Genomic DNA, 143,271 nt, shown 5'->3' with positions numbered 1-143,271 from the left:
CTCGCCCTAGAAGTCAGTATGGCGAGTCTAAGGAAAAATCACACGCCCTTGCTCAAACTTTCCTACTTCCAAGAGGCGATGGAGACTTACGAAAGAAAATCCCAGTGGTACATGACTCCACTCAGGACCCTCTTAGCTCATTGAGGAAGTAAACAAGTTGAAGGCCGAACGTCAGGCCGAGATACTTGACTGGAACCAACCCAAGCCTGGCCCTCTCACAAGGAGGATCATTGACACCCCCTTCAAGCGAAGACAAAACAAAAGCTTGGTTTACAACTCTATATTGGAAGGGATGACCCAATTGAACACCTTAACCTCTTTGAGTCCACTATGGCATATCGGATGCACACCGACGAAGATCGATGTCTTCTCTTCCCCTTCACCCTATATGGCGGAACTCTAAATTGGTATTGTCGTATTCCACCTGAAACAATAGACTCATTTGACGAACTGAGGAAACTGTTTGTCTCTCAACACATCTTCCAGACCGATCGCTTGCATTATGCAGATGACTTGAACACTATTCACCAGAAGCTGGACGAGTCACTACGAGAGTATGTCGGTCGTTTCAACCATAAGTATTCTCGCTGCGCTGAGGCAAATGACAAGATCGCCCTCAAGGCTTTCATGGCAGGCCTACGTGATTGTTTCTTTAAGTACATGATCAATGACAACACTCAGAAAGGGAAATGGTGAAGTTTTGTTACTTTGGAAACTTGGCTAATAGCAAGACACCTCATTCGTCAACTCCCTCGATCGGAGACTTGGGGGACTCCTACCATATGCTACTGCACCTTGATACTCAGAAGTCTCACGACCACTCAGTGACTTGGATTTTTTCAAGTCTCCAACCAAGAAGTTTTCCTCACTCGGGAAATTAAGGGAACACTACCTCAACCTACATGCTTCACTCACAAAGCTTCAACATACAAGCTTCAACAAAAGGAAAAATTCAAAGAACTTAGTGGAGAAGGCCTTGATGTATTTAACACAATACGTTGAAATGAAGTAAAACTTGTTTATTGATATCTCCGATAAGTTACAAATATGTACATATACATGAATCAAAATAAACAAATAAGATGGAGCCTTCACAAAGGTTGCTCAGGAGAAGTCTCAGCAGTCGGCAAAGCCCCAGAAAGAGGAGGCACCAGAGGGTGATTATTCGGAGCCTCAGTACTAGGCAGAACCCCAGAAGGAGGAGGCACCGAAGGTTGATCATTTGAAGCTTCATTACGCGGTACAGCCCCAGAAGACGAAGGCAATAAATGCCTTTGGAACAAACCCACAAACCTCTGATGATCAAGTAAAATCTAACCATCAGATTCCTGCAGCTGGTCGAGCTTCCTCTTCATGTTTGTAGCATAGTCATGTGCGAGCCTGTGCAAATGTTTATTCTTATGCTTGAGCCATCTGATATCCTGTTTGAGACTTATCACTTCAGCCGCCAATGATTCAACTTGGCGGGTTCGAGCAAATAGGCGTTAGGCCATATTACACACAAAACCTGCACACTGAAACCCAGAGAATCCTTAACAGCCAACTCATCAGACCGTTTGGAAAGTAGTTTGTTATCTTTGGAAGTGAGAAGGTTCCTGGCCACCACCGCAGCGGTCATATCATTCTTCATCACAGAGTCACCAACGGTAAGAGGACCAGTAGGGGATAAGAAGGATGAGCGCCATATATTGTCATGAGAAGGCATGGCTGCCTCTTCACCAAAGTTCAAGTCAAAACGACGATCGGATGGGCCAGACATTCTCATAAATTATGAAGGAGAAATGAGGTGAATAAATCTCTGAAGTACAAAAATAAAGGAAAAATTCCTGCAAGCAATAACTCTTTGAATGTACTTCTTGCACACAATTGGTGCCCTTATAAAAGAAAGGGCAACATGGCTGTTGGTTTAAAAATTGAAGAGGCACCACTCTCCGAATTTCGAGAAACTGATTTTCCTGAGTAAAATATGTCGACAATCTCCACACGCAACATCAGCTCCTCGGGTACCACAGATAACTTTGCCAAAAATCTCTGACAAAGTTTAGATGCATAATTTTTAAAGGTCTAGCTACCCTACTATTACCCACAAGGGTAAAAGAACAGCACCACTGCTTGATAACTGGAAAGTCCCTATGTGTGTTAACCTCTGTGCTCCGTGGCAAGGCAAACTAGCAAAAATGCCTAACCTTTACTCACATTCAAGAAAACACTCCCAACAAGATTGCTTGCTAAAAAATCGAAAAGGCACAGCTCTTCGAATCTTGAGAGCCAGACTCCCAACAGGATTACTTGCTCAAAAATCGAAGAGGCATCGCCTTCCGAATCTCGAGAGCCAGACTCCCAACAGGATTACTTGCTCAAAAATCGAAGAGGCACATTTCTCCGAATTTCAAGAGCTAGACTCCCAACAGGATTGCTTGCTTAAAAATCGAAGAGTCACCGCTCTCCGAATCTTAAGAGCCAGACTCCCAACAAGATTGCTTTCTCAAAAATCGAAGAGGCACCGTTCTCCGAATCTCGAGAGCCAGATCCCCGACAGGATTACTTGTTTGAAAACTAAAGAGGCACCGCTCTCCGAACTTCGAGAGCTAGATTTCATTGGATAAAGCTTGTCTGCAATCTTCACACGTAACATCAGCTTTCCAGATACCACAGACCACTTTTTCAAAGTACTCTGACAAAGTTAAAACACGTAAATCTTGCAGCTCCCACTACATTGCTATGACCGATAAGGGTAAAGGAACAGCGTTACCACTCGCTGTTGGGACAATTTCTATATATGTCGACATTCATTCTCCACAGCCAGGCAGACTTGCAAGTAAAAAAAAATGCTCAACTTTTCTTCACATCCGAGAGGGCACTCTCAGCAGTCTCTCGAAATACTCAGCTTCTTTTCCCCCCGATAATACCTTTACAAACAAGTCACACCAGAGCAAGAGTATCCCATATCAAGTTTTTTCCCTATCTTTTCCTTTGGCCTTATTCTTACCTGCAAGACAATGAGAAAGATAGTAATCAGTCAGCACTTGGAATCAAGTTTCTAGTCAGGAACTGACTGCCTGGAACCTCTTGCCTGATTACTTACTTGACATTTCTCTCGAGTACTCATCTTCAACATTCTAGAGAGGATACCATATCTGCCTGAGGAATAGATAGGGCAAGTGAGAAGGATACAAGGAATCATGTGGAGACAATCATAACAGAACACGTGCCGATACATCCACTACTTTGTCAACAGCAAAAGTATACCATATCATCAGGGTCGAACGTACTCTAGATTTAATGGACTTGTTTTGACCCTCAAATTCTTGAGTCGGCTTTATACTCTGGAGGAAACAAGGGAACCATCCAGCACAGTTCAAGAATAAGCATGTGGAAAGTTACTTCTTCAAAAGCAAAAGTATCTCATATCATATCTTCTCCATTTGCTTTTCCTTATCCTTGTTGTTGTTTACGACACAAGGAAAAGGAGAACAATCAACTGGAAGTCGAAGTTGAACTTCCGATCCAAGTTGCTTGCTTGGAAGTCTGATTACTTACCTTGTCTGTTACCTCATTCGGCAAATCTCCTAACTCGGCGACTTGGGGGACTCCTACTATAAGGGTTGTATCGCACTTGACCAAGCCCGAAACTACAAGTCAGCTTCAAGTGAAATTGATATATTACCTTGTGCATCTTCATCGGTTAAAGATACCACCCCTGGATAGAGGAAAAGTACTTCCAGAGAAGATGTCACATCTACATGTGAGACAGATAAGGCAAGTGAAAATGATACCACACTTTGGTACTTAGAAGTTTCGTGATTACTCAATGGCTTGGATCTTGCAAGTCCCCAACCGAGAAATTTCTTTTATTCGGGAACTTAGGGGAGCACTGTTTGTACCATACTTGACCAATCCTGAAACTACTGAGTACCGATCAACGTTATACCGTCAAGGACCCAAAAAAGTTTCCCTCCAACCAAGAGGCCAATCACAGCGCGACACATGTCGACATCAGAAGCCAATCATAACGCAACACGTGTCAACATCAGAAGTCAATCACAACACGACACGTGTCAATGTCAGAATGAAACTAGAAACTCTCTTCTATAAATAGAGATCATTCTCTCACAATATTTTCTAATGTCATTTATACTAAATCATTCACTAGTACTCACTAAAGGAGAGCTTGAACCTATGTACTTGTGTAAACCATTCACAATTAATGAGAACTCCTTTACTTCGTGGACGTAGCCAATCTGGGTGAACCATGTACATCTTATGTTTGCTTCCATGTCCCTATCCATTTACATACTTATTCACACTAGTGACCGGAGTAATCTAGCGAAGGTCACAAACTTACCACTTTCTGTTGTACCAAAGTCCTCACTGATTTTGTGCATCAACATAATTCTTAAATTAGACTTCTCAAAAGTCTTTTGGATTCCAAACATAAAATAAAAAAAGAAGAAAAGAAGTGAAAGTGTGCAAACAACACGTGATGGAGAGCAAACAAAGTTGGGATACCAAGGCATGTGATTCCCTAGAAGAAGAGGCAAAATATTATTAGAAAATGGTGAAAGGATGGCAAATCCTGTGATCATGCATCACCATGAGGAAAGCCACTCACGTGGCATTGGAAGTTTGAAATTGAAAAGTCCAAATAAAAAAGGGCCTTGTTCTCTCTCTTTGATTCAAAGCCTTTCTTTATCCTCTTTGCTTCTGTTGAGCACCGAAAGCACCACATGCAGAGCAAGTGGACAACAAGTGGATGTAAACAAAAAAAAAACATCCAAATGCCTACTGCCTCGGTAGTTCATGTGACTTAAATATCAATTATGACTATGATTAAGTTATTAATTTTAGTCATCATTATGTTTGATTCATAAGTCAAGCTTGTGGAGTTTCAAATACACCTAAGGTTGCAGCAAGGGAGGAAAATATGAGCTTTTCTAAAATATAGATTACACCTATTGTGGGATTTGGAGTCCCACTTTATGTCTTCAAGCCTGAGTTATTTAAGGAAAAGACAAATAAAAGTCCTATTTCACAAAGCCTATTAGGCGATTACCGAATGTCAATATATGGGTTTTAAATAAATCCAATTGGCTTCTCATTTTGCCAAGTTTAAACACAAGTCTACAAATCCAAATAAAAGATTTTACGAACTACGTTGGTTTGATTATGTTAAGGATACGTAGGCAGTATGATATCAATTTTAGACGCAACCATGAAATCAAGACGAATCCTTGATTTATATAAACTAAATTCACTTCTGCTACTTTGACCAAGTAATTACAAATTCTACGATGAGTAAAAGAGAAGTCTGGAAGCACAGTTCCTAGATTTCTAATTAATGTATGATGCTCATGCAACGAAGCCGAAGAAAAGTCTCAAATGGCATGAAGCCATGTCAAAAAACAAATGGCACAAAGCCGCTTCAAATGGCATAAAGCCGGTTCAAATTACAAATGGCACGAAGCCACATCAAATTTCAAATGGCATGAAGCCACATCAAATCCAAAAGACACGAAGCAGTATAAAATGCTCCAACAGGTTAAAGTCTTCACCCGCACGAGCTAAAACTACACAAGACATCAAATGCTCCAACGACTTAAAGTCCCCGCCTGCACAAGGCATCAAATCCACGAAGCAGTATCAAATGCTCCAACGGCTTAAAGTCTTCACCTGAAGATATAATATGTTGGCATTATCTTGTAATATTCTTGATTGGATATGATTGTGATTTCTTACTTGATGGAGTTTATCTTCAATTATGAAAGCATAAAGATAAGATTTAGTAATTAATCTTATTTTTAATACATTTGACTTTTCTCATTGCCATGAACAAAACAGCTTGATGAGGTTGTGGTCTCCTGCTCAGACATTTAAAGATGTTGAACTGCGCATGGATTAAACGTGAGCCTCGCCAATTTAATAAAGGCATTCTCATCTTTCACTAGTAAAAATTCACATGTCAGCTCCATAATTTTTCAAATTGTTTTTTTATGCACAAAATAAAGTATCATAAGTCTTATAATATTAGACACCCGAAAAAACACTCATTACAGTTGGCAAATTATTTTGTTTTAGGATAATCTTGTGTTCCCAAAACTTACTTGTTCTCTCACCTATGATTAATTAAAAAAAAAAAAAAAAGCAAGACAATATTGTCGCCCTCCCAGCTCCACACCGTTTACAAGGCATGTATATCATGAGTTCAGATGCCGGTACGGTTTTGTGGGAGAGTGCGGTGCCAATCAGATGTGGGATTAAGAGGGATAGCAACCGCCTGATGAAAATTCAATGCGAAAATAATTATATTGTTTTTTCATAAACGAGTACAAAGCTACGCACAATTAGTATCAACAGTGATTGGCTAATTTCGATACTGATTTATTTTAGAATTATTTCTGCCCAATTTCACGAGAAATTTTTCAGTGTGCTTAGAACACGGATATATACCCCATATGTTATTATACAAGTAGATGGATACTTGAAAAAAAATTAAAAAAATATTTCCTCTACTTGTATAATGACATATGGCATACAGTCCTGTGTTCCACACATATTAAGGGGGTGTATTCAATTGGAATTTTGAGGGATTTTAATTCTTTTAATGAATCCAGGGGTATTCAATCTGGATTTTAAGTGATTTCTTGAAATTCAATGTGTATTCAATCATGATTTTAATATAGTTTATTACAATCGTTAGAAATCCGGGTGTATTCAATTAGAATTTTAAATAAGTTTATAACATTTCAGGTGTATTCAATTAGAATTTAAATTTAAAGAATTTGGAAAAGTTGAGGAATTATAGGGAATTGGAGAGATTTTGTAGTGTATTTTAAGCATCCACAAATTTCACATCTTCCCATAAGATTGCGAGAGAATTGAATTAAAATTTTACATAGAATCTCTACAAATCAGTTAAACTCCATAAAAATCCATAAATTTATAAATCCATTAAAATCTCTTAAATTACCAATTGAAAGCACCCTAAGTCAGAAACAGAAAAATGAAATCTTGTCCCTCAAGAAAGATTATTTGCGTGACACTAATCCCTAAAAACAAGGAACCCTAACGGCTAGGAAGTTCCAACCACTTTAACACTTCCGACTGCCACTTTTCAATCCCACAATCGTCTTTTTTTCTGCTCATATTTGTTTTTCTGTCTTCCTCCCATTGCCGCCACCTTCAACCTCTCCAGCCGCCATTCAATAACAAACTCGCGAACCCTTTCCGCGGTTTTGAAATCTGGACACGTCTTTCTGTGTTCAAAGAATCAATGGTACCTTAAACTCCCATTTTTCTCTATTCTGTGTTCAAAGAATCAATGGTACCTTAAACTCCCATTTTCTCTATATTTTAATCTTCCAAGTTCTCTGAGTTTTGACTTTTTCTTCTCGTTTCTATTTTAAGCTCGTATTAATTTTACTTTAATGTGTCTATCTTACACCTTAAACTTGTGTTATTAGAATCTGAGATTGTTTTATAATTCTGGGTTCTGAAATGTTTCACCTTCTGATTAGTTTGTGCATAATTTAACAGTTCACAACCAATGAAAATGTAATCTTTTTTGCTTTTCTGGTTTTTTATGTTTTGGGTTTTTTAGTGGAGGACACGTCCTTGGAGAAATGAGATTTGAGTGCTTATTAAACGGATTGACCTTGTTACTGCTTCTAATTTGATGTTACGAACCAACATTTTATTGGGTCCCAACTTGTTCAATTTGATACCTAGTAGTCATAAAGCAAAAATATTTAGTCCCCTTTCGACCTTAGCTATAACTGGATGTCATTGTGTCCGTATCCCAAATTCATCAGGCGCTGTTACTTGGGATAGTTGAAATATATGACAATGTTAGATCGGGCTGAGATTTTGTGATGATTTATCTTACAAAGACGACAAAAGCAGATTGCATTCTATATATGAACTGAAATTCACAAAGTTTGAAGAGAAATCATAGATTATTTGTCAAAATAACTATTGGGTTTGCTGGATTTAAATCGGTTTGAAGGACATTCTGTGATTTGTCTTTTTATTTTTTATTTTTTTTTAGAAACATTCTGTGATTTCTTTGGCACTGAAATTTACTTTATGATTAATTTAGTTGGCAGACCCTTGCATTTGCTTTTTGTTGGTGTCGTGTGGTGTCACTGATAAAGTTGAGCAATTTTTTTTTCTTTTTCCGTGGTTAAACATAATTCCGCAGTGTAACAGTACTCTTTTGTTGATGAAAAACTAAGTCTAATTGCGTTATTGTATCTTCTTACTTGATGACAAGTAGAAAAATAAAGCGTACATTCTCCCGTTAGATGAATCAGTGACACCATTCATAATTCTATAATCTTAATACGTAGCATAATAAATATTATATGAATGGATTTATTTAGAGCTATAGGTTGTATTATTGTTGAATTTTGTGGAAATCTTGACGATTCGGTTTTGTCTCTTTCTTTTTCCTCGTGTAATGGCTGCTAGAGCTTATGTATGAAGTTCTGTCATTATACTTCATATGTATTTTTTTTTTTTTTTGCTTTTTAAGATCTTGACTTATTCTTATTAAAGCTGAAAGAGTTGTCGCCGTTTGTTTGTATGCAAGTCTTTTGATTATTTTGACACACGGAGTGGTTAGGGCTCCTTCCAAAGTACAAACTATAGCATTTCAACGCTTGTAGCACAGTAATTGCATTATTTTATTTTCTCTACTGCATTTGTTCCTCTCATTTTTAGCTCTCTGAATAATCAACATTCGGATTTTATTGTAATTATTTGTGAAGTCACTTCAAGAGAAATCAAGCGCTGTGGTTATAGAGGAAGGGTATCGTGGGACTAATGACACTGAACCCAGACGAAGCGTATCCAATGATCGAACAAGCAATGCCACTTCTTCATTAAGGAGGCGGTTTTTAAGTTTATCACATGTTCAGCCTTCTCAAATAGATGAAGACAATGAAAGTGAATTTGTGTCGGAGGCAGGAGATATTGGCGATCGGGCTCTTCACAGCAACAGGCACAGTGAGAGTGGTAGCATCTGCCTGTTTCCTTCTGAGGATGTTCAACTGCAAACCTATGGATTATGGGGTCGTGACCCTGTTACATCCAAAGCAATTTCCCCTGTCACTCCCTTGCCAGAGGAAATCATATCTCCTCTTTCCACTGGTGTGATCATATCCGAGGACAAAAAGCCAGTGAGCTTTCGGTTGATACAATTCATATTGTATATTATCTTTGTTAGAGATTCTTGAACATGGACAGGAGATTTGGTTTTCTTTTTCATTGATCATAACATGTTAAGAGTTTTTTCTTTTCTTTTTGTCGAATCATGCTAGTAACTTAATTATTTTGTTTTCATATGCAGGAAAATACAACAAGGTTGCCAAAATTATTGGAATATGGTTCATGCATGACTCATTTAGCAGTTTTTGGCATTCTTGGGGTAATTAACATGGTTAACTCTGTTTCTTACTAAATACCGATGTACATTTTTTTTTTAGTCCCAATATGTGTTGGGTTTATAGCTGTTGTTGCATTCGTTTGGCAAATTGTATTGCGAATTTTTTCTTGCTTTTTTTTTTTGTGTGGAAAATCTGTGTAATTGGTATGCTGACAAATTGTATCCGGTCTATTGTACTCTAAAATTACATAAGTTTTTGTTCACGAAAATGTTTGATCATGCACTGGCATGTTCATATTTCTGTTTGTCTTGAAAAAAATTAAATGTCACTGTAATACATCTTCTTAGATCTTTCTTCAAATCTGGAAACCTAGATGTTATATAGATTATTTAATATGCTACAGTATCCAGGTCTTAACGAGATATCTTCTGCAAAAATTGTTTGGCCCTGGAGTTGTTGGTGTAACAAGCGACAAAACCATTCTCTACCTTGATCTTCCTTCTAATATGGTCTCTCTCTCTCTCTCTCTCTCTCTCTCTCATGCACACGAACACACATGCACAAATGTATTATGCCCTTTATTCGGTAGTGTTGTGTTAATAAACATGTTTTCTGTAAAGCTGTTACTTAAGAGTATTAGGAGGGACTTGTGATGCACACAGTACGATGATCACCGAAGTATTATCAAGTTTCTTAACACCTTTCTTTCCATTCTTTTTTCCCATCATCTTTTAATTTTTTTATGTCATAGTTCTCAATGGTTGTGATGCCGAAAATGCTGGATGATGTTCCAACTCAAATTTTTCTTTCTAATGCATTTTTGTAGGTTGGCTCTTTATTGATGGGATGGTTTGGTGTTGTTTTCAAAGTAGATTTATCCTATGTGTCAGATTATTTGGTCATCGGATTAACAACTGGTTACTTGGGAAGCCTTACAACTTTCAGTGGTTGGAACCAGAAAATGCTTGAACTCAGCGTTGAAAGACATTGGGTTTTTGCTCTGCTTGGCTTTTTGATAGGTAAGATGTCATGTTCTAAAGAATTGATGCAGTAGACATGTAGTTCACTTTGGCATGCAGTAGACATGTAGTTCGCTTTGATAGGTAAGATGTCATGTTCTATTCGAAACTTATCCATGGGTAAATCACAAACCCAATGTACCTCAAATCGCTGGACTAATATGAGGTTCTCTTTTATGCGACGGATGTCGGGTTTGTATCTTGCGGCCTACTCCATCATTTTTGGGGTAGAGACAGCAAAGGGTTTTAGGCAAATTCTTGAGAGGAACTCAGTCTGTGGTATTACCAGCTCCAGAAGGAGGTGGAGGGTTGACAGTTTCAAGCGTCACTTGGTAGCTTTAGCAGTGTTGTTGCTGATGCTAAGTTCTTTGAGGAGTATAAGTGGAATACTGTTGCGAGAGGAATTTAACAGTAGCAGCAGTGAGGCGCAACTATGGTTGGGTTGCATAGTTGGACCTTTTGGTGTGTGGATCCGGTGGTTATTAGCCCGGCTTAATGGACGTGGATTAGGAAAGACGGGTTTGTTGAAATGGGTTCCATTTGGTACTTTAATTGCCAATGTTTCTGCAGCTTGTGTAGTGGCAGCCCTGTCTACTGTGAAGAAAGCAGTGCTCTTATGATATGATCTCTGTCCACATTCCATGACTTCATCCTCTCCATGACTTTATCCTCACCATTACCTTTCGTGTGTTATTGTCTCGTGTCCGGCAAGCTTGCAGTTCACATATATTTGTCATATTATAACTGCTAAATTTGTTATTTTGGGTTTTTTTTGTTCTCGTCGAGGTTTTAAAAGCTTCTTGGGGAATTCTTGAACTGTACTATTTTCTATTGCAATGTTTTTCCAACTGCTTTACCTTTGTCATACATTGTCTTGATCCATGCCCACTGTTTTTTCCTTTTTAATAGAAAATTTGACGTGCAGCACAATTTGTTTGTGCATGTGAATACTACGACTTGCGACATTGTTGCAACAGGCATACAATTTGGATTTCTGGGTTGCCTGAGTACTGTTTCTGCCTTCATTGCTGAGTTCAATGCGATGAGAGAAAGCAAATACCCTTGGAGAGCATACGCATATGCCATGGCTACGATATGCACCTCGTTTGGTTTGGGAATCCTGATATATTGTGTACCTGTTTGGACAAGGGCATACAAGTAGTAGCATGCTCATACCATTGTTTTGATGTTTATTCTGTGGTTATGCCTCGGGGATCATGTTCGCTGAGGATGAAGAAGAAGCCATGATTGCCAAGGTTTTGAAAGAGTCTTCTACTTTCACCAAGCAGAAGTGTTCCAGCAATAATAGGGTTTGCTCAAAATCAAACATGTATTTTGTAAAAGCAAGGTCTGCCTATGTATAGTGAAAAGACTCCCACTAATCCGGCCTTTAACTGATTAGTGGGGATTTGCCAAATCATAGGATAACATTAGATTCCTAATTGATATTGATATCTTGTCTAACCAAATAAGGCCTCTTGATTAGTTGCACAAAATAAGGACTCCAAATCTTAATTTAAACAAGATTCCATAATTTCCTCAACACCAACTAACTTGTTAACCAAGTTAATTGATTAACAAGAAATAAATAAATCATATTTATTGACACTCACATGCTTACATGGCATCCTTTTTTATACTTAACTCTAGCCAATGAAATTCATTATACCAATCGGAATTAAAGAGATGAGGAACTCTAGAAAAAGAAAAGAAAAAAAAAGGTCTTTGTGGAAAGGCTTTAGTATAGGCCGACAATACTCTTTTTGTAGATAAGCTCTTCGGACTTGATCTCGAATATTAGCCGGATTGTCCATAGTAGTATTAGCACATTGTTTCCTATAATATCGTAACATAACTGTATAATTTGAAGTCTATACCAATTTTGTTACGGATTACTCAAATTTGATAAAGTCATACAAACCAATCACAACACAAAACTTAACTCATTCAATAGTCCAAATAAAATCTTTCATCACTTTATCAACACAAACACTAAAACACACATATCAATCCATCTAAATAAAAACCATACGTTATGATTCACATCAATCATCAAATCTAATTATTCACAAAGAAACATTTTTCTAACCAATTCATTAAAAAAAATTAGAAATTAATTTGAATAAGTTATGAAGAACTTACTTTAGAATTTGAAGGATGAAATTTAGGTGGTCATCAAAATGATTGTCGGAGTGGAGTAGTAGGAGTTTGGCTATTAGGGATTGAGCTTGGTAGAATTGGGATTTGACAATTTGAACTGGAATTGGGTTTCTTAATTCTTGAGGTTTGATGCAGATCTGTTTTTTTTCTTTTTGTTATAAGCCAATGCTGGTATGGTTCTTTGGTAAAAGATGCCTTATATATATATATTTTTAATTTTTTCTATAAAGTAACCTTGCCCAAAACAATGTTGTTATGGCCAAGTATACTAAAAAAATAATAAGAGTGGAAAGTTGCGGCAAACAACATAGGTGCTACGCACATAACATCCATGTGCATTGTTGGCAAATCCAAGCCTGCCCTGCTGCCCAACGACCCAAGCTTCTATTTGAGGCATTTTATCAAGCAATTGGAAGGCAATGGAAGATCAACTCTAACCTTTAAAGCGACCTCACCCAAGTCATTCATGGAGATTCACCTTTTTGCCCTTGAATGGGTCCGCCCATATTTAGATTGACTTAAATCGAAAATAATATAGTCAGTTGATATCTAATCTATCCAAAACCGAACTTATTCCTTAAGTGAAAGTATGTGCAAAAGAAATACTTATTCTCTATCTCGCTCTCAAACTCTAGAAGAAACCCTAAACTTTACCATCTCTCTAGCCGCAAGCCTCTAGCTTCTGCTTAGGGCTGGTGGCAGGCACCTTTTCAACCTTTCTTATCCTCTTCCTCATTCCTGTTTCTCTCATCCTCTTACTTCCCTACACCTGCGATGGCCCTAATTCCCATCAGGGAACAGTAGAGAACCCACTTTCCACGAGTGTTGTGGATGGAGCTCTGTCTTTAGTCGTTTTGTCCTTTAGTGCAACTGCGATGGCCCTGATTTCCATCATGGAATGGTGAAGCAACCCACCATCTACGGTTGGTGCGAATGGAGATTTGTCTATGGGTTTTTTCCCCATATTTCAAGTATCATAACTGTGATTTGGGGCTTTACACTCAAACTCTTCTAAAACTTCGAATCAACCATCCAACCCCTCACACTCATCCACTCCAGATTATGTTATACTTAATGAAAGTATAAATAAACTCTTAAGTGTTAGTGAATCTATCGTTTTGATGGGATACGTATTCTACGAAACTAATTTCAATAATCTAACTGTCAAACTTGTTTGTATATGCATCGAGATCGCATACGCTAAAAATTGCAAAAAAAAAAAAAACAAATATTTAGAGATCAAGTAACAAAATAAAACTTTTTGACGGTTATCAATGAAAAATCACGATTTAACGGTTATTTTAACTCCGATTTTGATGATTTTTTACAGCTACACTCCTTGACCCTATATGAATACAATGAATGAACTCGATCTTCAATTTAAAATATTTGTACTAGTGGATACCACAAAATCTTATGTTATACTTAATGAAAGTGTGAATAAACTCTTAAGTGCTAGTGAATCTCTTGTTTTGATGAGATACGCATTCTACGAAACTAGTTTCAACAATCCAAACCGTCAAACATGTTTGTATATACTTCGAGATTGCATACGCCAAAAATAGCAAAAAACAAACATTTAGAGATCAAGTAACGAGACAACTTTTCGACTGTTATCAACAAAAAATCATGATTTAACGGTTATTTTAACTGCGATTTTGATGATTTTTTACAGTTACACTCTTTGACTCTATATGAATACAATGAATGAATTCGATCTTCAATTTAAAATATTTACACTAGTGGATACCACAAAATCTTATGTTATACTTAATGAAAGTATAAATAAACTCTAAGTGCTGGTGAATCTATCGTTACGATGGGATACGCATTCTACGAAACTAATTTCAACGATCCAAATGTCAAACTTGTTTGTATATACTTCGAGATCGCATACGTCAAAAATCGCAAAAAAACAAACATTTAGATATCAAGTAACGGGACAAAACTTTTCGACGGTTATCAACAAAAAATCATGATTTAACGGTTATTTTAACTGTGATTTTGATGATTTTTTACAGCTACACTCCTTGACCCTATATGAATACAATGAATGAATTCGATCTTCAATTTAAAATAATTACATTAGTGGATACCACAAAATCTTATGTCATGATGATCAATAAAAATTGAGGATTTTGTAAAAGGAATAACACGCAAGCTTTGAGTTCCATTGGCAAGGTTTAAACTTTTGAGAAAAGCTTCACAACCTTGAAAACAAAAACTCTTTCATTTTGCATATCCTTGCACATTTAATATTTTGTAATAGACTAGTAGTGTATGAATGTTTGTTTATTAGGCTCTTATTTTCGAGTGCAAATGTAGTACTTAAACTACAAATGTGTTTTAATGTTTTGAAGTAATATTTATGTGGCAATGTGTGGTATATGCAAATTTAAGGAATTTTTTTTTCTTAACGGGTCATAAAGTGACTCGACCTGTTAAGGACCCGTTAAGATAACGGGTGTGACACAACACAACCCGTTAAGATAACAGGTGTTACACGAACACGACAGACACGACCCGTTTGCTAGGCCTTGATACTAGGGTTTAATTGTAGTATGTGGGTCTATTGATAAATTTGATTTTTATTATTAATTTCATTTTGTACTTAATAGTAATTATGCAATAGGATAAAATGGATAATTAACATTTAAAATTTAAGTTGGATATAAAAAGATGTGGGTTTAAATAAAAATTCCCAAATTAAAACTCATTTATCTCCCGCCAAGCAAACGAACCAGAAAAAAAATGAGAGAGAACCAAACACCGCTCAAGGACCAATCCCGACCTGCAAAGCTCGTGACTCCCGTTCCCAAGAAGAAGGTACGATTTCGAAACCTTCCTCATCTGAACGTTCGATTTCGATCGACATTTCTCATCCTCCGAGCTCTCTGGCAGATTCCGAAGAAGAGCTTGAACACCGTCTTTTCCGCAGTTTCCGAAGACGAACCGGTGGAGAATTTCAAGCTTTCAGTCGATTACACTCCTGTTTCTGCGAATTCCAATGTTTCAGTGGATTTCACTCCTAGTTCTGTGATTTCTGATGTGGATTTCACCGAGGTCAGTTTCATTTTCAATCCGATTGTTTGAAATTTCGCGCTGTATATTTCAAATCCGACTTTCGTTTGGATTTATCGGTTTTATTTCTCTTGATTGCTTATGATTTTTAGCTCAGATCGACTGGATTTGAATCGATCTTAATGTGACTGTTTGGTTACTGAGACAATGTTGGAATGAAATGATATATCTAAAATTGCTGTTTGGTTTGAAATCGACTTTGTGACTGTGATTGTGACGATTTCAATTGTGTATTTTATCGTTTAGAGTCTGATGCTGATGCCGGATCCACCTTTTTCGGCTTCATCAGAGACATTGTTTCAGTCTGATCTCTCACTGTCTCCGGAGGCTAGTGTTAATAAGGATGGACCGGGCAATGTCTCTCTGAGTACTGGTAAATCGTGCGAATTTGATGGATCGAACTTTGGTTCTGTGGAGGCTGACATTGTAGCGAGATTTCTCAGGCAAGCACGGACTCAGGTCTTGAATTCTGAGCTGGATACTAAATCTAAGAAGATTCTGGATGCACTGGTTGAGATTGTCATAGAGGAGCTCCACACTTCGCCTGCAGAGAGGGACCGGGTTGCTGAACTTCTGTCGGCAAAAGCTTACATAACGATGGCGTGTTTCCTGTTCTGGATCATTGCATTGGCGGTATGGGTGTTCAGCTCTGGAGGCCGAAGCACTTTCCATGGACCTCTGCCTACTTGATCAACTTGAGCAGTAAGACCTTTGTCTTGTTCTTGGTATTATGCTCATGGTTGTGGAATTGCACAGTTCACAATGGATGGTTTTATCAATTATCTGAAAGATTGGTTTTGTGTACATATCTATGCTCGTGGTGTTTGCTTGTGACTAGTGAGAATTTGATTGAAACTGGCTTTAGTATGTGGATTATTTTTGTGTACACAATTATGCTCATGGCTTTAGTATGGATAGTTATTCACTCCAATCCGATCCTAGTCACCAAACGAGCCCCAAATGTAACTTCAATCAAATCTTTGTAATTTTGTGTTATGTGACTTTCACTTTCAGCATGCCAAACTCCATTAGTTTGTAACTTTGTCAATAGAGATCTTCTAGTAATTGGATTGGACCCTTTCTACTCATTTTACAAGGGCATTTTTGAGCCTCTCTGTTGTGCAATTCTTGTTTCTTTCTTTTGGCACACAGGAACAGGTAAAATGCCCACATTTTAATTTTGTGTACTGGGTTGGGCCCAGATTTTGGCCCATGGTCCACATTTGTGCAATTGTCAATGCATTGGAGAGGACAGTGATGCCCTAATACAAGTTCATTTAGGTTGATGCTTACATTGCATGGAAATAAAACTCCTGTTATGAGCATCTGATTTTCCTTGTCTGGAAAATCATTCTGAAAACTAGTTTCGACACCGTGCTTCTGACGTCACATGTCCCTTATTGATTTAAATATGTGAGTTTGATCAAGGATTTTAGTCAAATAGTTCTTTCTGTCATCTAGAAGCAGTTATGTGTGCCCCAAAGATGAAATTCCACTATACTAAACATTTGAATCATCTCAGAAGATTATTGGTAATGCGAAAACCGGTTGCTTGAGCCTCCCGGTTTATCCACCAACTAGTTTGCTTAATTAATAATTTGTCATTCTGTTAGTACTGGGGTTTCATGATGCTCTTCAATTTGTCTGTTTAAATAGGCTGTTTATCCTTTTGTTTGCTTGCTCTCTACCTGTATCGACATATTTGGAAAAAAAGAGAGGTGGAGGATGTGTTGTTTGCTGATTTACTGTACCTGAATCTTAGCAAAACATTAAATACTGAAATTAGTCACACAAGAAAAAGATATATCCACTTGCTGAATTTGGAGTAGAACACATTCTTGAATGGTTTAACGATCATTGACCAACCCGTCTGGGTCGGTGATGACATGAGCAATGCAATCACACCATCTTAGAAAATCTGTTAAACTAATCAAACTATGATAGTAAGTTGAATTTCAATTGGAATACAGGGAAGAAAAATCAGTCAAACCTTAGGGGTCAAAGATTGTTCTAATTTACAGCACTAAACTATCTTAGGGAATAGATTAATGGAGGGGAGGTGAATGTTTAGACGACAGCTATAAGTTGGTTTTTTCAAAAGCATATCTTCCTTCAAGTTATTAATAATTTTCCTTTTAGGCCTAAGTGCTTTTATTTTATGGGATAAGGACACTGGAGAACAGGTGGAGGACGGGATAAGCGTCTACTGTGAGATCAACTTGCTGGAGCGAACCAATCAAATCGCGCCGACGAGTAGTCTGGACCAAAAGGTGAATGTCTTGTTTTTAATCTTGAAAATAATTTTTAGATTAATGATACAGTGAAAGAAGAAGAGAGCTAGCTGTACTTAAAAGCAAAGATTCTGGTTGGGTATAATACACAAAGGGAGAAGAGTTTGCTGTTGTTTAAACTTTAAAGTAGTGATTGGCATGATAAGAGGGAAAAACACTAAGAGCCACGGATGAAGATTCTGTGTTGCAATCATTGGTTTGGTCATGTTCTTCAATCTTCCCCTAAACAAATTTATCAAAACGCCAAAAACCTAGTTTAATCACATAGTAGGGCATATCTAGGTGCCCAATTAACATGCCACGAGTTTGCTTTTGTTTATTAGAATTCTATTACATCCATACTTATAGGAGAATAACTTACATCTATCAGATTTCTACCTCCGTCTCTCTGCATCTCACGTCATCTGATCAGTCACATTATGAGATATGTAGAGATAAGAGGCAAAAAATCCTTTAACAGACACCCGTACTTCTCTCTCTGCATCTTACACCACCACATGATAAGCCACATCTTGAAAGATATAAAAGGATGGGATACAAGACCTATTGGAGGTAAGTTTTTGCCCACTAGGTTCATGTCGTATTTGCTATAGAGATTAGAGATGTAAAAAAGAAGAAGATATTTATAGGGCTAGTTCGGTAGGGGATACCGAACCAAAAATGGCATACCAAATCTCGAACCAAATATTTTTAGTATTTCAAGATTTCCCGAAACTAAACCTGCATCAAAATCCAAATCATCTAGATTGAAATTGAAATCATTTGAACCTACATTAAAACCCCCAATTGAAATCAAAGAGAGTGACAATGAATTGGTGGTCGAGAGAGAGAGAAAGAGACAAAGTGAATAGATGGTTAGATGGACTTGCATCCTCCTCCTGACCTAAGCCCCCAATTCGAAACCCTAACCTTAATTCAAAACTTCACGCACACAGAGAATGGAGAGAATTAGTGGTGGGGGATGAAGTCGTGAGGTGTAGTGGTGGTCGAAGTGGAGAGAGTTCGTCGGAGTCAGATTGTGAGAGGGTAGGTGGCTGCTGAGCTTTGAATTCGAGAAGGAGAGACATATAGACAAAGAGAGTTTGAGACTGAGTGAACTTAAGGCTTGAAGGTTTGAGTCATTCAAACGAAGCCAAACTCATGGTGAAAATTGACGATGCTATCACCAGAGCCGCTGCCATTCCTGCAATGTGTTTTTCAGTGAAGGATGAGAAGTAGAGAGAGAGAGAGAGAGAGAAAGAGAGAGAGAGAGAGAGAGATCAGGGAGGTTAGTCGAGAGGGAGAGGTGAGTCACTTGTGTGATGTTACTGGATTCGAAGACGGCAAATAAGGAGGCGGAGAGAGATCGAGAGAAATCAGTGAGGATGAGAGAGTAGGGTGAGGTGAGGTGAGGTCGAGAGAGAGTGATTGAGTGAGGGTTTTATTTGGATTCAACGGTTGAGATTAAATCTCAACCAAATCCAACGGCTGTTACAATTCCAAATATATATTTAAAATCAAATAATATATATTTTTTATTTCGGTTCGGTTCCGGATTACTGAATGAATGAAAATGTGAGACCGTTTCCTGTACCAAAATTTCGGGATCAGTTCGGGATTTTTTTGGTTCAGTTTCAAGATTTTTTCAGTTCGGTTTGGAATTTTCAATATTTTTTTTCCATCCCTAGATATTTATGATCATACTTCACAACACACCACACCACCACAACCATCGGTCAGGATTCATTTCCAGAACCATTGATTTGAACCCATATTCACCATCACCTCCCAACCTTCATCTTTAATTTCTTAGGTTTTTCTGGTGCTTTTATTGTCCCCTCCTACTTTATTGTGCCTCAATTGTTTGATTGTGTCTGTCACAGGGGAGGCAATCCCTCTGGTGCATCATAATACCGCCTTGTGGTGGGTTTTTTAATCCTTCAAAAACACATTTTTAAGTTTCCTAGTACAATGCTCCTCAAAAGTGTTGGGATAAAACACATGCTAACCATGATTTTTGGTGAGAATTAGGATTAGGTTCATGATTAGCAGAACTTTAAGACATAAACTAAGCCCAAAATCATAAGTGATGCGCGCATCCAGACTTTCTTTTATCCCGTTGTCAGGTTGTCAACACTATTTCTCGTTTTAAAAAAAAATAATTAATTTTGGTTTATGTTATGATTTTGGACCAAATAATTGTTGTTAGATTTGGTATCGGAATATGTCTCCTGTGGTGTTCCTCCGAGTTGTGCCCGATGAAATGAACCTTGGATGGGATAATTTTGGATATTTTATTATTTTTATTTTTGTTATTATTGTTAATTTTTAATTTAGTTTAGGATTTAATAAGATTAGAGCTTAGAGAACATAGCTTATATATAAACAAATGATACCAATAGATAGTAACTATAACATTACTCTTATACAATTAAGACAAGATAGCATATGACTACTAGTGTCCTTCATAAAATAGGATTGTCTAGTTGTGTTTTGGTGCTTGTGTTCTGTCATTTATGAAATTTGCTATAGATGTGTTGAAAATTACCTCGAGTTACGATAAGTGCAAAAAAGTAAAATAGTTAAGTAAAGACTGAAAGTTTAGAGTAAACCCTTGTTCATTTAGCTATATTATTATTACCCTTATGCGAGGATTGTATTAGTATATAAGCCATAGATTAAACTAAACTAGTCCCTAGAGTTCTGGTTAAATTTCACATTACCAACGCCAAATGTTTTGCGTTTTGTTTTGTGATTCATCAAGTTCATCAACAAATAATTCAAAATCAATGATGAGATTTTGAGAGTGGTTTTGATTGAGATTTTGAGAGAATTGACCGTAAAAGGTAAAGTGAAACATTAACATCGATGACAGAACAAAGGGAGCTATTGTAATTATGAGTGAGCAATGTGTAATTTGACCATACTTTTTAGGAGCACACAATAGTTAACCTATAGGTTATGGAAGCCAAACCAAAAACAAAAGAGAGGGTTTTTCTTGTATTATAAGAAAATAAGGTGATTAGCGTGACCCCCTTTGATAATTAGGTCGCAAATTGCGATTATAGTATGAGAAATATCTTGTTTTAAAAGAGATAAAAACATTAATAAAAGAGAAGAAGGCCCGTTGGGAGGGGAAATGTGGAGGTGGAGCATAACCGTCCACACCTCAGAGGAGGAAAACTCCAAAAACCCCAACAAAAACAAAAACAAAAACAAAAGGCCTGGGAGGGATAGCAAAAGTGCCAGAGAAACCAACCAACCCACATTGCACATGCATTTCTCCTTTTTTTTATTTTTATCATTTCTTTTCTGGATCACAACCGTTCAACCCCTCCTCCCCCCAATAATCCAATGCACGGAATGAGAACAAAATATTTTATGTGGGGGCCCCCCGATCTGGTCAATTAGTGGAAGCCAACACCACCACCATCCATCCAATAAAATTGTTACAGTTAATTGGCCCCCCAATCCAAACCCCTTAATCTTAATCTTCATTTTTTAATCCTTAATCTATCTTTTCATGATGTATTAGTTAATGTTTGTTGGGTTAAGCTTCCACTTGAATCAAATTATGTTATTTGGTGGCTTTCCTTTTCATTGGCAGGTGTTGCTTCTCAGTAAAATTTTCCTCAACTAAACTTTGCTTTTTTCCTCTTAATTCTTTTTCTTTCTTTTTTTTTTCGTTACTACTTGACATTTTGACTTTTTAGTCAAAATTGTCTATAAAATTAACATAATTTTTTCACTTTGGTCTCTGAGATTGTCTATCGTCAATCATTATAATCTTTTCGTGAAAAATCTCATTAAATTGAGGGTATTTTGTCATATCAACTCATCCACTTGAACTAGTGGCTTCTTCAATATAAATCGCATAACATAATTTAATGGAGATTTTTCACAACATGATTAAAATGATTGACGCCAGTGGACAATCTCATGAGCCAATTCTATAATTTTAAATCTCAAAGATCAAAGTGAGGAGTTATACCAATCTCAGAAACTATTTTGGCTAAAAAGGCTCTTAGTTTTTCTTACATTTAAACGTTCATTAGGAAGATAAATAATTTAAGTTAACGTATATAGTTGTATGATTTTTATCGTTTTAGTTTAGATATGTTAAATTCAGGTAAAAGGTTTTATCGCAAAAAGGACAATGGCAAAACCTTGTTTGTCAAAGGGAGGTCATTTTGGTATGTCATGCAACTTTCAGTACATTATTTGGCAATGTATATAGCCTAGTAGGTTTAAGGGAACAAGATTGGACCTAAGCAAAGAAGGGGCAAAGGTTGATAACAATGCATAACTTATCAAATTTGTTGGTTTATGATAAACATACAGTATTCAACTTAAAACTGTGTTAATAGAAAGAAAAATAGTAGAGTTTTCGAGTACTTTTGTTTTCAGCCCACATCGTCATGTGAATTGAAACTAAACACGTGGTTTAATCAAATCCAGTCACATAAAACACATGTTGCCAAATTGAGTTAAAGATGCCTATTGTTTTATGTATAAGAGAATTTCCGTGTGCTTGACTACAAAATTAGAGAATAAAGATTAAAAAAGTATTCGGTTCATCTTTCCAAATTATAAAACAGCACACAATTCCATTCCACCCCTGGTAGGATGGTACTAAGGTAACACAGTTAGTAAAACTTCTTTCATAAGAATACTTTAGTAATGTTTAGACTTTATATTATGCAAGAAAATGAATTTTGAAAGGAAGAGTCATGAGAACATTTTATTATATTTCGCAAGTGATGAATTGTTTTGATGAATATCTTCTTTCTTTAATTCACTGTGTCGGAATCTTAAATCGTCATTCCTCCTCCTTAACGGTAAATTAAAATAGTAAGATCGGTGGTAATTAAAATCTTATAAACGACAATTTCCCAACAATAAATAGTGAGTGGGTTTGAAGGAAATGACGGATGCTGTCTTTCGATTCCTTTATAAGCCTCTTCCCACCGTTCCTCCTCTTCTTAATAGTCCTCCCTCCCTCCCTCCCTCCCTCCCTCCCTCTCTACTCTCTCCATCCCTCCCACTCTCCACCTCAAACAACCTCCGTTCCGTTCTCCTCTCTCTCGCTCTCTCTCTCTCTCTCTCTCTCTCTCTAAACACTCCAATCCCACTTCTCCGTTAGATTAACAGAAAACCAAATCCCCCTCCAAGAACATTCCAATTCCAATTCCAATTCCCATTCCTCCGTTAGATTCCGAATCCCCGTCCCCAATTAAAGAGAGAATCAAACCCCATGGCATCGACTCTGATTTCGAATCCCATAGCCACCTCCGATCGAGCTCGGGATTCTTCTAGAAGGAAAAAGAAGAAGAAAATCCAGCCCAAGCAGGACCACCTCCACCACCAAGAACCCGCCCACAGCCACGCCAAGTGGAAGTCCGAGGCCCAGCAGCACCTCTACTCCTCCAAGCTCCTCCACGCCCTCACCCAAGTCTCCATTAACTCGGCACCCGACTCCTCCACCGCCGCCGCCAACTCCTCCGCTTCCTCTTCCACCCCACGATGCGGCCGAGCCGTTCGCGAGGCCGCCGACAGAGTTCTCGCCGTCGCAGCTAAGGGTAAGACCCGCTGGAGCCGCGCCATTCTCACCAGCCGCCTTAAAATCAAGTTCCGTCAGCATAAACGGCAGAGATCCGCCGCGGCGTCGGGGAGCGGGTCGACCCGGCCCAAGAAACCCAAGTTCAGTGTCCACCGGCTGAAAGGGAAGGGCTTGCCGGCCGTGCAGAAGAAAGTACGGGTTCTGGGGCGGTTGGTTCCCGGTTGCCGGAAACAGCCGTTGCCGGTGATTCTAGATGAAGCGACTGATTACATCGCGGCTCTGGAGATGCAGGTCCGAGCCATGAGCCGGCTCACTCAGCTGCTCTCCGGTTCAACTTCCGGCTCCACTTGATTGGACGGCTTTGGCAAGTTGCCATTTGTCCGAATATCGATCAATCCTCTTTTTTTATTAATTTTTTTCTCTCTTTTTTCCATTTTTCCTTTTTCGCTCTCTGTGCAAGTAATTGTCATTTATCCTGTTAAATACGTTATGTCCTGCTCTTTTCTCTTTTTCTTTTTCCAGTAATTCTATTTCCATCCCAACACCACTAGTGGAAAAAAAAAACTGCAGAAATAACCGAATTACGCAAGTCCTCTATCACAGTAGTGCAGAAGAATGTTGCTCTTGCTTTACGACGGAAGTTGACAAAAAAAATATCCCAATTATTATTATTATTATTATTATGTATTTCTTTTTTAGGGTTTATCCTACTCCCCATTTTCATTCTTTTAGATTTAGGTACCATTCTGTGAAAAGAATAATCTTATTGTTACAAGTTGAACAAAACAACTTTCGCCCTAATCCAGAAGAACTAGAAATTAGAGCAACTTGAAGATATGGGGATGACTAATTTTCTCTTGATTTAGTGGCATTTATAAGAATTTGAGAATTCAATTGGCAATTCGTAGAGACTCAATATTTCTTTTAAGCAATCTTAGTAAATATTATTTAGACGCACAAAAACACGTACTATGAATTTTATATACAATGATAATGTCCACTAATATTATAAAGTATGTGAGCTCAAGTTCATGTTCTCTCACACGTATTACCAACATGTGGGCGGCTCTTATTCGGTGACATGTGTGCATGTGATATGGCTGTGTTTGTCACATTTATTACTTACTTTGATATCACGTTATAATATAATTATCTATTCGTTATCAATTGGTTTTAAGCTGAAATCTACAATAATATTTGGGGTTGGTTTGGACACGATTGACCACTTGCAAGTTTGGGGACAACACACGTTGTAAGCACCTATAATGACAAGACCTTTTTGAATGTCGTGGGGAATAGGAGAGGGGCACTTTAAACATGTTAGGAAATGTACAAGGGAATGAATATAGTCTGGGATTTGGGTCATACATTATATCTCACTGACCTAAATGCTTACTACTGTACTAGGACTGTAGTAAAAAGAGTGGGGGTAGAAGCAAAGCAACCTGCCGAAAGTGCCAATATAATTGAAGAACTGAGGAAGGAGGCACAACTTTTTATTGTGTTTCGGAATATCGGATTTTCTGTTTTCCTTTTTCTTTTAATTTAATTAAGACTTAACTATTTAAAAAATTGAAGTATCTGATACTCCGGAGCATCGTAAAATGGCTGAGAAAGCGGAGGTGATGGGTTGAATGACAATGTATATGCATGTGGGTTTGTCGTCGTCCCCACGGGACAAGAGCACACTAGTCCCCATTTTGGGCGATCGGTGGTTCTGTCTGTGCCCCCTTGTGTGGTCACCTGCCCTGCTTCACTGGGGAAACATTTTTTCGTTAACACAGTTGGGGACAAAACTCCCATTCATCACTCCCAATCCCCCGCCACGTGTCCCTGTTCTCACTCCACACAGAGAGAGAGAGAGAGAGAGAGAGAGAGAGAGAGAGAGAGGAAGGGTTCTTCAACACACACGGGTGTTTGGGTATCATCGCTATCAGTGGGATTGGATTAGGGGTTTTGATGATTGGATTGGACTAGGGGTTTTGATGATTGGATGGGATCGGATCGGATCGGTTGGGGCAGGAGTGTAATAATATAATTTAAAAGGGACCACATGCATCACAACAATTGCTTATAGGTAATGTTATTCACACATGTTTTTTTATTTTTCACACAATTTTTTTAATTTTCGATCATCATATGAATTGAAGAAAATTAATAAAATTATGTGAAAGACAAAAAACGAATGCATGCATGAATAGCACTACTCTTGCAGGCTCAGGGGTTTGAAAATGAAAATGAAGAGTGTGAGGGGGGAGAGAGGGAGAGAGAGAGAGAGAGAGGAGCAGAGCAGAGGAGAGGAAAGAGCGCACATGGTGGCATTGATTCAATTGGCATACAAACACCAGACTACACATGCAACCCATGTGCATTATTTAATCCACTTAGTCCTTTCTCATATATATATATATATATATCAGTTTTACTCTGGTAGCAACGATATATCGTCAATTATATCAATTGTGCGTGAATTGAATAGTTGTGACGTTAGATTATCAATAATATCAACAATATATCTAATCATATCAATTTTAGTAACTGTCTTTATTGATGAGTTGAAAATTTCAATTTTAAGGACAATTGACATGTTATGGTTTTTGAACGTTGATAATACATCGATAATCTCATTTGTCGAAGCAAACCTAACATTGACATCTTTCGAAGGTGATTAATATCAACTCTGAATAGTTGTAAGGTTAAAGTATCAATAATACCAATTGCATAGTCATCTATCAAAAAGTGCATTTAAGCACATACGTATCCTTGTTTACTCAAAAGTTTTGCACCACAAATGTTTCGAGAAGTAATCTTATGTAAAGGACGTACAATAGCTAGTCTACTATTTCTTCAGTACCTAGGCACCGAGTGTCGTTGCACACTTAGATGTTGAATTTGATCTAACAACTTAAAATCGGTGGGAGATTGTACTATAAATGAGATACCTACAAGCACACAAATCGTTGGATTTTGATCTAATAACTTAAACCCAATTACTCTCCATTTAATACATTCTACAAGTGGTATGATTTCATATTGATGATGAACCTTAAAATTATCATGGTGTTTAATGAGAGCTGAGGAAGCATTTGTAAACAGTCCGACATTCAACAGCAAATTGCCCTTGTTGTTAAGTTTAAAGGTTTTCCCACCAAATGCACCAATCTGCTCATGCATTTGACAACATTTGGTTTCAGATGATTATCAACAACACAATGTTTTGTTTTCCTTGTCACGTTATATGGAGAAGATTGTCATTGTGATCATAGTGTTACTAATTCTTAAATTATAATATGAGTGGATGAGAATATGTGTTTTAAAGTATATAATTAATACATAAATTATGTGTTATAATATTGTGGGTTTGACATCACGTGACATATATTAATGTAATTTTGGGGTTACATTCACAATTGTAGATATATCGGATATGATTGATGAAAACGCCCAGTGCATAAAAATTACAAGATACACATCTAATTTTACAACCGGAGTAAGAGGCTTGTTACTCAACTAGTTAAGAACATTTACTCGTAAACTCGAGATCATGCGCTAGATTTATATATTGTTTATATCCAACAAAGAAACAATTGAGAAAAAAATCCTCAACTTTGATTCTGATTCAATCATCTTTATATCTCCCCGAATACAAGACAAAAGAGCAGTTTGCAGATGGCGTACTAGCTAGCATGCATGCATATTATGAGTCCGACCCACTCAAAGATAATGACACGATTTAAATTAATATCCATACATGTTTACTTTGCCCAAACTCCATGAAATCTAATCATAAATCTATTGGGGGATGCCGCGGCTCCACAAAAGCATCATTTCATTAGTCGCAAGCATGTGACTCTCATAGCATTTACATCAATAGCACTGCCCAAGCATGCATGTTTGCTTTACATATATGTGTGTGTGTGTGTTGATTTTTACCATGAAATAGTGAATTTAATGAGTCTGCTTTAGAACAGTAAAGTCGATTGCTTCTGAAAGATATAACAAATGAGTTGCAGTACTGTATTGCATGCACTTGATTAATTTGTTTAATGTATATTCAGAGTTGGATAGATATGAAGTTCTTGGGCCAGTTAGCGTGGTAAACTAAGTTTGGTAGATAAATTTTTGTTCCAGCTATAAGTTATAGGAACAAATAACATTGTTTATATCTTCCACTAATTTTACTTAATTAATTAATTTCTTTTTTTTTTGTTACATTTTTATAGGAACAAATAAATCATGAAGACGAAACCCATTTGTTACATTTTCATACTATAAAGCATCACTAACCTTGAATTAACAAATATGCAACCCTAAATAAGTTCTAATGTGAAAATTGCATCTAATTCTCAACTCAGTGAAGCAACAGAAAAGAGGAAGGGGTGTTAGGTTGGTACTGTGGCAAAGATTATAAGAAGATATATATATATATATATATATATATATATAGTGGTACACATGAGGAAAATCATTAGTCGCATGTGACCTGTCAAGGCATAGACCAACAACATAGATCGGTATTACATTGCATCACCTTTTAATTTCTTCGACCATGTAAGCAACCAACCAACCACTCTCTCTCTCTCTCTCTCTCTCTCTCTCTCTCTCTCTCTCTCTCTCTCTCTCTCTCTCTCCATCTGACCCTTTTTGTGTAAATTAATATATATCTACTTTTTTCACTTGCGCCATGTGAGTAGAAAGGCCAGGAAAAAGAAAAGGACATGCATTTGAAAATCGTAAACTCCAGACTATTAAAAGTTGTTTAGACCACATGGAGGGGTCGCGGGTTTGTCTATTAAACTCCAAGAACAAATAAAGTAAAAGAGAAAAAGAAAAGGTCGTGGAGAAGATGGCAATTCCATATGATCAGCACTCACCACTATCTGTCCACAGAGAGAGAGAGAGAGAGAGAGAGAGAGAGAGAGAGAGAGAGAGAGAGAGAGAGAGAGAGTTGATTCATATGATAATCCCAACTGGGGTTATAGTGAAACAAATCAGGTTCGTCGTCTTGCATGGCGACAACTTCTCCTACCAGTGTCCATTGAGGTGAGGGCAACAATAGGGTTTTGAAGGTAGGAAACACGGTGGCCGCAGGGCCAACCATCTTATAAATAAATTTAGAGTTAAGAGTTTGTTGGATAACTATTTCGTTTTGGATAATGTTAGGGAGACTAAATTTATAGACTAAATTTTATAAACTAAATGACATATAAGTTGATGAGTGAATTATTACTTCAACGTTGATAAACGTGCTCATTTTCTATTGATGACACATTATTTAATTTGCAAATTTAGTTTACAAATTTAACCTTCCTAACATTACTTAAACTTTAAACTAAATTTTGTAAATCAAATAATGTGGTTGTTGATTATTGGATTATTATTTAATTATTGATTAACGTGCTTATTTATTATTAGTGACATATATCATTTGGTTTCCAAATTTAGTTTAAAATTTTGATCTCTGAAGCAACATCCTTTTGTTTTTAATTTTTACTTTTTATTATTGAGATATTATAAAAACAAACATATGCGGGAAATGAAAAATAAAGAAGAGTGGCAGGAACGTAGCTAATTAAACAAAAAAAGAATAATGAATGGAAACAAAAGTTTGAAAGTAAAATTAATTAAACTTAGTACTGTTTTTTGTTTTCATCTTGTACATTTCCTTACTTCTACCTCATTCTAATACAAATTTATAATCAAATAGTTATCAATCGGCTCCTAAAGTTTAAATATGTTGATCCCTTATATTGTAACGAGTGAAAAATGAAAACACAGAACATTGTTTAAGTTCATACAATTATTTCTTGGGATGTGATATCCACACACCCCTTTTTACTTTTCCCACATCTTTTTAGTTTTAGACCGTCGGATCGGATGAATTAAAGAAGATCAACGGACATAAATTAATAAGGGTGTGTGAGAAGTAAAAAGGGGTATGTGGATAACACACCCTTATTTATTCTAATATACGGTATGATTCTGCTACAATTTGAGTCACTTTTTTTATAGGTCTTTGAAAAGGGAAGGCCCTATATATGGTGACATGCACCAGGAATTGTGGAGTTGCTTTGCTTAGGTATTCAATCTAGGGTTATTTGGACCGCCAATTGATACCGGAATTATGAAAGGAACAAAACAAGAGAAGAATGTTCATATTATTCAACCGCATAGGGGCAGATGATTAATTAGCAAAAATATCCTAAATAGTAACTTCAATTATTGTATATGGGTTATAGAGGGCAATTTCATAGCATGTAGATCAGGGTTGGCCACATTAATAATACCGATCATAAAAATAAGCTCAAGTTGAGGAGAAAGATTTAAACAACACATGTACATTATCATTGTGGTGTCTTGTGTTGATAATATAAATATATATTTTATTTAACTTAACTTCATAATATTGACACAAAACGTCACGTTACGGGATTCCCGTATCATAGAAGTTGCTTCCCATGGTGAGAAGCTGGTTAATACTCTTCTTTTCGCTGATGTAGGGTTATATTTAGGTGACCCTTTATATTGTCATGTAGAGTTAGTAATTAATTAGATTAGACAAGTCTTTTGCTTTAGTGGGTGACAAGTTTTTTCACAAGCTTTCAAAGTTTTATCCATTCCGCTCAATCATGCAATGTACTGTAAACTGAAAACTGATCATGCGTGGCTTATGATTTGATCGATATTGAACGTGAAGAGGCCGGTTTGGCTTAACCTCTCAAAAGCTCATAATAATCACTGTACTGTTAAATTTCCGAGATTAGCAAACTAATGTGTGGTTTTAGACTTTGATTACTTTATGAATTATCACGGTATAGTTAATTAACTAATCTAAAAGAAAAATAGCCAACATGGTAAATGTCATTTGCTTTCGTAAATGGGGTGCATGCATCATGCATGCACGGATCTGCCAAATTGTTTTTTTACCTTCGGAGATGGATCGGGGACCAAGCTAGGCATGCACTAGCAGGCCAGTTCCGAGATTTTGATGGCTCTAGGCGAGCCATTGTTAGCCTTTCAATTCATAGATATTTCAATGCATAATGATCATATAATTTGTCTTTTTTATAATTAATTCTTAAGTATATTATCATGTCATCACAAGTGTGCGATACAGTGATTTAGGCACCTTGTCATAAAGATGAGGGGGCTCAGGAAACGATGGCAAATTTTTAAGAACTCTCATTTTATTAAATTATTCTTCAGTTGAAAAATATTTGGGCTGGAAATTTTGAGTTTAATTCATTCCTGCATATTGTAATCAAGTTCGCACGGTAATTAGTTGGAGAATCTGAATTCCACGGGGGTTGAGTCTCTGATTGTTTAGTTTACAAATATGTAGTGTTCTTCACACTCATTTTTATCGCTCACACATCCTTATTAATTTTGTCCATTATTCTTTTTCAATTTATTCGATCTTACGGTTATAAAGTAAGAGGGGTGTATAAAAAGTAAAAAGTTTTAACGAAACACTCATGGTACTGTTCACTTTTAACGAAAAATCATATTTTTACATTTTCTTGATACTATTCACTATATTTTTATTTGTCATTTTTCATTAAAATTAAAGTTTTTTTTTTGAAATTTTTGTTAATTTTTGTTTAGAAATATGAGTTTGTGTGGATTTGATGATTTTGATTCCAATAAAATATGGCTCCAACAATTATTAAACTCACACTATTCAAAAACACGTTTTTTAAGAATCATACGCAAGATAACCTAATTTCTACATTTATAAATTAAACTCATATAAACCGTTGTAAAAGGCGTTAATGAGGAGATAATTTAACCATCTCAACTCTCCAAAGGCTATATAAATCATTAGTATCTTTTTTTCTTTCTTCAGTTTCAGTTTTGTTTTGATGCTTCGATGACGCATAAACCAAGCCTATACACATTACATGCAACCACGCAGCCAACAAATGAAGATTCTACTGCGCAAAAATCATATGGTGCTCTAGAGTATACATTGAGCGTAGCAAAAAATTTTAACGGTTAAAATTTCAAATACTCCGAAGCATCATGAAAAATCCCTGTAATGCGTTGTGATTATCCAAGTGCCCTAGCCGCCGTTGACCAATACATATTATTGTTACGCAGTCTTCGTGCTGAGCCAAGTTTGAATAATATTTACTTGAAAGCTTTGTGAAAATTAGAAAGTAACAGCATTGTGGACATTGACAAGAGAGGAGGAGGACGACTTCCTAAATTTGAGGATCATGCATACATATGAATCCAATACTAGTGTCGCATTCTTGTTATCCCAAATTCATTCATATCGCATATGCATTGAATTTGATAAAAGATGGGAATGAATAATCTATCTTGTCTTAGATGCTTGGCAAAGCGTCAAGTATTAAGCCTATGGAGCTCATTCATTTGACCTTCACTTTCGTTCACTTGGAACCCTTCAAGTAGATTTTTTCACGTTGAAGTTTTTGTCACATTTGGCGAAATCAAACTCTTAACTTATCGACAAAAAAGGAAAAGTATAGTTGGGGTGGCTTGGATTGTATCCCATATGCAAGTTTTTTAAGGGAAAAAAATTTACATTTGCTCGATCTAGCATAAGTTATCCCACCATGCACTGACCTCTATCAAAGTTAGTCAGTCATCGACCGAGTATGTGTAAAGAAAAGAAAAGAAAAAACTTATTTTACATACTTGGCATTAGACCTGTAAATGGGTCGGATTTATTGGGTTTGGGTCGGGTCGAATCCGACCCGTTAAGTTAACGGGTCATCCGAACCCGACCCGTTTCACCTATTAACACCCCTTAACAATTATTATTATTTTTATTTTTTGTATAAAGTTTATTTTTTGTCATTAAGATTTTACTAAAATTACTAAAATATGCTCAACTAACGGGTGCTAACAGGTGTTAACGGGTCCTAACGGGTTGACCCAAAGTGACCCGTTATTTAACGGGTTGTTAACGGGTTCACCCGTTAATGACCCGACTCGTTAAGCATCCACCCAAATACAAATATTAACGGGTTGGATCGGGTCGGATTAACGGGTTGGGTCCAAAATGCCAGGCCTACTTGGCATGATGAAACCCTCGCAAAAATTTCTTTGTTCAGCCTTTGCCTATTATAATCCTAACTTTGTTCTCTCTCATAAATTGGGCTATGCATTTTAGTCATAGACTTGAGATTGGGGGAAGCCGAAAGTTCACCGCAAAAAGAAGTTTCGAAATTAGTTGAAATGAAAAATCCTAGTTGTTGAAATTATCACAATCAAACGTTGACAATAGTATCGATCAAATATTGATAACATATCAACAAAATCTCGAAAAATAATAATTCCAACCATTAAAATTTGTATTTTCATCGTTCAGCCAATTTTCCAATGAAGTTTGAAAGTGGAATATCTTTTGGGTGCTACACATGCAATAAGTGAGATGATTGGATGGAGTCCAATTGCCAATACTTATTGGACCCTAATAACGGGCTTGAGAAACATGAATTATGGACTTTTTGTTTACTACCATCGGCCCACACTGGACTCAAAGGTTGCAGGTTGCAGTCCAATAACACTTACCCTAAACTAAAGTGACGTCGTTTTAGTGTCCCTCCTGCATCTCTGCACTTGTTCTCAGCTCAGTCGAACTGCCGGAGCATCCACAAACAACTACAAGTCGTTTCTCTGTCTGTGAAATTGCGATCAGTCTGTGAGAGAGAGAGAGAGAGAGAGAGAGAGTGAGAGAGGCAATGGCTATGGCATCGTCATCATCGTCGTCGGCGGCGGTGACGGAGCGGAGAGGAATACCAGGAGCTCAGTTCGTAGAGGACGTGCAGACCTATCTCACTCAGTTAGGCCTTGATGTTAACTCTGCCCTTGCCTTTCTCCAAGAAAGGTATTGCCCATTTCGATTTATACCTTTTTCTATTAACCCTTTAAAATAATTTTGATTCTGTGATCTGATTTTTTATTCGTATGTTTTTAATTTGGATTGAAATATATGAAAAGAACGAATATTTCAGTAAAAAAAAAAAAAAGTTCCTTTTTTGCTTCAAGGAATAAAAACTGTTGGATGCTTGTTAATGTTTGTTTTTTCCCTGTTTGTGATTGGTGTCTGCAGACTTCAGCAATACAAATTGGTTGAAATGAAGCTTCAAGCTCAGCAGAGAGATCTTCAGGTTTGGTCAGCAAATCCCTTTTCTTTAGATCATAGCATTGTTTTATTCAATAAGTTAGAGTGGCTTGAGTGTTCATTGGAAAAGTACCCAACTACAAGTGATTATTAGGAAGTGTTTCAGCAGACTCAGCACCGTTGTATCTGACATAGTTTTTAGCCCATTTATAGTTTTCCGACGGTACTCATGAAATTGAACTTGGCATAGTAACATGTTGGAGTTTGCCTTTCGCCTAAGCTGTAGCTACAGGGTCCGAGTTTATGCGTAAAAATATAACCAAGTTTTCACAGTTAATTTGACTCCATTTTGATCACCCTCTTTAAGGATAAATTCTTGGTATGAGACAAAATGATTTTATTGGTTCTATCATATTATTTTACGTATACATGTTATGGAATTGTTTCACTCATGATGGTACCCGTAACTTAAGCATCTGACTAATTAGATTGACTCAACTATGTGCATATCAACTTTTGGTCTCCAACCTTTGGTTGCCTATGTATTGATATTGGATTGTGATTTTTTCTCATTTTGATTAACAGGCAAAGATTCCTGATATTGAGAAGTGCTTAGATGTTGTTGCTACTTTGCAAGCTAAGAAGGGTACTGGTGAGGTTTGTTTTTTTAGCACCCTTTTGCAGTAACAAATGTAATAGCATAAACTATCTCTATTTCAATGACATGTTTAACAGCATGATTTTCCCCCAATAACGTTCCCATTTATCTGTGAAGCATGTATCCTCAAACACATTTAGTTTCACTTGATTTATGACTTGAAGTTTCCTCTTATACCTGAGCATAGTTATGGCAAAAATTAAAGGGTTCCTTACAAATATTGCCCCTCAAAAAATCCTTGCATCCCACTGTTATAGCACCCGAACTGGTGTTGCACGATACTGAGAGTTTGTTTTCCCTATAATTTGATTCTTTAAGTGTTTCTTACTTAACATTATCAGTTGCCGTGGAGACTGGACTAATTAAGTTAAAATTAAGTACTGCTTATTTTCTTCTCCATTTCCGCTTTTCTTTCATTTCTTTCTTTCTTAGTGAGGGATCTCTCCTACCATATCTGTTTCATGACTTGTGTCCTTAAATCATTTTGTCTTCCTTACTGAGAAATATTTTCTGTTCCTTATTTCCTCCAAATAGGTGCTCTTGTGTAATTAACTTATGCCTATGCTATGTATGAGAGACATAGATAGGTTCTTATATATTTTGAGATCGGACTTGTGTTGCTTATACTTAAAGTGCTTTAGAGATATGTGTGTGTCTGTGTGTGCTTCAGATGGTGGTTGTGTGGGTGGATTGTGGAAGAGGAATGCTGTTTCTATACTTTTTGTAACCTGTAGTTAAAACTCAGATATCAGTATGGTAGATCCTGTGAGTCTTACTGAAATCCAAGATATTTAGCTCTAAAATTACAGAATGCCTTTGCAGTTTGCACTCTCCCTTGCAGTTGGGAATATAGTCATTCTAACAATTATTGTCCGAATAGTTGAAGCTGTAGTCATGGGTCATTAAACATGAAATGTGGGTATCTTGTCAGTTCACATGTTGATTATGTCAATTGATCACAAATGTAGAGTGCACTTCTTTTCCTGAAATATAAAGAATTTCAGCTTTAAATTAATATTTTGAGGTTTCTTTCCTCCGTTAGGGTGTTAGTTCAATCTAAGTGTTCTTAATTAGGTCCTTTTTCCTTGGGTCGACACAGGAACTTATTACAGATTTTGAGGTATCCGAAGGGATATATTCACAAGCTAGCATTGACGATACCGATTCAGTCTGTTTATGGCTGGGTGCGAACGTCATGTTGGAGTATTCTTGTGAAGAGGTATGCCACTTCTTATATTAGCTGTTTAATACTTTTGAGTTTAGGATGCGAGCATCAGTTCTTCTGTAATACTTTGATGCAGGCTACAGCTCTTCTACGAAAGAACTTAGACAATGCTAGAGCCAGTTTAGAAGTTCTTCTTGCTGATCTACAATTCTTGAGAGATCAAGTGACAATAACCCAGGTACTAAATTTGAAAGAATCAGTTTTTGGATTTATGCTTTCACGTCTTTTAGTTATTGGCATTAAAGTGTGTGAAATTTGCTAAAGTCTAAGGTCTATAATTGCACTAGAGGCTGAAGAAAGAAATTAATTCTGAAATTGTAATGCTTATATGCGTCTGTTTAGTAACCAACATATATTTCTTATTGCTGGTAATCGTGATGCTTTGACTACTATCAATCAGGTAACAATTGCTCGGGTGTACAACTGGGATGTTCATCAGCGCAGGATTCGACAATCTTCCCCCAAGGATTCATGAATTGAATTTTAACCACCACCAATTGGGAGTATGCTTCAATTCTAAACTCTAGTGACCGAATTGACCACCATCTATATATTTGCAAGAACTGTACTCTTTCTTCGTAGTCATGCTTCAAGTTCCGTATTTTGCTTCGTTAGAGAACATTTGTTTGTGGCAGAAGATGTTATATTATTAGGACCAGTTTTGGTACATCGATGGAATATTTATGCTTGTTCTGTAACGTGTGAAATCACTACAACTCTCGATTGATAGGGCATGCTTTGTTGTTAAATAGATATTCAGTTGTGTTTCAACCCGCGTCTCATTTTCTTGTTTGTTAACCAGTAGTTTAAGATGACTTCCAGCCAGTTATGGTCGTTCTATACAAGCGATACTGGGGAAAGGTCGAGACCTAACTCAAGACCCCGGTGCATAAGGTGAATACTCTTAACTAACTGATATTAATCCATGATTTAAATTTAAAACATTAGGATGGAAAATTATGTTATGGACCCACGGAAACTCCAATGTGAAAGAAGTTGGTCGGCAAACCCAAGCAGAAATTGAGGTGGTGTAACGCTGGTCTGTAGTGATGTCAGTGCACATCTTATCCTTCCTCAAAAGGATCGTAGATCTGGAAAAAGGGATTTTCTCCGGATCTTTTCTACCAAATCTATCTTATCAATCAGTTTGAATCTTTGAAATTTGATCTAACGATTAAAAATAGGAGGCTTCTTTTAAAGTTATAATAACTTTAGTTGTTTGATCAAATTTCAAAAGTTCGAATTGATTGATAGGATGAATTTGGTGGAAGGGATCTGAAGAGTGTCATTTTCCGTAGATCTGGACGGTTTCTGATATAATATTTGCAGTCCTACACTTTTAGTCATAAATGACATGATGTTTAACGCCTTAATGTGTGAAGAAGTCAACTCATACAATGATTACTTTTTGAAGAAAACCCTAGTTGCCTTTGAAAGAAGGAAAATTATGTTTCTGTTTGTATATTTTTAGGAAAAAGTTTTCCTCTCATGCAATTCATCAGTTTAACTATCGAATTAATACCCTTCTGTTCTTGATTAAGTTCAAACAAGTTGGTGTGATCGCACTTGATGATCTTCCGCCGAATTATTGTTGCTAGCTTGACACAGTCAAAGTTGGAATGATGAAAGAGTCATGTTAATATCAGTCGTAGTGCTATCTCTGATTTATGTGAGACTCACATTAATCAATAATAGACATGTTGCGTCAGGCTTCCATGCGCGATTGCCGCTAGTATCTTTCACAATGCATATTTGCTAGTGATTTGTGTGAAACTCATGTTAACTAATGGTAAAAATTTCACCGCACTTATCATGGCGACTGATACTAGCATCTTTCATGTGAAGTAGGGAGGAAGAAATCACCGCTGTTCTTGTTGACCTTCGTAAAGAATACAAAATAAGCATGTCATTGAGCATCTAATGTGAAAGCATTAGCAATTCTTCATTTTTACTTTTTTAGGTAAATCAAGCCACTTCTTAAGTTAATGTTTTATACATGAGAAGGTTTGAGATAGGATTTTTCTTGTAAGGTTTGTGTTTTGTACTTTTGCGTAACGAGTTAGCTAATAAACTCATACAAGTTCATTCATTGCCTATCTCGTCATTTCTGTTCCTTTGCATATTGTAGTTCTCCACCATTTCGAGTCTTTGTGATAGAGGATTAGAATTTGAAAAGCCAAACTATTTCAGACACGTGTGTTTTGCAATGCTTTTAAAATGAATAAAAGCGTTCAGATAACAAAACTTTATTTATAAAAATATTTGCCGGAATCAACTAAATTAACTCTCAATCGTAAAACATCTTCTATTACATAACAAAAAGAGTTTAGGAAGCACTTTCCAATATTTTTCTACAAGCATTAGGGTTTTTCATAAATTTTTGTTGCGTTTCTTATTAAAAAAAAAAAGCACATATGAGCTGAAGTACTTCTTACAAAAACAATTATAAACGAGTATGTGGAAAATTTTTAAATTACTTAGCACGACTGAGGTTGTTTGTAGCCGTGATCAGCCAACAAGAAAATTTTATTACTACAATAAAAATTAAGAAAAATGCAAGGGAGGCCATGTTTTAAGATCATATTTTGTAAACCACATGATATGACAGTTGATGATTGAATTTTTTTATATTAATGGTTAAAAGAAAGAATCCAACTATCAACTGCTACATCATGTGACCTACAAAATATGATTTAAGTAGATGATCAATTTAGCACTGCCAAATAAATGCCCCATAAATAAATTAGAAATAAACTTTTGGTGGTCCTGTGGATTAGTTTAGTTTAGGTTTGGGATAACAAAACCAAGAACACCTACACAAAATCCAGCGGACCACAGAGTTTAGTTCCCGTGAACCACCACCACCACATAATTTATAACTCAAATTAAACAACATTCATGTGTATATTTAGTCCAAGTCAAGATTCCACGTCCATAAAATTAAGAACTTAAGTTTTATTTTACTTTCTTTTTTAGGGTGCCAAATTCAGCATGACGAGAACCAAGTTGGAGTTCTGGTTTTTGGAGCTAGGTCTATTTTCACGCTTAGTTGACCTTGCAAAGAAGGGACCCAAGTAATAAATTGATCGTTGCCGTTTGATCTGAATAATCCAACAACCAACAACAAAACAAATCTCACGTTCTTCTTCTAACATTCTCATCCATCCATCCTTTTGCTTAATTTTATATATACATATATATATATATATGTATATGTATATGTTTGTATATCTATAACTGAAATTGTTATTAACATTCCAAAAATTTCATTCTACACTCCTCACAAATATATTTTTCTTTCTAATTATAGAAAATTTAGAATGTAAAATGAAAATTTTAAAGTGCTAATAATAATTCTTTTTATAAAAAATATAGGGGTGTGATATCCACACACCCCTTTTTACTTCTCACACTCTTCTAATTTTTAGCCATCGGATCGGATGAAATGAAGAAGATTAATAGACATAAATTAATAAGAGGTGTGCGAGAAATAAAAATGGGTGTGTGGATAACACATCCCAAAATATATAATAAGACACACCCCAAAATATATAATAAGATGTACAGTCCATTCCGTTGGACTAAATTACAAGCTGAGCTTTAATTAGTTTTGACTCCGTCAAAATCCGCGTTGTGGCAGGGCTGAAATGTTTCGTTCTCCTGCTTTTGCAGGAAAACAGGTTGCAAGTTAATGGACTGTTCTTGTGAGACTTTCGTTTTCTATAAAAATGACTTGGACTTTAATATCAATCCTTGTTTCATTTATTCTTATAAATAATCAGAAATTTTGAAATCACATTAGAATATATAAGGTCAACTCTACATTAATATTGTGAAATAAAAGTTATGGTTAAGTTTGAATAATTACTTAAGTTTTAGGGGTAATTCTAAATTAGTCATTAATTTTTGGCTAAAAAAACATTAGTCATTAATTTTTTTAAACATTTCAAATAACTACCTAATATTTTAAAAAATGTACACACGTTAGGTTTACTAGTGTTAAGTGATGATGTGTTTTAACTCTCCAGTCATCTATACAGCTTTGAATCTCCAAATCGACACATTTTAGCTAAGCAAACTTACGGTTTAACTTGGCTAAAAGGATCGATTTTGGAGGAGTAGAGCTCCAAAGACAGAGATGAGTGAAAACTAACTTAAGTATTTGTTCACCTCATCATTTAATGCTTCACTTAATGTTGGTAAAGTAACAATTTAACGCCAGTGACCTAATAAATATTAAAATTTTAAAACGTTAGGTAATTAATTAAAATGTTTTAAAAGATTGAGACTAATTTGAAATCATCCCAAAAGATTGAGTAATTATCCGTCCCTACCATGTAAGTTGATAGATATCTAACCAACGATACCAAAAAAAAGAAAGCTAAAATGTATATAACAAATGATACCAACAAAACAAGCACCTCAAGTTTCACCCGAAAAAAAAAATTCAAGGCCTCACATAGATAAAAATCTTATCAAGTAAATGATGGAAATATATTCATGGCGAAGCCGATCAAAGAACAACTTGACATAATAAAAATAATAAAATTCAAGATTTTGCAGATTGGACCATAATATACGAAGAGAATGATGTCACTAATAAAATATATTGCTGTACTTTTAAATTCTACTGTTTACTAGGTCAAAATGCATTTTCAAGTTTTAGGCGTATTTTTGGAACTTTGATATTATACTAAATTTCTTTCAATTAGGATTCTGACCGAGTCTGGAGTTGAGGTAGGTATAAAAACATATATTATCATCTTGTTATCTGCATATTATTCGTACAACATTAAGTTTTGAGGTTTTCATATTCGTACAACAACTGAATTCCAGACATTCGTTCTTTTAAAATCATGGTTAGATTCTTCTATTGATTGTCAGGTTGCGTCACAAAACTTGGATAAACTTAGAGATCCAAGTTATCATAAACAGAAGGAAATTACATAACACAACTGGGCAGTTTATTTGTAGCAATTGTCCAGAAAGACGAATATATCTTTCATACCCTAGGTAGTTTTTTGTATCAAGTTTTTTTATGGCCAATAACCTTCGACTAATTTCCAGTAGCTTTTATTTTATTCTTGGTTATTAGTTTACGATTTGAAAATTTGGAACAGGTGTAAATTAAATTACAACAAGGTCGAAGAAGAGCGGGAAGGCAAATCTTTGATAACATTTTGGTGGTTCATGAACTATTACATTCGATGAGACAATAATGATGAAGGAACTAATTTTATGGCACTTAAATTGGATATGGCTAAAGCATATGATAGAGTTGAATGGTCGTTTCTGAATGCGATGTTACATAAGTTGGGTTTTGATAATGTCTTTTGTCAATGGGTGATGGAGTGTGTGCAAACAGTGTCGTATAGTGTGGTAATTAACGGTGAGGCCACGGGCTATATTACTCCGAGTAGAGGTCTTCGACAAGGAGACCCATTGTCTCCGTTCTTATTCCTTATTTGTGCCGAGGGTTTCTTATCACTAATTCACAATGAGGAAAGGGTTGATCGTATAATAGGAATCACAGTGAACCCTTTTGCCAAACCCATCTCACATGTCTGTTTTGCGGATGACTTAGTCCTCTTTTGCCGGGCTACTGAGACTGAGGCTCAGAATGTCAAGGGGTTGTTGCATCAATATGCCGAAGGATTGGGCCAGTTCGTTAATATGGAGAAAAGCTCGGTGCATTTTAGTGCGAGATGCTCTCAGACTATGAAAGACTGATTATCGCAGGAGTTAGGAATTAGACACCAGGAAGGCTTTGAAAAATATTTGCACATACAAGCGGATTTTGGCGCATCGGAAAAGAAAATGTTCGAAGATGTACGAAATAGATTGGATGAGAGGATTAATGGGTGGGCGGAGCAGTTTTTGTCTGTTGCTGGGAAGGAGATATTAATTAACAGTGTAGCATCTGCGTTGCCTAATTATACAATGTTGTGCTTCTAACTCCCAATACAATTAGCGAAGGAAATTGAGCAGGTTATTGCTCGGTTTTTGTGGTGTGATCAGAAGACTAATAAGGGAGTACATTGGGTGGCTTGGAGGAAGGTTGCAAAGAAAAAATCAGCAGGAAGGCTTAGGTTTAAGGAAATCATTGCATTTAATTTAGCCATGCTTGCTAAAGTGGGGTGGCAGATGATTGCAATCCGGAGTCAATGTTGGCTAAAGTGCTCCAGGCTAAATACTATCCTTCATCATCATTTCTTGATACTCCGGTGGGTCGTGGAACATCGTGGGGATGGAAAGGAATATTGCAGGGAAGGAAAGTGTTGAAGGCGGGTATTCGATGGAGGGTGGGAGATGGTAAAAATGTTCGTATTTTATCAAATCCATGGTTGCCTATACCAAGAACATCCAAACCTTTGTGGAGACACCTTGACATGCCTAGTAGGGTGTCTAACATTGTAACCCCTGATGCGAAATGGGATAAGGCGACAATAGAAAGGTGTTTTTGTCCAGAGGAAGTTGGTATTATACTAAGCATGCAGCTTAGCCAACATGGTTGTCCTGATTGCCTTATTTGGAATTATACTCGTAATGGGATGTATTCGGTTAAATCCGGGTATCTAGTTGCTCAAGAGATGAATAGGAATTGAGAGTTGGGGCGGAAAGATGTTAGGCAATCAAGTATGGAAGACACCAAGGACTCGACTTGGTGGGCATTATGGCGTTTGGGGGTTCCTCCCAAGCTTTGCCACTTTATTTGGAGGGGTTGTAAAAACATCTTGGCAGCACGTTCAATTTACGAAGATGGGGTATTCAATTAGAAACGAGTTGTCCATTATGTGATGAAAATGAGGAAACACAGGTACACTTATTTTTCCGTTGCCCGTTTGCACGAGTAGTTTGGTTTGGTTCCCCACTTCAATTAGATATAGTTAGGGTGGAGGGTGGAGATTGTTTGGAGTGCTGGAAGTGGCTTTGTAAAAAATATGGTGAGGCGAAGGGAACATAACAACTCATGCGGTGGGTGATATGTGGACTATGGCGGATTTGGAAGTGCTGAAATAGTGCAATGTTCGAGAAGATGTTAACCACACCGAGCGGAGCGCTGGAGCTTCCAAGCCAGCAGGTGTGGGAGATTGCTAACAGTGGAAGGTAGATTGTGTAGCTGCACGGTGATAGTCAACACCTTGAGGATGAGGTTAAGGTTCGATGGGTGAAACCACATTTTCGTACTATCAAGGTGAATTATGATGAGGCATGGTGTAAGCAAACGAGTGTGGGGGGCTGTGGGTGGGTTGCCAAGGACTTTGCCGGAATCTTTCAAGCGGGTAGTGGTATGGGAGGTATAATTTACGGATCCAATTTGATGGCGAAAGTGGAAGCAATGAGAATGGCATTGATGGCTTGTGTGGAGTTGCACTACTACAATATTAGCTTTAGGTGTCGAACGATCCTAGCGGTTAATAAGTCATTCTGACGGATAAAAGATATCCGACACATAATTTATTTACTGTCGGATTAAAGTTACTTTCTGTTGGATATATCCGACATAAATTCCTGGCGGATTTTTCCTGACGGATTTAACCGCCATAAAATTATTATAACGCTCAGTATTTTTTAATTCTTTTTTTTTTAATATTTTTAACATATTCAGGCGGTTTCTAAGTTAAAGGTGGCGGTTATAACCGACAGAAATTGACTATTTTATTATTTTAAAATGTTACATTGATTAAAAATAAATAAATAAACAAATGGTTTAAATTTTTTTTTTCACTCACGGTCCCGTTACCTAATCTTTGAATGTTTTTTTTTTTTTTTTTGCAATTTTTTACACATGCTATCTCAGAGTATATACAAACATATTTGACGGTTGGATCGTTGAAACTAGTTTCGTATAATCCATATCCTATCAAATTGATAGATTTAACAAACACTTAAGAGTTAATGTTATACTTCCATTAAGTATAAAAATTATCCACTAGTGTAATTATTTTAAATCGAAGATCGAATTCGTTCAATGCATTCTTATAGGGTCGAGGAGTGTAGCTGTAAAAAATCATCAAAATAGGAGCTAAAATAACCGTTCAATTGTGATTTTCTGTTTATAACCATCGAAAAGTTTTGTTTCATTACCTAATATCTGAATGTTTGTTTTTTACGACTTTTTACGTATACAATCTCGGAGTGTGTAAAAATAAGTTTGACGGTTGGATCATTGAAAAAAGTTTCATAGAATGCATATTGCATCAAAACTGTAGATTAAACAAACACTTGAGTTAATATTATACTTCAATTAAGTATAAAATAAGATTTTGTGGTATCCACTAGTGTAAATATTTTAAATTGAAGATCAAATTTAATAATTACATTCTTATAGGGTTGAGGAGTGTAGCTGTAAAAAATCATCAAAATCGGAGCTAAAATAACCATTAAATTATGATTTTTCTGTTATAACCGTCGAAAACTTTTGTTCTGTTACCTAATCTCTGAATGCTTGTTTTTTACGATTTTTTACGTAAGCAATCTCGGAGTGTGTACAAATAAGTTTGACGGTTGGATAATTGAAAAAAGTTTCGTAGAATGCATATTGCGTCAAAACGGTAGATTAAACAAATACTTGGAGTTAATATTATACTTCTATTAAGTATAAAATAAGATTTTGTGGTATCCACTAGTGTAAATATTATAAATTAAAGATCGAATTTATTCATTACATTCTTATAGGGTCGAGGAGTGTAGCTGTAAAAAATCATCAAAATCGGAGCTAAAATAACCGTTAAAATTTTTTGTTCCGTTACGTAATGTCTGAATGTTTGTTTTTTACAATTTTTTACGTATGCAATCTCAGAGTGTGTACAAATAAGTTTGATGGTTGGATCGTTGAAAAAAGTTTCGTAGAATGCATGTTGCGTCAAAATGGTAGATTAAACAAACACTTGAGTTAATATTATCCTTCAATTAAGTATAAAATAAGATTTTGTGGTATCCACTAGTGTAAATATTTTAAATTAAAGATCGAATTTATTCATTACATTCTTATAGGGTCAAGGAGTGTAGCTGTAAAAAATCATCAAAATCGGAGTTCAAATAACCGTTAAATTGTGATTTTTCGTTTATAACCATCGAAATTTTTTGTTCCGTTACATAATCTATGAATGTTTTTTTTTTACGATTTTTTACGTATGCGATCTTGTATTATCTACAAACAGGTTTAACGGTTGGATCGTTAAAAAACGCTTTGTAGAATGCGTATCGCATCAAAACTGTAGATTAAACAAACACTTAGAGTTAATGTTATACTTCCATTAAGTATAAAATAAGATTTTGTTATAACCACTTGTGTAAATATTTTAAATTGAATATCAAATTTATTCATTACATTCTTATAGGGTCGATGAGTGTAACTGTAAAAGATCATTAAAATCGAAGCTAAAATAACCGTTAAATTGTGAATTTTCGTTTATAACTGTTGAAAACTTTTGTTCTTTACGATTTTTACTTTTTACGTAATCTCTGAATGTTTGTTTTTTACGATTTTTTACGTATGCGATCTTGTAGTATTTACAAACGATTTTTTACGTATGTATATCTCCGTTAAATTTGCCAAAATTTTGAAGTGGGAAAAGTAATTTGTGCTAAATTTTTATTTATGTTTTTCAAGTATTGATTAAACAATATTTAGTTTGTGTGATGACATTTTTATTCTCTTTTTGTTTCTTTATCACATATTTTACATGGATTACTATCTATTAAACCAAAAGTGTAAAAATTATCTATTAAACCAAAAATTATTTATTTAATTTTTAAAAACATATTATATTTAAATACATATTATTTATTTATTTCTCAAACCAAACAATTATTATTTTAATTTTTAAAATCGTAACAAAATTTTGGGGGGAATTTAAAATTTTGGGGGAAAATTTAAAATTTTCAGAGGGAATTTTGGGGGGATTTTTGCCGCCATTGGTTTTTTGTCGGTTATAACTGACAAAAATGAAAATTTTTCTATCGGATTTTATTTTAAAAAATATTACTGTCGGTTTTAACCGATAGTAATAAAAAAATTTCCAAAATAAATCCCCTCTCTTTCCTTGCGCCGGTGCTTCTCCCTTCCGCCTTTTCTCCTCTCATCATTTCCTTCTCCTTCTCTTCTCTTCTCTCCTCATTTCCTTGCGCCATTACTGAATCCCTCTATGCATGTCTTCCAGGTTATCCAAAACGAAACTCTCCTCTCTCTCTCTCTCTCTCCTCCCATCTGAAAAACGCTCTCGCTTCCTTTCTCTCTCCGTCTCTGTAATCGCGCCATCCTGCGGGCAGAGGGCCTCCGAATCAGATCGCGACCTCTAGATTTTCCATTTCCCAGGCAAGCATATATATATATATGTACATATTTCTGCCATATTTTTCATTTTGATAGTTTTAATTGGAAATTCAGTTCGGCGAATTTTGTTTGAGGTGTGCATACGTTTTTAATTTTGCGGCAATTTTGATAATTTTATTAATTTATTGAACGTGTTCGTGTATTTCGAATTGATTTGTGTGATTTTTTTTTTGAAGCTTTGGCACTCCATTTTTAGCCAAAACCTAGTTCTTATCCTCTCTCACTCTCTCAGTTCGCTGGAAAGTTTACTAGTACGAAGTTACGAAAGGAGTTTCAAAGGCTTTGCAGCAAAACTCACTGACAAGGAAAGGGAAAAACTTGCTGGTGAGCACTCTGATATAATTTATTATGTCACTACAAAGGAGTAAAATGGTGTGTCTGCGTATACTAAGATTATATGGGAGTGAAATGCATATTTTGCAGCAAGCTCATCGGAGCTCGATATTACATATCTGAATCTGCAAGGGATGACATCGGTCATGGAAATCAGACAGCCTCTATCGCAGCAGGAAACACTGTTAAGGACTTGAGCTTTTATGGACTAGCACAGAAAACACATGCAGAATCAAGCTAGATATGGAAAATGCAGAAAGTGATTTATATTTTTTTTATTATTAATATATTTTCTGTCGGTTTTAGACGACAATAATGTTTTTATTTATTCTTAATAATAAATTTTCTGTCGGTTTTATCCGACATAAATACTCTTATTTATTTATTATAAATATATATCCTGTCGGTTATATCCGACACAATTTCTGTCGGTTTTAGAGTATTTTCTGTCGGAAAATTCAATTCCTGACGCTGGCAATTCTGTTGCTTATTATATCCGCCACTGCATCCATTTTCTGTCGGATTTTGCTTAAAATCCGACAGTAAGATATGTTTTTTGTCGGGTTTTGGACCGCCAGTTATGGAGAATTTTGTAGTAGTGTTGGGATTCGATTTGGTTTAGTTAGAGACAGACTCGAAGGTTTTGGTGGAAATGCTTAATGGGGTTTTGGCCCCAGAGGCAACTCTGGAGGGTATCCTATGAGATATGAACTATCTTCGACAACAATTGAGTTCAGTAGAGTTTCTGTTTACTCCTCGTGCCTGTAATGGGGCTGTGTATCAAGTGGCTTCCTACGCGTGTGGGGGATTATCATATGTGGGTTCATTTTGAACCAGAGTAACTGCTTAACACTCTAATGTCTTATGTAAACATCTCAGTTCATGTTTAATAATTCTTGATTTTCGACCAAAAAAAAAAAACTCGTAAGTGCTGAACATCACAGATATTTGAGGGCTTCGAACAAAAATATTCTCCATTTTTATAGAGCCGTGCACGCAAACACAGGTGGATTTGTTCTTATTGCCTAGTAGTTCAAGTCCCTTTGTCGTTTTGTTCTATAAACGCGTTTTAGCATCGTTGCAATTAGAATACTTAATTATATTCATTTTATTTTTTAAATGAAATAAAATTGTTGACTTTGACCTCCCATGTGCGGCCGAGATCTTAAAATACAGAGATCAAAATACGAGTCCAAAAAAATGTTATAAAAATATGGTGTCTCAAAGTGGGTGATTTAAAGAATTGCAAAGAGGGATTAGAGAAACTTTAAGCTGCCGCAATCATCGTTGGGTGTTCACTCACATCGAACTTCTAGAAGTGAACGGCTTGGAATTGTCTCCACACACAACATATATATAAAGAAAAATTAATGAAAATGGATTGAAATGTTTTAGTTTTAATAAAAAACTATGTTATAAGTTTTGTTTAATGATTAGTACAAGATCCATATTAAAGTAGTCCAACTAAAAATGGTCTAACTACAATAAATTATGATTTGTCGATTTTACCCCTATTTTTTTTAGGTTGAGTTCTAGATTTTCGTCGTTAATGGAGTTCATCATTATTTTGCAGACCTTCTTTTTCTTTGAAACAAAAATATAGATTCTCATGCTATTTAATTTATATTTTGTATGATTTCGTTGAAACATGATCGTCGTTATTATTCCTAAAGTATTTGAGGTACTGTTTTTCAATTTTTTTTCGTTGGTGGAGTTCATCGTTTGTTTCTCCAGAAAATATATTTGAGATCTGCATGTTATTCAATAATAACGACGGGTCACTGTTTTTGGATTTGAAGTAACATTGTTTTTGGAATCTAAGTCACTGTTTCTGGAATCTAAGTTACTGTTTTTTGAATCTAAGTCACTGTTTCTGGAATCTAAGTCACTGTTTCTGGATTCAAATGAAATAGACACACTGTTTCTTAAATGTAAGCTAGAAAAGAAATCGTGAAATTCATTATATTTGGATTCAAAGCAAAATAAGCATCATGTTTCTTAAATATAATCAAATGATGCATGAAAGAAAAGAAACAATCAAAGGTTAAAACATAGACTTTTTGGAATCTAAGTCACTATTTCTGGATTTTGGTTCTTTTCTTTCCAGATACAATGTTTGTTTGTGCATAGAAAAAACAAACATTGTATCTGATTTTTTTTTCTAGAAACAGTGTTATGTTTTAGGTTCTCCAAAAACAGTTTTATGTTTTGGTTCCTTTTTTTTTTCCTATTTACAAACGTCTGACATGTACGTACATATCACATCCCTGCCCAGGCCCCCATCACATCCCGGGCTCGACTTCTCCTAACACAATATTGTCCGCTTTGGGCCCCGACCACCCCATCACGGTTTTGTTTCTGGGAACTCATACGAGAACTTCCCAATAGGTCACCCATCATGGGATTGCTCTCGCGCGAACTCACTTAACTTTGGAGTTCCGATAGAACCCGAAGCCAGTGAGCTCCCAAAAGGCCTCGTGCTAGGTAGAGATAGGAATATACATATAAGGCTTACATGATCCACTCCCCTAGGCAATGTGGGATGTTATAATCCACCCCCCTTAAGGGCCCGACGTCCTCGTCGGCACACTTCTAACCAGAGATTGGCTTTGATACCAAATTGTCACATCCCAGCCCAGGCCCCCACCACATCCCTGGCTCGACTCCACCGTAGCACGATATTGTCTGCTTTAGGCCCCGACCACGCCCTCACGGTTTTGTTTCTGGGAACTCACACGAGAACTTCCCAGTGGGTCAACCATCATGGGATTGCTCTTGCGCGAACTCGTTTAACTTCGGAGTTTCGATGGAACCCGAAGCTAGTGAGCTCCCAATAGGCCTCGTGCTAGGTAAAGATTGGAATATATACATAAGGCTTACAAGATCCACTCCCCTGAGCGATGTGGGATGTTACATACATCACCGGGACCGTATGTCCTTATTGGATTTGATTGGAATAAAATACTAACACTATAAATTGTTTGTGGTGTAGATAAGAGGATGAGGATGAGGACAATGACGAGGAAGAGGAGGATAAGGGCACGAAAAAGGTAGATACTAGTTTTGGATGGTTTTTTATTAAACTTTGAGCTCTTTTGGTTAAATAACATTTTAGGATGGTTTTTGGTTAAATATTCGTTGTCCCAAACCCTTTTCATTAAAGCTCCTTATAAATAATATATATATATCTATGATAGCAGTTAAGATTACGTATTTAGAGCTGTCAATTTTTTATTGTTATTCTAAATTGATTTTAATGTTTTTAAACATTTCAAACATTTACAATAAGAGTTTGACTTTTATTGTTTATCTTTTTCTAGAATTTTTATCGTGCTTAAAAACATATCGACTTTGAGCCATTTATCCTTGCAATTTGATAGAGGTTTAAACTGTTTATGATTATGTTGATAATTTATTTCTTAATTCGATATGTAATGTGTGAAGACTTTTCCATTTGGTATACAACTAAAAGAATAATATTTATTTTGTACAATTGTTAGACGAGATTTCAAGTTAGAATTTAGCTTAATAATAACAGAAAAAGGAGGGTTTTCTATTACCATCGATGATTAATTAGTTCTATACATGGATGCATGGCTTGTAAAAATGACACGTATGTCTTTTAGTATGATCTTTGCATCTTAATTTCCGAAGGGCTTTAACTTTTGACATTTCATGATCACCATTAATTGGTCCCAGAAACTGGAGAGGACTTATTTGTGGATGTCTAGATCAGCAAAATTTATTATATTGTTGGTCAAGGGTCATTAGGTCGACCATCAAGACCTTTAGACAACGGTCTTATTCTGGTATTGGAGGGGTTGGAGGGACAGAGACTTCTAACTTCTAACTTCTAAGAAGATATGTTGACCTAGTGAAAGGATAAGTTCAGGGGCTTACAACTATAAATTTAATATGGACTATGAATCTCTCCCCCTCCTCTTTTCATCCCCTTCCATTGCCTCATCTCATATTCTCTATTTTATCTTTATCTTTCTATAAAAAAAATTAATTTAAGATGTTGATGTGGCTTAACCGTGACTATTTAAATAGGAGGGGAAGGAAGGGAAGGAAAAAAAAGAGAGGAGAAAATCATACTCCATTTAATATTCATACCATTTGAATCAATATATAACGGATTAGAATTCGGGGACACACGTTTTTGACATACTTTTTGTGAGCCCCACTCTGTAATGTATTTCAACAATCACTCAAATCCGAAATCAATGACTGTTGAAAAATTTAGTGTTTCTTCGTAAAACCGTATTCTTCTATTTTCTTCACTCTAAATGAATGTCTTAATGATTTTGTTTAATTTTTTACATGAATAATATATTAATGATATACTAAAATATATACAGTTTAGATCCTTCAAATACATTATGAAGTGGGTCTTACAAAATTAATATCAAAATATGTGTCAAAATCGTATATCTCTGGATCCTAAACTAATATATAATATGTTAATTAATAAAGGAAAATCTTTCAGGATCCTGCTTATGCTTAACTAAGCAATTTATATAATGAAGGAAGAATAAATGGTAGTTCCATATATGCTTTTTAAAAAAAAAAAAAACTTGGTTACTCATTAGTGAGTACTTACTTTTTAATTTTTGTCCAATGATATTTTAACACATGTTATTTCTTTTAAAGATAATGGACATGTTATTGATTTTTCTTGGACTTTAAAAATAAGGAACTCATACATTTTTTTTTTCATTATGCTAAACCAGAAAGTGGGTACTAGACTACTCACCCGTTAGTACCTAAATATTATCCTCTAAAAACAATTGCTTTTCTGTATAACTTAAGCTCCAAATTCAATTTGCACCATATATTAGTGGATGATGTCAACATTAATGTAGAAAACGAATCCTAGAATGCGACATCTAAACCAAACAAATTTGATTTGGGCTATGCTTAATTAAATGATCAGCATTAGTCATATTTAAACTTCTTATCACCACAATGATTTTACTTTGATATAATTTTATTCTGTCAAAAATGGGAACCAATGGGCATTCAGAAAATTGTAAATTAATTTCATAGACATCGACCGAGTAAAACTCATTTAGTAAGCCGATTCCAAACATTTGGTTTTGAAGTATGCTCTTTGACTATTTAACAGAAAAATCTAAAGGCAATAGAACTATCGACCGTATGCACCACAAGGTCCACAACCATTCAATATTTCCAAAATATAAATATAAATATATAAACTGCAGGTTGACCATATGCATGTCAATAATTCAGTCCCATCTATCTGCATACTTAAAATTCTATGAAAAAAAACAAGTGAAGCCGTATAAACCTTACGAAAGTTCACACCTTAAATACTGAAACACATACATAAGATATGAAGTATAATAAAGTGGTCAGTGACAAGATATATGTTGGCAGGTTTGATAGAACTCAAATGTGGCAGTTGGAAGTTAGGGTTTGATCGGTCATTGCTGCCAATCATAAAGCAAGTCCGCAATAAGACAGCGGTCACTAATGATTCTTCTGCATTTATAAACAATAATGCGGAGAGAAAGATAATCTTAGCCCTTTTTGTTTAATAGAGAATGCACTACAAAGGTGGTCTGAATCGTTCTTAGTGATCAAAAGGCCAACCGCATGCAATATCTGATGCCTTTTAGTTCAAGATAATAAAAGAATTAGCTGAAAGAAAAAAAATTAGGGTTTATTAATTTATTGAAGTTGCATACATTCAAGGCACAATTAATGAATTATATACCTGTGTACTAATTAATTTATATACGTGAACAGGGAATAATATTGTTCCTGGTATATATTCAAGTTTGGAATTTATAATTTTTTTGTTGGAGGAATTTAGAATTGGAAACTTGAGGAAAAATACCTACAAGAAATTTCGGCTGCCACATAATCTAAAATTATAATTTTCCTCCAAGACTGTTCTTTGTATCAAATCCTATAGTGCAAAAGCTCTAGGTAGTAATGAACAGTAAACATGCAATTGTATGAACAAAATTGATGCCGCATAAACTTTTGGAGGTTTGTCTCTCCTTCTCATATAGGATGTGGGACAACTTTCAATCACACAAACAATTATTACGAATACTAGTAGAAGACGCAAGAGTTATATTCATTAGTTTGGAAAATTTTCTTTCTCTATAAAATGAATTGTATGGACCATTTTGTTTGATCGAATGCGAAATAATTTTATGTACACTATTATCATTATGCAGACGCCCTTATTTATTTTTGTTCCTTACCAAACTTATTGTTGATTTATTCAACTCAAATGCAAAAATAAGCAGCAATGTGCACACAAAGAGATGAGTATGCATACATTACTTTCCAAAATGACATTACTAGACATGTTTAATTAATCATGTTGGATAACTTGACACAATCACTATGCTTTAACTTACTAACTTCGGGTGTATATGATTGAAAGAGCTTTTAATGAAAGTGTTATTATAACCAACTTTAGTAAAAATATAAGTGAATCCTGAAGAAAAAAACACTTCAAGTGCTTCTTACAAGAAGCACATAACTAATATTTTTTTTCAAATGAACTTCAAGAGATTTTGAAACCTAAAAACTCTTTCACCAAAAGCTTTTTAATCATTTTAAAAAAAATTTCAAATGAGTCATTCGTATTAGTTTTGAGAATTATATAAAATGTAGCTATATTTCCCTTAACCTCTTTCATTTTCCCAATAACTTGCTCATTGACTTTTGGCTTAAAAAGAAACCAAAAGAATGCAATGCAACATAGATGTAATGGCATGAAATATGGTTATCATAGAAGCCTTGTAAGTTCAAGGAAAACATAACAAGCCACCCCAAATCCCACTTGTAAAAGGGCTCGAAACAAAAGCTGTTTTCTGTGCATTAAACAAGAACAAATAAAAAGGAGAAGATAAAACAACGCTGTTTGGTGTCGTTGAGCAAACAAATATTCAAAGATTTGACTATTGACCTATTGCGTTTTGAGTTTTTCAGATCCCCACTGCATGTGACTCGGGAACCCTTTAGTCAAATTTAAATTATGGGTCACCTTCGATGTGTCCTAGGGGAGTCTATGAACATCTATCAGATAATCAGTGAGTCACCACGCCCCCAATGCATGTCGTGCTTTACACGATCTCCAAATAGTAGGGTTTCTGGTATTTGGTGCTGTTGAGATGCATGTGAAAGGAATATATGTGAAACCCTAGATACTGTTTAGGAATTCAATTTACCCTTTGTTTTTCGATCTCTCACGTTCTCCCAAGATTACCTATTAAGCAAAACAGAGTCAACTAGGTCTCAAATATAACAATGTTGTATTTTATTTTTCAAAGTGTTGTGATGTGATTTTAAAAATACATACACTAACAGAAGAATCTTACTTCAATGGATATTGTATATCCTTATGTGTTTGTCTGGCTCATCACACGACTAATCACTTATTAAAAAATGAATACAAATTGATATACATCTCGTTGTAGATAAGTTGTTCCCGCTACTAGTTCCTCACTCCTTAGACAGCCACCCATTCTATTAATACAGAGTAACTAAAATGTTAGCTAAAGAAAACTCTAATCTGAGTGTAATTAGTTACGAACACACCCAAAAAGTAAACAAAGAACGCCCACATATTACGCAAGTTTTATGATATGCATATACGTCAAATCTCGTGGAATATTGCAAATTTGGAAAACTTTTTCAGTAAATTAGGTGTTATATAATGAGGGAAAATATCTTAGCTACCTATGAAGTGATGTCATGCATGACGACCCTCACAATCAATTACAACTGTAATTAATCAATCAAAAAAGGTTTGTTTTGTTTCCAAAAAAAACAAAAAAAAAAACAAAAAAAAAGTTTGATTTTGGAGTGTCTTTGTACATGTCAAGCAATTTTGCTTGGTTAGGTATGTTTTAATTTGTAACACTTCTGTTAAAAGCATATTCAACTGACATAGCCTAGCTAAAAAATAATAATTAGACATGACATCCATATACTCTTGTTCTTTTTTTTCAAATCACACAATATATAAAATAAATAAAAAGAGTTAGTCTACGATACTTCTAATAAAAAAGTTATTGGTATTTTTTTAGTTTGAACGATGATTTTGTAATATGTTCATAGATAACACTTTACAGTGATAGTGTACCAATGTAAACTAATTAGAATCAATCACAGAATACAAACACCAGAGAAAAGATGATCAGGGAAAGAGAGACAGAGAGAGTTCTTGAGATTACATAGAGATAAGCTAACAACTATATACATGTCTAAAATTTAACAGCTATAACAGCTTCCAAGATAAGCTAACTTTGTAACTGCCTATGTAATCTATTGACAAGTATCAAGCTTATAGCCATTGATCATATACTCCTAACATCCCCCCTCAAGCTCAGGAGCTAAAAACTGAAGCCTGAGATTGAAGCAATGCTTCTGGAACAATGGTGCAGATAGTCCTTGGTCAAAATATCAACAAATTGTTCATTGGAATTTACACACTGAACTTGCAGAAGTTTCTTGGCCATCCTTTCCCTTACAAAGTTGAGGTTCCACCGTAAAACTAATTGGCAATATGGGGAATCGTCCATCTTCTTATAAGTCATTGCAAGGTTTCTTCTGGTGACAATGTGAGACTCTTTTACCTTCACATTCTCACACGCCCCCTCACACGTGGCGAATTGTCAAGCAAAACACATGGACAACATGAATTGGGTGACATGGAGGAGCACATATGGTTGCTAGGCTTCACAAGTGGACCAACCTGGCCCTGATACCATGTAAACCAACCAAAATCAATCACAAATTATAGAAACCAGAGAGAAAGATGATCAGAGAAAAAGATAGAGAGAGAGTTCTTGAGATTTCTTAGAAGAAGAAAGGAAATGTATTTCATTCACATTAACCGTAATACTTCTTACAAGCTTAACATATATACATGTCTAAACTTTAACAACTATAACAGCTTTCCAAGATGAGTTAACTTTGTAACTGCCTATGTAATCTACTAACTAGTGTCAAGCTTACAACCGTGGATCCTATACTCCTAATAAATAGAATGTTCACAATGTAAATACCAATCTTCTTACAATATTAAGTGTCGTTGAATGACATGGTAAACTATAAATGTTTTATCATTATGTAACCTTAATTAGACTGTAACCTTTGCGATTGTAGCGTAACACTACATTCGTTGTAATCCAGATGTTGATGTTATCATCATATTAACTTGAATGTATTGAGTCCAAAAGTAAATAATGATGATTGGTAATTTTATAACGTCCACTAAACAAAGGAACCGATGCCCTTTTAATTTTTTTTGGAACTTTAACGAAAAGCTCCCAGTACTGTTCACTTTAACGAAAAATCACATTTTTACACTAAAAAGTCAATCCTAGTACTATTCACTTTACTCTTTATTTTGTCCTTAATGTTAAAACTCAAAGTTTTCAAACCCTTTTCATTAGTTTTTTTTTTTCTTCTATAAATGACCCAATGAAAAATGTTTTTTTTTTTTGTTGTTGTTTTGTACACTTCTAAACACATCCTAAGTCAAGTTAGCAATCTAAGATATGTGCTTCTAGGAGGCTTAACACAATATGTCACTGTCATATGGACATGAGAATAAACATTAGTTAATTACATAATAATAAATCAATAAGGAATCATTTGCTAACTATTTCGTTTTCAGTTTTTTAGTTTTTGGTTTTCTATTTCACCTTTTTGAAAATTGAAAACTGAAATTTTTTTGGGTAACTACTTTCTGTTTTCAAAAAAAAAACAAAAAAAAAAAAACATGGAAACCAAGATATGAAAATTCGAGACCAAATTTGGAAAACTCAAGAAAAAGTCAACAAAGTTCAACGGTTTTCAATTAGTTTGTAGGAAGGATGATGCATCATTAATTATCAATGACATTTGAGATAGATCTGTTTCTTCCAAGTAATGCTATTCATATCATGTTTTTGTACCATATTTTAATATCACCTTAGGTGGCATTTGATGTGGACAACCACATCATTTGAATTAATCAAATTTTTAAATTTAGTTCATTATTTAACAATCTAATAATTAAGAAAAACTAGTTAATTAAATAATGATTGTGGTATACGAGGAGTCTTTCTCATTCATTTCCTTGGGGTTTGCAAATTTTTCAAATGATGTGGCTGTATACATCAAATGTCACCTAAGGTAATATATAAATGTGGTATAAAAACATGGTACGAATAACATTACACATTTCTTCTATAACGTAGCTGAACCATAAAGTAAACCACAATAGTCATTGGTGACACACCCCGTCCCGAAGGAGGGCATGCTGGCCGTCACGTGAGAGTGACGTGACCATTTGCACAGTACGGAAGCTTTAAGATACAATTTATAAGTTGATACACCCGAAGGTGAGTCCTAATTTTGTCCAATCTGTCAGAACACCGTCGAATTCCTCGTAGTCACCACACCTTTGTGATTCCTGAACCTGGAGGGGCGCAAAACCAAAATTGAGTGGGTCAGTAAAACAATTCTTTTCCAAATCCAAACATTTCTCAAAACGTTGTAACCCCTCTCCGTAAAACCTGTATACTTTCCCAGAAATGTAAAATATAAATATACATATATATTCTCAAACTTCATTTTTACTATCTCAACATTTTTCTTTATCAATCATGCCATGCCACATCATCTCAACATTTCTCATATTAATTATGCCATGCCACATCATCTCAACAGTAATAAGGTATGAATGCATCAACATAATCATATCAGGTGCAAGAAAGTAATCAACCGTAGGCCCTCTAATAGCCCTGTACGGTTGAACCTAGAGCTCAAAATCTATCATTATCACTCTACCGGAGTCACCTCTGTGACCCGTCCGGCCTTCTGCACGCAAGTTACGCTCTAGTGCTTCTCATAAATCATCTGTGCACATAATCTAAGGTCACCCACCAGTCGGAATCTCACTAACACTCTCGCGACTGGTCTGTCGTACCCACTCCGCGTGGACTGTACGACTAGCATCTACTTGGATCCAAGGCGAGCGTGCGATGCGGTGAATACCATAAGCACTAAATCATGGTGCAGGATTTGAGCTCAATATATATCATCATCATCATAACAGTAATTAAATACTCATCTGTGCGTCCACCGCACCATTTCATACATATGCATCATAAATCAATTCTTACCTGTGCGTCCACCGCACCAATTCATACATATGCATCATAAATCAATTCTTACATGTGCGTCCACCGCACCAATTCATACATATGCATCATAAATCAATTCTTACATGTGCGTCCACCGCACCAATTCATACATATGCATCATATATTAATTCATGCATGGCATTTCAACTCACATTTCTATATACTTTTCATATCAATTCTATGCATGGTATTTCACTTCCCGTTTTTCCACATAACTCATATGCATTTCATTTTAAACATATTTTCATTTCAATTCAATTTCTGGGAAACGTCAAGTATATATATATACGGAAAACAAAACTGCCCACTCACCTGGAGTTCGTCCAACAACTCCCTAGCACCACACATCAAGGCGTCATGACGATCGCCGCCTAGAATAGTAATCAAATCCAGGCTCAGAATTCATATCGATAGAATACATAACTTATATAAAATATGTCACTACGTTGATCGATCCGAAAGATCTGCCACTCAGATTTTAAATCCATAACTTCCAGAGGTCCACATTATACCTCTAGGACAACATCCTAAAATTTCATTACCATCCAACGGTCGGATCTCCGTCAATTTCCAAAACTAAGTGACGGTTAACATTTTATTTTATGAACTTACAACTCCAATTCCGGAAGATCCGTAACTCGGATTCCCAATCCGTAAGTTCCAATAATCCTCAAACATTACGTATTGCAACGTATTAAAGTTTGGTAACGATCCAACGGTCGGATCATCAATTCACATTTTCACCTAATGCGAAAACTATAAAACGTTATTCGAACACCTAACCAACAATCCTTAATAACTTTCTCATACGGTGCTCAATTTGGGTATATGAATATACCACAGTGATCTACTCGACGTCACGGACGTCGACATATTTTTAAAATAATTTTTTACTGTAGCACGCGCCCCCACGCGCCAAGGAAGGCACGGGTCCACGCGCGCCCACGCGCACCTTCTTCCTCGCGGGTTCGCCGAACTGGTTTTTCCGGTGGCCGGAAAACTGGGGAATTTTCAAATGCTTCGTTCTCCTTCATTTCTCAACCATTTTCTTCGTATAATATATCAATTTAAAGCCCTCAACATGTAGAATCACAATATACTACTTTTAAGCTTCAAAAACAACTAAATCTCACCGGAAAAATCCAAGCAAAACCGGCCAAACTTAACCCTCGTGATCCCGACGTCCAAATCCTTCCAACGAAGCACTCCGAGCTTCCTTGGGACCTCACTAAGCTCACTATGAGCTTGGATTGTCCTGAAAATCAACCAATTCAAAGCTCATGAACAGTACACATTCACGGCAACTTTAGAAACTAGGGTTTTCGAAGTGAAACTTACCTTAAACTGGTACCTACGTGATCGTGGAGTCCTCAGGAGTGCAATGGTGGTTTTAAATCCGGCGTTGGTAATAGTTTTAGGTGGTTTTGATGGTTGCCCGTGTGTTCGAGAGGGTGAGAGAGAGAGAGTGAGGTCTGAGGAAGAGAAAGAGAGTATGAAGGACAGTATACGGGAAATGGGGAGGGAAATAAGGAATGGGGATCCCACGTGGTCCTTTTCCAATCCCCAACTCTAAACCACAAAATTTTAACCTAAAAATCTAAGTTCCATCCTTATTAAATTCCATTTTATTTTCAAAACTTAGGAACCTAGATAATTATCAACTTTAGCTTCACATACTTAGTATTTCTTAAGGGCAATTTCGTCCATTCACAGCCACGAATGTAATATTTTGGAACGGGCTGTGACAATCTTCCCTCCTTATAGAATTTCGTCCCCGAAATTCCAGCAACCAACTAAATCAACCATACTCCAACAATAGCTTCGGGTAAATCTCTCTCATCCGATTCTCTTTCTCCCACATAATTTTCTACTGAATGATTTCCTTCACAAAGCTTTTACCACTTACTCTGTCTTAATTCTCAGGACTTTTTTTTTTTTTTTTCCAATCCAAAGTCGTCCTTGGTTCCTTATCAAGTCGAATCCAATTTAATTCTCAATAGTTGCACTAGAATCTCATGTGACGACTCTGCCACCTAGCGACAACGCATCGAACACAAAATACATTAAGTACCGTTGCCCTGTCTGGGAAAAAGTTATTACTCAGCACTGGAGTAATTGTACTAACTTGGTACATTGACCAACTATCACTTCAAATTCGATCATAACCATCTTGTGTACAAGGAAGCTTGTACACATAATCCAAAGTAATATCTTTCCATTTCCACTGCGAAACAGAAAATAATTATCTCAATCCAAAGGTTTATCTCTTTCTGCCTCAATCTGCTGACCAAATAAAACTGTCGAATGGTATGATAAATCTTATTACTTTTGGAATATTGCAGAAGTTGAACAGTGAACTTCGTCCAATATTTGCTTGCTTCAAATCCTCAGCATTAGGCACATACTTTTTGTTTTCTTGTATCCACATACCATTTGATTCACGAATCATATATTCATTCTTTTTCCCTTCTTTCTCTGCCTTGGTTAATTCTTAAATTTCTTCGTCAAGCATTTGAGTCTCGAGTACGACCTTACCAAAAATGCCTAACTTGAAAATTAGCAAGTAGAGCTTCTTCTCGATCTCCAATTCTCAACTTTACTTCAGTTGATTTCCAATCCCCAAGAAGATAATCTTGGCAAGCGTACCAAGCATTAATTCTTACTGGAGTCTTCTCATCAAGTGCTTCAGCTACAACAATTCACGATCACCCTGATCGTACAATCATAATCACTAAGTAATTCAATCCACCTTTGTTGCCTCATATCAAAATCCTTCCGAGTAAACAAATATTGGAGACTCTTTTGATTTGTAAAATCTTGCATTCTTATCAACATATAATGTCTCCATAACTTCACAGCAAGAATGGTAATCATGACTTCCAAGTCACCCGTAGGGTAATTCATCTCATGAGATTCCATTTGTCGTGAAACGTATGCAATCACCCTAACATTTACATCAACATGCATCCAATACCATTCAAGAAACATTACTAAAAATTTATGATTACCACTATCTTCTAGGATTACTAAAATACGTGTATGAGTGAGGAAATACTTTAGTTGTTAAATCCCTTACTCACAATTTCCTTCCCACTCATACATAACCTCTTTTCTCATCAGTCTCGTTAATGACAAAGCAATGACTAAAAATTCTTTCACAACCATCCAAAATAGCCTGGTAAGCTAAGAAATTCCAAATCTCAATTACGACTCGTGGTTGTTCCAAATTCTCAATTTCTGCTATCTTTTAAGGATTCACTTGAATACCTTAAGAATATATAACAATTCTCAGAATGCCACTTGATTCATTTAACTTTAGCCTTTGCTAAACTTAGCATACAACCAACGTTCTCTCAAGGCATTATTGGAATACTTCATCCATCAACTCATAAAACAGCATGAGTATCCATATAGCATCACCAAACTTCATAAAGACTATAACAAGTCCAGAAAACCATCTTATGATCAACGTCACTTAAAATATTCAATTGGTAGTAACCAGATCTCAATTCAATCTTTGAATCTTCGCAATTTACTTCTGAGCTGGTTAAATAAACATCAGTACATCACCATGGATAACGGTTCTCAATCGTTACCCGACTCCATTGTCTATAATCAATGAACAGTCTCAAGATCCATTTTCTTCCTCACCAACAAACTGGGGCTCCTCAAAAGTGTTGTACTAGGTTGAATAAAACTTTTATCAACCAATTCTCTCAACTGAATTCCCAATTCCCTTAACTCATCATGAACCAATCTTTAACATAAATTTATACCTGGCAACAAATCAATAATGAACCTCATATCTCTGCCTGAAGACAATCCAGGTATACTTTCAGAGAAGACATCAAGAAAAGTCTAACCCTTTCGACATTATTCACACTACTCCAAACAACATCATTTAGCACCACATGAGCTAAGTATTTTTGACAGCCTTTCAAAACAATCTCTTTGCTTTCACAGCATAAATAATGGCTGAACTCACTTCACTTTGCATACTTACAAAAGTAATCTCTGGTCATCCAGATCGATGGAAAGTGACTGGTTTCCCGTAACAATCCATTTAGTCACAATTATAACCAACCACTCTAATGGAAATAATTTAACCGACACAATACATACTTTATTAATACTGAACATTCTAAATAAGTACAACATTAACATAAAATAACCTACCGGTTTGCTTGCTTAACGAATCCACGAATGAGTTATTAATATTACGGTCTGCAGCCCGCAATACTGATAAATCATCGTTGTCTCGATAAGTAGGCAACCACTCACAAAGATATAACATTACTATTTTGTCACTCAATGCAAAATACATACACTCGTCTCAACTACATTTATTTACCACTCTCTAGGTAATATCATTCATAATAAGAAATATATCAGCCGAAGTCAACTAGAATGACCAATACGGTTGATTCAACTCTTATCTCAATAATACGTCGGCCGGATCCACTCCGCGTGGTCGGTACGGCCGAGCCTATAACTCACTAATTTCTCATGTGTCAATCGAATCCACTTCTCATGGTCTGTACAGCTGAACATATAACTCATCAAATCTCTCTGTACTCACGGTCAATCCGACCAAACTACTAAGTCCATAACTCTGCTGAATCGACACTATGATATCATGGAAAATTATTGAGTACAACTGATTCTAGGGACGATTCACAATTCTGTGTCCCCTCTGTTCACATAAACACATTCATTAATTTCACATTTCCCAAAGTGTTAATTTTGTACCTGCTGCACAAAGTACATTTCCTTTACTCGAGACACCTTGTCTCAAATATCTGGGATTACCAGTATATCCATCACTTTTACTCTGACCAGCGACATTAAAACCTCAGCTGGAAGAATTAACTCTAGCTTCACTTCTTTCGAAGCTCTGAATCTTTCTATATCCTTGATATGACGAATCATTAACTTTATTGTCTTCTTTTAATTCCCATTCTTTTCTTATTCTTCTTTATTCTCGTTGCTCATGTTCTCAGAGTCCTCAAGGCTCAACAACATCTAGCATACTCCTGATAAGAACTACAATGGATAGTGGTCACCCAAAATACCACTTCCCTTTTTGCCACCCAGCTTAAAACAACATAACACCTCCACCAATAACAACCATATCTGGATGGAACGAGGCAAGTCTGAAAACTTTCTATAATATCCCTCGATCATCACCTTCCTTGTCTCATATTTGTAAACTCTTGTTTACTACCATAGATAAATGCCGGAGGGATAAACTTTTCCTTAAAAAATTTTAAATCGGCTGATTCCTCTGGTGACAACAATTAACATTCCTGTTTCCACCAGGATACAATTTCATACCCAAAACCAGGTAGTCGTCTCGACCCACCTGTCAGAAGGAAATTTCCTTTGACTTGCATAACCTGAAACATCTTTTCCAAATGGTTAAACCGTTACTTCGCTCCCTCAGGTTCATCATTTCATAAGGTGATTCAAATTCAACTCATAACCCGTCTTAAAATGTCCATTTTGATAATTTTCCGAATCACCATAATAATAGTTTCCCCCAACCCGCTAAATCGGGGAGACTAAGTTCCTCTAACTACGTGGTTTGCTACGAGGCGGTGTAGTTCTGACAGAATTCACTAGAACTTCTCAAAATGTCCAAGATTGCAACCATGCTCTGATACCAACTGACACACCCCGTCCCGAAGGAGGGCATGCTGGCCGTCACGTGAGAGTGACGTGACCATTTGCACAGTACGGAAGCTTTAAGATACAATTTATAAGTTGATACACCCGAAGGTGAGTCCTAATTTTGTCCAATCTGTCAGAACACCGTCGAATTCCTCGTAGTCACCACACCTTTGTGATTCCTGAACCTGGAGGGGCGCAAAACCAAAATTGAGTGGGTCAGTAAAACAATTCTTTTCCAAATCCAAACATTTCTCAAAACGTTGTAACCCCTCTCCGTAAAACCTGTATACTTTCCCAGAAATGTAAAATATAAATATACATATATATTCTCAAACTTCATTTTTACTATCTCAACATTTTTCTTTATCAATCATGCCATGCCACATCATCTCAACATTTCTCATATTAATTATGCCATGCCACATCATCTCAACAGTAATAAGGTATGAATGCATCAACATAATCATATCAGGTGCAAGAAAGTAATCAACCGTAGGCCCTCTAATAGCCCTGTACGGTTGAACCTAGAGCTCAAAATCTATCATTATCACTCTACCGGAGTCACCTCTGTGACCCGTCCGGCCTTCTGCACGCAAGTTACGCTCTAGTGCTTCTCATAAATCATCTGTGCACATAATCTAAGGTCACCCACCAGTCGGAATCTCACTAACACTCTCGCGACTGGTCTGTCGTACCCACTCCGCGTGGACTGTACGACTAGCATCTACTTGGATCCAAGGCGAGCGTGCGATGCGGTGAATACCATAAGCACTAAATCATGGTGCAGGATTTGAGCTCAATATATATCATCATCATCATAACAGTAATTAAATACTCATCTGTGCGTCCACCGCACCATTTCATACATATGCATCATAAATCAATTCTTACCTGTGCGTCCACCGCACCAATTCATACATATGCATCATAAATCAATTCTTACATGTGCGTCCACCGCACCAATTCATACATATGCATCATAAATCAATTCTTACATGTGCGTCCACCGCACCAATTCATACATATGCATCATATATTAATTCATGCATGGCATTTCAACTCACATTTCTATATACTTTTCATATCAATTCTATGCATGGTATTTCACTTCCCGTTTTTCCACATAACTCATATGCATTTCATTTTAAACATATTTTCATTTCAATTCAATTTCTGGGAAACGTCAAGTATATATATATACGGAAAACAAAACTGCCCACTCACCTGGAGTTCGTCCAACAACTCCCTAGCACCACACATCAAGGCGTCATGACGATCGCCGCCTAGAATAGTAATCAAATCCAGGCTCAGAATTCATATCGATAGAATACATAACTTATATAAAATATGTCACTACGTTGATCGATCCGAAAGATCTGCCACTCAGATTTTAAATCCATAACTTCCAGAGGTCCACATTATACCTCTAGGACAACATCCTAAAATTTCATTACCATCCAACGGTCGGATCTCCGTCAATTTCCAAAACTAAGTGACGGTTAACATTTTATTTTATGAACTTACAACTCCAATTCCGGAAGATCCGTAACTCGGATTCCCAATCCGTAAGTTCCAATAATCCTCAAACATTACGTATTGCAACGTATTAAAGTTTGGTAACGATCCAACGGTCGGATCATCAATTCACATTTTCACCTAATGCGAAAACTATAAAACGTTATTCGAACACCTAACCAACAATCCTTAATAACTTTCTCATACGGTGCTCAATTTGGGTATATGAATATACCACAGTGATCTACTCGACGTCACGGACGTCGACATATTTTTAAAATAATTTTTTACTGTAGCACGCGCCCCCACGCGCCAAGGAAGGCACGGGTCCACGCGCGCCCACGCGCACCTTCTTCCTCGCGGGTTCGCCGAACTGGTTTTTCCGGTGGCCGGAAAACTGGGGAATTTTCAAATGCTTCGTTCTCCTTCATTTCTCAACCATTTTCTTCGTATAATATATCAATTTAAAGCCCTCAACATGTAGAATCACAATATACTACTTTTAAGCTTCAAAAACAACTAAATCTCACCGGAAAAATCCAAGCAAAACCGGCCAAACTTAACCCTCGTGATCCCGACGTCCAAATCCTTCCAACGAAGCACTCCGAGCTTCCTTGGGACCTCACTAAGCTCACTATGAGCTTGGATTGTCCTGAAAATCAACCAATTCAAAGCTCATGAACAGTACACATTCACGGCAACTTTAGAAACTAGGGTTTTCGAAGTGAAACTTACCTTAAACTGGTACCTACGTGATCGTGGAGTCCTCAGGAGTGCAATGGTGGTTTTAAATCCGGCGTTGGTAATAGTTTTAGGTGGTTTTGATGGTTGCCCGTGTGTTCGAGAGGGTGAGAGAGAGAGAGTGAGGTCTGAGGAAGAGAAAGAGAGTATGAAGGACAGTATACGGGAAATGGGGAGGGAAATAAGGAATGGGGATCCCACGTGGTCCTTTTCCAATCCCCAACTCTAAACCACAAAATTTTAACCTAAAAATCTAAGTTCCATCCTTATTAAATTCCATTTTATTTTCAAAACTTAGGAACCTAGATAATTATCAACTTTAGCTTCACATACTTAGTATTTCTTAAGGGCAATTTCGTCCATTCACAGCCACGAATGTAATATTTTGGAACGGGCTGTGACAATTGGTGTATTCCTGTAAAATTCAAATACGGAATAGAAATTTCCCAAAAGACAGTATTGGTTTGGTACTGAGGTGCTTTTATAAAAAGTGGGTATAAAAAAAAAAAAGCTAAGCTCAAAAAGGTGTTTGGTAAACACTTAAAAACAGCTTATTTTCACAATTTTGGATAAAAAAAAGTTGAAAACGTGAAGTAACAAAAATAAGCTTATTCCCACAGCACAAGAAAAGCAGTTTTTTTTTTTTTTTTTGCAAAGCATAGTAATATCAAACCAGCCTGAAGAACAACAAGAAAATATGAAAAATATAATTAAATATTAAAAACTTGATCATGGAAAGAAAGAAAATAGGATAAAGAAAAGAAATGAAGAGAAATAAACAAAAGAAAGAACAAAGGCTCCAGACACTGGAGTGCGTGTAATGGAAGCAATCGTAGAATATATACTACTCAAACCGCGTAAAGTGCATGTGATTTGAAACTTGGAAGCCTGATTAGATAAGAGAAATGCTAAGGAGAGTCTCCTTAGCATGCCAATATTATGGATTTTCTGTTAGTTCTTGTTTTTTGACACAATTTTCATGCTAATATTATAAAATATTGTACAAAAAACATGAGATTTCAGATAATTCGTAAATAATTTTACTTTGAGAGAGTCTCTTTAGAATTTCTCCATCAAATAAAGGTGAGCCTTTCGATTTGATCTCTAAGCATCCCTCTACGTAGTCTATGCTCCACAACTTTTTATATAACATTATTAAGTACGAATACATGATTTATTTATTTATTTTTTTTTTTTGCAAGGGTGTCGTATGAATTATTATATTAGGGGCCTATGTATGTCGTGGCAATAAATTAGTATAATTACAGTAAATAATTTCTGTCAAAATTCTAAGAGAAATAATAAAGAGACTCTTACAAACATGGAACTTACTACCACCTCATACTTTTAACACAATATTTTATAATATTAGCACAAAATTAATGTTAAACTATAAGTTGGCAGAGAATCTCATTTTGAGAAGGCCCTTAACATTTCTCAACTTCCAAAAACAGTCCAGTAGTCTGTTACTAATTAATGTCAAGAACTACTTGTGACGTCCAATAAGCGTGAGTTTATTAAGTAACATGCTTCAACAACTTAATGGAATAAAAATTAGGGAATTTTAACGAAAAGCTCCCTGTAATGTTCACTTTAACAAAAAAACCACATTTTTGCTTTAAAAAATCAATCTTTGTACTATTCACTTACAACACATTTTTGTCATTTTCGTTAAAACTCAAAATTTTCAATCATTTTTCATTAGTTTTCCTTAAAAATTAACTATCCTTTTCATTGAGTTACGACACTTTTTGACGCTCCAGCTATTTCATTACACGACGATATATATATGTCCAAATGATATACTTATCTTGATGAAAAGATTTTAGTGACTGAAACAAAATAATAGAAAAGATTTTCTCCTTCAAATAAAATAAAAAATGGTTCCAAAACAATCATGAACTTTGCCTTTTAATAAACAAGACAACAAATGGATTCATACAAAAGAGTTATCGGTTTTCATATTATCATAATTGTCATATAAACTGAATAACTTGACGTTTACCTTGCTGTTGAAAGTTTGTTTAAATTTGAAAAGTTTCCAAGCCGCTTATCAGATATTAACGGGTGATAAATACATAATCTCTTAAGAGAAAAGTAATTTCCAAGGATAGAGAAAAACAAAGAAAAAAATATCTCCCCTTGTCTTGTAATCGGCGGCAATCTTTATTTAACTTTTTGCACTCTCTCTCTTGTCATTTTATCCTTTCTTCTAATCATCTTGATCCTCCGGTCATGTCGCTTTTTCTCCGACGAGAAGAGTTTTTGTACTTATCGTCGCTCTCTTCCTCTATCGATAAGAGCTTTTGTGTAAGTCATACTCGGAGCTTTAAGGGGCGATTGTTGTTCATAGTTGAGGTGTTGGATTAAGTCTTTCCAGTGGTTTGCGTGCATGAAAAATGACTATGAGGATTTGTTTGAGATGACTCATTGCAATGCTTCTTGGTCGACAATTGTAATACCATCAGAGGATGGTGCGGTATTTCTTTGTGGTTCCTTTTCGCTAATGTTAGCTCTCAAATTTGGGAGGTTAACAAAGACCACTACGATCGGCCCTTGGCAGGCTAAGGGTTAAAACAATAAGAACTGTGACAACAAGGATTAAGTAGTTCACTCCTAAAAAATGTGTTACATGCATTGAGGTGCTCGTATATATTGAATAAAGGTTACAAGAAGCGCTCGGTATAGTCTAAAAAAAATCCTTTTCTTTTCTCTCCTGTGTCCAACCCATTACAAGAGGTACTTATCCCTCTTATATTGGCCATCAATGAGCCAAAAGTCTTTGGGCTCAAAACTCCACCGCTCTCGCATTTAATGAACCAAGTACGTAAACATGACTTACTAGCTACTCCTTTATCCTTTAGTTGACACATGGTAGTGAAATGACCTTTGTTCAAGTCTAAATGCATGTTTTCCTAGGTCAAAGCGTACCAAGAGCCTTGCTCAAGTTTGAGGAAACTAAAAGACATAAAAATTGATGATTTGTTTATTATTTAAACGTTGATAAATGTGTTAATGTATATTGTGGCACATTATTTAGTTTACAAATTTAGTCTTCCTAATATTACCTATGAAATAATATTAATTATATGAGATTGAAATGTTTTAAAAATATTATATGAGGTTACAATGGACTACAATTTGAGGAAATAAAATATAATTTATCCTTCATTTTTTATTGTTTTAGAATTTGGCGTTTGAAAGTTAAAAGGCAAAGCCACGAAACAAACTTGAAGAATGGTTTCGAGATAGCTGCACATGCATGCAGAGAAGTGAAACCTTTATGGTAGCCCACGTGTACCTGCAAAAGTTAAAGCCAAGCCCCCATCCACGATTTTTTTTGGACAAGGATTGTCTGCCGTCTTATATTTCTTTCCATTTCATGCTCTTCTGTTTTGTGTGGTCACGATTAAGTTATATCAATATTTTATATTTTTTTATAAAGATAATAAAATAAAAATGAATAGTAATATAAAACCGGAGGACATGAAAAATAGAAGAGCAGACAATACTTATTCTTTTTTATCTATTGTGCCCAGATTATATTTTAAGTTATTAATCTTTTAATACAAATATTTACTCATTATATAGTGAGACGGAGTAAATTCCTACTGACTCAAACGGTTCCGCACCAGTCAAAATCACGGCTAGAAACGACTATGAGCCCTCCTCCGCTCCGGAAGGGGCCCACGCAGCACCCGTTAATCGGCCACCGTTCCGTCGACATTCCCCGTCCGCTGGAACCCCACGGACCCGTGTCGGTTTGGGTGAGAAACGTCTCCGAGCCAAGCTGTTATCCAAAATCCCTGCCCAAGTCCTTTCACACTTTCAAAAAATAAGAAAACTTTTTTTTTTCTTCTTTTATATTTTGGTTTTATAAAATAAAGCAAATGAAAACATCACTCACTTTCTCTCTATCTTCCTTTGTACATTTCTCTCTCTCTCTCTCTCTCTCTCTCTCCTTTCTCTCTTTATATCTCAATATCTGAGAGACTTGGAGAACAACTTCAAATGGGGAATATGTGCTTCTGATTTCAAAAACAATCCATGGATGGTAGAGAAGAAGAGCTAAAGACCACCGATCGTAGCAACGGTATGGAATATTCGACAGTTTTCTCCGACGAGATTCCGACCAACTTTCCTTCTTTTTCCGGCATGTTCGACATGCCATCTTCGTGCGAAGATCAAAAGGTTTCTAAGGGAGGGTTCATGGACTTGCTCGGAATCCCAGACTACGCTCCTTCTCTATTCGATTTCACTCAAACCACGTCGTCGCTCATGATGATGCCACCACACCACCATCAACAACAATCACTCCCACCTACTTCTACAGTAGTAGCGCTGCCGGAGAGAGTGAGTGCTACTACTACTAATACAACCTCGGAGATTTTGAATAGTAGTACGGCGCCTACAACGCCGAACTCGTCTTCGATCTCTTCGTCGTCAAATGAAGCTGCGGCGAATAATAATGAGGGACAAATTACAAAACTGCAGGAAGAGGAAGCCGATGAGCAAGATCCGGAGAAAACCCAGAAACAGTAACACCTACTTGTTAATTATTCATTTGATTTTTTCTAAGGTTTATGTGTATGTTTTGTCCTGTCTAATATAGTGCAGACAGCTACCATATAGCTAGTATAGTTTCTGGTTTTTTTTTTTAACGTTCTTTTTATAATCAACTTTTTTGTGTGATATTGATTTTTCTTTGTTGATGGGTCACTGAAAGTTGTTGTTTCCTTTTCTGATTTTTGTGATTGATGATGGAAAAACAGATTGAAACCGAAAAAGAAGAACCAAAAAAGGCAGAGGGAGCCGAGATTTGCGTTCATGACAAAGAGTGAGGTGGATAACCTAGATGATGGCTACCGATGGCGAAAATACGGCCAAAAAGCTGTTAAAAATAGCCCTTATCCCAGGTATATATTATTTTCTCAAAACCCTCAACTCAAATATCTCGAATAACACAGACCTGAACTTAGTCAAGTTGACTAAAAACTTTGCTCTCTCAGCGCCCAAGATTGAAGTTTTGATTAAATTAGAGTAGATTACCGGTTGTTTAAAACAAAAATCTCTCCAAATCGCTTACCTTCGTTCTCATCCCCCTATTTCAATCATTCATTCAATTTGTTAACAAAAAATAAATAAATAAATTCATTCATTGGTTCAGTGTATTGATTTTTCACGCTCAATTCTTATGGGGCACGTAATGATTAATAATGTTAATTAATTTTGTAATGTTTGTTATGTGTACGCAGGAGCTATTATCGTTGCACCACTGCGGGCTGTGGTGTGAAGAAGAGGGTGGAGAGGTTGTCCGACGACCCCTCCACTGTGGTCACCACATACGAAGGCCAACACAAGCATCCAAGTCCCATTACGCAGCGTGGCACAATGGGAATTGCACGGCTGCCGGATCAGTCTACTGGGTTTATATCTGCTGCGGCTTCATCAAATCCCTTTGCTGTTCAGCAGTTTTTACCTCATCACCATCACTATCAACAACAACAACAGCAGCCGCAGCAGCAATATGGTTATATGTATCAATCCTCCCCTTCTTTGAATATCAGCTCATCCCCTTACGGCGGTGGTTCTGATGGTGGTCCTTTTAATATCTCCTCATTTTCTACTGGTTTACTTCAAGAGAGAGATATTTTGGAAGGACCCGCGTTTTCTTCTTCGGCTTCCAATTTTCTTAAAGACCATGGACTTCTTCAGGATATCGTACCGCAGATTTGAAAGGATCATATAATATTAATTGTCGTTTTATGTGTTAATTGCTGTCATGGTAAGTAATTCGATCTCTAACTGAATAGCTAGCTAGTGTACCATTCAGGTTCTCATTCGTACGGACTTTGAGCTTTTAATGGCGTTCTTTGTACCTAGATATATCGGCGTGGAGATATTACTTAAATTATTATATGCTTTTGTACATCATTTTTCTTTATATATGTTCATCTGTCTTCTTCTTCTTCCTAATCTTCGTTTTCTTTCGTGTTTAATTTGGTTGGACCCTCGCATTCATATAATGAAGGGGACGGGGGTTGAATTTATCACAATTATAAATAGGTTTAGGGTTTTCATATTTATCAGCAAAGTGATCAGGTTTGGAAATGTTTACCTTGTTTTTCCATGTCTACTACCACTAGGACTTTATGGGGAAAAGGTGGAATCTAGAATGAACATGGGAACTTGATCCTATACTTTTCGGTCAGTAATGGTATGAAACCCTAAAAGGTATAAGATGGTTTTGAAAAAGTCTACATAGCCAAATTAATGCAATACCTTAGGGCATGCATAGATAGATATATCATATATGAGAATTGATTTTTAGACACACACATTCTTTTTTTTTTTTACACCCTCGATTATTTTTATCCATGATTTCTCTTTGATTTATTCATTTAATAACAAAAAAATAAACAAATATGTGTAGGGGGAGAAAAAAAGAGTGTGACAATCAGTGCTATAACTTTTTTATTTAATGACATTCTCTTCCTCTTTGATTAAAAGAAGTGAGGTTTGTCTGTCATTTAAGAATGGAGTGAGCTTCTTGGCAAGGAATAGGATTGGGTCTTTTATTTGAGAGGATGGTGTAAGATTTTGGGGTGCAATGTGGGTTGCTTTTAGGATTGTTGAAGATAATATGGGGTTTCTTACCCATTGGAGTTCATGAAGTCCTCCATATCGTGCTGTCTTTGCTAGCTAGGGGATGGTATTAAATTCTTGTGCTACTTAAAGCTATACAGCACTTGAAGCCACATAATCTATGTGTAAGTTATATGTACAAGAGATAAGCATTAGATGCGAGCTTTCAGAATTGCGCCATGCATGCATGTGTAGCTACCCTTATCCCAATGATTCCTTGGATATATTTTTCTGACCATAAGTGCTGTTATACGGGTTTAATTTTAACATTTGTGCAATACATTTAATCATACTTAACTAACAACAATCAGTCCGGTGATGATGTTCACCACTAATTTAGGGCAGTGAGCAAAATTGCATTAGTAATACTGTTTTCTTATTAGTACTACAAATTAAAAACCAATACAAGTGATCTTGTATAAAAGTATATAAACATGCAGCGCTTTAACTGGTGGGGAAAGCAAAATATGCCTTTGCACTACGGTGTGGGCTCGATTTCTACCGATTCTCCTTCATTCTAACAACTTACAATTTAATCCATTAATGCTATTGTTTATCAAAAAAATAAAAAACAAACATGTACATATAATAAGTAAACAAATGTAGGATTAAGCGTATCTTTTAAACTTGATATTTTCTTAGTAGAATTAATGCTTTAGACAAACTGGAGAACCGCACGTTTGTAGCAGGATGTTGAAAATTCGTAAAGATCTTACAGGTCATCTTGTACAAAATGTCTAGCTCGTGCTTTTCTCAGAGTCCATACCAAAGGGATCTAATAACTGGCAAAAGTTTGGCAAATTCACTATATAGAGCTTTTCTACCATTTCAAGTTTCGAGTTTTGGTTTCTTCAAACAATGCATTTTGCAATAGATTTGTCTGCACGCATTTGCACATTCAGGGATTTCAGGAGTCCAAAAGTACTATCAAATCTAATATTAATAGAACTAAACGAGCAACTGTACATATTGTGTTTGCCATCGCGACAAGTTGCCAAAATGCAACTTCAAACCGTTGAGCACATAAACTAAATATTCAGAAAAGTTTAAACATTGGCTCCACATGCAGCAGTGCAATAAGTTGAATGCTACCCCGATAATCAGATGCCTAGGAACTCCAAAAGTGTGTCTCTATATAATCAGAAAAAAAAAGGTGTAATAATATTTGGATATTCTTTGTGTAATTCAAACAGCAGGGGAATATGCTTCAAAAATATGAACAGTTCGATTCCCATTAATTCACTGCTGCATGCCGACCTCGATCGAATTTGAGCTAATTGTGATTTGTGAGTGCGTCTTCAAGGTCTGTCTGGCTGTACAAAATCATGTAAAAAGATATCCAATATCATATCATATTCCCTCCGTGCATGACATTCTTTTAATTTCGTGAGATTTAGAAATTAGAGAAAAGGGAACAAAATGCTTTTTAAGTAACCAATTAGTCAAAAGTAGATACATATATATTTGTGCTTGAGAAGCAAATGAATCCAAATTTGGTTGGATTCCAAAAACTAAAGCTAAAATTAACCCATACAAAGCATGCAGATGCAGAAACTAAATGTACAGCCCAAACCCACTAGACCTCGGCTTGATATTATGCGTCTAACAAACATTTAAGTCATGTACTTTTGAGGGGGAAAAATCTGTGCAGAATATCCATTTGTTACCCAAATAAATACATACATACATACATTCAAACATACGTACGTACGTATGTACATACATACATATATGGCCTTGTGGGATAAAGTAACGTTTGAGCAAATTGTATGCTTTCCTTTAAAAAAAAAAGAGAATGACTTATATGTAACGTGTTCACAGTCACGTGCCATCCTCTGTCCAATAATACATTTCCGTGAGCAAATTTTTATCCAGATGACAATGTACTATTGAATCGGAACACCACGTGATGATAAATTCGTTTTATGTAAGTTATTCCCTTAATAAAGGGGTAAGGAAAATAAAACTTTGACATCTCTCTTCAAACGTTTAGAATACTGATCATTATACCAATACCTAATTAATTAATATGTGATGTGCAATTTGATGGCCTACGTGCCACTTTGCCATCAACATTTACTTGCTCAAAATTTATCACTGAGGTAGCTATATGAAGCAAAGTTACCTTGCATGTACTGAGTTGACAAGGTAAATTCAGTTTGTCCCACTTGCCTTGTCACTTATATTGGAGGAATTCGAATCCTTAACTCATTTCCCACCATCATTAACCACCTTGGATAATCTCAATTTTCTTCAGCCCCCTTTGCCAGCATCCCTCGGGCATACAATATCAAACCCCTTAGAACCTGGCATCACAGAAATATAAACACTATGGATCATTTTAATCATTGAGTGTAAGCGCACAGTCACTTTCTTTGCTCATAGGATATTATTCTAAACCGGCCTTTTAAGGCCCTTAGGGTAAGAAATTGCATGAACTTTTTTTTTTTTTTTTTGAGAACTAGGAAAACACATTCTAGGGCTAAGAAGCCGAACAGGAGCAAGAAAGCCTACACAGAGGCAAACACCACGAAAACTAAACCAAAGCAAAGCAGTGAGCGGGGATACAAGCCACATACACTTGAACTAAGTTAAAGTGTCACCCCAAACCCACCACACCAAGTTAATGAGGACAAGGAAGACCATCATTACATAAAACATGCACTAACGAAGATGGGGGTCTGTCAACCCACACAAAATCACACATCTCCATAAAACCAGCAGACGCAAGGACACCGCTGCCATATTGGCTGATCTTGGCACCCAAGACCAGCGACAATTCTAGAAAGCCTCACCTAACCTTTGAGCCCTAGCCAAAATGGGGAAAGCCTCCCAACTGCCATTTTCAAGAGAACCATTTAAACAAGAAATCGCCTGAAGAGAATTAGATTCAATGATAATAGAGCTGAAACCCAACTTGGCACCCAACTCACAACCTCTAAGAATCGCAATAGACTCAGCCACTAAAAAAGAAGGAGCCCAAAGAGAAAACCTTACCGCAACCGTAAAACTCCCTCATGCATTCCTTGCACGAACTTATTCAAACCCTATCCAATTGGACTGCATGATTTCATTCTTCTAGTTAATGATGTACCTTCAATCGGATTAGAGTGATCTACACTTAATTACCAAATTAATTAGTTAATTTGAAAACCAAAACATGGTATTTCCATTATCCCAAATATTGATATACACGTACATATGCGCTCATCAAACAATGACCTCTTTTAAAAGCTTAATTGACTATTCTCTTAACTACCCTCTGAACATGCTTGACTGTTCATATGTAAGGAATATTCTCTTTAGGTATGAGTCATAGTCTGACACATAAACATTAGGACATTGTTTTGATCAAAGAAAAAAAAAACATTAGGACATTGTTGGGCACCATCTTAAGAATGAGTCATTATTCATTCTTGCAAATCACAGTTTGACGCATATATATAAATAACTCATCAAAATACACATGTCAATTTGCGATTGAAATGCACGTAGGAATGCCTATTTCTAATGGAATAAGCCAAGTATCATCCTAAAAACTAACCCGTATATTTAAAATCACAAAAGAAAAGATTATGCACATATCAAACCAATGAGGAACAGATCTGTTTGTACCATACTTGACCAATCCCGAAACTACTGAGCATCGGTCAATGTTATACCGTCAAGGACCCAGAAGAGTTTCCTTCCAACCACACATGTCGACATCAGAAGCCAATCATAGTGCGACATGTGTCAACATCAGAAGCCAATCACAACACGACACGTGTCAATGTCAGAATGAAACTAGAAACTCTCTTCTATAAATAGAGATCATTCTCTCACAATATTTTCGAAGGTCATTTGTACTAAATCATTCACTTATACTCACTAAAGGAGAGCTTGAACCTATGTACTTGTGTAAACCCTTTACAATTAATGAGAATTCCTCTACTCCGTGGACGTAGCCAATCTAGGTGAACCACGTACATCTTATGTTTGCTTCCCTGTCTCTATCCATTTACATACTTATCCATACTAGTGATCGGAGCAATCTAGCGAAGGTCACAAACTTAACATTTTCTGTTGTACCAAAGTCCCCACTGATTTTGTGCATCAACATTTGGCGCCATATGTGGGAACGACACTTATTCCCACTCTCTTCAGCTTTGCCAAGCTGTTTTCCACCATTCGTACACGCTCTTTTGACCATGCATCCCTCTCCAACATGGAGAGCGAAAGAAGCCACAGTACACAGAATGACACCCCTATTGCACCTAGTGCGAAGCAACGAAAGAATGAAGGAAAGAGGGTTGCTCTTCAAGCTAAAGTCGATGAGCTAGAAGCTCAGAACAACAAGATAGCAATGAAGAATGAGCTTCTCCAAGAGCAGTATGAGAAGCTCTTTGAGACGCTCTACGAAACTAGGCATACTCAAACACGCGAGCTCGTTGCCCCTGTGGACATCAACCATCATCTGGTGCCCCTCAACACGGAGGGTCACCTCCCTTCGACATGGGTATCCCTAATGAGGAACGGGCTAATCATCAAAACATTGATCAATATGAGACTTCTCTCAACCCAGATGTTTCGACCTGAAGTAGAAGAAGTGGAGGAAAACACCTCATTGCAGAAGGGTTGGAAGGATCGAAAGCCGTTTATCGTGACTGCTGAGACTTCCTAAAGCAACGTCGAGAGAATCCTCTCCACATATGCTCGAAGATCAATGACCCAAGGGTTTCTGAAAGATTCGGTTCCCTACCACGACCCAGGTCAGCTGCCAATCTAGGGAAGGAACGACAAGTCCCAGAGGAACATGAAGGTACGGGGGACTCTGAGGTATTCCGACATACTCGCTCTAGAAGTCAGTACAGCGAGTCTAAGAAAAACCACACGCCCTTGCTCAAACTTTCCTACTTCCAAGAGGCGATAGAGACTTAAGAAAGAAAATTCCAGTGGTACATGACTCTACTCAGGACCCCCTTGTCCTATAGCTCATTGAGGAAGTAAACAAGTTGAAAGCCGAACGTCAAGCTGAGATACCTGACTGGAACCAACCCAGGTCTGGCCCTCTCACAAGAAGGATCCTCGACACCCCCTTCAAGCGAAGACAAAACAAAAGCTTAGTTTACAACTCTATACTGGAAGAGATGACCCAATTGAACACCTTAACCTCTTTGAGTCCACCATGGCATATCAGATGCATACCGACGACGAGCGATGTCTTCTCTTCCTTCCACCCTCTCTAGCGGAGCTCTAAACTGATGACTTGTACACTATTCGCCAGAAGCCAGACGAGTCACTACGAGAGTATTCCGGTCGCTTCAGCCATAAGTATTCTCGCTGCGCTGAGGCAGATGACAAGAGCGCCCTCAAGGCCTTCACAGCAGGCCTACATGATTATTTCTTCAAGTACATGATCAATGCCAACACTTGAAAGACTTACTTTGAGGTGATGGCACATGCTTACAACCACGTCTCCGTCGAAGCAAGGACATACCAAGGGAACCCCCATATCGTTAACCCCTATCAACAAATGGGAAGTGGAAGTCAAGTTCTACTAAGTGAGGAGATATTGGCCATTCAGACACCAATTGCATCATCTCCTGCCTCATTTAGCTACTCGCTAAGTCACCAAACGTATCTATCTCTTGGTAAGAGGAATGATTTTTACTTTCAGCAAGCCCATTACAACAAAAGGGATAAAAGTTCGTATCAAGACAACCAGGGGTGAACGTACCGTCGACTATTATGACTATGGGGCCAAGCCTTACTCTTTCAAAGTGGATGACTAGGTACTAAAGGAAATGCTATTATAATAAGGCATACACATTACAAATGTTTTGACTCTCAACTGCTTGAGATCTTTTGTCACATAAGCCATTTGGCAAATATTTAAAGAAGAGGGAATTCAGACAACTTCTTTTGAGTCTTTTGCGTTCCTAGCACTGGAACACTTGGTCTACGCTGACCTACCCTTATACTCCAACTCAGAGCTTCAACATGCGTACTTTGACACAAAGTGTGTGATACTAAGTGTTACAACCAACATGGTTCACATATCAAAAGCATGGATCCCTTCCTACATAGCAAAACATTCATAAGCATCACTCATATCAATCAACATAAACATTATACATTCCAACACATTCATACATAAACATCATACATTCTAACACATCCATACATAAGCCAACTGTGCTTTGAAAGGGTTCAACATACTTTGTGTTATTCGACACTTGCTACAATGTGCCTAGACACCTTGCTTTTATTCTCACCAACCAGGTGACGAAATGTGAAGAAGGAACTCATCTTCATGCCACCAACCAGGTGATGAAATGTACAACCCGTACTCTCATTCATGCCACCAACCAGGTGATGAAATGTACAACCCGTACTCTAATATCATTTGGCAACATGCCACTCATGCCACCAACCAGGTGAAGAAGGAACTCATCTTCATGCCACCAACCAGGTGATGAAATGTACAACCCGTACTCTCCTTCATGCCACCAACCAGGTGATGAAATGTACAACCCGTACTCTAATATCATTTGGTAACTTGCCACTCATGCCACCAACCAGGTGAAGAAGGAACTCATCTTCATGCCACCAACCATGTGATGAAATGTACAACCCGTACTCTCTTTCATGCCACCAACCAGGTGATGAAATGTATAACCAGTACTCTAATATCATTTGGCAACTTGCCACCAACCAGGTGAAGAAGGAACTCATCTTCATGCCACCAACCAGGTGATGAAATGTACAACCCGTACTCTCCTTCATGCCACCAACTAGGTGATGAAATGTACAACCCATACTCTAATATCATTTGGCAACTCGTTATTCATGCCACCAACCAGGTGAAGAAGGAACTCATCCTCGTGCCACCAACCAAGTGATGAAAGGTGATGAAGGAACTCACATTCGTACCACCAACCAAGTGATGAAAGCAACTCACCATTCATTCCACCTACCAAAAGACGAGTGGTACAACTTGTACATGTGAACTCCTAGCATTCACAGATAATAAAAAACCCTCAAGATTGACAACTCAACTAGGGGAGCACTTATGCCCAACAAGAGTTATAGTCACCAACAAAGTCTTATTGCAAGCCAACAACAACTTCAATGCATGGCGTACGAAGATCAAGCTATTCAGCCCTCTTGCATCTGCTTCAGACATTTCCCCTCTGTAACAATGCAAACACTACAACTCGTATCAAGACAGTGTGAAGCAAAACCAATTTATGGTGCCAACAAGAGCTTCATCAAAGGAGTTTAACCACAATTCTCAAAAGCTTCACACACTCTTGATCAAGACAGTGTGTAGCAAAACCAATTTATGGTGCCAACAAGAGCTTTATCAATGGAGGGCAACCACAATTCTCAAAAGCTTCACACACTCTTGATCAAGACAGTGTGAAGCAAAACCAATTTATGGTGCCAACAAGAGCTTCATCAAAAGAGTTCAACCACAATTCTCAAAAGCTTCACACACTCTTGATCAAGACAGTGTGAAGCAAAACCAATTTATGGTGCCAACAAAAGCTTCATAAATAGAAGGCAACTACAATTCTCAAACCTTCGAAGCAAATTCAAGACTGTTCGAAGCAAATTCAATTTATATGGTTCATCCAAACCTTCGACTACTATAAGGTGTGGCTTGCATCACAATCTCTTGCTCAACAGTGTGGAAGCAAAATTTGTATATGTTGTCTCTCCCACATTTTCAAATTTCTAGTTTCCCAAAAAAAAAAGGGAAATTCAACAAAGCTTCATCAATGGAGGACAACTACAAATTCTCAAAAGCTTCACACTATCTTGATCAAGATAGTGTGAAGCAAAATCAATTCATGGTACCCAACAAAAGTTTCAACTCCAAAGCTTCACCTACAAAAGCTTCACCCATAAAAGCTTCAATACAAAAGCTTCACCCACAAAAATTTCACCTACAAAAGCTTGACCCACAAAATCTTGACCTACAAAAGCTTCACCCACAAAAGCTTGACCTACAAAAGCTTCACCCACAAAAGCTTTACCCACAAAAGCTTCACCCACAAAAGCTTCACACTATCTTGATCAAGATAGTGTGAAGCAAAATACACTATCTTGATCAAGATAGTGTGAAGCAAAATCAATTCATGGTGCCCAACAAAGTTTCAACCTCAAAGCTTCACCTACAAAGCTTCAACACCAAAGTTTCACCTACAAAGCTTTAATATATATATATATATATTTTTCTTTCTCGGAAATTCGAAAATTCAAAAATTTGGAAATTTGGAAATTCAAAAATTCAAAAATTCGAAAATAAATTGCCTAGGCCTCATCTTATTTGGGTCTAACAACTTTCATAACAAATATATATGAAGAAAGAGTTTTGGGCTATCACTTAGAAAGGAAATGCCTTATTCGTCAACTCCCTCGACCGAAGACTTAGGGGACTTCTACCATATGCTACTGCACCTTGATACTCGGAAGTCTCACGACCACTCAGTGACTTGGATTTTTCAAGTCTCCAAACGAGAAGTTTTCCTCACTCGAGAAATTAAGGGAGCACTATCTCAACATACATGTTTCACTCACAAAGCTTCAACATACAAGCTTCAACAAAAGGAAAAATTCAAAGAACTTAGTGAAGAAGGCCTTGGTGTATTTAACACAATACGTTGAAATGAAGCAAAGCTTGTTTATTGATATCTCTGATAAGTTACAAATATGTACATATACATGAATCAAAACAAACAAACAAGAGGGAGCCTTCACAAAGGTTACTTAGGAGAAGTCTCGGCAGTCGGCAGAGCCCCAGAAAGATGAGGCACCAGAGGATGATTATTCGAAGCCTCAACACTAAGCAGAACCCCAAAAGGAGGAGGCACCGAAGGTTGATCATTTGGAGCTTCATTACGCGGTACAACCCCAGAAGACGAAGGCAATAAATGCCTTTGGAACAAACCCACAAACCTCTGATGATCAAGTAAAATCTGACCATCAGAATCTTGTAGCTGGTCGAGCTTCCTCTTCATGTTTGTAGCATAGTCATGTGCGAGCCTGTGCAACTGTTTATTCTCATGCTTGAGCCCTTTAATTTCCTATTTGAGACTTATCACTTCAGCCGCCAATGGTTCAACTTGGCGGGTTCGAGCAAATAGGCGTTGGGCCATATTAGACACAAAACCTGCACACTGAACACTAAGAGCCAAAGAATCCTTAACAGCCAACTCATCAGACCGTTTGGAAAGTAGTCTGTTATCTTTGGGAGTGAGAAAGTTCCTAGCCACCACCGCAGCGGTCATATCATTCTTCATCACATAGTCCTCAACGGTAAGAGGACCAGTAGGGGATAAGAATAATGGGCGCTATATGTTGTCTTGAGAAGGCATGGCTGCCTCTTCACCAAAGTTCAAGTCAAAACGACAGTCGGATGGGCCAGACATTCTCAGCAATGATGAATGAGAAATGAGGTGCAATAAATCTCTGAAGTAAGGGGAAAATTCGTACAAACAATAACTCTCTGAATGTATTTCTTGCACACAATTGGTGCCCTTATAAAAGAAAGGACAACAGGGTTGTTGGTTCAAAAATCGAAGAGGCACCACTTTCCACATGCAACATCAACTCCTCGGGTACCACAAATAACTTTGCCAAAGATCTCTGACAAAGGTTAGACACATAAATTTTGAAGGTCCAGATGCCCTACTATTACCTACAAGGGTAAAGGAACAGCACCACTGGTTGATAACTAGAAAGTCCCAAAGTGTGTCAACCTCCGTGCTCCATGGCAAGGCAAACCAGCAAAAATGCCCAACCTTTACTCACATTCGAGAAAACACTCCCAACAAGATTGCTTGCTCAAAAATCGAAGAGGCACCGCTCTTCGAATCTCGAGAGCCAAATCCCAACAGGATTACGTGCTCAAAAATCAAAGAGACACCGCCCTCCGAATCTCGAGAGCCAAACTTCCAACAAGATTACTTTCTAAAAAATCGAAGAGACATTGCTCTTCGAATCTCAAGAGTCAGACTCCCAACAGGTTGCTTTCTCAAACATTGAAGAGACACCGCTCTTCGAATCTCGAGAGCCAGACTCCCAACAGGATTACGTGCTCAAAAATCGAAGAGGCACCGCCCTCCGAATCTCAAGAGCCAAACTCTCAACATGATTACTTTCTCAAAAAATCGAAGAGACACTGCTCTCCGAATCTCAAGAGTCAGACTCCCAACAGGATTACTTTCTCAAAAATCGAAGAGGCATCGTTCTCTAAATCTCGAGAGCAGATCCCTGACAAGATTTCTTGATTGAAAACCGAAGAGGCACCACTCTCCAAACTTCGAGAGCCAGATTTCCTTGGATAAAGCTTGTCTGCAATCTTCACACGCAACATCAGCTTTCCAGATACCACAAACCACTTTTTCAAAGTGCTCTGACAAAGTTAAAACACGCGAAGCTTGCAGCTCCCTCTACATTGCTATGACCAAGAAGGGTAAAGGAATAACACTACTACTTGTTGTTAGGGAGACTCCTATATATGTCGACCTCCATCATCCATAGCCAGGCAGACCTACAAATAAAAAAAATGCTTAACTTTTCTTCACATCCGAGAGGGCACTCTCAGCAGAGTCTCTCGAAATACTCAGCTTCTTTTCCTCCCGATAATAGATCTGCAAACAAGCCATATTAGAGTAAGAGTATCTCATATCATCAGGGTTAAAAGCAAGAGTATCCCATATCATTCTTTTTTCATGTCTTTTCCTTTGGCCTTGTTCTTACCTGCAAGACAAGGAGAAAAAGAGCAATCAGTCAGCACTTGAAATCAAGCTTCCAGTCAGGAATTGACTACCTGGAACCCCTTGCCTGATTACTTACCTGGCATTGCTCTCGAGTACTCATCTTTAACATCTTATGCTTTCAAAGAATATACCACAGGCAGCATGTGGAGACAAGCGTAATAGAACACATGCCGATACATCCACTACTTTGTCAACAGCAAAAGTATCCCATATTATCAGGGTCGAACGTACTCTAGATTTAAAGGACTTGTTTTAACCCTCAGATTCTTGAGTCGGCCTTATACTCTGGAGGAAACCAGAAAACCCTCCAGCCCAGTTCAAGAATAAGCCTGTGGAAAGTTACTTCTTCAAAAGCAAAAGTATCTCATATCATCTCTTCTCCATTTGCTTCTCCTTATCCTTGTTGTTGTTTACGACACAAGGAGAAGGAGAACAATCAACCGGAAGCCGAAGTCGAACCTCCGATCCAAGTTACTTGCTTGGAAGTTTGATTGTTTACCTTGTCTGTTACCTCCTTCGGTAAATCTCCTAACTCGACGACTTGGGGGACTTTTACTATAGGGTTTGTATCGCACTTGATCAAGCCCGAAACTACAAGTAAGCTTCAAGTGAAATTGATACATTACCTTGTGCATCTTCATCGGTTAAAGATACCACCCCTGAATGGAGGAAAAGTACTTCCAAAGAAGATGCCACATCTACATATGAGACAGATAAGGCAAGTGAAAATGATATCACACTTCGGTACTTAGAAGTTTCGTGATTACTCAATGGCTTGGATCTTGCAAGTCCCCAACTGAGGAGTTTCCCTCACTCTGGAACTTAGGGGAGCACTGTTTGTACCATGACCAATCCCGAAACTACTGAGCACCGGTCAACGTTATACCGTCAAGGACCCAGAAGAGTTTCCCTCCAACCAAGAGGCCAATCACAATGCGACACATGTCGACATCAGAAGCCAATCATAGCACAACACGTGTCAACATCAGAAGTCAATCACTACACGACACGTGTCAATGTCAGAATGAAACTAGAAACTCTCTTCTATAAATAGAGATCATTCTCTCACAATATTTTCGAAGGTCATTTGTACTAAATCATTCACTTGTACTCACTAAATGAGAGCTTGAACCTATGTACTTGTGTAAACCCTTCACAATTAATGAGAACTCCTCTACTCCGTTGACGTAGCCAATCTAGGTGAACCACGTACATCTTGTGTTTGCTTCCCTGTCTCTATCCATTTACATACTTATCCACACTAGTGACCGGAGCAATCTAGCAAAGGTCACAAACTTAACATTTTCTGTTGTACCAAAGTCACCACTGATTTTGTGCATCAACAAAATCTTTACACTTAAACAACCGATAATAGTCCGTACCCAATTTACCCTTCAGACCTCTTTCACAGACTCAAACACCAAACCTCAGTGACCAAATCTCTGCTAGATGTTACTAAACCCCTCCCATTCAACTTCTTTATCATACAGAAACTTCTACCACCCTAACTGCCCTTTTCACACACCCTAAAGTACTGAGAGAATAGAGAACAGCTAGAACACAATATGGCCACGAAGTTGGCTCTCTTTTCACTATTCTCAACGTTGCGATTGTTCTTGCAATCATGCTGAAAACCATGGGAGGAGGAGGAGGAGGAGGATATGGAGATGAGGATTGTGGTGACCTCTTGGGAAATGATGTGTACAACAATAGATGCCCGGAAGCAGAGGCCATAATATATGCAGCTGCTGGGGTCAGACCCGATGTGTTTGAAGACCCAAGAATGCCAGCCTCTCTGCTTCGTCTCCATTTCCACGACTGCTTTGCTAATGCATGTTTTCTTGTTTCCACTATTTTATACATTATCATATTGCTATATATATATATATTTTTTTTTTTTTAAATGATGTGAATTGTGCAGGGCTGCGATGCTTCAGCATTGCTAGATGACAACGAGAACATTGTTGGTGAAAAAACAGCAGCGCCTAACTTTAACTCTGAGGGGTTTTGAAGCGATTGATGCGATAAAACAGGATCTTGAACTTGTTTGCCCTCAAACAGTTTGACGTTGTTGCAGTTGCTGTCCGAGACTCCATCGTTGTGGTGTGTGCGCTAAGAGCTACATATTTCATGTTTCAATGCAACAGGAAGACTATTCAGGAAGCCTAGATATACTACCTTCGAGTTTCGACTAAAAATTGAATTTGAACCTGCAGTCTGGTTGACCTAGCTAGGATGGTCAAATGGGAAGGAAGGGCAGCTTCACTGCTAGCAAATCGTTAGCAAATAACAACATACAGGCCCAAATTCTACTGTTGCACAACTGCTTTCCAAGTTCCGCAATGTAAACCTTTGCTTGAAGCCTTGAAGGACATGGTTGCACTCTCTGGTACTCTCAACTTGCTTCAATTGATTGTTTGTTTGTATTGTGCTTCATCTGAGTGAAAAAATAAGACCGAAATTTTCCTCTGTTTGCCGTAGGTGCACATACGATGGGAAAAGCCCGCTGCACCACCTTCACCGCCCGCCTACAAGGCTCCACCACGGCTCTTGAATACATTCAGTTGCTGCGGCAGCTGTGCTCAGAATCCGACATCAACACGCTGGCAAACCTTGACCTAGCAACCCCAGCAACATTTGACGACCAGTACTATCTTAACCTTCTCTCCGGGGAGGGTTTGCTGCTTTCCGACCAGAATATCACGACCAGAGATGATCAAACGCGTGAACTGGTAGAAACCTACGCACAAGACCCGTCCGCCTTCTTCGGAGACTTCAAAGATTCTATGGTAAAAATGGGAAGAGTGGAAGCTTGGGAGTAGTTACTGGGATGAACGGAGAGATTCGTAGGAATTGCCGAAGTGTCAATTGACCTCTTAGCCTAAAGTGGTAAACCACTTTCCTACAGTGGAAGGCTCAATTAGTTAGCTTTGTAATGCTAATTATGGCAAAGCTAATGACATATTATCTACCAAATATTTTATTTTTTGGGTTTAAGTACAAGCTAAACTAATGTTTATCTGATAATTATCGGATTTCTATGTTTTACAATTATATCCTACAACTCGATTTTAGGCTAATGGTACACGTTCAATTCAGTGAGCCAGTAACTGTAAACAGTAAAAAAAAGGCTCACAAAAATGGAACTGAAGGGCCGAAGAACGTTTCCACTACACTACACACTACACACATCCTACTCAACATTTTCAAGCTCTAACAAGGACCCTTGGCTGCATCGTGATCAAAATTCATACAATTATGCTATCGCTCGGCTTCCTCCAAGCATCAATTCTTTTGCTGACGACATGCCACCTTACATTCTGCTTGACCACTTCAAGCCCCTGGAGATCGAAAATATGTTCACCAATTTAGAAAGGGGTTAAAACAGTAGACAAATGCTCAGCGCATAAGAACCGAATCTGAGTGTCAGTTTGTGACCATGCACAAGACCAGCCATGAAGGAACATTTGACATTTCTTCTCATTCTAAATAGACACAATAAACCTAGCCCTTTCTAGGAATTTTCCAATTTAACCGTTACGAGTCCATTATCTTGCTAGGTCGGCTAGTAAAACCCAAACTGACATCAGAATTTGAACGAAAATAATTGATTAGAACCTGTTGGTTTATTCTTCCACATCCACTCCTGAGCAGCCTGAAGCCCCTTGGCAGAAACAGAGAACTAAAGTTAATTTGTGATGCTTAAAATACACTGAGCACCTGGATTTAAAAACTGAATACCTGTTGGTAGCGTGAAGGATCACCGACTGAACTAGGTGTGGATAATTGTGAATAACTTCCTTCCTGGAGATACAAATGATGAAAAGAACCAATTAAAAAATGGACTGTTTAGGGAAAACTCTATATTTTTATTTTTCTTGCGAATGTGAATTATTTGGGTAATAGTAGGTGCGAAATTTACCTGAACATTTTGGTGACCTATAATTCCAGAGGCCTGATACTGGAATTCAAAGTAATGAGTTAGTAATCACAATCAAATCTTCAACATTTGAGAAACCATGGGGAAACACTGACCGATGAAGAAAATGAGGGCTGTTGTAACTGCAAGTTAGTCCGGAGCTGTGGTTGAAGCTGAGATTGATGATGCAGCTGTTGCGTTTGAGAAATTTGCTGTGCAGACCGATTTGGAGGGAGCGATGGGACATGAGGCTGCTGAACTGGCGCCTTTTGTTGCTGCTGTTGCTCAAACAATGTAAGTTCGGCAGGTTTCTCCCACTACAAGTCACGTGAGCAGCATTAATTGAAGTCAAAAGCCCGAAAAGAGGGAATCTGAGTGACAAAATCCTTACCCTGCTTTCACCAGTTGCATTATTATAATAGTACTTGTATCCATCTGGGGAGGTGTGCTCTGTCCAAACACATTTTGCAGGAGCTATAGCCTGGGATCCGGGAATAGCTGGAGCAACAGATGTGGTTGAAAGCACATCCACCGCCGGTGTGGAAGCAGTAGTGCTGGCAACTGTATGTGATGCAACCCCAATCCACTGAGACTGCAGGAACAAATATAATGTTCAGCTTCCAAGGTTGGAGTTGGTTAAGACAACTAGAAGAAGCAATAGAGCATCACAGACAATTTTATCCGGTTGACAGGCAACCAGCCAAATGCAAAGATCGTATAGGGCTTAAACTTCTAACTCTGAGAAATACGAATGGTATTATAAAATCAGCAGCAGGCAGGTCAAAATGATTATCCGGTTGACAGGCAACCAACATATACTTGTGGGGCAAATGTATGCAGAAGCTAAAAAGCACAGCTTGCTAACCACAGTTACAGATACAAACGAATAAAAAACAAAGTGGCAAAAAAAATGAACCTCTACTTCCATAGATTTTCCAGTTAAGGTTCCTATATTCCACGTTCCTAAGTGTATTCCACTCTCTTGTTGATGTGAGCAGATGCTTCCAAACAACTTTGAGTAGAGTCGTTCAAAAATAAGTTTCTACAGCCCCCTTGCTCATTTAACACTGCATCCAGGTGCCAATGGAGATACAGCGACCCTTGCTCACTTATCACTGTGCTCGGGCCACACATCGCACCACTTACAGGTGATGACCTAGCTTTAGCCATATTTTGGCAATCAAAACAGCATTGTTCTACAGTTCTATAGCCACAAGTCGTGCAATCAATCCATTTAAGCAACTAAATTTACAATCCTCATGGTAGCGCATCTGGCACATCCAATTACCACATACTCCTACAAGACAACAATTGACTAATTTTCAAATACCTGTTGCTGTTTGTTAGCCTGGGGATTCTGATGCATTGCCAACCCCTGATTTGAAGGTTGCATTTGCTGCAGCTGTTGTTGGAGCTGGGAGAACGCCTGCTGAGATGATTGAAAGCTTGCTTGCAGAGTTTGTGTCTGTTGCGACAGCATCTGAGCTAACGGAGAGGGTGACTGCTGAAGAGGCTGAATCGGTTGTTGCTGAGCAGGAGCAGAACCAGGCTGCTGTTGATTTGATGCAGTGGGCATGGGCCGAGGTTGTAAGTTGATATTCAAAGGGGCTGGTAGTGCTGTAGCAGAAGGCGCATTCTTCTGAGCCTCAGGCTGAGGAACAGACAACTGTCCACCCAAGCCAAGAAACTGTTGTGACGGTAATGCTTGACTAAATGGTGTTTGACCAGCAGAATGAGGAAGTTGAGCCTGACCAAGCTGCCGTACTGTTTGTGTGTGTGTGTATGATGCCGAAGTTTGAGGGTGCTGTTGGAGGGGTGGTGGCAAATGCTGAGGTGACTGAATATGCTTCTGTAATGGAGATATTTGCTGGCCAACGTGTGGCATAGACTGGTTAAAACTCTGAAACAGATCCAATCAAACCACACTGAAATACGGGTAAATAAGAAATAATTATTTTGACTTTAGACTACCACGTAGATTAAAATAAAGTTCTAACACCTTGTACCTTTTGTGATGTTAAAGAAGACGAAACAGCCATTCCAAGAAGAGGACCCTCTGCAGAGCCGCCATGGCCACCCTAAAAATTCGAGGAGCAAATAATTAGATTTTTAAGGGCATTCAGCACACTTAAAACAAAAAACTCTAATAAGAAACTAGCATCATATAGATCATGAATATAAACAATAAAATCACAACGCCCCAGCAGCCACCCTTTCATCTTCAGCTGCAGATGGTATGAAAAGGTTACGGTAATACCATCCAATCAAGAATCACTACAGATGCGTTACTTAAGGCATCTGTATGCCTTCCCTGGATGTCTTACGTGAACACAAGAAAAGGGACATTTCTTAGAGGAGCAATGTTGCAAAATCATTGAATTATTCTTACTGAATTCAAGGGAAACGGCATGTCTCCAGACCAAGGAAGCAAATTGCCCCCAAAGCCACGACTACCAGGATTGGTGGATGATCCTAAGTTTGGTGGACTCATTGGATGCCAAGTATTAGTTGGAATTTGATCGCGCATAGGATCGCCAAAGTTAGGCATTGGTCTGTTTGGAGTAAGTTAGAAACAAAGAATGTAAATGGCTACAACAAAGAGAATGCACACAAAAAACTTCACAACAGTATTCAGATGACTGTGGGGATTACCTGGGCCCTGGGGCTTGAAATCGAGGACCAAAACCTGGACCCCCAAGTGCAGGACCCCTAAACAAGAACAATGTCAGAAGCATCTAGGAATCCGTTACAAAAATTGATATCTGCACATTGCTAAATATAAAAAAGAATCAATTAAATCACTCCAACAAACAATAAGATCAAAGTTTATACTTCAAGAAGATTTAACCAGTGGCCAAAAAAATATAGAGAAGCCTCAAGGCACGTCTAAGAAAAACAAAGAGGAAGAAACCTTGAATCTCCAAGCCTAGGCCTTTTAGGATCAGCAAACCGGACAGTTAGTGGTTGATCACAACCCTGAGGTGCAGGAATAGAAATATGTGTGATATAATAGGATAGCATTTAATAACACGGTATTATACTAAAGTAATTCCAAAGAAAAAGACAAGAAAACACTCACTCTCATTGTATATATCCCATTAAGACCATTTATAGCTGCCAATGCCATATCTCTCTGGGAGTACTTTACAAATCCACATCCTAAACACGAACAGTTCAAAGAATGCATAAATCTCATATAAAGTGCTATCCTTATATTTGAAATTTTAAATATGACTAATAAACACACCACGACTCTGCTTCAATTCATCACGCATGAGGTAAACATCTTCAACCTGACCAAATGGTGAAAAAATCTGCAAACAGAAAACAGCAATTGGTTTCTTTCTTTTTCCAGCTGCATTTATAACTTCCAACTGTAACATTTACTCTACTAAAATAAACTGAAGTTAAGATTCTTTTGCTTTAAGTTGAGAGTATATAAATCTCCTCTGAATTAGAAATGGACATGTCTATAAAGGAAAAATAGGATTGTGGTTCTAAAATAAAGAGAAGATCTAATTTGTTTCAAGATGAGAAAAGAAGACTGGAAAATAATAATGCTAGAAGATAACAGATATTGGTGTACAACATACTTCCTCAACTTCCTTTTCCGTAGCTTGTTTGTTCAGTGATCCCACAAATAATTTGTACTCAACCGCACCTGCCATCAAAAAAGGGTTGACATCAACAAGGGAAAAACTATAAATTAATTAGATATGTGTGTGCAAATAAAGAGGATATACAAAAGTTCCCCTATGGATACCACCTCATTCACACTATGGTCTTGATGAAAAAATATAAAACCAAAGGTAACAGCATAATTGGTTGAGGACCACTCATAGGTTAGTAAGGGCTTAAGAGATCAAGAAAAATCAAGCACAAGATTACTGTTATGTTGAAAGAGGTTCCTTCTCACTTATCATGTCCTCTAAGAAGTGGCTCCAACTCAAGCCAAGATATGACTGACCATTTGAGCCAGCACTGTATCTAATATTTGGGAAAGTGTGTCTAAAAAGGCTATACACATTTCATGATACAATTTGCACATAAAATGGAACAATCAAACATTCATGCTGAGATGACAGTTACCAAGGCGTTCTCGTTCACCATCGGCATATCTGACTTGGATAGGACCCGTTCCCTGGAGTAACAAGCGTGCGGAACAACCATAAATTAGTTACAAGACGATTGAAAATCAAACGGTAAAACAAACTTACCCCAGGAAGAGTATGTTGATTATGCAGAGCTCTAATTGCCCTACCAGCTTCTTCTGAGGTTGCATATTTTATAAAACAACAACCTGCATATGCAACTTATACCCTTGTAAAAAAGCCAAAGATTGGTAGCTAGGTCGATATCCATAATAAAATTCCCATTGAAAAATTTTAAAAACACACACATGGAACCTTGTATTCACAAGCTAATAAGCTAGTCAAACTATCATTTCAAAAGAAACAACTAAAAATATAAATGATATATCACGCACATCATATTCCTTAGTGCATGTACAAGCAAGAGGGAGAGCATTGGCTAGAAAAACGGTATGAGAACCCATAACCTTAAACCACACATCTAGGAACAACCCAAAACACGTAAACAATCCATGGTTGTGGCGTTTCAAGATCATATCGGTATAAAAGAAAGGTATTTGTCAAACCCTTTCTTTCCAAATAACATAAGTTATCAATACTACAGCTTCAAACAAGATTGTTATCTTAATAATATTAATGGCTCATTCACACGGGGCACAATCATTAAACCCAGAGGACATTAGCTAGGTAGAACAAGTGCATTAAAAAAAAAAAAAGCTTCATCCATCAGATTTTTTCAGTATGCTTCTCATGTACCAAATTTGGCTCATAATGGTGGGAAGCTTGAAGAGCCAAAAGAAACTATAACATCAAAAAATAAAAGGACAACAATTCAAACTTGATTTAAGGATCATTGTCCTCTAATTGGAATAAATCACAAAATTAAACATCAAAGTAACATTCATATACCATCAAAATACACCATTCATCAAAAGTTTTGTAAATCCAGATATGGATGAATATCAAATCCCAAGCATTTTACATCAGAAAGCATCCTCGAAAGGAATATCCTGATAAAACAGCCACCACACAAGCCATCTCATGCCAGATTGGCTGTCTCAAAAGTAAGATCTTTCATCTGACACACCAGTCAGATTAAAACGAAAAGTTGATTTCAGAAGAGCGTCCTATATGATAAATATCACTACTTATTCAACATCCTATTTAGTCATTACAAACAAGTATGTAAAGGCCCCTGCTTAGTTCACCGTAAACTATCTGCCAATACAAAGTCCCCTGCTTAGTTTACAATGAACTAGCAGACATTATCAAAGCAATGTCCAGGAAGAATCAGACCTGAGGAACTCTCCATAGGAATAGTTTGGAACAATCAATAACAAGTCTGGAACGAATATATGCACATGTTCATACCATGCCCGTTCATGAGTGTACCAACAATTATGAAGCATCGATTGGGGAATTTGGAGGCCACAAATACAATCTTCAGAAGCCAAACCATGGAAATTATACAAGCTTTGCGTGAGAACTATTTGAGTATGCCCTTGTTACTATGATTCTGGATGTGAAAACTTGGATTAAGTTCCACCTCCCACGTCACACTACCAGTCAAATCTCTAGACAAGCCAAGAGTCCTCTATATACTAATATTGTAGGTGATAAACCTCAGCACAATAAGGGATGACAAGATCATTCAAGCAAACCAATAATTGAAAGAAAAAGTAACTCATTTTCTGCCATTAACAACTGTATCCTACGATACAACCAATCCCAGAGAAAGACTGTTCAGCTACACCATAACCAAAGACATAAATCAGAAGTCTACCATTGCCTCACTAACTTCACCAAATATATGATGAACTTTCACATTACCAACAAGTCGACGAATGAGATTGTATTGCCCAATGCAAGTCTTGACACTCAGAACCACATGGATATGATATACAAACAAAAAATCAGCCAGATTGATGACCGAAATTCGCAACTCAAAAAAAAACTCAAACATTCACCCACAAACAGAAATGGAAAACTACAAACTCAAGATATACACAGCATCAGAAAGTGTAGAAGATTTGACGCAATATTCCTATACCAAACCTTCAGAGTTGTTTTTCCAACGCTTTCATGCATTCACAGGGGAGGTAAGTTTCAATAAAAGACTATAAGGAAATTATAGAGAATACTAATTTATGAAGATACAAAACAAAGGCAATACTTGCTCAGCGCCTCCTTTCACTTGGGAGTGGGAACAAGATCAGTTCTAAAGTTGGAAATCCCTGACTAGAGATGGAATTCCATAACCAGAAAACTCAGTTGCACTACACAATAAGATCCCTCAATTCTACAAAGTAAATTTACTACAAGGACAGATAAAACTAATATAAAAATCCACAAGGCCAAACAAAATACTTGCCCTAGAAATATTACATACCTCAACCACACATAACCTTACAAGAATAAACATCAGTCCGGTGCTGAAAGTGTCTTGCTAAGTCAACACTACTCAAAATATGAGCCACATGAGAGCTACTCAAGAGTACCAACTTCAAATAAGGTAACAACACACAAACTACTCAAAACATGAGCCACATGAGAGCTACTCAAGAGTACCAACTTCAAATAAGGTAACAACACACAACCACATTTTCCTTATGGTGGCACATCAGCATCATAAAGAGACAACTGAGTTTCAACTAACACATCCAAATGCAAATCGGATCTCATGCTCCAAAAGGAGGTATTAGCCATGCATACAACCATCATGAGACCGTACCAGGAATAAACAAATAAATAAATCTAGTTCTGCCACATATTGACATCTTAAAATGTGTACAAATAGGGGGGCATAAAACCACCATATTGAAATATCCATCCCCATGTGCACACATGAAAACACGCTGAAACTTAGATAGTGAAAGATGTAAAAACAATAAACTCACACAAACCATCCAATAATCATCCATCTCTTCCAGAACATCCAACTTCACATCCATCACATCCTGTCAATCTCATAAAGTGATACATGACATTCCAAGTCATTCACACAAAGCACTCCCGCGTTCACCAAGATAAGAATAAACCAAAGAAATCCTCCAAATTACATTATGATTAATACTAGTCAAAAGCAATAAACCATGTATGTTCTGAGTCAATTTTCTGTACAACAGTTGCACTTCTAAACATCCTAACATAAACAAGCAACAGCTATGGCAACAGACACTCCCATTACAAATAATTTGTTAGGTAATGCCACCGGTGCTGCAGCCACTATCAGAAGCGCATGACCTAAGTGTCTTCCAAGATCCCAACAGCTATTCGAAAACTGGTTTTTAGTTGGTTTACATGTCTTGCCTTCTTCTTCTTTGAGAGGACGGACATGAATAAAAGGTTGCAAGCAAAACCAACAAGTGTGAAACTTGTTGCGAAAACAAAGTGAGATAAGGTGAGCTTTGGCATGCTCCCATCTGCCTCTCAGATTACCTGAAATAAGATATTCCTGATAACAATTATATAATAAAATTACGCACACACGTACCTTGCTGCTGTCCTGTTTTCTTATCTTTGATCAGAGCAACCTCTATCACTTCTCCATGTTCTTCAAACACAGGACGAATCTGACATCGTATAAAACCAACATGCATAAACACCATGGTGTAAACGTTTCAATTTAAACATAGCACCATTTCATACATATGGAAAAGTCCAACAACAACATATATCGGGCATTTTGGTACAGTAATAATTAGGCTAACTTACATCTTCCTCGGTGGCTGTCCTAGGAACTGATCCAATAAATAGTTTGGCAAAGCTGCCTCTATCGAAACGATCTGAAAGATATTCAAACTCATGAGCAACGCAGAAAGTAACTACAGCATAAACAAAACCAAAAGATACAGCCTTTTAGCTACTTGAGCAAGATTTTAGGGCAAAAATCAAACATTAATTGCTATTGACTAACATTACAATCTATCTTCCCACGAGTTAAGTACATTGAAACTGCTTAATAAACTTAGCTCAAGCAAAACACAACATAAATGCAACAAAATTCATCAAAGCTGCAGCAAATAAATTTCATTTTTCACCAACTTCTAATGTGCTCTGAGGCTTGAAAACTGCAACGTGAAATCCCAATTAAAGAAAATTAAAGAAAATCAGAACAACGCACCTGGAGAACCTCCACGAGTAAAACCTCGTTTCTGACCCGATAGTGGAGGTGGGTCCTGGTAGTTCGGGCCAAACCCTCCACCTCCGGCGCCGGCGCCCCCAAATGACCGGAACCCACCGGAAGAGTCGCGAGGCGGGGTGTCGAAGCCACGGTGTGGACCACCACTACCACGACCTCCTCCGCCGCGATAGTTAGGAGGGCTGCGGCGAGTGTGGTGGCTCTGGTGGTTCATGGGCGCGTCGGAGAAGCGAGAGGGTCGACGGTAGGGGACCGAGTCCTGGTGGTGGTGGTGGTCGCCGTCGTCGTTGTCGCCATAGCGGTCTACTCTGTACCTATCCAGCTTTACGAAGTTCTGCGTGCCCTAACCCTAACCCTAACCCTAGCGCCAAGACTGGAGCTTGAATTTCGGAAGAGAAAGACTTGGAGATTAAAGACAAAGTGAAGTCCTTTCGTTGTGAGAGTGTAATGAGTAAAACTCAGAGGGAAGCACAGATTATCCATCTGCTGTTTGCTGCGTCGAGACTCGACGCGTTCCAATCGGGTCGGTTCGGGTCAGACCGTCATGAGCAATCACAACGGATCCGACTTCAGTTTTATAGGATCCAATCGGGACTTGCGTGGGTAGGATTGGGCCGCAATGGCAGGCTTCCCATGGGCTTTTGTTACATTACGCGGCCAGTGAAAATCTTCAGACTAGGCCGATTGATTTTTCCGCGGTTAATTTTGTAGGTAACTAAATAGTGTACAACGTTTCGGCACTTAGTACTACGGTCTAGTAGTATTTATCTTTATTTGTAAGTGAAATATCTTAGGTTCGATTCTCATGGCTTTTTTGGACTACATTATTTATGATAATTTGTTGTAATGTGCACATCACATGGCTTTTTTTTTTTTTAGGAAGAAAGAATATTAAAATAAAGAGAAACCTTGGAGACCCCTAAGGCCTCAAGAATCATACAAGAGAGCTTTTTTTGCTTGGGTAGGAACACACCCATCCCAAATATATAAATTTGTACAATTATGCCGAAGGGAATTGATGGCGTCCTTTGTGAAGTTTGCTTCCATGTAGACATTATTTCATTATACCAGCTCGAATGATAAGGCAATCCATTTAATGTCATCAACAATGAAGCTAATTCCCCATGGAACTGCACACTTTTCCAAAAAACTGCATCAATGACAACTTTCCAGTCCCCTTCCACCACAATTTTTCTGATTTGGCGTTGTTTGGCCAAAGCCAAAGCATCCCAGAGAGCCTGAGCTTTAGCCATGGTGATAGTGTTTGGTCCAAGCTACCGAGCACCCACGAGAAAAGGTTGCCTTTGATAATTTCTGATTATAAAACCCGCAGCAGCAGAAGTGTCATCGACCAACCCATCAAAATTAAGCTTATAAAAGTCTTCAGCATGTGCTTTCCTACTAATGGTGTTGCTTGATATCTTAGTCTTCCTTGGTTTCTGTTTCAAATTAGCCTTCTAGAACTCTTTACCAATTGTAGTTGTTGCCATCAGACAACAAGTTGGATGAGGTTTAATATGTTTAAAAATAAAATTATTTGTGTCATTCCACATTTGCCACAAATAATTAGAATTTTACTAAGATAAAAAAGATCATCATTATCTAAAGCTGACATCCTCATCAACCAATCATTCATATTGGTAATGGAGGCGGGTGGATACATGTTATTACAAAGCTTCCAAACTTTTTTAGGGTAAATTATCCTAAAAGGAAAAGTTGCAGTATACATTTGTGTCTTATATTCTTGTTTTACACAAATCATTGTTACCTACCATTAAATTTATATTAGAAATGAAAAATAAATGAATGCGCTATTAATATTATCAAATTCAAAGATGAATAATTATGCATGCACGACAACTCTAATGTATATTCATTCACAATTAGTTGTTTTAATGGGGTGCCATTTACATGACTAACCAAATTTTGCACTTAATTTCCCATCAATTCCTTCACGCGAATCAAACAGGCCTAGTTAGAGATAAGCATCCAAATTGAGGTCACACACACCATTCAATTTCTCAACGTCATCAACTCTTACATAAGCAACAACAAACTTCTTAAACCAATTTTTGTCTTGCGAAAATGAGGTACTCAACATGGCTCATCCAACTAGCTTGTCTAGTTCTAATCTTTCTTCCCTTAAGCCATTGCAGTAGGGCTGTGATCTTTCCAATGGATGCTAATCTAATCGACCAAACCTGTAAAAAAACACCAAACTACAATCTCTGGGTCTCTTCTCTCAAATCGAACCTTCGAAGCACGAAAGCGGATATGGCCGGCTTAGGGTTCATCACAGTTGACATGGCCAAGGCTAAAGCAACTGACACCGCGAACAGAATCAACGAGCTGCTTAAGCAGAGCCCCAGTGACCAAACTTTAAAATCTTGTGCTACCTTTTACCATACAATTCTGGTGGCTGATATCCCAGAAGCTAGTCAAGGTTTTAAGTTGGGTAACCCTAAGTTTGCAGAGCAAGGCATGAACGATGCTGCCGGTGCAGCTGAAGCATGTGAAAAGGAATTTTCTGGCAAATCCCCACTTACCGATAAGAACAAAGTTTTCCATGACCTTAGTAGCATAACTGCAACAATTGCCAGGCTAGTGGAGATTTCAAGTGGAGCTATTTGCAATTTGAGCAGGCTTAAGGAATGTTGGATGAAATCGGTTACAAGTGGAATCTGACTGTTTGGAGGTTGTGGCTGCCTACAATGGAAGGACAAAGGATTTTTCAAGTCTCGAGTTTGTTGCTTCTGATATTAAGAAGCTGTTTTTCAAGTTATAAGAGTGCAATATTTTGTATATTTAGTGGAATTGTAATGGAGTGGCTCATCATCTCGCCAAGTCAAGTTTATATAGCAGTGATTCTCGTTGAGTTTCTTTGTCTCCCATTTTGTTTGTATATTTAATATTTAAGACATAAAATAATATAAGCTATTTTATTGAGACCTATTCTAACATTTGGAGTAAAACTCAAATTTTAGGTTTTAAACTTACCCCAACTTGCTTAAACCTTTGGAGAAAATATGAATTAAAACATAATGGGGCAAACTTAGCCCATGATTCCCCATGGATTAGTGGGCCTGGGCCACCATATATGTGTATTTTTTTTTAGTTTTATATTTATAAATTTATTAAATCCAACGGCTAAGATATAATTTGATCAAATCCAACGGTAAAAAAAATATAGGGTTAATTTCAGTTTACTACCCTGAAGTTTCTCGATTTTTAACATTTAATACATGAAGTTTTTTTCATCCCTGAGTAGTACCTAAAGTCATAATTTTGGGACACTTTCATCCATCCGTTGGCTTTTCTGTCAGAATCTCTGTTAACCGATGACGTGACATCCATGTGGACAATAACTGGACGCCACATGTCAATATGAGGCCCACGTGATTATTAAAAATTAATAAATAATAAAATTTTAAAATTTTAAAAATTACAAAGGCATCTTCCTCCCTTGCTCTCCCTCCCGTCATCTTCCCTACAGTACAAATCTGCGGCGAAATAGGTCGTCTCTCATCCATATTTGCACTAGTCCAAGCGACGAGCCCGAAGTCCATTCTAGCACAAACACATACACAATCAACCTCATTTCTCATCCAAATCCACAACCTCCCATAAATTCTCCAATTTATGCATATTCAATAATCTCTAAATCACCACCAAATTAAGAAATTTCAACACAAATTGAAATGGAAACCCTTGAAATTTTGGAGAAATCCAATTTCCAAACCCCTAGGATTCTTCAAAATTTGAAATTGGAAATTCTAGGCTCTATTTGGGAACGAGAGATCCATTAGGGCGGCAGTGGGCGGCAGTGGCGGTAGCAAATTGGAAAGAAGTGGAAGGGAAGTCAATAAAAAGGAAGAGAGACATAAAGAAAGGAGGGGAGGGATATAATCTTCTCGTTAGTGATGCGGGGAGTCGAGGAGGGAGAGGGTGGATGCATAAGAGAGAAAGGAGAGGATGAAAGGGGTAAGTGCAAAAGAGAAAAGGGATGGAGTGTCGGGGTAGGTATCAGGGATGAGGAAGGTAGTGTGGGTGAGGGATGGGATATAGCCCATATTATTATTATTTTTTTTAGAGTAAATTGTAGCATTCATCCCTTAACTTTAACTCAATTGGAGCAATGGTCCATCAACTAAAATTGCATTACCATGGGTCCCTTAACTTATCAAAACGTCTAGCTATGGTAGTTGATTTTTAGTTGAGGGACCATTGCTACAATTTAATTAAAGTTGACGGACCATTGCTACAATTTACTCTATTTTTTAATATTTTTAATATCCATGTGGATGCATATTGACATGTGGCATCCAGTCATTATCTACGTGGATGCCATGTCACTAGTTAACAACTGATTTAATAGCAACCTTGACGGATGTATGAAAGTGTCCCAAAATTATGACTTTAGGTACCACTCTGGGATGAAAAAAACTCCATGTACCAAATGTTGAAAACTAAAAAATTTCAAAGTAGTAAACTGAGATTAACCCAAAAATATATCTAACGGTCCAAATTTAAATCCAACAGCTAAAGCAATTGAACTTTTTTTTATTTTATTTGTTTGATATTCTTTCGTAGTGTCCCACGAGTTTCATGGTGTTGGTTTAGTGATTTTTTAATATTTATCGGAATCTAAATATTTTTAGGTTAAAATGTTTATAAAATTAAATTAGGACAGTCTACATAATTTTTTTATAAAAAAAAAATTACTTTAAGAAAAAAAAATTATCCTAAATTCATTCTTTAATAATTTCAGGCTAAAAATTTAACTCATAATGGTTTGATGAGAGAAACTGTTTCTGGGTTAGAACCTAAATTTTTTGGGTTAAAAATTTTAGGTTTTAACCCAAATGTTGGATATGGTCTAAAAGAGCTTACTTTTATTAATTTCAAAATTAAAAACACCCTATATATTGAAATGACATTGGTAGAATATAGTAGGGGTGAGTTTGGTTTCATTCGGTTTGGTTTTTTGCCGAAACCATACCGAACAAAATCAAACTGAATCGGTTCAATTTTCTTTCCCTTTTTTTGGGTTCCGTTTTTTTTTCAGTTTGATTTTGTTTGGTTCGGTTTTGGCTTTTTTATTTTATAAAACTTAATTTTTCTTTAATATGGAATTTAGAAAAGAGACTTGCATTGGTAGACTAATAATAAGAAAATTGGGAAAGTGGGAAGGTCAAGTTATACCAACAACCTCAATTAAAAGAAAAATGATCATCGTATCCATTCAAAAAGCAAACAAATAGGAGAAACTCTTCCAAGTTCCAAAGCCTTCCAAAACTTTTCTCTATAACCAACGAAATATTCTCCCTAATGGAACCAAGTATACTCCTTGAAAAAGTCCTGGACTTAGTTTCAAACCTGGCAACAACGTTTCACAAAAGAAACATCATGGGCATACATTCATAAAGTATAAAGGGATTTAGTTCGGTTCGGTTTCCGAACCTCCAAAATCGAAACCAAACCAATAAGGTTTGGTTTGGTTCTGTTTTTTCTTTTTCAACTCGATTGTTCGGTTTTTCAGTTTTTTGAGCTCACCCCTAGGTTACAGACCTAAATCGAAAACATAAACAAACAACATACGTAAACTGTAAGGGTATTACAATTTAGTTACTTGAAAGCATAAGCAAACAACTAAAGAAAAGTTAACCAAAAAAAAAGTTTTCAATTTCAAAAATCAACTTAAGAGAAGTTTGCACACAAAACAATTACTGCGTAATCAAATTATTATATAAATAGATAGCCGCATATAAAGTCTGAATGATATATAGCCCTACATTGAGCGAGATTATATTTTAAAGCCTAAAAAATTAATTAGGCTCTAAGTTTTTTTATTTTTTTTTTATTTTAGTACATTGATAATTTTACATTAAGAGGAGGGGGAGTTCGACTAAACCACACAATGAGCAGTTTAATTTGGTATCAAATTCGTCATTTACGAGATTCAAACGTAAGATCTCTCACTTTTAATTTAGTATTGATATTTCCACGATATTCGAGGCTTTAAGTTATATTCACCATTTTTTCAGCTCCGTATAGCGCGAGATGCTCTAAGAGCAACTCCACCCATAGAGCCCTCCCCCCTGGCAATCCATTATTGAATCCACCCTATTGAACAGTAACTGCCACCAATGAATAGTAATTGTCATTAATGAACAGTAATTGCCATTTGCATCTCCACCCTTGGAGCCCTCTCCCCTGGCAATAGGCAATTGAAATAATAATTTTTTTTGTTTGTTTAAATAATAGTTTATACATTAAAAATATTATAATATTAATCCAATTAAAAAAAATTAAAAAAAAAAAAAACCCGAACCCATTTCTTCCACCTCTCCTCCCACCCCCGAGAACCCCCTGCAAAAACCAGACCCGAACCCATTTCTTCCACCTCTCCTCCCATCCCCGAGAACCCCCTGCAAAAACTAGAACCTAGCTACCTCCTCCCCCACCCTGCCTTCCCCCCCACCCCCCCCCCCGCGACGACCCACTTCCCTTCCGCACCCACTTCCCCTGCGACGACCCCATCTCCCGCCCCCCCCCCTCGGCGACAACCCACCCTGCCTTCCCCCCTACGACGACCCACTTCCCTTCCGCACCCACTTCCCCTGCGACGACCCACTTCCCCTGCGACGAACCCAGCTCCGGTCCCCCCTTCTCTCTCTCTCTCTCTGACACAAAAAAAATAAAAAATTACAAAGCCCTCGGGCCACAGGCCCGTCGACTCCCCACCCCCCCTCGCTCGGGCTCCCACCCTCACTCGGGCCCTTCATGGCTGGACCCATTTCGACCGGCCCTCAGGCCCTTGGAAGGAGGCTGTCCCCTGAGCAACATGCAAGGGTGGACTTGCTCTAAGAAAGGAGAAAATTTTCATTGTGAAGGAAACACGGGTGGTACACTTCGTGTTTTTACATAAGTGGTGGAAAATTATATTTTTTAAATTATTAAATTTTTAACACATATATCCTACTATTTATATAATGATATGTGATACGGCGGTTATAATGGAAAATCTCTCGAAATAAGTCATTTGAGAACTGCCTTTTTTCTTTTTTCATCAAGCAGTGTACAAGTGTCATAGAAAATCCCATAAACGTCTCCAAATATTCTCCTCGCACACCCAGCACTCCCATAAACCCCCGTATTCTCGCCACACCCCACAGCGGCGCAGGAAGGAAAGAGGTGGGACCCAGCAATCCCCTTCGCCGGAATGGACATCGATTCAGATTTCCAGAAAATTAACATCAAATCGCAGGAGGAAGGAGGTGGCGCGCCGATACCCATGGACTCCGAAGACTCTTCCACCATTCAGGTACTCTCTCTCTCTCTCTCTCTCTCTCTCTTTCGCGCACTAGGGTTTCTTTTATTGTGCTCTTAAATTCCTGCACGGAAACCCTAAAACTACAAACTTATTTGGGGTTTCTAATTTAATTTTTTGTAGTGAGTCATTGTTCTAACTTGTTTGAATTAAGTTGGTATTTTTTTTTTTGGATTAAGCTGGGATTTGTTTGATTTGTTCTGAAGAATAAGGGCAAAGAAGATGAGGAACTTACTGATTCGATGAAGAAACTGCAAGTTGAGGAATCATCGTCAGGGCAGTCGGGGTCCAATTTCAAGAGAAAACCTGTTATTATAATTGTGGTGGGCATGGCAGGTAATTGCGTCGAATTTAATTGGGGTTTCTTTGTTTATTATAGCAATGTGGTCGTTCTACCTGATTCATTTCGGTTTTGAATTTGATGAAGAGTTATGTTATTTGTGAGTGCTTGAAGTTGAATGATGGTAATGTGTTGTGTGTTTTGATTAGGGAGTGGTAAAACAACCTTTATGCAGCAGTTGGTTTCACACACTCGTGAATCCGACATTCGTGGCTATGTGATGAACCTTGACCCGGCTGTGATGACTTTACCGTTTGGTGCAAATATTGACATAAGGGATACCGTTCGGTACAAGGAGGTGATGAAGCAATTCAATCTTGGACCAAATGGGGGGATTTTGACTTCACTCAACTTGTTTGCTACCAAGTTTGATGAGGTAAAACGTTGCCTGTGAATCTTTGTCTTAAATAATTTCGTTCTATAGAACGTTGCCTATGAGACTTGGTGCCATTTTGTTTTTATCTAAGTCATCCATATAAGCATTGATTGCATTTTTGGGAATAATGGTTCTATTCGTTTGATTAAAGTGGTTCTTGTAGCTCATGCTTTGGCTTGTATCATTCTTTCTCTTTCTCTCACGTATTCAAAATGAAATTATCATCATGATCTCCAATTTCAGGTTGTTTCAGTCATTGAGAAGCGAGCGCATCAGCTTGATTATGTTCTTGTGGATACTCCGGGTCAGATTGAGATATTCACTTGGTCTGCCTCTGGTGCTATCATCACAGAAGCGTTTGCATCAACGTTTCCTACTGTAATTGCTTATGTGGTAGATACACCTCGTTCTGCTAGCCCGGTTACTTTTATGAGCAACATGCTTTATGCTTGTAGTATCCTTTACAAGACAAGGTTACCTCTTGTGTTGGCATTCAACAAGATTGACGTGGCTCAACATCAGTTTGCTTTGGAGGTATGCTTTATTTATGTAATATGTGTGCGAATGCAAGCACAACAGAGCATGCTGACATAGACCGACACCCATTTCTGATGTAAATTCGGCGGTCGCCCCCCCCCATACATAAGCACTTCAATGACATACCCACTTTGAATATACTTGAATTTGGTGGGTCTGGAAGCTTTTAGGGAAAACCACAATTGGAGTTGGTTTCCCGCTAAATTAGCAGTAGATGGTTCCCGAATATATTGCTAGGGCTTAGTAGTAGAATCTGTCTCAAACTCAGGTTTAAAGTTTAAATTACCAAATTGATGTAAAAAAATGGAGAAAAAATGTTTATAGGGGCAGTCTGCCATGAGAAGTCTATGAGTAACAGTGAGCAGAACACAACACAACGTGGAGGTTATTTTATGTTATTTAACTTATTTTTCTAGTGGAATTGATGTTGTCCAACCGGTTCTGTTGTCAAGAATTCTACTTGACAATTTAGCCTGATTTCACGTTTCATATTATTGAGCTCATTTGGATGTGCATTTAAAATGATTGAAACCACTTTTGGTGAAAATGTTTTTGGAACCAATCCTTAGTAAATATGCAAGTAAATTCTGGAAAAGCACTTAAAGTGCTTCCTGGGAGAAGCACATAACTGGTGCTTCTTGCAGAAAGCACTTTAAGTGCTTTTGGAACTGAAAAACATTTTCTCTAAAAGCGCTTTCAGTCATTTTAAAAGCACATTCAAACGAGCCCATTATGATTCAATAGTTGGAATACCATTTTTAATTCTTATTTGTCCACATTTTAGTAGTTTGATTGAAATGATACAAAAATCAAAATTTATATAGAATTGTAGTTCAATGTACATAGTGGATAACCAAGCTGTTTCAACTTTCACCTCCACTAACTTGAGCATCAAAATTTTCTCGATTTCAAGTGTGAAATCAAATATGAAATAACTTTTCGTTTTTGTTTATTGTTCTCTTGAAAACTGCTGTTGATGCAGTGGATGGAGGATTTTGAGACATTTCAAGCAGCAGTGAGTGCAGATAGTTCATACTCTTCAAATTTAGCTCAGAGCCTCTCCCTTGTGCTGGATGAATTCTATAAGAACTTGCGGTCTGTTGGAGTTTCTGCAGTTTCTGGTGCTGGAATGAAGGATTTCTTTAAGGCCGTTGAAGCTAGTGCTGAGGAGTACATGGACAGCTATAAGTAAGGCCTGAACTTCAACAACCAACTTTTCTTCACCATATATTACAGTGCCACGGAATATGGATGTGCATAATTGATCTAGTTTTCACAATTTCTTGCTTGTGTAGGGCTGATCTGGACAAAAGACGGGCAGAGAAGCAACGTTTGGAGGAGGAACACAGAAAGGAGAACATGGAGAAGTTGAGGAAGGATATGGAGAAGTCCGGGGGAGAAACTGTGGTCTTGAGCACTGGTTTGAAGGACAAAGGTGAGAGGGGCAAAGCCATGATGGATGAGGACGAGGAAGATCAAGTTGAAGAGGAAGATGAGATGTTCACCGAAGATGAGGACGGTATAGACGAAGATGAAGATGAAGAGGCTGAAAGGTTCACATTTTGATGCTTTTGGATTGTAAGTATTAACTCACTAGTTAGGAAAAGGGATTGGACAATATCACTTGGGGCGGGCATTGATGAAAATTAGAGTATTTAGATGAATGATGTGTCGTAAACTTGGTAGTTTTTAGGCATATTGTTAACTGTCGACATGCTAATGTTTGCCGGTTTGTGTATATATGGTCGCGTCCGCTTGTACTTATCAACCATCAAATGTTTATCCTGGAATATCATGAAAGCTATAAAGGTGTATGGAGATAATTTTGGATTGTATTCTCATAGTTTCTGCTCACTAAATGATTGGTTTAGCGGATATATTTTTGGAATCAAATCTCCAAAATGGCTTCAAGTTGGAATGTATCCTCCATGATTTGACTACTACGTGGGCATCGAAGACAAACGGGGGGTCGTCGTCTGGTAACTCGACGTCACAGTAATTCTCGAGTTTTAAATATGGGTTTTCGGTTTTGATTGCCGGTTCGAGTTTGGAACGATGCCGTTTTGGACTTGGGATTTCTTTAAACTCTTGGCTCTTGTTGGTAGAGATGAGCCACTAGAGAGAACACAAAAAAAATTACAGAGGTTGATTTTGGTCGTTGGCATAGTAATCAGAATGCCATGGGGTGGATGAGTGGTTTGGATTAAGGGCAAAGTATACGGATGTGCAGCGATGGGGGAGGGAAAGAAGAAAGAGAGTTTTTGTTTTTTATATAATGCAATTTTTGAAATGCAAACAACAATTTCAAAAATATTAAACTATTTTGTGATATTACGTTGTTTGCATGACAATGACATGTAATCAGAGGAGGAATAGATAGGTCAAGATTATGCCAAGTTGGAGATTTAACGGATTTTTCCACGAAACCTGACAAATGACAAAAAAAGTTGAGTTACATGACAAAATGACGTTAATTTAGTTTCAAAATGCAAAGTAAGATCACAGTGAAATTTTAAAGGGTATGACTAGGGGTGGGCACGGGCAGGGCCGAGTCGGGGATTACATTTTCTTATATAGGAACCGGACCTTACTCGGCCCGGTTAAAACGGACCAGTTCAGGCTGGATCCAAGAGTCCTTGGTTTTCTTTTTTTTTTTTTTTTTTTTATGAAAAAAAAAAACTGGAATTTGCACAGATTCACCAGTGCAACAGATTATGCAATAGGAAACCCAGATAAAGAAAGAGGAAAGATTTCGAAAAATTTCCAATTCCAAATACACCCACGTCCTTATAAAATCTTAAGCATAAACATCTCCTAACAAAGCAGATCAAGACTCAGTAGATCAATACTTATAACAGAAACCCAAATAATATAATCCACAGAAAATTGAAGCGCATAGCGAAATTAACATTGTTTAAATATTTAGCAGGTCATTAGGTATATAGGCATCACAAGAAACCCATGATAAATACGAACAAATCTCGATATGAAAGCCCTAATACGAAGCTAAAAGTGACCCAACACACATGGAGAGATCAGTACTCTTCGGCCTTAGCATCCTTACTGCCGGCAGCAGCGGTAGATTCCACCGCAGAGCTTGCAGTCTCGAACTTCGTGGTGCCTTTTTGAGCAGCGGAAGCAATGGCGTTCCTGGACTTGACGGTGTCGAGCATGCGCTTGCTGATCTCTTTAAAGTAAACTTGCAGGATTTAAATCTCGTCCTTCTCGATGAGGGGAGGGGACGACGCACTCGAGACGGCGAAGGAGAGGTGACAAATTGTGTAGGGTGGCGGGGTTTTGTAAGTCTGGGTCCCTGGGATGTCAAATTGAGATGCCGAGAGAGAGAGGTAAAATAGAGGTGAGAAAGAGGTGACAAATCGAGAAGATGGTGGTCGCCTGGGCTGTCGTGCTGTCAGGGTGGTGAAGGGAAGGGGACGACGCATTGGAGACGGCGACTCGATTGACAGAGTGAGAGTGATAATTGAATTCGATAGGTTTAAGGACGAGCAAACCTAAAACCAACGATTCAGATTGGATGGAGAGATGATTTCTTCAATCACATCCGTCCATTCTAACTACAAACGGGCCGGTCCGGGTACTTGATTTCAAAGGCTCGCCCCACCCCGCCCTGTTTTTTTTTTTTTTTTACAAAATAGAAATCGGCCCCTACCAGTCCCGAATTTTAATTACCCGCCTTAACCCGCAGTTCCTGTACCCCTTTGCCCACCCCCTAGGTATGACAAAAAGTAAGCCGTAGAATTGTATTAAGGCTTATTAGTCAAAATGCTCCTGAAACTATCATTGAGTCTCAGTTTACCCATTAAAACTGGTTTTGTCTCACTTTGCCCCTTGAAGCTGATATGTTCAACTCTTTTGTCTCACTTTACCCACTTTCGTTAATGGATTGTTAAATTTAAACTATTTTAGACATTTCAGTTTTTACACATTTATTTACCTCTTGCTCCACACAAAACAAGTCTCAATTTTATTTTTGACAACTCTAATTCAAACGCATAAATTTTGGGCATTTTTAAAAATAAATTATTCGATTAATAGAAAAATTCCAAGCAACAAAATCATCGTATCAACCAAAATAAAGGTTACATTAGTTCGTAAAGTCATTTTACTTGCAAGACATTCATGTATTGGCTCGAAACTTTGCAATTGAAAAAGATTCATTACAATAAAATCATAATACCATTAAGCTATCCTATCCAAAATACTTCAAAAAACAAAACAAAAAAATCATTTAAATCAAATGTTCACAGTTTGAAACAAAAAAATTCACATTGTTGAGCACTGATTGTGACATTCCGTCCCAAAATTTACTGTATTTTATTCTCAGTAGTAATGAAATTATCAAAATGCCCCTGAAATGCCACGTAGGCCTTCCACATGGACCTCAAATTTTCCTTTCAAATTTTTACTCTTATTTAACTAATTCTGAACAATATTCATTTTTACGAACATGTTGCTGTAGACGGAACTCAGTTCAAAGTTATAACGAACAAGTTATGCACGTTTCAAAACCGAGAGCAAAATGATAATTTTGCACCTCGAAAATTTGAGACAGCTGACTATGTTAATGCACAAAATCGGTGAGGACTTTGGTACAATAAAAAGTGTTAAGTTTGTGACCTTCGCTAGATTGCTCCGGTCATTAGTGTGGATAAGTATGTAAATGGATAGAGACAGGGAAGCAAACACAAGATGTACGTGGTTCACCCAGATTGGCTACGTTCACGAAGTAGAGGAGTTCTCATTAATTGTGAAGGGTTTACACAAGTACATAGGTTCAAGCTCTCCTTTAATGAGTACTAGTGAATGATTTAGTACAAATGACATTAGGAAATATTGTGAGAGAATGATCTCTATTTATAGAAGAGAGTTTCTAGTTTCATTCTGACATTGACACATGTCGTGTTGTGATTGGCTTCTGATGTTGACACGTGTCGTGCTATGATTGGCTTCTGATGTCGACACGTGTCGCGCTGTGATTGGCCTCCTAGTTTGAGGGAAACTCTTCTGGGTCCTTGATGGTATAACGTTGATCGGTGCTCAGTAGTTTCGGGATTGGTCAAGTATGGTACAAACAGTGCTCCCCTAAGTTCCCCAGTGAGGGAAGCTCCTCGGTTGGGGACTTGCAAGATCCAAGCCATTGAGTAATCACGAAACTTCTAAGTACTGAAGTGTGGTATCATTTTCACTTGCCTTATCTATCTCATATGTAGATGTGACATCTTCTCTGGAAGTACTTTTCCTCCATCCAGGGGTGATATCTTTAATCGATGAAGATACACAAGGTAATGTATCAATTTCACTTGAAGCTTACTTGTAGTTTTGGGAAGCCTATAATAGGAGTCCCCCAAGTCGCCGAGCTAGGAGATTTGCCGAATGAGGTAACAGACAAGGTAAGCAATCAGACTTTCAAGCAAGCAACCTAGATCGGAGGTTCGACTTCGGCTTCCGGTTGATTGTTCTCCTTCTCCTTGTGTCGTAAACAGCAACAAGGATAAGGAGAAGCAAATAGAGAAGAGATGATATGAGATACTTTTATTTTTGAAGAAGTAACTTTCCACATGCTTATTATTGAACTGGGCTGGAAGGGTTTCTAGTTTCCTTCAGAGTATAAGGCCGACTTAAGAATTTGAGGGTCAAAACAAGTCCATCAAATCTAGAGTACATTCGACCCTGATTATATGGGATACTTTTGCTGTTGACAAAGTAGTGGATGTATCGGCACGTGTTCTATTACGCTTGTCTCCACATGCTTCCTTGTATCATTCTCACTTGCCCATTGGGCCGATCAAATCAAGTCCCCATTGGGCGAAGGGCTAGGGGCTGATCATAGGAATGAGCGGTTCAGGAAGGGAGTGAGGAATAGTTACGTAGCGTTGACACTTATCAAATAAGCGGGATATTCTGATGGCATCTTGGTGAAGTGTTGGCCAGTAATATCCTTGGCGAAAAGCCTTGTGTGATAGGGATCGAGATCCAGCATGATCTCCTCAGACTCCTTCATGTATTTCCTGAAGGACAGTTTCCGCCTCTGCGAGCGTAAGGCATCTTAGGCATGCTAGGTTAAAACCCCGCTTGTAGAGTTTGTCATTAATGATCAAGTAACGGGTAGCCTTGTGTCGAATTTGCTTAGCTTGGACTTTGTCATTTAGAAGGGTGCCATAAGTAAGGAATCTATAAATCGGGGTAATCCAACTATCCCGCTGTTGTAAGTTGCACACTTCCGTAGCCATGATGCTTGGTGCTGCCAACAATTCGACTTGAATTTTTCTCCCAATCTTGTCTTCCACCGCTGAGGTGAGGTGAGCCAAAGCATCTGCATGACTGTTTGCCGCTCGAGGAATTTGGGTGATCTGGTAGTGGAATTGCTTGAGCAACAATTGTGTTTGTGCCAGATATGCTGCCCTGGAGCTATCCTTAACATCAAAGTTATTGGTGACTTGGTTAACCACCAATTGGGAGTCACTAAAGATATCAATTCGTTTAACCCCAAGATGTTTGACCAAACGTAAGCCTGCTAGAAGGGCTTCATATTCGGCCTCATTGTTCGATGCCTTGAATTTGAAACGAAGAGCATACTCCATTGCCACTTTGTCAGGGGTCGTAAGGACTAGTCATGCTCTACAACCCTATTGGTTGGACGAGCCATCAACATATAGGCTCCATGCTGGGGCTGTTGGTTCTTTTTTCTGAGCTTTCGAGGGTAATGAAACCACTTTTTAAAGCGTAGAAAAAATGTCAACAGGATATGTGAAGTCGGCAATGAAGTCTGCCATTGCTTGGCCCTTCTCAGCTGGCTTTGGTTGGTAGGAGATGTCAAACTCACCCAATGCTATCGCCCATTTGATCATTCGCCCTGAAGTGTCAGGACTTTAGAGTATCTGTCGAAGAGGATGATTGGTAGGCACGATGATGAAGTGTGCTTGGAAGTAAGGGCGAAGTTTTCGAGCATACATGACTAATGCTAGAGCCAATTTCTCAATGTTGGAGTATCGTGTCTCCGCATCTTGTAAGGCCTTGCTAGCGTAGTAGACAGGCCGTTCAACATTACCATCATTTCGAATGAGAACTAAACTTACTGCTGAAGCCGATACCGACAGATAGATAATGAGAGTGTCACCAATCTCAGGTTTAGAGAGCAGATGGGCTTTACTCATGTAGTTTTTGAGGTTCTTGAATGCATCAGCACATTCATCAGTCCATGTAATGTACTTCTTACTTCACTTAAGTACTTTGAAGAAAGTAGCACATTTGTCTGTGGCATTAGAGATGAACCTAGTTAAGGCTGCTACCTTGCTAGTAAGGCTTTGGATATCTTTTGAAGTTACAGGTTCCTTCATGTTGAGGATTGCTTTGATCTTTTCGGGATTAGCCTCAATGCCTCGTTGGCTTATCATGAAGCCTAAGAATTTGCTAGAGCCTACACCGAATGAACATTTGTTGGGGTTCAACCTCATTCGATACCTTTTCAGAATGGTGAAAGTTTCAGATAGGTTGGTGATGTGTTGGTCAGCATGTTTGCTCTTGACTAGCATATCATCAACGTAAACTTCCATGCTCTTCCCAATCTGTTTGGAGAACATTGAATTGACTAGTCTCTGATAAGTCGCTCATGCATTCATTAGGCCGAAGGGCATAACTTTATAGCAATATAGTCCCGTGTCAGTAGTGAAGGCTGTGTGTTCTTGGTCTGGAGGGTTCATGAGGATTTGGTTGTATCCTGAGTAAGCATCCATGAAGCTCAGGAGTTCACACCTTGCTGTAGAGTCTATAAGTCTGTCTATGAGAGGAAGAGGAAAGCTATCATTCGGGCATCCTTTGTTTAGGTCGGTGTAATCGACACATATTCTCCACAAGACCTTTTGGAGCAGGAGACTTTCCTTTGTTGGATTCTTCTTAACAAGGACAACATTTGCTACCCACGTTGGATAATTGACTTTGCAGACGAAGCCTATGCCTTTGAGTTTTTCAACTTCTGCCTTCATTGCCTCGTACCGTTCAGCGTCATAAGATCTTCGCTTCTGTCTCACTGGCTTAGTCTTGGGGTCAATACTTAAGCGATGACAGATGATATCGGGAGAGATGCCTGACATGCCCTCGTATGACTAGGCGAAGACCTCAGTGTTCTCTTGCAAAAAAGAGATCAATGCCAACCGAATAGGTGGTGACAAGGTGGCGCTAATCTTCACCATGCAATTCGGATAATCTTTTGAGATAGAGACCTTCTCTAACTTTTCAGCGGGTTGTGCTTGCTGGGTGAAAGAGTCATCTCGAGGATCGTCGGGTTGACTGTTGCCACCGTGAAGATCCAAGTTGGCTTCGTCTGGGCTGGTCTTTATGACTTGGTCATGTATAGAAAGGGTTTCCTTGGGCACATGCAGGTGCTGTTGCTTGACCGAAGTGTTGTAACATGATCGTGCACTAAGTTGATCTTCTCTGATGTAACCATTGCCATAAGGGGTTGGAAATTTCATCAACAACATATGTGTGGATACCGTGACCTTAAGATCATTGATGCCTGTGCATCCCAAGATGACATTGTATGCCGTTGGGCAATCAACCACCAGGAAGTTAGTGGTAATGGTAGCTGTGTAAGGGTATTGTACCAATGGTGAAAGGTAAATGTATGCTCCCCAAAGGTTGCACGATATCACCGGAGAAGCTTATCAGAGGGGAAATCGAGCGATCGAGCGATCGAGCAAGTGTTCAGCTACATTAAGTGCCCTGAAAGCTTCAGCAAACATGATATTGACCGAAGACCCCGTGTCTACAAGGATTCGTCGTACTTCAAAGTTGGCTATGTGAGCTTCCACGATCAGTGGGTCGTTGTGAGCGTAAATGATACCTCTTTCTTCCTCAGGGTAGAAACATATTGGATCCTAGTTAGGCTTTTGATACTTACCTCCCCTGATGTCTTCCACGTGAAACACTTGGTGGCCAGACCTTAAAGCTCGTTCACTATTTTTCATGGCCCTGTTGGAAGATTTAGATATGGGTGTGCCACCACTTATGGAATATATCACATTCACCTGGCGTTGGTTACGATTACCCCTTGAAGAGTGAATGAGGAATTGATCAATTTTTCCTTCACGTGCCAAAGCTTCAATATGATCACGAAGGGTGATACACTTCTCGCTGTCATGGCCGTTATACTCGTGGTAGCAGTAAAACGTGCCCGTGTTCTTCGTGGGCTTGTAATCCGGGTGTCTCGACTTTGACTTCGGTATCAAGTGTGCTATGCTGGGGTAAATGGCCACGCATGTGGCGTTCAAAGGTGTGTATGCCTCATACCTCGGGGTAGGGGTTGTCCTGACATGTGTTTGACCCACTTTGTTGACTACCTAGGGTTAGGGATTATCATAGCGATACCCTTGATTATCACAGTAGTGTCTTTTACTCATTTTACTAAAATAAGATTGGTGAGGATGAAAATCTTTCCTTTTTCCCTGAGATTGATATGTCTGTTGACTTGGCAAAGTATTAAGTAAGGCAGAGGGAGGCACCGCTGCCGTTTGGAAGGTCGAGGTCTTCTCATTTGGTTGGATCTGACTTCCACTCCCTACTTGCTAATAAAGGGTGGCTGTGGGGGGTTTCCCTTGATATGTCCTTACCTCGACGGAGGCATGGTTGTAAGCCTACGCCATCACCTCAGAGTAAGTCTTCCAAGTGTTGACATTGATCATGTACTTGAAGAAACAGTCACGTAGGCCTGCCGTGAAGGCTTTGAGGGCAGTCTTGTTGTCTGCCTCGGCACAACAGGAATACTCATGGCTGAAACGGCCAGCATACATACATAATGACTCGTTTGGCTTATGGCGAATAGTATACAAGTCATCCGCAGAGCGCAAGCGATCGGTCTGGAAAATGTGTTGAGAAACAAATAGTTTTCTCAATTCCTCAAATGAGTCTACCGTCTCAGGTGGAAGACGGCAATACCAGTTTAGAGCTCTACCAGAGAGGGTAAAAGGGAAGATAAGACATCGCTTTTCGTCGGTGTGCATCCGGTATGCCATGGTGGACTCAAAAAGGTTAAGGTGTTCAATCGGGTCCTCATTTCCAGTATAGAGTTGCAAGCCAAACTTCTGATTTGTCTTTACTTGGAGGGGGTGTCGAGGATCCTTCTTGTAAGAGGGCCAGGCCTAGGTTGGTTCCAATCAGGTATCTCAGCTTGTCGTTCGACCTTCAACTTGTTTACTTCCTTAAGGAGTTGTAGGACAAGAAGGTCCTGAGTGGAGTCATGTACCACTGGAGCTTTCTTTCGTAAATCTCTATCTCCTTTTGGAAGTAGGAAGGTTTGATCAAGAGCATGTGGTTTTTCCCTGGACTCGTCATACTGACTTCCAAGGTATGTCTGTCGGAACATCTCCGAGTCCCCTATACCTTCGTGTTTCTCTAGGACTTGTTGCCCCTTCCCCAAATTGGCAGCCGGCCTAGGACATGGGAGGGGACCGAGTCTTTCAGAGACCCGTGGGTCATTGAACTTCGAGCTTACATAGATGAGATTGTCTCGATGTTGCTTTAGGAAATCTCGACAGTCGTGAAAGACAGCTTTCGATCATTCTACTCCTTCTGTAAGTAGGTGTCTTCCTCTACTTCTTCTACTTCGGGTCGAAGCAGCTGGGTTGAGAGAAGTCTTATGTTGATCAATGTTTTGATGATTAGCTCGCTCCTCATCAGGGATACCCATGTCGAATGAAGATGACCCTCCGTGTTGGGGGGCACCCAGATGATGGTTGATGTCCATAGGGGTAACGAGCTCGCATGTTTGAGTACACCTAGTTTCATCAAAAAGCTTCTCATACTGGTTCTGGAGGACCTCATTCTTGCTATCTTGTTGTTCTGAGCTTCTAGCTTATCGACTTTAGCTTGAAGAGCAACCCTCTTTCCTTCATTCTTTCATTGTCTCGCACCAAGTGCAAGAGGGGTGTCATTCTGCGTGTTGTGGCTTCCTTCGCTCCCCATGTTGCAGAGGGATGTTTGGTAAAAAAAGAGTGTACAAATGGTGGAAACCAGCTTAATAAAGCTGAAGAGAGTGGGAATAAGTGTCGTTCCCACAGACGGCGCTAAATGTTGATGCACAAAATCGGTGAGGACTTTGGTACAACAGAAAGTGTTAAGTTTGTGACCTTCGCTAGATTGCTCCGGTCACTAATGTGGATAAGTATGTAAATGGATAAAGACAGGGAAGCAAACACAAGATGTATGTGGTTCACCCAGATTGGCTACGTCCACGGAGTAGAGGAGTTCTCATTAATTATGAAGGGTTTACACAAGTATATAGGTTCAAGCTCTCATTTAGTGAGTACTAGTGAATGATTTAGTACAAATGACATTAGGAAATATTGTGAGAGAATGATCTCTATTTATAGAAGAGAGTTTCTAGTTTCATTCTGACATTGACACATGTCGTGTTATGATTGGCTTCTGATGTTGACACGTGTCGCGCTATGATTGGCTTCTGATGTTGACACATGTTGCGCTGTGATTGGCCTCCTGGTTGGAGGGAAACTCTTTTGGGTCCTTGACGGTATAATGTTGACCGGTGCTCAGTAGTTTCGGGATTAGTCAAGTATGGTACAAACAGACTAAATTCAACTTTTGCTGACAGATGGTCCTCGTGCAGAACAAATCCATGCATAGTTTAGAAATTTTGAACATAGATGGATGGTGGGCAAATAGCCCCTTAATATAATATTTATTAAGTAGGAGGGGAGTGAAGGGGAAAAAGATGATGATGCACCCCGACCCGAATCAGGGCATGATGGCCGTCATGTGAGGGTGACGTAGCCATGTGCACAGTACAGAAGCAGTAATGATAATAGAGAATACGAGTAAACGAAAACCAACTCATAAGAGTACTAGTTAAGACAAGTGTTAGAATATGCGTGAATACACAATCAGAGTGTAAGTAGCCTAAATTCAGTCCAGAAAACAAGTACTAATTAAACGACACCCAAAGATGCTCTACATTTGTGATAGTCTGTCAGAACCTCCAATCAATCCTCGTAGCCACCAATGAACAAGCTTATCTAAAACCTGGAGGGGCGCAAAACAAAAAGTGTGAGTGGGTAAAAACAAAGCTTTTCAAAACCATTTCATTTATCAAGTGCTTTAACCCCTCGTCGTAAAACATGTATAATTTTCCCATAAATGGAATATATATATATATATATATATATATATATATATATTTCAATACATGCTTCACATATCCATATTCATAAGTATGCCATGCCAAAAATATAAAACAGGATAAGTAACTCAGGTGAAAATAAATTCATGGAAAATAACATATTAGCCGGAACCCCTGCAAAGGTCTGTACGGCTGAATTCATAGCTCATTAGTCAATCTAGCCGGAGTCACCGCAAGTGACCTATACAACACTACACTGCACACGAGTCGGAACCATTGTAAGGGTTTGTACGACAAGACTAGGTGTAATATAGTTATGCTCAAAGCTACGCTCTTATGATAGCTGTACGATAAATCGCTAGTCACCTACGAGTTGGAACCACCTATAATGGTATGTACGACAAGACTGTGCACCTAAATTGGATCCAATGTGAGCATATGGTGTGGGAGGTTGATGAGTAGATTTTATATTATATATTTTACCCTAATCTTAGTAAATTTTGGTTAATACTTTGGAAGAATTTTGATACTTTGAATTGTATTTTCAATATAGGACTTTCAACTTCCTCTTGAGCAAAACAGGATCAAATGGACGAATTTTGGAGTAATTCCAGTTGGAGGACGTTTGTAAGTCACTTAGATTGATCGTATCAAAATCTGGGATTTTTCCACCAAGCGGTTATTTTCTAGCGATAAAATAAATGAGCAATGTGCAGTGCTGGAAAATGACGTTTTTGGGCTTAAATTGCGTTTTTGGAGCCCAAGATGACATCGGATGGGTTCGTGGCCTTCTGGAGAAGTGTTCAGAATATTCCAAACATTAAATCCAGCTATATTGGGCCAGTTTTGGAGCAGGTTATGGGTCCAAAACGCGGCTGTTCAGATTTTAGGCGAATTTTACCATTTAATTTAGGGTTATGTTTCCTATTTTATTGGATTATTAATTTTAGTTTCCTAGGGGGAATAAAGGACCTGTTTTTAGGGTTTGTGTGGGGGCCTTGGCAGATTTATTGCTTGGCCGTCTACCATATTTCACTACGCTTTATTTTATGCAATTTTGGAGACAGAGAGAAGTGCTAGGGTTTTGGAGATTTTCTACTTCAAAGTGTTTTCAATCATTTTCTTAATAATATTTTCTATGATTTCAATTATGAATATGCGTAACTAATTTCTTTTGCTAGGGCGCAGCCTTGAGCCTTAGCATGAATATATGATTTTTATTTAATTGCTTATAATTGATTGCATGCATACTTTGAATTGTTAATCACCGGAATAAAAACTATCTAATTGTCTTAATGCCTGATCACCATTAGGATCTTTAGAAAAGTAATTTGATGCAATTTTGGTTGGAAGGTTCCCTAAAATTGACGTTGGCTTCTTGTGATTAATAATTGTAATTTCACTTAGGATGAATACCACATCTTAAGGGTTGCATGGTTTTTCAAAGGGTTTTCATAAAGCATAATGAGTCTTTCATGTTCATATTTGATCCGAACGTCTGAACGGGTTGCAAGTTAGATATACGTTCTATGTTGGAGGTTCCAAGTAGAATATAAATTAGGAAAACCTAACCTTCAAAGTGGCATGTGTAGATCATAAGTAATTGGTAAAAGTTCATAGGATTGCTAGGTGATGGTGGAACCCTAGTGCTTTCTTAATATGATTTCTCCCAAAACTGTTTTCTTTTCCCTCTAGTTTTAATATTGCATATTGTCTTATCTTTAATAGTTAAATTCGTTTTTAATTTAAGTAGGTTATAAAATTAATCATCTCAATTTCTACTTTACAATAATTAATTGGAATTTGATTTGTTTCGAATTATTTAATAATCCATGTGGAGAATGACATTATGAGATCCGTTTATACTACAACAACCTTGTGATTCTTGCAAGTATTATAGGAGTTTTTATCGCATTCACATGAGTAGTAAAATCCCTATCAGTGACATCATAAACAGACATGTACCATATCTCTAACTAAATCACAATCACCCGGGGTGCAGGTTTATGAGCTCTCAATCACGTCTCACATTATCAATATCTCATATAACAAAACATAACTCACTTGGTACTTACCTAAGCGTCCACAACACCAATTCATATTATGTATCATATACTAATTCATATGCTGAATATAAATTTATATGCATGGCATTTCAAAGCATACTTTCATTTAAACACATTTTTTGGGAAAATATCAAGTATATAAATATCTACTGAAAACCAAAAGCCCACTCATTGGTATGTTGAAGGGTCATAGCCCCCGAGTCGCCCTTGACTGCGCTCGTCCTCGGGATAGGTCTCACATATATGCAAAATAACTGAATAAACGTTATTTAAAGCACATAGACAAAATTAGTTAATAACTTCTCATACATTGCTCAAAAGAGATGTTTGAATATACCAATGTGATCTACACAACCTCACAAACATCCCCATATTTTTAGAAATTTTTTCCAACCACCGACGCGCCGCCACGCGCAGCCAAATCTTAACTGAGGCCTAACGGCCGTTAGGAATATTCCGTTAAATTTAAGGAATATTCCGTTAAAATCAACTAACGTTGTTATTCGCGTTAGGAATATTCCGTCAAAATCGACGGAATATTTCATCGTCCCCTACCTTCGAACTCCGGCGACTGCCGCAGTCGTCGAAAACTAGAAAAATATATAAAACCTTATATCTCCCTCATTTTTGCACCAAATTCCACGAAATCTTCACCAAAACGAAGCTTACAACATAAGGAACAAAACCTTACCAATTTTGGGACCTGAAATCCTCAAGAATTCACCGGAGATCTTTCGATAATCCGGCCAAACCTTGAACTAGTCGATCTCCACTTCCCGACGTTCAATTCTCTTGGTTTTTCTTCTCCAAGCTCCGTAAGGATGATCCAAAGCTCCCTAAGTCCTTAAAAATTCCTAAAAACCTCACAATTATGAGTGCATGAACAATGCATGAATTCGGCGGTTGTGGTTTCTTAAGAACACGAAGGTTTCGGATGAACTCAAAATCTTACAAGGAGTTCGAATATTACCTGGTTGACGTCGATCCGTGCATGAAGTGTGAGTTTGGTGTTCGTCCGTACGTTTTGTACGAAAATGGTAGGAATGCCGAGAGAATGAGAGAAAGAGAGAATGCACGGGGTGTTTTGTGCGTGTGTGGTCCTCACTTGGTCACCAACCAAAACCAACAAAAGTAATCTTAGTCCTAATTAGGTCCAAACAATTAGGACTTAAGATAATTGGCCCATTTCACACACTCACAATCCAACGCTTAAGGACGAAATTGACATTTCATGCCATCGATAAAAATAATTCGGGATGGGCTGTCACAGATTAGGAAGGAAGAGAATCTTCCTCCTTAAAAACCCCACACTATTCATCAAATTCTCACTTTCTTTATTGGGTAAATATCAATTGACTACTCTCAAGTTTCGTGGTTTTCAACATTTAGTACATGAAGTTTTTTTATAGAGTTTTTTTTTGTCCCAGAGTTATACCTAAAGTATTAATTTTGAGATAGTCTCATACATTTGTTAAGTTTTATGTTAGAACTTATGTTAAATAATGACGTGGCACCAACGTGGACAATTATTGGGCGTTACGTGTCAATATAGGCCCGTTTCAATATTAAAAAATTAAAAAAATACAAAAAAAAAACCCCCATTTTCTACCTCCCCCACCCTACCCCTTCCTTCTTCGCTAATGTGGGAAGTGACGGTAGACCTCGCGTCAGAGCTCTTTGACCCTCAGCCTTCGCAGCTCATCAACCATTGCGTCCAGGCTCCTAGACAAATCGTCGTCGTCTCCCAACCCTCCATTCTTCTTTTAACTACACCTCGACCCTCTAAACCATCATTCTTCTACCCACACCCCAACCCCTCCCCCCTTCCCCGGCGATCTCACCCAACCCTTCATCCCTTTGATCTCACCCAACCCTTCATCCCTTCTCTCTCCCACCTAATCGTTCATCCTTTCTTTCTCCACGGCTGATGCCGGTTCACCTCCTGCCGACCCGTACAACTCGACAATCCGATTAACTCCCTCAGATTTGAACTTTCTCTCTTTCTCTCTCCTATATCTCAGTTTTTTTATCATCTTCAAGGTCGAATCACGGATGTGCAATGTGTTTCTAGATCTGGAGATGTGGAGTGTGTTGCAGATCGCGGATTGTAGTGTGTTTTTGGATCTGAAGATGTGGAGTGTGTTATCTACCGTTGGATGTGGATGGAGAGTTACGAAGTGGGATGGACGCCAGCATCGACAGTGGAGGGAGAAGGGACGAAAGGTTAGGTGGGCAAGAGAAAGGATAGAGGGTTGGGTGGGATCGAGAGGGGGGTCGAGGTGTGAGGTTGAACAAGAATGGTTTTTTTTTTTTTAATTTTTTTTAAATATCCACGTGGGCTTATATTGACACATGGCGTCCAGTCATTGTCCACATGGGCGCCACATCATCAGTTAACGGCTGATTTAATAGACAGACTAATGGATGTATGAGACTGTCCCAAAATTAATACTTTAGGTATGACTCTAGGATGAAAAAAACTTCATGTACCAAATGTTGAAAACCACAAAACTTGAGGGTAGTAAACTGATATTTACCCGTCTTTTTTTCACTCTTAATACTCTATTTCTTTCCCACTTGTTCCATCACACCACTTCACTATTTCTCCCATTTTGGCCGGTTCCCTCACATCTCTCCCTTTGTCTCTCTATCAATTCACACAACCACAATTGTCATCATTACTCTCACACACTCTCTCCCACATTAACCCTCACGTTACTTTCTCTCCTTCCACTAAATTCACTCAACCTCACAACTCACAGACTATATCTCATTTCCTCTCTTAACTCTTTCATGCACCTTTTCCTTTCCATGCACTCTTTTCTTCCCCTTGGACAACCCAGACATCCATCTCTTATCACCACCAACACTGCCCATACTCTTCCAAAAATTTCCTAGGACTCTCTGCAACTCGTCCTCAACCTTTGGTTGTAAGAAAACCTATAGGAAGACAAGGTCCACTTTTCGAGGTTCGACGAACGCCGACAAAACCTTCACTCTTCCAACCATGGTATGTTCAAGATTTCCATCCTTAAGCTCTCCCTTGACCTTCCAGTATATTTTACTAACATGCATACATTTTTTAGTGCATTTGAAGGACAATTTCCTCACTCTGTTTTTCTGTTAAAGTTTGTAGGATTCCCTAGTGAAACCTGGCCAAACCCCGTTGGTTTGGTTGGGTTGAAGGCACATGATGATTTCCCTAGACCACCGATTTGAGCTTGCATGCTCGAATCTACTTCGAAATAGAAGAAAACGAAGAACTCCAACTCGGGCCGTCACTTTCAATGAATTTTTCGACGAGCTTCGGCCATCTTTTGGCCTTAAAATAGGTATAATCTTATTTCTCTTGTCCTAAGTTTTGTTTTGATATATTATAGGTCAAATTCGGTTGTGTAACGGCTCCGAACGGGGCAATTGAATTTATTTCCAAATTTCCAACGAAAATTATGTTCTTGAGCAAACTAAAGAAAATTAGGTTTATTAATTAGTCCTCTCGGAGGAGTTCAGCATGCAGAATAGTTGGACGATTACGATCTACATATATCTGTGAGTGGGTATTTTTGTTTTTATGTATATATATGTATATGTGATTTTTTTCTAACAACTGCTTTTATATATTATGATGTGACTTGTCATGTTTAGCATTACAAATAAACTTTTCGTACACTTTATGTTTTTAATATTATTTGTGAACATAAACTTGTGGCATGACATTTTTGCGTTTTATCTGCTCATTATTATGTGTTTGCACGATGTCTCTTAGTTATTTGTACTGTTCTGGGCCCAGGACCAGCTTCACGTGTAGTTCACATGCACCGTTTACATTCGCTATGGATCCAAAGTTAAGTGTCAGCCTGTCCCTTTGTGTGATGCGACTAGCGCATCTCATGTGATGTAGTACCAGAATGTAAAACCTACACTCAGCCTGTTCCATTGGTTGAATAACTCTCCAATGGACTAGTGTGCCTACATAAATTAATGAGCATTGATTTCTTGTAATAATGAATTGAGATTTGATGTTGAGATACCTTGCTGTTGTGCCTACATCATTTAGCTCACTTCTGTTGCAGGGTACCTAGTACATACTATTATTATAATATTGTTGAGAAATCATATACTTGTTTTACAGTGAGGGGTTACATTTTTCGAAAATGGTTTACAAAACTTTATTTTTCAAGCCCACTCATCCTTATTTTTCGTCCCTCTAGGTTTTAGTGGCAGAACTCTTGTGGCAACGAGGATTCCTGACAAAAGTTGGTATCGGAAATCACTTCCGATAGTATATTTCTTATTCTAATTTTACTGTACTTTACTTATGCTCTGATATCACGTGTGAAATGGGTTCAATCCCCCTCACATGCGCACTCTTACATTTAGTCACTTTTAGGTTTTAATTCATTCACATTTACCACATCACCACATTTTATGACTTTGTCACCTTCCCGGTGTCGGTCAGCACAGCTCGATTCAGAGTGTGTTACTTATTCCACTAGGCATGAGCTTGTTCAAACTGTGTTAAAATGATTTTTTTGGTTTGGGAAGTATTTTGGATAGGATAGCTTAATGGTATAATGATTTTGTTGTAATGAATATTTTTCAATTGCAAAGTTTTAGCCTAATACATGGATATCTTGCAAGTGAAATGACTTACGAACAAATGTAACCCTTAATTTAGTTGATACAATGATTTTGTTGGTCGGAATTTCTCCATTGATTGGATGATTTATTTTTAAAAATGCCTAAAATTTATGCATTTGAATTAGAGTTGTCAAAAATAAAATTGAGACTTGTTTAGTGTGAGGACTAGAGGTAAATAAATGTGTAAAACCTGAAATGTAAAAAATACTCTTAAATTTAAGGATCCATTAACGGAAGTGGGTAAAATGAGACAAAAAAGTTGAAGTTGTCAATCTCAAGAGGCAAAATGAGACAAAACCAGTTTCAATGGATGAACTGAGACTCAATGACAATTTCAATGGGGCATTTCTAACTAATAACCCTTATATTATTTAGGGAAATTTTATTTAAACCCATGCAACCTCTTTACACCCAACTTAAAATTTTGAATGTTAATTGTCTATTTTACCCTATTGCATAATTACTATTAAGTACAAAATGAAATTAATAATAAAACTCAAATTTATCAATAAACCCAAACACTATAATTAAACCCTACGATCATTCTTTGTTTATCCTACGTTCATTCTGGCTAAAACCCTAATAGCTCTCATAGAGAAAAATAAGTTTTTCTATTGAGAGGTGGTGATTTTGAAGTTTTGAATCCTCCAACCAAGGTATGACTCAATTTATGAATTTTTTGTTCGTTTAATTTCAATTTTTTTCAATCAATCCTGCATAGCTGAAGATTGACTTGGATTCTTAATTTTACTATTTCAGGACATGTTTGTTGGAGGAAGTGATACTTGTTTGACTACCATGATATGGTTGATGACATAGCTTGCGAAAAATCCACGCGTGATGAAGAAAGTCCAGGAAGAGGTAAGAAGGGTGGTGGGGAACAAGGGATTTGTAGATGAGAACGTTGACATCCCCCAAATGACCTACATGATATGTTGCATCAAAGAAACTATGAGAGTTCATCCTCCGGCGCCTCTTTTACTTTCTCGCGAAACAAGTACAGACGTGAAATTGGGAGGCTACAACATCCCTGCAAAAACGCAAGTGTTTGTGAGCGCATACTCAGTACAAAGGGACCCCCAAAGTCTGGGGCAACCCCGATGAGTTTTAGCCTGAAAGGTTCGAGGAGAAGTCCGTTGGTTTCGTAGGTCAGGAGTTTGAACTCATCCCGTTCGGTGCTGGGAGAAGGGTATGCCCTGGACTCGTCTTTGGGGTTGCTTCTGTTGAATATGTACTTTCCAACCTTCTGTATTGGTTTGATTGGAAATTGCCTGGTGGTGGTAAGGAATTGGCCGAGACCATGGACACCAATGAAGTTTACGGACTCACAGTCCACAAGAAAGCTCCTCTTAACCTTATCCCGGTCCTATACAACCCTTGATCCCTCCATCGAGATCTGTCATTCTTATATATGCTTTTTATTAATTTTGTTCGTTGTTTCTGTTGCACCTAAATTTGCATTAGCAATTTTGCACTTGACAATGTTGTAATCCTCCCATCAAATTTAGCTTCTAAAAATCAAATGAGTGTAAAAATAAATAGGAAAACTAATGAAAAGGGTTTGAAAACTTTGAGTTTTAATGATAATGACAAAATAAAGGGTAAAATGAATAGTACCAGGATTGACTTTTTAGTGTAAAAATGTGGTTTTTCGTTAAAGTGAACAGTACCGGGAGCTTTTCGTTAAAGTTCCCAAAATAAATCCACATATTGAATTGGGTTTATGGGGGTATATTTGGTATTAAATTTGGGTTTAAAGAGATGTTAATAGTTTAGTTAAAAATTAAATGGGTGCAAAGAATAAGTTGGGTGTAAAAATAGGTTAGATGGGTTTAAATAAAATTTCTCTATTATTTAATATGAGGATTGTTGTTGTTTTGCCCGCCAGTCCTCCGCGCCACCGCACCTCCCGTGCCTCGCCGCCCACTCCGTAAAAAGCATACCGGCAGCGGTTACACCTTACCCCACGTAATGTAACTGCAAAATAAAATAATAAAAATTCCTAAAATATATTCACAAAACGAGTAAACCAATCCGAAACGACAACGAGCACTCCTATATCTGAATCCAGAATTATCCAAATCCCACGTAACTACCCATCAAGGTTCCAGATTCTCGATATAAAACCACTTCGAAAGGTAACAAACGACGTGGTTACAATAAAACAGGTTTATCTAAATCTTAATCTTACCAGGATGTTTATCTGCTTCCTTAATTCTCGTCCCCATAAAAAAATCTTCTTCCTTAACTAGCGGGTTCTAAAACTCCGACTCCTCCGACTCCTCGCTCCTATATCTTCCCCTTCATCCTTAATCCGAATCCCAAACTGTCCTAAATTATTCTATAATTATTAATTATTCGATAATAATTGGATAACTTAAAGTTTTTGTTTGCTTGCGTCGCCGTCGCCGTCACGGGGGGCTTTGAGTTTTCTTCTAAGTGGTTGCAGAGCGTTCGGGTAATCAAGTAGATGGCACAAATGGCAAACCACGAAGAACTCCCCATCCCAATTCACGACACCCTCGACGCCGTCTACGGCGACTCCTCCCAACTCGACGAGGCCCGGCTCCGATTCCACCGGCTGAAGTCCAAGTTCCAGCAGGTTTTCGGTCACCCTCCCCAACTCTTCGCTCGCTCTCCAGGTGGGTCCCTCTTTCTCTCTCTCTCTCTCTCTCTCGGGGATTTTTCAGTTTTCGAGTTTGTGCACGTGTTTGAATTTGTGATCGGACGGTGGATTCAGGGAGAGTGAACTTGATCGGAGAGCACATAGACTACGAGGGCTACTCGGTGCTGCCGATGGCCATACGACAGGACACCATTGTCGCAATTCGGAAGTGCGACGACGGAGACACCGAGAAAGTTCTCAGAATCGCCAATTTCAACGACAAGTACCAAATTTGCACTTATCCCGCCGACCCGACCCAGGTACCAAATTGTTTGACATGATCATCCCCGTTGATATCGGTGTTCAATTTTAGTCAAAGCTTTTGACTTTTAACTTTTTCTGGTGGTTGAAGGAAATTGACTTGAAGAATCGCAGATGGGGGCACTATTTCATTTGTGGGTAAGACATAAAATCCATGCTTTGATCTGTATGTTTGGATAAATTTAGTTTTTTTCCTTTCTTTTTGTTTGATGATGAAAACATTTTGATGGTCAAACGTTAAAACTATCAGTTTCTGAATGTACGGCAGAAAGTGATGGTTTATGTTGTTGTTCAGGTACAAAGGTTTTTACGAATTTGCCAAATCGAAGGGAGAAAATGTTGGATCAGTTGGACTTGATGTTCTTATTGATGGAGCAGTTCCTACAGGTGCATTTCCCATCAATTAATGTTGTAAATTTTAAGGTTAATTAGATTGATAATATCTATATATAAGTACAGGGCAGCTAGTTTCTCATATGGTGGAGTAAAATTTGACATTTATTGTTTTGTATAGGCTCCGGACTATCGAGCTCTGCTGCATTAGTTTGTGCTTCTACGATTGCGATAATGGCTGCTTTTGATATGAATTTCCCCAAGGTATTTTAGTGGTCTGTGTGCCGGTGCTATACATATTGTATAGATAAGTTTCCAATGCTGACATTGTTTCTTGTGTGCAGAAAGTAGTTGCCCAACTTACATGTGATTGTGAGCGTCACATTGGCACACAATCTGGTGGAATGGATCAGGTCCGATAAATTTTTCATTCTTGATTAATTTAAATCTGTTATCTGTCACGTACTTGTTTGTCCTGATATTGGTTCAAATTGCAGGCAATCTCTGTGATGGCCAAGACTGGGTTTGCAGAACTAATTGATTTCAACCCTGTTCGTGCTACTGATGTGCAACTTCCGGCTGGTGGGACTTTTGTTGTGGCCAATTCTTTGGCAGTTTCTCAGAAAGCAGTAACTGCTGCCACAAATTACAATAACCGAGTTGTTGAATGTCGTCTGGCTGCTGTAAGTTTGATATATTTTGGTCTTCGACCCAAAACTTATGTTCCAAATCCTAAATTCTTTTATGAGCTATTAATACAGGGGGTAAATATCAACCTGGGTTTTCAGCTCACAAGAAGGGTGTACTAATTTTTTTTGTTGGAAATATTATGTACTCACATTGTGGACTTGGAAACTTTTTTAGATTGTGCTTGGGATAAAGTTGGGGATGAAACCGCAAGAGGCAATATCAAGTGTCAAAACTCTTTCCGACGTTGAAGGGTTGTGCATATCATTTGCTAGTACTTGTGGGGCAACAGATCCTGTCGTGGCTGTAAAGGTAGTTTTATTCATTGCCTGCCAAAATTTTGTCAATCGGTGCTTCGTGCATTTGATTATTTTCATTGTAGGTCTGTATTAATCGCTTCCCTATCTATATCAATTAAATAACAGTTTGTCTTTATCTACAGGAGAATTTAAAAGAAGAACCTTATACAGCTGGGGAAATAGAGGAAATCCTTAGGGAGAGTCTGCCTTCTATCTTGAAAGATTCCTCGTCTTCTTTGGATGTTTTGAACGTTGCAAAGAACTTCAAGTTATCTCAGGTACTTCTTTTGTTGTTAGCTATATCGAGTCATTGCTAAATTTGTCGATTCTTTTCTTAAAAACTGGGAATTTTGTTTTAATGTTGAAAAACTCTTGTTTACCAGAGAGCCTCCCATGTGTACTCTGAAGCCAAGCGGGTACATGCTTTCAAGGACACCGTCTCATCAACAGTAAGGTTTGTATATTGGTTGCGGAAGTGCCAATCTGTTGGTTACTAGAACTAGAAAGGGATAGCAATCCCCCTTCTATATCATACCCCTCTCAGGGTTTAAACTCGAGACCTACCGCCATTTAATAAGTAGGGAGAGATACCACGTGTTACTAGAGCCAGTGGTGTACTATCTTAGTTCATTTGAACTCTTTTCCCCCTACCCATGATGCAATAAATATGGCTTAAGATATAGAATGGAATTGGCATATCGGTACTAAACTTAACTCTATGTTCTCTTTAGTAAACATGGGAATTTTGTATGTGGTGGTAGCTTAGGGTGTGGTTAAGGTACGATATAGAACTTGTTAGTGCCGGGAACAAATATAAGGTTTTATTCTAACACTGGAACTGTCTTTGCAGTGATGAGGATAAGCTAAAGAAGCTTGGGGATCTTATGAATGATAGCCACTACAGCTGCAGTGTGTTATATGAGTGCAGGTACAAATTTATAATTTCGATCTCCCTTGAATTTACATGCACACTACTGATACACACTCGCAATAATAATTGATCACATCTTGTAAATTTTATCAATCTTATCTTTACCATCTTTCTTTTTCAATCAACTAGCTGTCCGGAGTTGGAAGAACTTGTAAATATTTGTCGGGAGAATGGTGCTCTTGGGGCAAGGCTTACGGGAGCTGGATGGGGCGGCTGTGCAGTTGCTTTGGTAAAAGATAGTATCGTCCCACAATTTATCCTCAACTTAAAGGTTTGCACATCTGCTAACATCCTTAATGGTACTTTCCTCCATTGTCGATTTTGTTTGTTTATTTTGTTGAACCTAAATCTCCTTTGGGGTTTTTTTTTTCCATATCAGGAACGCTTCTACCAGTCGCGAATTGACAGAGGCGTCATAAACAATAACGATCTCGGCCTATATGTTTTTGCTTCCAAGCCGTCGAGCGGCGCTGCTATCTTCAAGTTTTAGTCTATGTCAATTTGTGCAGTGCTTTTATATATCGGGTTGAACTGTAGTGTACTCTGTTTTTAGTAAAATTTCTGTCGATAAACCAACATGAATGTCTGCTTAAGTTGATAAATTTCCAATGGCAAAGGATCATAACAGTTGAACAGTTTGAATTTCAATTGTCGTTTCCAACTCCTTTTTTTTATGGGCAATCCGCCTTTGAATGGTTATGAATGTATCCAAGCTAATTGGACCCGAGATAAGAGGCCTAAGCCTCAGTATATTCAGGTGCCGCGGAGAGAATATGTATCGGCCGCACGTGAGTGTTAGTGTGAGGGTGGTGAGTGGTGACTGCTTTTTATCACGAAGCTAGCTCGATAGGTTAAGACTATAACATTTTAGTCAATATAACTGATCTATTTGTTTAGATTGATTGTGCAGTTTTAACATTAGAGAAATGCTAACAAGATTCTCTTAAAATAAGATTTTGTATGAATTTTTTGCCATTTTACAGTTTAACGTTAACTTTCCTATCATATAAAATATTTTTCAAACAATATGAGGTGACAAATATTCAACGAAAAATTGAGATAATCTCTTTAATATTTGTCCAGACATAATCTTACGTGGACCTTTTGACTCCTAAATATGGCTGAGGACGGATCTCTCCATCAAGATCACCGAATCAAGTGATCCGGGCCTTTGAAATTTAATCTAATGGCAAAAAATTATTATAGCTTTTAAGAGATCAAAACAGGTGGGCTGTTGGATGAAATTTCAAAGGCCTGGATCACTTGATCCAGTGGCCTTAGTGGAAGAGATCCGGAAAGGATCACTTTCCGAGGATTACAACTGTTGGTACCATATATTGGGCCTCGTCTTTAGGCCTCATCCCTAAGCCCATGACAAATGTAAAAGGGGAGGGAGCCCTTATTCTATAAAAGGAACTCTCCCTCACCCTCATTGAGAGGGCTCACCCTTCACTAAGATCCACAAGGTCTCACATACATCCCTCACAACAATAGAGGGCAATACCCTATCAGACAAACAGAGAGCAAAATGGCAAGGGCTACATCCACAGAGAGCTCCCTTGCCGATTTATTGTAATCCATACATACATACATACATAATCAACATCAGTGTGGACGTAGCCCAAACATTGGGGTGAACCACGATACATCTTTGTGTTCTTATGCGTTTGTGTGATTCACGGCCGGATTTACGTTGGTCCAAGATCCTTCGGATTTTGTGCATCAACAACAACCATTTTTCTTAACCTTTTCATATCATTAATCTCAAGTCTTAGAGCATCTCAAAAAGGAGATGTCAAAAGATAAATATTAAATGTTAATTTGATGGTTGATGTGGTAATGTTAGATTTTCTCTTTTTTCAACCGATATGTTTTTTTATTATAAATGATATTTGTAAGACCCATTAAAAAAAAAATCAATTAAAATAGATTTTCAAGATCTATAATTGGTACATTAATGAAACCCACCCAATAAAATAATTAAAAATTATTTGACATCACATTTTCTTATATGTCAAATTTGACAAATGAAAACTCATATGTCAATCCACATATCGGGTGAAGCTTGTTCTTACCTTCAAATTTGATTACATAACATTCCACTTAAAATTTGACATTTCATTTGGAGATGGTCTTAAGTTCCTAAGCTTTTCTTGTAAAAAAGCAAAACTTATCAACTACTACAACAATAGCACTCCGGCAAAAGCAGCTTATAGCTACAACAATAGCACTCCCGCAAAAGCAGCTTATACCAACTTCAACAAAAACCTGTCATCAACTACTACATATACAAGTTGTTCTGGTTTGGAACAAAGGTAGGTAGTGATGAGAAATTCGTATGCGTAATTAGTTGAGTACAACTACAAATAGGAGCATGAGCGGAGATGATCTCGAGACCCCTTCTCCCCTCCCAAGTTCCTCATTTCCACTTCTTCAATTCTCTCTTACATATCTCTCTCATCACGTGACTGGTCATATCACAAGAAAGATAAACTCATGATTGTGCACAAACATAAAATGTCAAACATATGTGTAAGCAAGTTATACTATCAACTTGATATATCATATATATCGTCTAGTCACGTGATAAAAAAATAAAAAATAAACTTATAATTAGATTCAAGTTATAATCAATGATACGAAAGATTTTATCATCATGTTTATATGATTGTGGGGATTCACCCGCCTAAACGATGCATGCACCATACATGAGGGAGCACAAAATCCATATGAATGTTTCATATCTTTTGCTAATGGGTCCTCTATGTTAAACGATGGGACATAAACTCAATTATCAACAGATCAACTTCACATAATTATTAAAAATTAAAAAAAAAAAAAAACTCCACGTATAAACAAAATGGGTGTCACCATTTTTAATTCACGTGGAGATAGTGGGCGTGGAGAGAGTTGGTGAGTGAGTGAGATGGTTGGCCAACCCCATAACCCATCCCTATCCCTCCTCCATTTTTATCTTCTTCTGTTCATCAAGTTTTGGTGACAGCACTACTCAGCAGGGATTCTTCTCTGAATCGTATGGATTGGAGGACTGCCAGAAATTGGGAGTACTCAGCAGGGATTCTTCTCTGAATCGTATGGATTGGAGGACTGCCAGAAATTGGGAGTCTCAATTCTCAAATCTCAATCCAGCCACATTATATATGGTTGTCTTTCTCTTTACAATGTCTTATCATCACTAGAAAATAAGTTATATGAGACAAAGATGGTAAAGTGACGGTGCTTAAATCAATCATATAAGAGCGCGTGTGAAAAACTTAAAACACATATTATCATGTTCATTGGTTCAAGAGACATTGATGATGCACGTTTTGAGGGTGTAGGTAAGTCAGTCTCAAATATGATTAGAACTTGAGCTCATTTTCAAATATTTGGACAATGACTATTGTTTTTGCCTTAAGGGGTTTTTTCATAGTTACCCATTCTAAAACTTCGTATGCATAACTTACGTTGTTAAGAACATTTTTTTCATGTCTATTTATTGTATTATGTTCGTCCTTTTTTTTTTGCTCATTGCAACTATCGTGAGTGTATAAGTATAACAAATAAATAATACTTAGTCATCTACAAAAATAAATAATTTTCATTCAGAAAGTGCGTATATTTTCTTAGTTGTAGACAACATTATTGACGTGGTATGTGAAACACCTTGTTGAATTAATCTTATAATTGAGATGGTTACTTTTCATACAAGGACCAAAGAATTTTTCGTTAAGATAGTCTCCCAACATTTGTTAGTTATTAGGGGAGGAGGATCAGTGAAGATCACCCGTACTAGAATGCATAAGTATAAATTGTTTTTTGACACGGTTGTAAAGCGTCATTAGCATTGAGATTTTACCATTAAAAAGGAGAGTTTGGTAAAAAAGAGATAAGATTAACGATGTCTTTTAGGTAAAGTTACATAACTGCATATAATCCTAAACTTAGCATTACAAGATTATTGGGATAATCAGACACACTCTAATACGTTTTGTCGTTAAAACGATTTCATAATGACTAATATGCATACAAGTAAACTTAATTGACTTTCTAACAAAAGAATATTCCACAAACATTGTATAGCATATACCCATTTCCATGATTTAAATGCTAATCAAATTATAAAATCAATAAAGATCATCACTTTGTTTCAAAATAAGAAGTGTGTTTATCATTAAGGGAAGAGATCGGGTCCGGATCTCTCCCATCAAAGGTCTAGGATGAAGTGATCTGGATCGTTGAAATTTGATCCAACGGCTACAAACAGGAGCTTCATAAAAGTTATAATAATTATAACTATTTGATCAAATTTCAACAGTCCATATCACTTGATCCTGGATTTTTGACGGGAGAGATCCGCACCGGATCTCTTCACTATCACCATGGAAGAAAATATCCAAAATATCGGCGATATTTTCGTTTTTTTGAGTTACCGATATTTTAATGAGTATCCAATGAGTTTTCGTCAAAATATCGCGATATTAGTCCAAAAATTCCTGAAAATTTTGAAAAATCTAAATTTTGAGCATAGAGGGGTTCGAACCCCTCCCACTTAACTCCTTAACGCCTTAACCACTATACCACTTATGTTGTTGTGATAATATGCTACAATATTTATATATATTCTTTTGTTTTGAATTCTTTTTACAAGAAACAAATTTGCACATTTTCCAAATTTTTTGTGGTATTATATTTTAAATTGTGTCAATTAATTACTTAGTCAATGGCATGTGGTTTTTAATTTTTCTATTTTTTATTTGGTCACTTACATGGTAGGGCTGGAAAAAATTCCGGAAAATCCCAAACCAAACCGAAAAAGTCTCAAACCCAAACCGAAAAATCCCAAACCAAAACCATCCTGAAGTTCGAGAATCCCATCTCGAAAAATACCGAAATTTTCGATATGGGATTGGTTTCCAAATCCCATTTGTTTGGTAATCCCGAAAAATACCGAAGTATTCAGTTTCCTATTGACTTTTGGGTTTTGGTTCTTGAAAACCATTGTCATGGTTGCTAACTACTCTTCAAAATACACTCACTCTACACATAGAGATGATGAAGATAGTGAAAATTTTGAACCTCATAGGAACTCTATGTGGTACTAAGTCACTCATGTATCTTACCATACAATGTATAAAGTGTAAAATATTGTACTAATTCATTATATATAAATGATTATGGTGTGTTTAGATTTCTTTCATTAATTTCTACATATTTTCTACACTCACAATGTTTGTCAGCTCGCTATATAATCAACTTGATAATGTTAAATCCATCATGCAATGCATTTCCTTCCAATTTTTTGTGATAAACTAATAGATAATTGACTAAATAAACATCCTGCAAAGTTTCAATAAAAATTTCCAAGTTTTTCTTACAATTTCCGTGGTTTCCATGTAATTTTTATCGATATCGATATTATCCCGATATTTCCATCGATATTTCCGTGTTTTCAGACTACCGATATTTCCGATATTACCGATATTTTCTTCCTTGACCATCACTAATCACAAAGGACAACCTTAATTGGCCCAAATATAAGCCAAATGGGATTTAAAAAAAAAAATAAAAAAAACCCCACAAGAGAGTCAAAGATTCAAAAAATGGCATGCAAGTGTCGGTGAAGCGGGCGAGGAAGAGGAAGAAGAAAAACATGAGATGCGCGTCGTTTGCGGTGGTGTTTAACCGACGAAGATATAGCACCACAATATTTAATCAGAAATCAAAATTTGATTTTATTATATAAAAGCCCTGCACTTTCTCGGTGATCCCCCTAAAACTCCTCGTGTCCGTTCCCTTCTTCCTCTCTCTCTCTCTCTCTCTCCTCCCCTCCCCCCCTCTCTCTTCTCACTCTGACTCTCTTTAATTAGCATTTGAAGCTTCCATATTTGACGCTATCTTCGCTGTAAGCTCTTTCTCCGCATCGGATCTGGGGCTTCTTCGCTTTCTTTTGAAGGTTTCTACTTTCTCTGTTCTCCTTTTTCTTTAGTTTTTGCATTTTTTTTCCATCATTTCTTAATTTTTTGAATTTTGGGTTTTCGAAAGCAATGTTAAATTTCATGGCGATGCATAATAAAGGGTGTCGATTGCTGTAGTTTTGATGGGTTTTGCTTTATCTTTCATTATGTAGTTTTGTTTGATCAGGTTTGGTTCATTTTAGCATTGCTTTTTAATCTTAAATTTGTACATTTAAGCAATTGTAAGCTGAGAGACGTATTCGGATTGAATAAAGTTGATTAATTTCTTGATTTTCGACAAGTATTGAATGCACATTGCATTTGGGTTTTTAGTATATTGTATTGTGTTTTGCTTGTATTGTTGTTAATGCTTTGAGGGTTTTGTTGATTGACAGGAAAGGGAGGAAAAAAGAGGGAGACACTGTTGTTTATTGGTTGATTATTCTTTGGGAAAGCGCCGAGCCGTGTCAAACAAGTAAAACTGCATTCAATTAAGCTGTATTCGATTTAATTGCAAGTTAATTTGGAAATTGTTGTTTGATGAAGCTAGATATATTTGTTATCAAGTTTCACCTGTGAATATAATATATATTGTGAAAGGCCATTCCTTCTAATGGGTTGACTCCAAGATTCAAAATTTGGTTGTTTCCATTTGGGAGGGGTGTAACGTGGCTTTGCGCATTTGGAGTCTGGGGAGGGAGTTAGCAATTAACTTGAGTTTGGTTGCTTGTGATGGATCAAAAGAGTCCAAGGGAAAAGGACTTTGAAGTTGATCTTGAAAATGGGGTGGTAGTTAGTGAAGAAGATTCAAGTGATAGCGGTGTTTCGAGTACTAAGAAGCAGGCAAAGACATTGATTGCTAAGGTTTGTGGCGGACTGTTGGATGGAACAGCTAAAGTTGAAGATACAATCGGTTTGTGTGGCAATGGGTCCAACTCCAGCGTGGTGTGCCCTGATAACTTGAAGGTGGCAACAAACAAGGTGCTGGAGGGGAATGAGTGCATAGATCATGTAGGGAAGTCACGGGTGAAGGACAAGCGGAAGAAGACAAGCAATAAAAAGCCTCCTAAACCTCCCAGACCTCCAAGAGGCCCATCATTGGATGCGGCTGACCAGAAGTTAATCAAGGAACTCTCTGAGATTGCCATGTGGAAACGTGCAAGGATTGAGCGGATGAAAGCCTTAAAGAAGATGAAAGCTTCTAAGGCATCGTCTTCCAATAGCAGCACATTTGCCATGCTGCTCACCATTCTCTTCTGTCTCGTGCTAATCTTACAAGGTAATATTTCTTTATTGAACTCGAGATCTGTGGTATTTGATAGTTCTTAACTTGTTTGTTGGTTGTTTTATGGTTTTAAACAGTTTCAAACTGTTAAGGTGAACTTGCGATGTGCATATCACTTTTGCTCTTTGTGATTGACAATTTGAACTTTTGTATCTCATCAATGCTTATTTTAACATTTCTGTTGGTTATTCCCAGAAAAATAATGGGTTTGTTTCTGCAATGCATGTTTTAGTTAAAAAGGTGATTCACAAAATAATTCGTATTTGTTTCTTATTACAATTGAAGATATTTATTAAACTATATTTACCTTCAATAAGCTTCTCAACATTTGTTGTTTTAGAGATCCCTAAAGCCCAAGACTTTTCCTTTAACTTTCTTATTTTTGTTATTCTATTATTTAGATTTGTTTCGATATTGTTAAATGAGATATGCCTTTGTTTTCTTGATAGGTGTAATACTAATTTCTTTGTTAGTGAGAACTGAGAAGTAGGAAACAAGAGACTATGCTTGTCTTGTTGTCAAATAAGGTTATTATATCGCAGATATTCGTAATCTCTTAACTACATATGGTCGACAACCATAGGGAGACTAAATAGTTACTTAATTCTCATTAGGCTTTTGAAACACTTGGATGGAAGTGGAAGGTTATTCTCTTATTTTAATTTTTTATATTGGACAATTTCTCGGTGCCTTTTTTTGTATTAAGGATTTATAAATATTTATTTTCCTACCCATTACTTGACATTCACATTCTATTGGCGTTTATATGCAGGAATTTCGTATAGAAGAAGCTCACCTGTAAACTTTGAGGGATCTCCAGTGTCTGCAGGAGGAGCAGAGGGCAATTTGATCTCAGTTCAGTACTATCCAAATCCATCATCAAACGAACCTGGTTCTGCGTCCCCCAAGTATGTTAAATTCATTTTATCTTCAGTAAAAAATGCTTCTTATTGTTTTTTGGTTTTTATGGCATCTTCATGTGTATGAATAAATATCGATATATACACTTTTCTAACTTGATGAACAATGTTGGTTTCACGGTCTGAAGTAAAATGTTCCACTTTGATTGCACCTTGCAGTATCGTAGAGCAGGTTGCTGGTTCGGATCCACAGGAGAAGCTGAAAAGATGGGCAGGGTGATATTACAATGTTGTTGCCTAGTCTATGTTGAGCAACAAATTCCACATGCCTTTGAATCCTCGTGCAAGCCATCGATGCTTGCACTTTTTTGTATGCATGATTACAGAAGCTGAATCTAGCTAGGTAATTGATACCCTGTATGTACAGAGAGAGAGAGAGAGAGAGAAGAGAGAGAGAGAGAGAGAGAGGTTACAGTACAATTTTGTGTTTTGTAGGTGATGCATACTGATAAAGTTGCCTTCTTTGCAACTGGTTTGGCCTCTAATAAAGTTGTGGCAATTATCCGACTAGAAAGTCACTTAAATCTGACTCTTTTTCATTTCAAATGCTGCATTATTTTGGCCGGAATTTGAAGTGATACTTTATTCGCATTGTTACCGTTCTGCAGGCATCGGATCCAAACAGCATTTTCCATCTATGAATTTGGGGTTTTAGGATGTTTGGTTTGTCTCCAAAGATGCAAACGTTTCCTCTATGAATGGAATGCCATGAATGTAGTATGGATATGTCAATTTTGGTTCTTTGAGGTATGCTTTGGTAATGTGTGGATTAGGCGAGTTAGTCAGGCTAGCGTGCCTCTTTTTGCACCAAAATACGAATCTCTTCATTGTCCGGTATGTAATTTGTACACATTTTGGCTACAAAACAGTTTTAGTAAGGGAAAGATTGTGGAAACTTGGCAATAGAAAACCCCATTTAACTGGAACGGCTTGCATAAACCCTAACTGTGGAATTCCGACCAATAATACAATGTTACGTGTCAGTTATTATTCTGGCGTATGTTGCGTTTCTTAGGGTGCATGCAGCATGCTAAGGTTCCCCATTGAACTTTTTATTTTCTTTTTGTTGATGTGCTTTTGGCCAGGGTGTGCTTTTAACATGCTTTGAGGCATTGGTGCCACATATAACATGTGATTTCACAGGGTGTTCGCTTCTTCTAGTAGTCAAGCGGCTCTCAGTATAATTGCTCCGTGAGTTTCCGGCAAATAATTGTACATAGGTAGGAAGGGTCCCAATTCATCACAAGTTACCATTTGCCTTCACATGTATACAGTAACCAAATCTTTTAATCTGGAAATCTTTGAGATGATACAACATGTATAAATGCAAATCACAAATAATTCTCAAGGATATGGCAAATCTTGATCCAGTTAAGCAGAAAATTAGGCTATAGTCTGCAAGAGCGTTTACTCTTCCACTCGATGTTCAAATTCTCGACCTTGCAACATCGACCATGTTCATGGATTAATGAAAGTGTGAAAAAGCTTTATTTTCCTTTACCATTTTATGTGTCTCTTCCTTTCTGCGTATGGCATTTCCTCTACCGTTCTAATTTGAAACTGTATTTTCAATCGTATGGATAAACAAAAAACTTGATCTATAATTTGAGTTCATATGTTCTTGGGCCTTCATCCTCAGACACCTCATTACAATGAAGATGTGACATACAAGGCATTTCACCTTTCTTCGTTCATGCCACGTACGATCTAGCACCTAATAGCCTGTCATGTCCTCGCACCCGACATGACCACATAGGGTCACTACGGAAACTTGACTCGGCCCAATCCAGTTTAGAATTTACGAGAATAACTTACATAAAATGGATTTACAGTCATAAGACGTTTTGATTCAACAACACATTATCACGTAGAGAAAAACAATGCATCATTGAATAAAAAATATCACGTAACTATAAGTCCGTTTCATATAAGATCTTCTTCAAACCTACCCTTCAAAACAGTTGAAAAAAAGTTTGCATCTCATCTTATCCCACAAAGGAACATGAAGAGAATATAACTCTGATTTCAGTGGCTGAATCAGCAGGTACAAGTACAAACAAAAACTGCAAAAGAAAAGCAACATCACACAAATACTCACTAACTATAATATTAGGAAAGTGATTTCTGCACACTCGTTTTTATTTTTTATCTTTGAATTGAGCAAATTAAAGAAAAATTGACATAGATAAAACCAAAGCATGTAGAAGGAGAAAAAGAACGTGTGGTTATCATTTATCATTTTCCTAATAATAAGATAGGGAAAAATCAACCCTTTAATAAATTGAGAATGGCAACAGCCACACCAGAAAGATCATCCACAAGAGCATTCCTATCAGTGAGAGGAGACTTCACTCCTCCTCCAAAACCCTTCTCGCATGCCTCAGCCTCCTTTGCAGCATCAGAAATCCCGTACTTTGCAAACCCAAAGTGCCCATTTCCCATTGCTTCAATTGCCTGCGGCAGGCTAAACTTCACAACTGGGATGTACAACTCAGCACAGTTTGCCAATGCTTTCTGCAAATCTGCCTCCGGGGACTGCTTCAGCAGGCCGTGGATGTAATCCAGTGTGTCACTTTCATTTGCCAGTAGAGCATCGGATACTATCCGGGCCAATCCCGGCACGTCGGCGTTTGAGCTGTCGGGGTTTGATTGGAGGGTTGAGAGGCAGAGATCATAGTGGGGTGTTTTTTTGCATGTTGTTTGTATCAGATCATTGCCTTCATCTGATGGAAGAAAAAATGATTGGGTTGTTGGGGGTGCAATGAGTAAAACAATGAGTAGAAAAGGAAGGGTTGAGAATCTTGAGATTGAGCTACTCATCTTCTGAGATGGGAACAGAAAAATGGAAACTTTGTTGGGATTGTTTGTTCTGATTCTGTTGGCAGTCAACTTATACTCATGTTTCAATTTCATCAATTGGCAGATTGATTGATTGCCACTTGTAGGCGCTTTTTGTAATCATGTGCCTATGAGTTCCAATTGCGTCTACATTTGTGTTGGTTCACATGTCTAGTATTTTGGTGTCATTCCGGCATTGCCATCTATTTTCAAGAAAAACTTACCTACGCCTAAGATGCTATTGAGACGGTTCGAAAAGTCAATCACAAATTGGCACTTTTTTATATAATTTTTTTCACACGACAGTACGCGATTGGCTTGAAATACTGTTACCATTGAGCAGGAAGTTATTCTCCTTCTTTGGTGCTCAAGTATAAGTAATGAGAAAATTGGAGGAATATATATGATTCAGTTATTAGCACCATTTTTAATTTCCTCAAGTTTTGGCCTCAATGGAAAGAAATAGTAATAAGGAGAAATTAGGTTCTCATCCTTCCTTTTGCTACTCCATTGATTAAAATTCTATTCATTTTCAATTTTTGATCAAGGTCCTTGGGTATTAATAACATCATTAATTATTTCAATAATAAAATATTTTTTTATTTTCTAAATATATTCATTTAATGTTAAAAATGTTACAATTAGTATATTTATATTTATGACTAAATTTTTTTATCATATATTTTTAGTTTTAGTTTGTACCCATTTTTAATTTGTAATTCTTTTTTAATTTGTACCAATTTTCTTTTCAGTTTTAATTTGTACCCATATATTAATTTCTTTTTGTGCCCATATTTTTTACAGTTTATTTCTATTTGTACCCATATTTTTTTTATTTGTACTTTTTATTTTGCTAAATGTACCCATGCTAATTATATGTACCAATTTATGTAAAACTTTTTAATCTTAAAATGTACTCATTCTTAAATATACCAATTTGTTATATGTAAAATGTACCTTTTTTATATAAAATCTAATCAATTTTTTTCTAATCCATTTTTAAACTTATATGGGTACATTAATTCTTTATTCTTTGATTTTAAAATGTATCCATGTCAAGTTTAATCGAAGAAATTTACTAATGTTATTAAGCCTAATATCTTCATTTTTTTCTTCTTCTTTTTTTGTGATTTTGAAGAATGTACCCATGTTTTGATACAATAATATTTTTGGTTAATTTTGATGAATGTACCCATGTTGATATATATATATACACACACACACAATAATATATTTATATTTTAATATTTTTAATCCCACAAATTATGGTTTTTTATTTAAAAACTCATTTATATAAACAACTAAAAATTTTAATTTTTAATTTAAAAAATATAGTAACTACATAGAAATAAATTATTGCATTAATTTTAGGGACCTCGATCAAAAATTAAAAACCAACAAGGTTTCAATCAAAGAATATTCATAGCTAAGGACCGCATCCAAAGTCTCCCTAGTAATAATAAGGAACAAAGCTAAACAACAAGCAGAAAAATATATTGATAACATGTCGATTTGTTTAATAATATCAAATAAATAATCAATAGCATATGGAAAATTTCTTTGATAACCAACTGATGTTTGTTCCATATATAGTTGGACTAGTTCAAGTAATGCAACATAATCCGTTCTTTAATAAACTCTATTCATCAGTATCATATATTTCTCCAGTTCAAAAGCATGTTCTAAGTTCTAACTAATGTATTTTTCATGTGTTAGGCACAACAAAACCACAAGGGAGTTGAGAGCATCCCACATCGAAGGATGGAAGTTTGGCATAAGTCATAAGACCCTCAACTATGTTGGGGCATTCAACTCGTTGCCACTTGAATTTTAGTTGGATGCTCACATTCTAACAATAACGTTGATTTGCAAGTCCAAGGAATGCAATTTTGGTTATCAAATTAATATGTAATGATTCGAGTGTAGTAAGTTATTAACATGTTCATATAAAGTTAATGATAATGATGTGCTAGCTAGATCACACAAAAGGTTTTAGATACTGTAATGATTTATTGAGTTAATTACCAAGGTACCATAGATGAACACAAAACAAAATCAAGGAACAAACTATTCTAAAGTTTTGGCAATTGCAGCAGCCACAGCGGCAACATCATGAACAGATTTGTTTTTATCCGTCAGAGGAGAGCTCCCCGAAAAACCATTTTCGCACGAAACAGCCTCGCCGGCAGCGTCATTCATGCCTTGCTCCGCAAACTTAGGGTTACCCAAACTAAAACCCTGACTGGCTTCCGGCACATCAGCTGTTATAACTGTGTTGTACACTTCGGCACAAGAGCTCAATGATTTGTCACCAGGCCTCTGCTTAAGAAGGTCATTAATTTGGTTCAATGTGTCCGTTGCCTTACCCTTAACTACATCAACCATTATGATGCCTAAGCCTTTGACGTCTGCACTGGAGCTTCGAGGGTCTGATCGAAGAGAAGAGACGCAAAGGTTGTGATCCGGTGTTTTTTGGCATGTTTGGTCAATAAGAGTGGCGTCATTTGGCACGTAAACCGGCCTGCATTGGCTTACCGGAAGAAGGGAAATTTGTATGAGAAAAGTGAGTGCTAGAGGGATTAAATTCTTCATGTTTCCAAGCAAGAAAAAAGGGTTTAGAAAATTTTGGTAGATGCTTGATTTGGAGATGATATATGGAGAAACAGATTAATTAGTACAGCATTTGGTAAGATGTGAGTCTCTTTATATAGTAGTATGAAACTTTGTTGTCTGGATGGTGAAAAATCTGGTTTGATTAACTTTCTTAATGAGAAAATCCGACATGATTCTTACCATGCCTTGTGAGATGCTTCCTATGTGTGTCGTCTTTAAGATGCTCACAAAATCTACTGCTATTCGCAAAGGCTAGCATATCAGCACAAATCAATTAGTGGACAAAGGTAACCAGCAGCTTAAATGTGTTGTATTGTTTTTTTTATAGGATCAATAAATGCTCTGATTCATTTTTTAAGTTGGTGATTTTCTTTTCAAATAGTTTATTCTTTATAGGAAAAATATTTAATTGCAATTTAATCGAAAATTTATTTCCATACTAAGGTTAGGTTTCAAAAAATTAGAACCAAATTTAAATTTATTTTTCCCTTTTAGAAGACAAGAAACTTGATTATTATCTAATTTACTTTATTGCAACAGAAAATTAATAGATCAAAACAATGTCCTGGCAATTCCTGCTGTCGCAGCTACAAGATCAAGGATGGCTTTGTTCATATCTAACAAAGGAGAACCGCCACCGCCGCCGGTAAAACCATTTTCACAAGCATCTGCTTGACGCCAACAACATTTATGACTTGCCTGCTATGTCATAGTCACCTTTAACAAAAGCTTGATTGGCTACTAGGATATCAGTTCCTAAAACTGCATTGTAGATTCTGTTGCAAGACCTTAAGGCTTCAGCTCCCGGGCTCTTCATAAGCAGCTCGTTGATTAGGTTTAGGGTTTCAGTTACCCTAGCCTTAACTACATCAACCATTATGATGCCTAAGCCTTTGACATCTGCGTCGGCTCTTCGAGGGTCTGATTGAAGAGAAGAGACGCAGAGATCGTAATTTGGTGTTTGTTGGCATGTTTGGTCGATCAGATTGGCATCATCCCTTGGGAAGAAAACCGATCGACAATGGCTTGTTGGAAGAAAGACAACTAGACAAACAATTTGAATGAGAAATATGAGTGTTGGAGAGGTTGAACTCTTCATCTTTTCAGGATAAATGGTTTCAGAAGTTAAATGGTGGTTAGGACTAATTTGGTACTGATGTACTTTTATAAAAAGTGGGTATAAAAAAAACTGAGCTCAAAAATGTGTTTGGTAAACAATTAAAAACAGCTTATTTTTACAGTTTTGGGTGAAAAAAGCTGAAAACGTGAAGCAATAAAAATGAGCTTATTCTCATAGCACAGCATAAGCAGTTTTTTTTCAAAGCATAGTAATACCAAACCAGCATTTAGACATTAAGTTTTGGGTGTGACTGTCACTTTATACAAAGAGTGAATCCAACCGGATTTTGTACAGAAAGATTTCCCATTTTTGGGAAATTAATTAAGATGATTAGAAATCAAATCTCAACTGTTAAATTGATAAAAACTAAATATCGACAATGTATCAATTAGATATTTATGTATAACGATAAAAGATTGATGACATAGTGATCAGATATCCATGAAGTACTGGAAAACTAATAATTTCAGTAATTGAGATTTGGAATATGATCATTTTGGCTAATTTCCCAAGTTGTTTTTTGGTAAAATGTCCACTACTTAGAATTATGGCTATAGGACACCGATATTTGCACACCATTTGTAATTGGTGACCATAGACATAAAGCATGCACTCTTAGTATTTTTTTTGGTGTCTTTATAGTTGGATGCCGCTGATATTGGTGGCCTTCAAAATTGAGACACCAACTATTGGTGTCTGTTAAATAACTTTATTTCTTAAAAATACTTTTCTTCTGCATTTTAATTTTATTATTTATTTTTTAAGCATCGAAGTGGTGTTGGTTATTATTATTATTTTTTTTTTTTTGAAAGTTGCGATATATATTGCAAGGGGAGAAGAAAACCTATAGATGCAAGTGAAAAACAAAAGGGAGACAAAGGCCAAAACCTATAGAAGGACAGAGCCTTCGACCCTAATAGCATCTCTCGGCCAGTATTACATTAGTGATGAAGTCGGGCGGTTCCTCGAACTAGGAGCACTCGCAGGATACGGACATGACGTAGTGAGCAAGACGGTGAGCGGCCTTGTTTAGTTGGCGATAGGCGTGGCAGCGGAAGCTCCACTTGCAGGATGTTGGTTATTTTCTTCTCAAACCTTGCCCTCTCAATTCCTCAACATA

At 37.5% G+C, this 143,271-nt stretch overlaps 12 protein-coding genes, 2 long non-coding RNA genes and 1 pseudogene across 18 annotated transcripts; 10 read left to right on the top strand and 5 right to left on the bottom strand.

The window, feature by feature from the left end:
* The first annotated feature begins 7,199 nt into the window (after nucleotides 1-7,199).
* Nucleotides 7,200-11,621, top strand: LOC126606816 (uncharacterized). The gene is made up of 7 exons (XM_050274202.1): nucleotides 7,200-7,273; nucleotides 8,766-9,176; nucleotides 9,347-9,424; nucleotides 9,794-9,892; nucleotides 10,210-10,401; nucleotides 10,594-11,010; nucleotides 11,328-11,621. Exons 1-7 carry the CDS (start codon nucleotides 7,271-7,273, stop codon nucleotides 11,562-11,564), a joined length of 1,437 nt encoding a protein of 478 aa, XP_050130159.1. The 5' UTR covers nucleotides 7,200-7,270; the 3' UTR covers nucleotides 11,565-11,621.
* A 3,676-nt stretch (nucleotides 11,622-15,297) lies between these two features.
* On the top strand, nucleotides 15,298-18,144 carry LOC126606818 (uncharacterized). The gene is made up of 4 exons (XM_050274205.1): nucleotides 15,298-15,388; nucleotides 15,464-15,625; nucleotides 15,890-16,345; nucleotides 17,812-18,144. The coding sequence occupies exons 1-3, from the start codon at nucleotides 15,314-15,316 to the stop codon at nucleotides 16,331-16,333; spliced, it is 681 nt and encodes a 226-aa protein (XP_050130162.1). The 5' UTR covers nucleotides 15,298-15,313; the 3' UTR covers nucleotides 16,334-16,345; nucleotides 17,812-18,144.
* A 4,755-nt stretch (nucleotides 18,145-22,899) lies between these two features.
* LOC126606819 (transcription factor bHLH147-like) lies at nucleotides 22,900-23,982 on the top strand. The gene has a single exon (XM_050274206.1). It carries the CDS (start codon nucleotides 23,168-23,170, stop codon nucleotides 23,822-23,824), a length of 657 nt encoding a protein of 218 aa, XP_050130163.1. The 5' UTR covers nucleotides 22,900-23,167; the 3' UTR covers nucleotides 23,825-23,982.
* A 9,069-nt stretch (nucleotides 23,983-33,051) lies between these two features.
* On the top strand, nucleotides 33,052-36,223 carry LOC126606820 (prefoldin subunit 3-like). Its single transcript, XM_050274207.1, has 6 exons — nucleotides 33,052-33,332; nucleotides 33,558-33,615; nucleotides 34,155-34,226; nucleotides 35,327-35,446; nucleotides 35,529-35,630; nucleotides 35,853-36,223. The coding sequence occupies exons 1-6, from the start codon at nucleotides 33,187-33,189 to the stop codon at nucleotides 35,925-35,927; spliced, it is 573 nt and encodes a 190-aa protein (XP_050130164.1). The 5' UTR covers nucleotides 33,052-33,186; the 3' UTR covers nucleotides 35,928-36,223.
* A 20,838-nt stretch (nucleotides 36,224-57,061) lies between these two features.
* On the bottom strand, nucleotides 57,062-58,625 carry LOC126606822 (uncharacterized). The gene is made up of 2 exons (XR_007617384.1): nucleotides 58,441-58,625; nucleotides 57,062-57,678 (listed from the first exon to the last, which is right to left on the bottom strand). It is a non-coding gene; the product is annotated as an uncharacterized LOC126606822 (long non-coding RNA).
* Nucleotides 58,626-61,242: 2,617 nt separating this feature from the next.
* LOC126606823 (uncharacterized) lies at nucleotides 61,243-65,207 on the bottom strand. Its single transcript, XR_007617385.1, has 2 exons — nucleotides 65,023-65,207; nucleotides 61,243-64,260 (listed from the first exon to the last, which is right to left on the bottom strand). It is a non-coding gene; the product is annotated as an uncharacterized LOC126606823 (long non-coding RNA).
* Nucleotides 65,208-69,132: 3,925 nt separating this feature from the next.
* On the top strand, nucleotides 69,133-71,202 carry LOC126606817 (probable WRKY transcription factor 48). The gene is made up of 3 exons (XM_050274204.1): nucleotides 69,133-69,771; nucleotides 70,006-70,149; nucleotides 70,489-71,202. Exons 1-3 carry the CDS (start codon nucleotides 69,281-69,283, stop codon nucleotides 70,967-70,969), a joined length of 1,116 nt encoding a protein of 371 aa, XP_050130161.1. The 5' UTR covers nucleotides 69,133-69,280; the 3' UTR covers nucleotides 70,970-71,202.
* A 13,791-nt stretch (nucleotides 71,203-84,993) lies between these two features.
* On the top strand, nucleotides 84,994-85,508 carry LOC126606821 (peroxidase 40-like). The gene is made up of 2 exons (XM_050274208.1): nucleotides 84,994-85,039; nucleotides 85,132-85,508. Exons 1-2 carry the CDS (start codon nucleotides 85,024-85,026, stop codon nucleotides 85,470-85,472), a joined length of 357 nt encoding a protein of 118 aa, XP_050130165.1. The 5' UTR covers nucleotides 84,994-85,023; the 3' UTR covers nucleotides 85,473-85,508.
* A 104-nt stretch (nucleotides 85,509-85,612) lies between these two features.
* Nucleotides 85,613-95,314, bottom strand: LOC126606815 (flowering time control protein FCA-like). Of its 4 annotated transcripts, none has more exons than XM_050274201.1 (19): nucleotides 94,784-95,314; nucleotides 94,375-94,445; nucleotides 94,154-94,232; nucleotides 90,787-90,869; nucleotides 90,659-90,710; nucleotides 90,163-90,230; nucleotides 89,817-89,883; nucleotides 89,649-89,728; nucleotides 89,481-89,545; nucleotides 89,222-89,278; nucleotides 88,959-89,121; nucleotides 88,576-88,647; nucleotides 87,900-88,418; nucleotides 86,961-87,161; nucleotides 86,686-86,886; nucleotides 86,573-86,611; nucleotides 86,392-86,454; nucleotides 86,269-86,314; nucleotides 85,613-85,991 (listed from the first exon to the last, which is right to left on the bottom strand). In XM_050274201.1, the coding sequence occupies exons 1-19, from the start codon at nucleotides 95,013-95,015 to the stop codon at nucleotides 85,984-85,986; spliced, it is 2,166 nt and encodes a 721-aa protein (XP_050130158.1). In that variant the 5' UTR covers nucleotides 95,016-95,314; the 3' UTR covers nucleotides 85,613-85,983. The 4 variants fall into 4 exon arrangements, with proteins under 4 accessions (XP_050130158.1, XP_050130157.1, XP_050130155.1 ...); XM_050274200.1 differs by having other exon boundaries at nucleotides 87,900-88,436; nucleotides 94,784-95,313; XM_050274198.1 differs by having other exon boundaries at nucleotides 87,900-88,469; nucleotides 94,784-95,312.
* A 489-nt stretch (nucleotides 95,315-95,803) lies between these two features.
* On the top strand, nucleotides 95,804-97,486 carry LOC126609099 (cell wall / vacuolar inhibitor of fructosidase 1-like; annotated as a pseudogene).
* Nucleotides 97,487-101,876: 4,390 nt separating this feature from the next.
* LOC126608727 (GPN-loop GTPase QQT2-like) lies at nucleotides 101,877-105,219 on the top strand. 2 transcript variants are annotated; one of them, XM_050276721.1, is made up of 6 exons: nucleotides 101,877-102,125; nucleotides 102,338-102,467; nucleotides 102,621-102,847; nucleotides 103,091-103,381; nucleotides 104,367-104,572; nucleotides 104,680-105,219. In XM_050276721.1, exons 1-6 carry the CDS (start codon nucleotides 102,024-102,026, stop codon nucleotides 104,948-104,950), a joined length of 1,227 nt encoding a protein of 408 aa, XP_050132678.1. In that variant the 5' UTR covers nucleotides 101,877-102,023; the 3' UTR covers nucleotides 104,951-105,219. The 2 variants fall into 2 exon arrangements, with proteins under 2 accessions (XP_050132678.1, XP_050132679.1); XM_050276722.1 differs by having other exon boundaries at nucleotides 101,883-102,125; nucleotides 102,311-102,467.
* A 19,108-nt stretch (nucleotides 105,220-124,327) lies between these two features.
* LOC126608486 (galactokinase-like) lies at nucleotides 124,328-128,066 on the top strand. The gene is made up of 13 exons (XM_050276400.1): nucleotides 124,328-124,884; nucleotides 124,983-125,167; nucleotides 125,260-125,306; nucleotides 125,464-125,555; nucleotides 125,683-125,765; nucleotides 125,846-125,914; nucleotides 125,999-126,184; nucleotides 126,366-126,500; nucleotides 126,631-126,765; nucleotides 126,871-126,941; nucleotides 127,338-127,415; nucleotides 127,548-127,689; nucleotides 127,798-128,066. The coding sequence occupies exons 1-13, from the start codon at nucleotides 124,713-124,715 to the stop codon at nucleotides 127,906-127,908; spliced, it is 1,506 nt and encodes a 501-aa protein (XP_050132357.1). The 5' UTR covers nucleotides 124,328-124,712; the 3' UTR covers nucleotides 127,909-128,066.
* A 4,985-nt stretch (nucleotides 128,067-133,051) lies between these two features.
* LOC126608849 (uncharacterized) lies at nucleotides 133,052-136,104 on the top strand. The gene is made up of 4 exons (XM_050276860.1): nucleotides 133,052-133,374; nucleotides 133,771-134,654; nucleotides 135,433-135,568; nucleotides 135,740-136,104. The coding sequence occupies exons 2-4, from the start codon at nucleotides 134,108-134,110 to the stop codon at nucleotides 135,798-135,800; spliced, it is 744 nt and encodes a 247-aa protein (XP_050132817.1). The 5' UTR covers nucleotides 133,052-133,374; nucleotides 133,771-134,107; the 3' UTR covers nucleotides 135,801-136,104.
* Nucleotides 136,105-137,583: 1,479 nt separating this feature from the next.
* On the bottom strand, nucleotides 137,584-138,531 carry LOC126606374 (cell wall / vacuolar inhibitor of fructosidase 1-like). Its single transcript, XM_050273748.1, has one exon. It carries the CDS (start codon nucleotides 138,491-138,493, stop codon nucleotides 137,846-137,848), a length of 648 nt encoding a protein of 215 aa, XP_050129705.1. The 5' UTR covers nucleotides 138,494-138,531; the 3' UTR covers nucleotides 137,584-137,845.
* Nucleotides 138,532-140,424: 1,893 nt separating this feature from the next.
* Nucleotides 140,425-141,045, bottom strand: LOC126606257 (cell wall / vacuolar inhibitor of fructosidase 1-like). Its single transcript, XM_050273614.1, has one exon. The coding sequence runs from the start codon at nucleotides 141,008-141,010 to the stop codon at nucleotides 140,486-140,488; it is 525 nt and encodes a 174-aa protein (XP_050129571.1). The 5' UTR covers nucleotides 141,011-141,045; the 3' UTR covers nucleotides 140,425-140,485.
* Between the last annotated feature and the right edge of the window lie 2,226 nt (nucleotides 141,046-143,271).

This window comes from Malus sylvestris, chromosome 16, assembly GCF_916048215.2.
Source record: "Malus sylvestris chromosome 16, drMalSylv7.2, whole genome shotgun sequence".
NCBI classification, from domain to species: domain Eukaryota; kingdom Viridiplantae; phylum Streptophyta; class Magnoliopsida; order Rosales; family Rosaceae; genus Malus; species Malus sylvestris.
This window is presented reverse-complemented; position numbering and strand designations above follow the sequence as displayed.

Excerpts from the sequence above, each read along its gene's own strand:
- LOC126606815 (XM_050274198.1), bottom strand. The coding sequence starts at position 95,015 with ATGAACCACCAGAGCCACCACACTCGCCGCAGCCCTCCTAACTATCGC. Across the intron at positions 94,233-94,374 it reads GGACAGCCACCGAGGAAGAT|ATTCGTCCTGTGTTTGAAGA; the intron begins GTAAGTTAGCCT and ends ATACGATGTCAG. Across the intron at positions 89,884-90,162 it reads CGGAAAAGGAAGTTGAGGAA|ATTTTTTCACCATTTGGTCA; the intron begins GTATGTTGTACA and ends TTCTGTTTGCAG.
- LOC126606818 (XM_050274205.1), top strand. The coding sequence starts at position 15,314 with ATGAGAGAGAACCAAACACCGCTCAAGGACCAATCCCGACCTGCAAAG. Across the intron at positions 15,389-15,463 it reads CTCCCGTTCCCAAGAAGAAG|ATTCCGAAGAAGAGCTTGAA; the intron begins GTACGATTTCGA and ends GCTCTCTGGCAG. Across the intron at positions 15,626-15,889 it reads CTGATGTGGATTTCACCGAG|AGTCTGATGCTGATGCCGGA; the intron begins GTCAGTTTCATT and ends TTTATCGTTTAG.
- LOC126608849 (XM_050276860.1), top strand. The coding sequence starts at position 134,108 with ATGGATCAAAAGAGTCCAAGGGAAAAGGACTTTGAAGTTGATCTTGAA. Across the intron at positions 134,655-135,432 it reads TCTCGTGCTAATCTTACAAG|GAATTTCGTATAGAAGAAGC; the intron begins GTAATATTTCTT and ends GTTTATATGCAG. Across the intron at positions 135,569-135,739 it reads CCTGGTTCTGCGTCCCCCAA|TATCGTAGAGCAGGTTGCTG; the intron begins GTATGTTAAATT and ends TGCACCTTGCAG.
- LOC126606820 (XM_050274207.1), top strand. The coding sequence starts at position 33,187 with ATGGCTATGGCATCGTCATCATCGTCGTCGGCGGCGGTGACGGAGCGG. Across the intron at positions 33,616-34,154 it reads CTCAGCAGAGAGATCTTCAG|GCAAAGATTCCTGATATTGA; the intron begins GTTTGGTCAGCA and ends TTTGATTAACAG. Across the intron at positions 35,631-35,852 it reads ATCAAGTGACAATAACCCAG|GTAACAATTGCTCGGGTGTA; the intron begins GTACTAAATTTG and ends ACTATCAATCAG.
- LOC126606819 (XM_050274206.1), top strand. The coding sequence starts at position 23,168 with ATGGCATCGACTCTGATTTCGAATCCCATAGCCACCTCCGATCGAGCT.
- LOC126606817 (XM_050274204.1), top strand. The coding sequence starts at position 69,281 with ATGGATGGTAGAGAAGAAGAGCTAAAGACCACCGATCGTAGCAACGGT. Across the intron at positions 69,772-70,005 it reads CCGGAGAAAACCCAGAAACA|ATTGAAACCGAAAAAGAAGA; the intron begins GTAACACCTACT and ends ATGGAAAAACAG. Across the intron at positions 70,150-70,488 it reads AAAAATAGCCCTTATCCCAG|GAGCTATTATCGTTGCACCA; the intron begins GTATATATTATT and ends ATGTGTACGCAG.
- LOC126606816 (XM_050274202.1), top strand. Across the intron at positions 9,177-9,346 it reads TATCCGAGGACAAAAAGCCA|GAAAATACAACAAGGTTGCC; the intron begins GTGAGCTTTCGG and ends TTTCATATGCAG. Across the intron at positions 11,011-11,327 it reads TGTCTACTGTGAAGAAAGCA|CACAATTTGTTTGTGCATGT; the intron begins GTGCTCTTATGA and ends TTTGACGTGCAG.
- LOC126608727 (XM_050276721.1), top strand. The coding sequence starts at position 102,024 with ATGGACATCGATTCAGATTTCCAGAAAATTAACATCAAATCGCAGGAG. Across the intron at positions 102,848-103,090 it reads TTGCTACCAAGTTTGATGAG|GTTGTTTCAGTCATTGAGAA; the intron begins GTAAAACGTTGC and ends CTCCAATTTCAG. Across the intron at positions 103,382-104,366 it reads AACATCAGTTTGCTTTGGAG|TGGATGGAGGATTTTGAGAC; the intron begins GTATGCTTTATT and ends CTGTTGATGCAG.
- LOC126608486 (XM_050276400.1), top strand. The coding sequence starts at position 124,713 with ATGGCACAAATGGCAAACCACGAAGAACTCCCCATCCCAATTCACGAC. Across the intron at positions 125,556-125,682 it reads TGATGGAGCAGTTCCTACAG|GCTCCGGACTATCGAGCTCT; the intron begins GTGCATTTCCCA and ends TGTTTTGTATAG. Across the intron at positions 127,690-127,797 it reads AATTTATCCTCAACTTAAAG|GAACGCTTCTACCAGTCGCG; the intron begins GTTTGCACATCT and ends TTTCCATATCAG.
- LOC126606374 (XM_050273748.1), bottom strand. The coding sequence starts at position 138,493 with ATGAAATTGAAACATGAGTATAAGTTGACTGCCAACAGAATCAGAACA.
- LOC126606257 (XM_050273614.1), bottom strand. The coding sequence starts at position 141,010 with ATGAAGAATTTAATCCCTCTAGCACTCACTTTTCTCATACAAATTTCC.